This window comes from Lissotriton helveticus, chromosome 12 (assembly GCF_964261635.1).
Source record: "Lissotriton helveticus chromosome 12, aLisHel1.1, whole genome shotgun sequence".
Taxonomy (NCBI): domain Eukaryota; kingdom Metazoa; phylum Chordata; class Amphibia; order Caudata; family Salamandridae; genus Lissotriton; species Lissotriton helveticus.
This window is the reverse complement of record NC_136073.1, coordinates 615,348,441-615,492,619: the sequence shown is the minus strand read 5'-3', so window position 1 is coordinate 615,492,619 and position 144,179 is coordinate 615,348,441. Positions and strand designations below refer to the sequence as shown.

At 44.9% G+C, this 144,179-nt stretch overlaps 2 protein-coding genes and 1 long non-coding RNA gene across 3 annotated transcripts; 1 reads left to right on the top strand and 2 right to left on the bottom strand.

Annotated features, from left to right (window-relative positions):
• Positions 1-41,115: 41,115 nt before the first annotated feature.
• On the bottom strand, positions 41,116-49,610 carry LOC144797730 (uncharacterized). Its single transcript, XR_013603455.1, has 3 exons — positions 49,384-49,610; positions 42,722-42,814; positions 41,116-41,203 (listed from the first exon to the last, which is right to left on the bottom strand). It is a non-coding gene; the product is annotated as an uncharacterized LOC144797730 (long non-coding RNA).
• Positions 49,611-50,276: 666 nt separating this feature from the next.
• LOC144798074 (uncharacterized) lies at positions 50,277-101,378 on the bottom strand. The gene is made up of 6 exons (XM_078668848.1): positions 101,315-101,378; positions 100,604-100,731; positions 68,914-69,036; positions 53,270-53,432; positions 51,941-52,039; positions 50,277-50,410 (listed from the first exon to the last, which is right to left on the bottom strand). Exons 1-6 carry the CDS (start codon positions 101,376-101,378, stop codon positions 50,277-50,279), a joined length of 711 nt encoding a protein of 236 aa, XP_078524974.1.
• Positions 101,379-104,319: 2,941 nt separating this feature from the next.
• On the top strand, positions 104,320-142,440 carry LOC144798073 (zinc finger MYM-type protein 1-like). Its single transcript, XM_078668847.1, has 4 exons — positions 104,320-104,433; positions 130,680-130,779; positions 131,485-132,729; positions 142,346-142,440. Exons 1-4 carry the CDS (start codon positions 104,320-104,322, stop codon positions 142,438-142,440), a joined length of 1,554 nt encoding a protein of 517 aa, XP_078524973.1.
• The last annotated feature ends 1,739 nt before the right edge of the window (positions 142,441-144,179 follow it).

Sequence of the window (144,179 nt, the reverse complement as noted above, 5' to 3'; positions counted from 1 at the left end):
CTATGCAGGGCTTCAAGTGTTATGAAAAAACTGGTGGGTCCCTCAAAGGGGTATGGCAAGAAGATTACGGATGTGGCTTAAAACATGTAAGCTAATAATATGTGCTTCTATATAGTGTGCCTCCACACTAGTAGTTTGGAGCTGCTGTCATTGCACCCAGATAGATAATACAGCAAGTTACAAGGCTGATACAACAAGCCCAGGTTGTCAGCTTTGTCAATGGTGTGTATTTCCATTGGCTATATCTGAGGGTGAACATTTCCATGCCGTTTTCAAATAATTTGTTTCCTTTTAAGTCTTTTCTCTCTCACTGGGGGCTGGTTATCAAAGGGAGGATTTGAAAAGGTTAGTTTAAATAGGCCATCTTCTGTTTTTCTTGAGTTTAACGCATGATATCCAAGTAAAGCCCTTGCCTTTCTCTCAAAACTTTTTTTCCTGCACAACTTATTTTTAACAGCCTTGGTGTTTCACAAAAGATATGCTTCAATACCTCGATTACACACTCAAAGCATTTCTTCCTGCAGAACAGTTGTCATGTAAAAATATATGGTTTACATGTAAACCTTTAGTGCCCTAGGGCCAAGTTTACACTATATTAACCGCCAGAAAAAAAAGAAAGAAAAAAGCATAACCTGATCTTTGTGTGGCCTGGCAAGTCATATGTCCTTTTGTGCAACAACATCATGTAAGCATAATCGTTGCCTTAGTTGCAGAAGTATACAAGCACATGAAGGGCAGAAACCTTCCCTAGTAGAGGACAATGACAGTTAATGTAATTTGTAGTGAACACTGTAATAATGTACTCTGTATTATATTGCTGTTCTGCAGAGTATGTTGCAATGGTAAAAGACCCATGCTTCCCTGTAGCAAGGAACTTTCCTTAAGCAGCGGGATCGGAGCAGACATTCCAGCAAAAAAGAGGAATCAGACAAAACTGAGGTTTCTGCCTGGAGGGAGCGGGCAAAAATGGAGACCCCGTTAAGGACCCGTCCCAGCACTTGCTTTTTAGAACTGCTGGTGCACCAGCAAGACCCAGCCCACTTAAAGTCCTCGGCCTATGTGATATCTATTTGTGCCTGGGTTGTTAAAAACATTAGCTGCAAGACGTGCGGCAATGCTATGAAACTACAAAAATGCAGTTACATGAGCTATAAATGAAAACATACATTATTATTATTACGGTGTTCAGGCTGTTAAACATGAACATGTGCGCAGAGTCAGAAGGAGGAGAGCAGAAAGAAAGTATACGAGTAAACTGAATGTTTCTGCTGGGTGAGAACGAAACCTGCAGAGAAGACTGCAGCCCTATGCAGCGTGTACCCCATGTTTTCACATCTTCCTTGGTCCCATCTATGATCTTACTGACAGGTCCTATAGGCAGGCTTGCTTCCAATGTGATCTGACTGAGCGCTCCTATTTGATTTTCACAACTTAGAAGCGCTGTTTTAGCCAACACAGCATTGGGCATTGTCAGAATTATGCTCTCACTACAGAAAAACAGCTTTTTACACGACAGGCATTGTGCTGTTGAAATTCCAATTTCTTTGCGATACCCCTTAGATCAATGAAGCAGCGGCCATAAAGGGGCACCTGCTGAACAACGGAAACACCACAAACGGAAAACAAACCTGAGCCAATAATGTGTTGAGATAAAAGCACAAAATAACAATAAAAAAACAAGCATTTCCAAGATCAACGAGAGAGTGCACCTGTAACCACCGTGCACAGTAGTTCTAACCAATGGAAAAAGTATTCCCAAAATGAGTACCTAAAATGGCCACTGTGTTAACACATAAGTAATTGGCTGGTGCTTTCAGAGGTTCAATACAGGAAGAGGCATGATGTATTCATGCCACGGACGAATGGAGTGACGATTGGGGCAGCTAAAGGGAAGCCTATGGGCAGGCTGGTTAGATCAGCGCACACGCGCTGTCTAGAGCAAAGACCTATGAAGTAACCACTTTTGTAAGTTAAGAGCTTTGCCAGAAAGCGGATCTTTAACCTGTCGGAAAAAGTAATTTCATCCATCTAGTGACGACTTCATGCAGCTTCTGGGCACTGCTAAACTTCAAACGAAAACCTACATTTCAGATATCTATCCATCACACTTAATATCATTTATAAACTTATACAGCTTATTTTTATTTCATTTAAAGGGTGCAGCTCATAGGTTTCATGCCTTAACAAACACATTTTTTGTCATAGCTATTGGCGCATTTATTTGAGTGCAGCTTCCACTTGCCCTGGTACGCAATGTACTGTGAAATAAGTGAGGGATGTCTAATGGCTGTTGGTTATGATAAAGTTTAAACACCATTCTTTTTCTGTGCTAGACAATTGTGATGGCGCAGGCGACATAAATAATTCACTTCAAGTTTAATTATGGTGTCAAAGAACTTTTGGGCAGCACTACCTCATGCACCTGTCTGCTCAAAAGACACTTGTCCCCTGCCAGTGGTATTTAGGTTAAAATTTAGAAATTAAATATTGAGGAAAAAAATACAAAAAGAAAAGTGAGAAACTAATATTTCAAATGTTAATGCTGTATAAGTATCTGAAAATGATTTTATAGGATTTTATTCTTATTGTAAGGTACACAAATCCAAAATCCTATGCCTAACCATAATGCTATCACTATCACTTGCCTATTACTATTATGTACTATAACCGAAGCCCAAACCCCCTAACACTAGCAGGATAATATACCCACCACTTTTCATAGACCTGAACCGAGTTCATTCCAGCTAAGTATGCTGAACAAAATTCTTTACCCTAACCCTGTATCATGCCCATACTTCATCTCTAGCCATAAAGTTATCCCTAAGACTAACATTAAACAAGAACTGTTCCTTAACTGGCACAATATACACAACCTGAAGTCAATCTCTATCCTTTATGCTTACATTAACTCTACACCTAACTTTAATGTGTACCATTGCCCTTACCCTAACTCTTATTCACACACACACACACACACACACACACACACAACCTCAAAGGCGGCAGGAACGCCACGAAGAAAATGCCCTGCAAAACCAATGATCCAGAGAATATTGCCTTACCTGGCTGCCTAAATCAACCCTGGCCTCAGTGTCACCCAGCCCCCAAATACAATGATCCTCCCTGGCCTTGTCCTAGGCATAGGGGATATGTGTGGTTCTCTGCCCCTACAACGCAATCACACTGCCTTACCCATGTGTCAGGGTGGGTTGCTCACGTTGGCCTCATGAAGGCACATCCTCAGACAGGAGAGGTAGTCCTGTAACACAACTCACCAGTGCTGGTGCCGGTTGCCTCCTGGCCCGGGCCAGTCACTATTTCAGTAGGAGTTTAGAACACAGTAATGCTGTGTGCTATAGAATATGGACTCAGCCGCATACCTTTCCTCAATGTAACTGTATTCTGTAGATACAGAGCCCAGCCTTTACCCAGGCCAGTTGTTGGATATCGAGTACCACTCCCCCCTTGAGTCCAGGGCCTGGTCTTAGACCCGGTCTTGTATTGTACACCCACATTCCTAAATGTAAGTTGTCTTGGAGGTTGGCATTTCCGTTGGTGCTCTATTACTTCTGAAGTCATGAGTAACTCAAAGGAGAAAGTAAAGGTTGAATGACTTGTTTTATGGTAAATTTAATAGATTGTTGCATTTGGTATCATAAGCCCCTTCAAAATAAATTTTCTAAACAAATTTCTAAATTTCTTCAACAAATGTTATATACACATGAGGAATGGAAGCTGCACTGGCCATTTATTTGATACCGTTTTGTTTTCAGAATTACGTCTTTAGACATATTTTAGCTTTTCTTTCTCGTAAACTTTTATCTAATTGTAAAATACATTTAATAAATGTGAACCGCTGCTGCTGAGGAAAGTTTGAAATATGAGACAGAAAGAGATGCATGGTTCTTACCAGCTCAATATCAGAAAGACAACCCGTGTACGCTTCAAGTACCTGCCGGCATGCGAAAGGATGAACCTTGGCACATGTTTCGAAACCGATTACTATGCCCTGTAAATAAGGAAAGACAACTCACAGCCTCAGGGAGACAATAGACATTAAGCAAACACAGACATTTAGTACAAGAGATTTCATGTTAGAAAGAAAGGATAAAGCTGGTTCTTGATTTCACATTCAGTGTTTACAGCTGGTATTGGTGAATGATTGTCAACTAGTAAAGCAAATATATTCAGTGGCCTGAAAGCATGATTTAAGGATACCTTTATACAGCTATGCTGGAGGGCCTTTACCATGCTACTTAAAAAGCATCTTTGGACAATAAGATGAGAGTTTCGTCACTATTTGTTTTCTGTCACTTTGTTCTCTCTGGTGTTTCACATAAAGGAACTGCAAGGACAGTTCAATACACAAGCCTTCTTTACAACAAAGGAGTGTGATTTCTTTAGAAGGGATGCTTATCCTTTCTTCCTCATGTCTACTGTTGTCTATTTTGAAGGCCTTTCTGAGAGAGTAATTTCAAAGCCTTCACATAGCTTTATGTCTTTCACCGCTTTATCTGCTACATTGATTAAACTTGATTTATCTTGTTCAAACACTGGCTTCTATCAAGAGAGATCACCTAAAGAGGCTCCTAACTATCCCTGATGAAATGCATTATTAGTCACCTGAAAAAAGGAGCTCTACATTTAGTTTCTGCTAACTTAGTCCTCATCTACTCTGTAGAGGGGTTTCACTATACTATAATTTGGCTATGCACGGAGTACAACATCACACTTTTGGGTGAGAGGAAGTACTGAGTGAGGAATGTTTCACCAGTCATCAATAATTTACCATCAAGCTCTATGAATGAAGTTACAAACCTACACAATGTACATCCAGAGGCTCCACAGCCCCATATGACTACCTTCTCAACTTGTTTTTGTTGTGGTCGTACAGGGTGAAATACCCTAGGGAAATAAAGCTATGATAATTTTAAGAAATGCACTTGATACTTACTGCATGGTAAGGCGTAGCGATGAACCAAGTAGATTCGAACATGCTTCGAAGGAAGGGTAAGATCAGTGCAGTATCATCACAGCTGGCCATGCACTTACCAAGGCACTGGAAAATAAAACCCTAATATGGGAGTGAATTAAAGACAGTCTGAGTTAAGAATAAACAGCATCTCCTGCTCACTCTATGAAAGTCTTACTTATATTGGAGTATTCATCTTTGATTCACTCTACACACATATTTGTCTCCCACTTTCAAATAGCACCTAATAAGTTGAGTGAAATGTTTGTTATCTTATGTATAGTATAGTTATATTTTCTGGACATTGTAGAGATTTGTATATGGCCCTGAATATGACTCAAAACAAGGAAGTGAGGGGTAATGTGAGCCAATGAAGGTACAGTACCTAGGCTCTGAAAGTGCTAATGCAGAAACCAGTGGAAATGCTGCTCCTTTCAGAAAGCAAAGTAGAAAGAAAGGTGGACAAAGAAAGGGGAATCCTAAGGATTTTTTCTTGGTGCCTTCACAAATCCATGAGCATGCAATGTCTCATCATCAAGGGTGTTCTTCATAGGGCTGGCAATGCAATGCCCTATGGGCCCCACGAAGGGTCGCTTTAGCAGAGATCTTTTTATTTTTTCCATCTGATGAAAGTGCCAGTGTGAGGGCGTTTTGAATGTGTGAGGTTGAGTGAATGTGTATAGTGAAATGAAGAGAGACTAAAAAGAGGTATTCAACTGGACTTTAAACTGATGGTTTCCTTGGCAGTTTTAAAAAAAACATAATTAGGTACGGGCGACTACAGGGAGGTAATGTATCCAAGTAGCCTAAATCTGTGAAAGTGGTCAGGTCAACGTGTTTCTTGCCTGTTGGCCCAAAACGTATCTGTACCACTTCTTCAGGACCTAAAAAAGGGAGAGCTAACCCTACCCCATATCTAAGATGTGATATAAAGTGTAGGTAATCCCCTAAAAGAAAATACCTTTGTTCAAAAAGTTTAAAATTGATCGTCCAACTTAGAAAAAAATTGAGAAAATGAAGAAAACACACATTAAACAAATGTTTTGCATGTATGGGCCAATGTGTCTCCAGGGTCGCTTTTCCGGGACACTGTATGTGCATGCTATTGTTATGGCTGATCAGTCGCCACAATGGGAAGGAAGTAAAAAACACACTAGAACATGCAATATAACAGAACAGGCAAGTGGACATACAGGCAACAGACAACATAAAACCAATCTGTGTTGATGTGACACAGTGTATCACAAGTTGTCCTCAGGAGTGAGTGAAGGGTCTTACCCTTTGGATCAGTGACCCATAGGTCAAAAGCAGAGTGTAGCACTCAGCTGCTAACTGTGGAAAGAACAATGATAGTCAACATAAAGAAACAGCAAGTCAAGGGGACCAAAATGCCTTAGGGTGAGAAAAAAAAGAAAAACAGAGAGTTTTCAAGAGATGCAACCATACTCATGTGGTTTCTGTGCAGAGAGCGCAGGAGACCTACCATCCTCTGTTCATCTGGATTGAGACTGAGCAGGGGAGAAGACCCGTCTTTTAAGGTGCAGGTAATTGTAGTGATTGTCCTTGGGTGGGGGGCATGCGACCGTGGGAAGGAGTGATGACGCACTGGGCCCCTTGAGATTCCAGAGCCATGATTCGCTTTTAAGTGTACCCAGAAACTGAAGGACCTCCTGGTAAACACCAGACCTCATATTCAACAGTCCCACATGCAGAACACCTTTTGGACCTTACCACCTGTCACAGGGCACTATCCCTGTGGGTCCTACGGGGTATGCCCACTGACTAAACATTCCTAAGAGGTCAGGTTGGGTCCCCAATTCGCCTGGAAACAGAAAAGTCACAGTAACTGCAGTACAAAAAACTGTGTTTACCTGATCACCTGCCTTTGTGGCCTTCATTACGGGGGAATGACCACGAGCGCTATCGAACCAAGAATAATGGAGCACTGGAGCAACATATGCTGCAGACACAGCACTACAAAAATGTGCCATCAGTTTTCCAACTCCAACCACTCTCCAGATGACCTCCGGCAGATAATTTTGGAAGCTATTAATTCATGGAGCCCTTTAAATCTTTTCAGAATGGAGCAAGGGTGGATTTTATGCCTCTCCACCAACAGCAAAGGTTTGAAAGATGAAATCCTCTAGTGCGAGGTGTAATTCAGTCCCCTGTGAAATCAGATACTCTCTTACTATGGCTGGATTGACATTTTCTTCATACATGGGACCTGATATACCATATCACCATTGACACCATGTCACATATGGAATGCCCGGCTATGGAGTCCCAGACACCACACTAAGCAGTGCTTATGATAAGCATTTTGCGACTTGGCATTGGTCTCTTCTTCAGTAACACAAATGATTCTGTTGATACCAATGAGGTGGTACCCTCCAATAAGAAACCATTTAACTGTCTTAGTCTACTGTTTGAGATGAACAAGTTACTTACCTACGGTAACGCTTTTTCTGGAGGATACAGTATCTGCCTGTGGATTCCTCACCTTGTGAATATCCCCCTGCGTCAGCAACGTTCGGAAAATTCTTTGTAGCTTGCCGGCGTGGACGGCGTCACAGGAACGCACGACATCACGCGTGGCTCCGCTGACATCACCGACTCCATAATAGGCCTACGCTGGCGTGATGACATCAGTTCCGCCCTTTTTTCCGTGCCTTCGAGGCACACGGACGAACCAACAACAATAGATATATACACAGTATACACAGTACAAACTAGTCAAGTGTGAATATAACATAGTAAATCATGTACAAGAACACACTTCCTTTGAGGATAACATGTATACATTAAAAAAACATTACCAGAAATTCAGGTATAGAAGAGTGGACAAGGGGGAGGCGGGTGGGCATGTGACGAATCCAAAGGCAGATGCTGTATTCACCAGAAATAGCGTTACCGAAGGTAAGTAACTTGTTCTTCTGATGGATACATCTGCCAGTGGATTCCTCACCTTGTGAATAGATTCCTACAGCAGTCCCCACTCCCGGAGGAGGGTGTCCACTCCTCTATACCAGAAAGTCCTGAAGGACAGAAAGCGCAAAGTGGCCGTCCCTCCTCACTTCGGTATCCAAGCAGTAATGCTTCGCGAAAGTGTGCAGGGAGGCCCAAGTTGCCTCTCTACAAATGTCCTCTACAGGAACACCCCTAGACAAAGCAGATGTTGATGACTTTGCTCTAGTAGAGTGAGCTCTTATGCCCTCTGGAGGTTCCTTACCAGCCAGGGCGTAGCAGATCTTGATGCATAGAATAATCCATCTCGAAAGTGTGCGCTTGTGCACAGCTCTTCCTTTTCTACAGCCAGCAAATCCAACAAACAACTGGTCATCCACTCGATAGTCCTTTGTCTTATCAAGATAAAAGCTCACCGCCCTCTTAGGGTCCAGGCGGTGAAGCTGTTCCTCCTCCTTGGAAGGGTGAGGGGGAGGATAGAAGGTAGGAAGGGTAATAGACTGTCCTAGATGGAAGGGAGTTACCACCTTAGGCAGAAAAGCAGCTCTGATCCTAAGAACCATTCGTTCAGCATGAATAGTCAAGAATGGGGGCTTCAAACTATGAGATTGAAGCTCACTTACCCTCCTTGCCGAGGTAATAGCAACCAGGAAGACCGTCTTAAAAGACAAAAGTCTCAAGGGACACTTGTGCAAAGGTTCGAAAGGAGAACCCTGTAAGCACCAGATTTAAGTCCCATTGAAGTACAATAAAGGGAGTAGGAGGAAATTTATTCGTAAGGCCCTTTAGAAATCTTAAAACAACAGGAGACTTAAATAAGGACGGCTGATCCGGCAGGCAGAGAAATGCCGACAAAGCCGAAAGATAACCTTTGACTCTAGCAACAGCAAACCCTTGCTGCGCTAAAGAAAGAGCAAATTGAAGTATAGCTGATATACGAGCCCTCAAAGGATCGATGGATTTCTCCCCACACCAGGAAACAAACCGAGACCACCTTTAAGAATAGATAGACTTGGTGGAGTCACGTCTGGCCGATAGAATGACATCCGCCACATCATGTGGGAGAGAAAAGGAATTCAGGTTGCCCCGTTCAATCTCCAGGCATGAATGTGTAAGGTCTGGAGGTGGGGGTGTAGAACCTGCCCCTCCATCTGAGAGAGGAGATCTACCCTGAGAGGGAGACGGAGCGGCGGGCACGAGGAGAGGTGGAAAAGATCTGTGTACCACACCCTTCTTGGCCAATCCGGGGTGATCAATATGACTAGGGCCCGGTCTTGGCGAATCTTTCTCAGTACCCGAGGAATCAAGGGTATGAGAGGAAACGCGTAAAGGAGTTGTGAGCTCCAACTCAATTGAAACGCGTCCCCCAAAGCTCCCTGCATCGGATACTGGAGACTGCTGAATGACGGGCAGTGAGCATTCTCGTGAGTGGCGAACAGGTCCACCTGAGGAGTTCCCCACATCCGAAAGACGTGACAAACTTCCTCTGGATGAAGCCTCCACTCATTGTCGGCCGAGAACTGCCGACTGAGACTGTCTACACGCACGTTCAGAACTCCGGCCAGATGAATTGCCATCAGATAAATCTGATGGTCCTGACCCCAGGACCAGAGACGCAGAGCCTCTCTGCAGAGGCACTGCGACCCCACTCCTACCTGTTTGTTTTCATACCACATCGCGGTGGTGTTGTCCATCTGGACTTGAACCGACCACCCGCGAAGGGAAGGGAGAAAGGCCTTGAGTGCTAGACGTATCGCCCGCAACTCTAGAAGGTTGATGTAAAGCAACCTTTCCTCTGGAGACCAATGACCCTTGATCTCCAGATCCCCCAGATGAGCACCCCACCCTAGAGTGGATGCATCCGTTATCACCGTGGCAACCGATGGAGGTAGATGGAAAGGCTTTCCTTGAGACAGATTGCCTTCCATGCTCCACCAAAATACATCCATTGCAGCTTCTCTGGAGATCCTCACAGACTCCCTGAGATCTCCGTTGTGCTGATACCACTGCCTGCGGAGACACCACTGGAGTGCCCTCGTGTGCCAGCGTGCATGGTTGACCAACAGAATGCAGGAAGGCATCAGACCGAGCAGGCGAAGGACCTTCAGGACTGGAACGACCGCTCAATTGTGAAATAAAGGAGTCATTCCCTGTATGTCGAGAATCCTTTGAGGTGGAGGGAATGCTCGACATACAGTTGTGTCCAGTACCGCACCTATGAACAGGTAGCACTGGGAGGGCACCAGGTAAGATTTGGGTACATTTATTAAAAAACCCAACCTGTACATCAACTGAGTTGTGACTTGCAGATGATGGAGCACTGTCTCTGGAGATTCTGCTTTGATCAACCAATCGTCCAGATACGGGAATACAGGTTTCCCCGACCTTCTGAGATGTGCTGCCACCACAGCCATCACCTTGGTGAAAACTCGAGGTGCAGTAGTAAGACCAAACGGAAGGACCGCAAACTGGTAATGTTGCGATCCCACCGTGAAAAGGAGATACTTTCTGTGTGACTTCAGGATAGGAATATGGAAATAAGCATCCTGCAAGTCGATCGACACCATTCAGTCCTCTTCCAGCAGTGCCTGAAGAACCTGAGCAAGGGTGAGCATCTTGAACTTCTCCTTTTTCAGGTAAAGGTTCAATATCCTAAGATCCAAGATTGGACGGAGTCTGCCACCCTTCTTGGGAATCGGGAAATACCGGGAGTAGCATCCCTGACCCCTTTCCTGCTCCGGAACCACCTCTATCGCACCCTTTCGTAATAGTGACAGGACTTCCTCCTGCAGGAGAAGTAGGTGGTCCTCTGAGCAAAATCCTTGGCAAGGAGGGTAATCTGGAGGAAATTCCCGAAAGGGAAGAGCATACCCATTCTCTACAAGATTGAGAACCCAAAGATATGATGTAACCGATTCCCAATCCCATAGAAAATGGGTAAGCCGACCCCCTACAGGACCCGCATGATCCGGAATGGCGGATCTAGGGGTGCTTTGATGATGGTGAACGGAGTTGGGAAGAGGAGGCGGAGGCTTGACGTCCTCGAGGACGAGCTCTTTGTTTGCCCCTGTAGGATTTTGCTGTTGCTGCTGCTGTTGAGTTTGACGGTAGGGACGAAAGGACAAACGTCCAAAACCTCTATACCTCTTAGTCGCAGAGCCTCTGGACTGCAGCCCCAAAGATCTGGCAGTAGCCCTACTGTCCTTAAATCTTTCCAAAGCTGCATCAGATTTTTTGCCAAATAGTCCAGGACCATCAAATGGCAAATCCAACAAGGCAACAGAAGTTCCCATATTGCGAGCAACTGAATCAGCAGTGTCAAGACCACTTTGAATCACTTGACATGCAGCCGCCTGTGTATCGGCAAACACCTCATTAAAATCCTTCCTGCTGTCCTCAGGAATTTTAGGAGCCAACTGCCATACAGAGTCCATCAGGGCATGTGTATAGCTCCCCAAGAGACATGTGGCATTGGTCGATTTTAGAGCCATACTTGCTGAAGAGAAAATCTTCTTCGCAGTCTGATCCTGTTTCTTGGACTCCTTATCCCCAGGCACTTGAGGGAAAGCACCAACAGTCTTCTTCGAACAGGCTGCCTGTATAACCAGACTTTCAGGCAAAGGATGCGAGGATAGAAACTCAGGATCACCAGGTGCTACCCTATACCTCCTTGCAACACCCTTAGCCACGGCAGGAGCTGTAAGAGGCCTGCTCCAAACCTCCAATATAGGCTCAGTCAAAGCCTCATTAAAAGGAAGCAATGGTTCCACAACTGAAGATGGGGAATGGAGGACCTAAGTCAAAAGATTAGACTTGTATTCAGCTGTAGGCAAAGTCAAATTTAAAAATTCTGCAGCTTTTTTGATGACCACATGGTATGGTGCAATGTCCTTTGAAGGGGCATCAGATACAGAGGACAGCTCTCATTCAGGGGAAAGCTCCAAACCAGTAGCATCCCTCAAGTCATCAAAATAGTCCTCCTGAAGCTCACCTTCTTCCACCTCAGCCTCAGCCTCTCTAAATCTTTGCTCCTCTATAAGGCGCTGAGCTTCTCACCTCGATCTCTCCTTCAAGAGTTGCGCCGTCGGATCCGTGACCGACTCCGACGGAGCCGGTGCCGGCATCAAGATCGGATCCGGAAGCCCAGGTCGCTGCTCACGAGGTCGAGTCGGAGCCGGCGACGATGGAATCAGCGTTGACGACCTCGGAGGCGCAGAGAAATGCCAAGGCGGAGCCGGCACCGGCATAAATGGCAAAAGGAGCTGGAGCATAGGAGTGGGGAACTACTAAATTATATGCCAATGGAGCCATGGGACCCGAAGGTGTACCAGAGGGGTACAAAGCTCTCGAGTAGGCTCCATACATTGCGTTTAAAAACGAAGTAGGGTCTTGACCTGGAGCTGGGAAGTGTGGGTAAGGACCCACAGGATGCTCTCTCGGAGGTTCCAGATTCGCCTCCTCTTCCACAGGCGGATGGACTGGAGTCATAGAGCCCTCAGGTAATGGAGCCTCTTCTTCCTCTTGAGCCGGGGACGGCGCGGAGAGGGATCCGATGCCGGAGAACGCACTGGCGACTCCAAGGGCAAAGCCTCACCTTCTGGAACACCAGGTGAAGGAGACTGAGTCCTTACCGGAGTGATGTCGAGATCCATGCCTTCGCTTCTTATGCTTCTTCTTCGTTGACCTCGAAGCATGACCAGATGACTACCTCGAAGGCGACACCGTGCGGGACCTCGACCTCGACCTCGACTTCGACCTCGCCCTACTCGAACGCGATCTCGCAGTCTTCTTCTCCTTTCTACCTTTCAACTTCGCCACCAGAAGTTTTGCTTGCCTCTCTCGAAGAGCCTTCGGGTTCATCTTCTTACACGAAGAACAGCCTTTGACATCGTGGTCCGAACTCAGGCACCAGATACAATCCTCGCGCGGGTCCGTAATCGACATCATCTTGCCGCACTCCCCACATGGCTCGAACCCGGTCTTCTTAGACGACATCTTCAGCGAGAAACAAAGAAGCAAGAAGACCCCAAACAGAAAAACAGTAACAAAGTTACTAACAGCTACAGAGGTTCCCCGAAACCAATTGCGCCGACGACGTGGAAAAAAGGGAACTGATGTCATCATGCCGGCGTAGTCCTCTTATGGAGTCGGTGACGTCAGCGGAGCCGCCTGCGATGTTCTGCGTTCCTGTAACGTCGTCCACGCCGGCGAGCTACAAAGAATTTTCCGAACATTGCTGACGCAGGGGGATATTCAGAAGGTGAGGAATCCACTGGCAGTTGTATCCATCAGAAGCCGCCTTACTAATACCATTGACAACTTTGGTCAGCCTGCATTTGACCGCTACACACTCCAAGATGTCCACCACGGAGGGATGATACTTTTGCTACACAAGCACATGAGGGGTTTGCTCCTATTGGCTCCAGCCTACCTCTTCTCTTTCCTCTTCTCCTCATTTGACATTTCCCAATAGTGTTCACCAAGCATCCTAATCCATTGGGAATAGACCACTTGGCCGCCTCGTGTTACTTATTACATGAGGTGGCCTAGATTTCCAACATGAACACAGATACCAATATGCCTAGATTCCACCATGAGGGATCGATAGGAGTTATGTGCACCTGATTTGCTCTCCATCACTGTATATGCAAGAGTACTTAGGTTTACTATACTTTTCTCTTACCATTACCCTTGATTAACAAAACATTCAACTGTCTTAGTTTACTACTTAGAGGCCACCTTACAAAAACCATGGATGACTTCGGGATGCCCAGCTTTTAACCACTGCACACTCTGAGGTAGGCGCCACTGAGGCATGATACCTCTGTTACATCAGCACGTGAGAAGCTCACTCCTTTTGGCTCAAGCTCGCCCCTCCCCTCCTCTCCTCTCCTCATTGTCCACTAGGTCATCACTCCTTCCAGCTTCTGCCCACACCACACCTGAGGAGAATCGCACCAATTGCCCGTACCTTCAATGACAGGTCTTCTCCTCTGCTCAGTCTCGAGCCAGGCGAGCAAAGGAGGGTAGGTCTCTTGTGCTCTCCGTGCAGAAACCATGTGAGTATGGTTGCTTCTCTTGAAAACTTTTTCTTTTTCTTTTAACACTAAGTCATTTGGGTCCCCTTGATTTACTGTTTCTTTTTACTGACCATCATAGCTCTTTCCACTGTCAGCAGCTGAGCACTACCCTCTGCTTTTGACCTATAGGGCATAATTAATTGATCCAAAGGGTAAGACCCGTCACTCACAATGGAGGACAACCAATCAGTTATGATACGCTGAGTAACACAAACACAGATTGGTTTATTTTGTCTGTTCCATGTATGTTCACTTGCTTATTCTGTTATATTATATGTAATTGTGTGTTTTTCACTTCTTTCACTTTGTGGTGACTGGTCAGCGCCAAAAATAGCATGTGCATGTCTACCTTTAGAGACACTATGATACAGTGAGTTAGAAAATCGATTCTGGTGACACATTGAACCAAACATACAAAACATTTGTTTACTGAGTGTTTTCTTTATTTTTTCATTTATTTTCTAGGTTAGATGATCAATTCTAAACATTTCGAACCAGGTATTTTCTTCTACAGGAATACCTTAGCAGCATATCATGTCTTAGGTGTGGGGTTGGACTATCCCCCATATTTTTGGTCCTGACGAATCATTGTGGAACCTTTTTTGGCCATCGAAACCTGACCACACTCACAGATTTAGTCTACTTGGGTACATCACGCCCCTGTTTTAGCCCCACCAAATTATATTTTTTCAATCCTACCAAGGGAACCATCGCATTACAGTTCAGTTCGGTATCTCTTAGATAGTTTTAGTATCCCTTTACTTCACTGTACACATTTACTCCACCCCTCACATTCAAAATGCCCTTACACAAGCACTTCTCATCAGACAGCAAAAATAAAAAGATTTCCCCTAAAGTGACCCTTCGTGGGGCCCGTAGGGCATTATAGCGCTGGACCTATGAGAAGCAAGCCCACTATGAAGCATTACATCCTCAGTGATGTGTGAGGGCACCAAGAAATAATCCTTAGGACTCCCCCTTCTTTGCCCGCCTTCCTTTCTTCTTTGCTTTTTTGATAGGAACAATATCTCCACTGCTTTTTGCATGAATATGGCCTCACATCCCCTGAATGGGGATTGGCTCTAACATGAAGACTACCTATTGGCTAAAGGAGATCCATTAGGGAAATGAGTATAGCCCTGAAATGTTGTGGCTTTTATTGATTCAAGTGGAGAGGATTACCTCAGGGAGTTCATCTCCATCTGCTTCTTAGTAGGTCAGTCCTTCCAGGGAGTGGGAGAACCACACCTGATTTTCCCAACAGGCTAAGCCCAATGCTGTGTACCCATATTATAAAAATTACCTTTACTAATGGGATACACAGTTCTACCCTTCTCCGACTTTGTGTTAAATTGACTTCCCCAATGGTTCAACACTGACCCTTGAGAGCACTAACCTCCTCATTCACATGATGGGCAAAACTGTCAATCTGTTCGGTGAGTTCTTCCATGAAAGAGACATGCCATTCTCTGTATGGGGCTTGTTTTAGGATAGTCCCCAGGAACTGCAAGGAAAACATTGAGAGACTTTAATGCAGTAATAGAAACGTAAATGCAGTATCCACGGGTGACGTCTGCAGTGATTTTGAGAAGATAAGGGTATACAAACTTCAGCTAACAACCTCTGTAATGACGAAATTATATTTGGACAGAGAACAAGAGAACACATATAGCAATGCTTAAATAGTGTGGTGTGATATCAGTGCTCAGAAGAAACAGGAGGCCTTGACAGTGGCCGTGATTTACACAGAAACACATGCAACAAAACCATGCTGCCCACAAATTATTGTGAAAAGAGCAACAGTGCAGCCATCCAGACAGAAAACACATTGGGACTATGCAACAATATCACATACTTAGAAGCAGAATGCAAAAACATTTAGGGTATCCAGCAAGGGGGCAGACTGTAAATTTCGTGTTAACAAGGGTGAAGACTGAACACAAGGAACATACAATTGCATCTCAGGAGCACAATAGAAGCTCAGTGGAGTGTGATGGCCTGGCAAAACATACAGTGAAACAGTGACAATTCAAATGAAGATAGGGAGCATGGATCATGTGCCAGTCCGATTGCAGAATATGAATTTACTGATAATGTGGAATGCAGTGGGAAAAGTGATAGTGTGACAGTCCAGGGAAAGAAGAACGTTGTGCTATTGTGACTATCCTGGGGGATAAAAAAGAGTCGGATGAAACAATTACCAGTAAGGGGCTACATTTGTAGCCCTGTGCAACAACAGTCAGATTTATGAGTAATGCAATGATCACTGTAGAGCCTGTAATTTACCTGGGTAAAACATGCAGATAAACTCTGATACATGTAGGACTAGGTGTCGTAAGCATGCAATTTCCAGTTTTATGAATGTCAACTTGGGCCCATAAGGTTTTTAATGCTTCTGGTAAATATTGCATATTAGGGAAATGTTATGTACCGAGTACAGCTACTCCCCCTCTGTGCCCAATCATAATCAACATCATAGTAACGATCATAATCCATAGAAATAATAGGGATATGGTGAGAATATTGCAACCTCATAGCAGAACAGCACTATGATGGGGTGAATTTAATATCTGCATATATTCACGCTGAATGAGTGGCTTTGGAAAACAAAGAGACAAGCGTCATGTGTGACATTCATTAGCAATTCATCCTTACTGAAACAAGCGTGCATTTCCACTTTGCCAAGTCAAAGTTTCTTTCCGTGGAAGCTGAAATAGTAGTTGGTAAAAAAGAAATATATGTAAGTAAAAGTGAATAGCAAGCAACATTTCAAAGGCAATGTGCTTACATACCAAGCACTAGCAGAAGTAGATTCACACAATTCAAAGTGTGCAAAATGTGTTTGTTGGCTCAGCCTGTCCTGGGAATTGAGTTCAAGGTCATTAGTTGTTCATGTGCCCTTGATGTCACTCTTAGCTCCTTATATCTGGTTGTAATTTTAGGTTTATATATTCTGGTTTCCTTTCTTATATAACAGAAAGGTCACTGCACCACTTGTTTGCAGAAAAACAGTTCATTACAGAGCTACTGCCAATAAGCATTTCAGCCGTCAGATGAAGCCTTGATCACATAGGGGATCGCCGTTGTGGTTCAGAGTAAAAAAGAGCATATGCGCTCTAAAATTACATACACATAGAAAAATATTCCTTTATTATATCAAAGACCAAAATATTTTATAACACTTCTTAATTTGCTATAATACCCAAATGTACCCCAATATAGTCCTAGGTAGTCGCACAAGCTTTTACCGACATTTGTCCTACCTTGCTCTACATAACAGTTCTGGCCCTGACCTTTTACCTAGTTAGGTGCTGCATAAATGTTGTGTAGTTTTTTCAAAAAACTGGCCTAATTTATTATGCATGAGGATTCTTAGTATCACAGCAGGATTACAATCTTGTGCATAATAACTCTGTATAAGGGTCACCACTATCGTCATCCTTGGCTGACATGCCCACAGTACCATGGCACATCTAGGTAGAACCCCTGATGGTACCTTTCAGGTATATAAGTAGAACATCTTTGCTGGGCAAGCCGGAGGAGAAAAAGATTCTATGCTGACATGCTGACACGAGACGCTGAAGTCCCTGCATGCAGACACTCCAGTTAGCAGTCGTCTGACATTACTTGTGGGTTGTCCACTCGAGACCAAGATGGGGTCCTTTGCTTTCTCACATCAGGTATTGGGGTTTGCTCTTTCCTAGGAGGTTCTTGGCTATACACCAACATACATGCTAGGTACACTTAGGTACATCTAGTTAGGGTATGCATCGTAGGAGTACGCACTGTTAACTTCATGTATTTATGTGTCTGCATATATTCACTATTTTAGCACCATGGTAGATTTCTACTTTTTATTTACTCTATTGGTGCTTGTAATCGTCTATATCTGTTTCTGTCTCGTGGTTGTTGCAGCACATGTATTTTATGCTAGAATGACTCTGGTTCAATAAATACTTATTGAAAACGCCCCCACCATTTAGTCTGTGTATCTCTCTGAGATAAAGTGAGCACAAGTGACCAAGAAAAAAGTATTGTACTGTTTCCATGATCCCTGAGGGTCAGGGTTCTCATGTTCGATAGTTGCCAGAAACTATTCTCTCCTTGGTAAGGTTGTGGGGCTTTTAGTGGCACTGTGAGCTAGCTGGTCTACATACTAACATATCCTTTGGGGGTGTCTGGAATCAGTCTGGACACCAATCCCTTAGTTTATGTTGTCTAAAACGTAGAGATCCTTTATAGATTTGTAGGAACTACCCGACTAATTCACATAAGTGACATTATAATTTGCAATTAATTCTACCTTAAAAACACAATAAAACACTTCCGCATGATATCTGCTACACAGGCTGAAATAAAAATCTTGTTTTTCAGAAAACAAGGGTGTCTAACCTTACAGAAATATGTATCAATCAATTTATTAACAACATAATATCACCAACTTTTCTAAATGTTCCTCCATGTGAACTTCTCACATAGTAGGATTCAATTATGCAACATTTTAAACATTACTTTTAACTGCAACATATGGTTGAACCAGAGTTCTAACATTTTCTTTCATATTAATTGCTGTGAAATACCCAGTTCATCCTTAGTCATCACACAAACAATGTTATGCCCGTATAGACTAATCTAACCTACCATATACCCTGACTAATACCTACTTCTAATACAAACGCAGAGAGAGCGTTTGGTGTTTATAAATGTGTGTGCAAAATCTCTTCTATATTGAGGCCAACAGGGATATTTGTTTCAAGTTTAGTCATTAGAAGAGTTGGTGCTACTGAGTTGTTACAATAAGTCACAATTGAAATAAAAGAAAAGGTGCCAAAACAGGTAGTACTCTAAAATAATGTTGACCTTGGATATACTGAAGAAATATTTTTTTCTATGTTTATGGAATTTTTTGGCACATATGTACTTTAAAAAACTGAATCAAGATGCCGCATTCTTATGTGATCAAGGCTGAGTCTGACAGATGAAGCGCTTCATGGCAGAAGCTTTGCATTAAACTGATTTTTTCGGCAAACCAATGTGTCAACTGCCTTTCTGGTATACACGGAAGTAACCCAGAACTTGCAAGAAGATACCTGACTCCGTTTCTGTTTTTGCCTCATTCGGTTTGGAGTACGGCATCGGCCAGCTACAAAGAAAGACTGTGACTATTTCTTTTTTTGCTTACTTATACAAGCCTTCAGCCAGACCTCCTCATCTGCAGGTCTAACGTGTCCTATCATTCACATTCTCTTCTGTCCTCCACAGCATACATCATGGGCCAATTCTGACTTTGGCTAACTTTACTGTGAACAATGGCGTTCTGCTTTTTCACAAGGAGCACATCCACACACAAATTATTTTCATTTAGTTCCAGGGACAACAATAAGAATGTGACCTTTTGAGACCAAAACAGTATTTTTTACCTTGGTATGTACCTGGCATCACCTCCCACAATACAAGTTTATAAAAATCATGAAAAAAACATGAGTGGACAAGGTCTAAAAGCTAGCAGCCAACACCAGACTTAATGGCTTTGTCATTGGTCAATGGTTGTTTGAAATGCCATTAATACTTGTTAAATTGTGTGCTCACTGGTTCATGCTTTGGAGTCTCACCTTCTAAATATGTTATCAGCGGGGGGATCTTCCTTCTGAGGAGTTTTGCTAGAAATGGGTAATTTGCAGGAATCAGGCGCTTGAGAAGAGCCAAGACTGAAGTTCCCCTTTCGACATCCCAGCGAGGATATGAAGAAATTACCTGAAAACCCACAACAAAGAATTCAGAAAGTGATTCTTTCATGAGTTCCTATTCTCTAGCCTTTGAAACTTCTGGAAATGCTACCTTGTTCTCTATGCAGTACTTAGTACCAACCACATTTTGGCTGTTTCTGTACAATGTAAGTAGCATGTGGTACTGATAACCAATTTACTGGAAATAAAACCATCAAATTCAAAAGGATAAAAGCTGAGTTGAATTTAAGATCTCTATTAGTAGGTTGCATAGAAATGGCAGCAAACAACTTGGGAAGAGGGATCTGGTGGAATATGATGGGGGTAGAATGTGATACTCACCAGCAATCGTATGAAGAGTCTGTGTATCGGAATTCCTTTAGCTGTTTAGGTACAAAAGAACGAAGATATGTCATACTCAATCCATAAATTACTGAGCAATACTTGCCAAAGGAAGACATATGGCTGACACACACACTTAAGACACCCAGTAGTACCTGTAAACAAGATGATGGGTGGCATTTCAATGAGCCTCTAGCAGTCATGAGGATTCTTTGAAATTCCTGCAAATACTGGCAAAGGCACCCTTACCACTAAGGAGTGCCCAGCGGTGTACAGTACCTTGACAGCCTATGCTGCAATTCTCTTCCTCCCTCCCTTAGTGGTTGCTGTCAAGGAATGAAAGCTGGAGGAGGAGCTACCTAAGCTGCCATGCACAGATTCCTGCTACAGCTTTCATTGAGGGATAGAAGACTCCAGTGGGATAAGAGAGGATGCGTCATGAGCCGTGGACGTGCTTTACATCCTGAAGGACCATGGAAAAATGGGAGCCATTTTCTGACAGCGGATACCCCAGAAGAAAAGAGGACTCCAGAACATGTTCTTGCATATCTATTTTCTAATAAGGTTAACGACCTGGGGCAAGCAAGAACGAGCACATATTTTGCCTGTTCGATTCTGCTCAGGACTCCTAACATGAGTGACAAATAAATAGACTATGATACCATCTGATCAGGTCACTTGCACTTTATCAACACATCCACTGGAAAGTTGAGTGGGGAGAGCTAATTGGTTCCCTGGAATTACAGCAATTACAGGCATTCACCACCAGATGCGAATCTCCTTCGTAACCTTGGAGTCAGTCAAAATATTTATTTTCACTTACCATCATTGAGCATGCATCCCTGCTTACAAGTGAGGGCCAATAACTAGCATTTTAGTATGGAGTTGAAGTCCAAAATGTTGAACCAGTAACATTGCAGAGACAAATATCATAACTAAAAGTAACTCCATGGAGAAATAAAATACATCCCTGTTGCGGTCGGCAAAAGTAACAACACATAAATAGGTACCATGCCCAGCAGGGCATGATCAACATACTAGACTGAAGTAACATCATGCAGAGCAAGAATACTCCAAGGATTGAAGAGGAGCATTAGAGCCCTGAGTAGCCTCATGGTGTGTGGAAACCTGGGACAGTTAGTACATTGCATTAACCAGACTAAGAGCTGAAACAAACAGGAAAGCCACTTTATGTCTGGCAAACTACAAAAAGTATATAGGGACTATTTACAAGCCCCTTGTGCCACCTGTGCATCACTTTTTGAGACACACCAGCAGTGCAACCTGCTGCTCCATATTTACAAGGACAGGTAAAGCCACCCTGCGTGGCTTTTATTGCCCTTGTAAATATGGCCCCTTTACACTCAACACTTTGTGTGGAACAGTTGTGACATGGGTTTTGCTGTGAGATTTCCTGCACAACACCCAAGGCTTCTGCCGCATTTCCAGATTTACAAGAAATAGTACACCTGGAAATGTGTCAGAATGCTACACCTCCCCAGGGGGAGGTATAGGGAGGTGCAACAAGAATAAATATTTTTATTTCGCCTCGTTGTTTACCTCTTTCTACGCGTACTGCATACTGCAGCACATTTAGGAAGAGGAAATTACCTATTGTGATTGTTTTTGTGCACAAAGGTATGCCTAACTGCATAAAAACAAAGATATGCCTTACTTCACAAAAACAAATATCCCTGTGATGCAGCCACCCTTGCACCATGGTACAAGGGTGCCTTCATAGGTGCATGGCAGCTAATTAGGCACCAGCACTGGGAGAGAAAAGGGATCCATTATATCCTTGTAGATATGAAGCATCGCAGTGCTTCGGAATTAACGCAGCGTGGCACAGCCAAATGGCTTGAGGCACAGCAATTAGTTAATTACTTATGAATAAGGCTCACAGCGAGCAGCAACATCAGCACAGACACATATATCTCTAAAAGGAGAGCAATAAATGTTATTTGAAATATTGACACCCACGTTCTATAGTAACTCAACCATCACAGCCTGAGCTAATGGACTGGTTCTTAAATTCATGCCTGATCATGACAAAGTAAGAGGGGATCTGGGGAGTGGAGGAGGAAGCATTAACCACCTTCAATGGTAGATCCCACTGTGTCAATGAGTAGGATGCTTAAGACTCACCACATTCATGAAAGTTGATGCTTGCTTTCTTATCTACAACAAGTAGCATCTGGCACAGTGCTGGCACAGATGAAGTATAGTCATCTTCCAGCATGTAGCTCAAAATCTCTTTCCAAAATCCCTGCAAGAAAGAGCAGCGAATGTGTTATTAGTATCATTAGCATTTAATAAGGCTGCATTCCCACAGATAAACAGTCCTAGCCGGTGGGAGGGTTTCTGGTGGGTCTTCTGGCGATGGGGCGATATTTGAATTATTCCCTTCCTGATACCATTCCTTGCTGATGGGGTCCAAGACAGATTGCTGGTATTACACTGATGTAGCACCAACCCTGTTCAATGCTAAAATCCGTGAATCTATATACGAGCAATTATTTGCAGAGAATGAGTGCAACATTTATTCTCCAAAAACCCTGTGAGTGAACTGCTTTGTAAATTATCTCATTATCTGCTGTTATCCTCATAACAATCACAAAAGAGAACTATCTTTATAAATGTGCCAGAGTGTGTAAAGCTATGGCTGGGAATGAACGACCCTGTTGATATGAAATATTGGTTCTTGATTTATAATCGGGCAAGTAGCAAATAGGAGATGCAGATTGAGTAGCTATGTTTTGCAATGTGACTGATGTGCCATTCAATCTCGTTTCAAAGTGGCTATTTAGAATAATTTGGAAAACCTCCTGCCTCATTAAAAAAAATGAGGTAGGATTCGACAATCTTCTATGAATGCTGGAAATGCTGGGAATGAGGACTGCATGGGACAGCAGACTTCTATCCCTGCAGCAGAGGAAACAGACTTTACATCGCGTCTCAAATCACGCTGTGCCTTAACAACTTGGTCCAAACCACTAATAATGATAATAATAATGAGATTTATAAAGCACATAGCTGCGTCAGATGCGTGTCCCAGCACTGGGGTATCAGTCCTATTATACAGAGTAAGAATATGAATTCCCCTAATCTAAGTTAGCGTGAAAAAACATGTTTTTAAATTCTTGCGATATCGTATTTCAGATTTTTCTTGCCTAAGCCAAAGTGGTAGGGAGTTCCACATCTTGCCTGCCAGTAGTTGAAGAAATGGCCTCCAATGTGACCACTTTTGATTCTGGGGATAGATGCAAGAGAGGCATCAGCTGATCTCAGATTTCTTTTAGGAAGATAAGGTGTGATCAGAGGTGAAGATATTTCGGGCCTTTATGATTGAGAATCTTGCGACAATAGCACATGGCTTTGAAATATACCCAATGCCTTAACGGAAGCCAGAGCACCATTGGTAGAGCTGGGGCTGATGGTGAGTGTCTAGGCAGATGAAATAGCAGCCAAGCTGCCATATTCTGCACCCACTGTCGTCTTCTTCATCATGTCTGTGACACTCCGAGATACAGAACAATGCAGTAATACAGTCTCAACATGATTAAAGACTTGACCACTGTCTTTCTGGCAGCTTCTGGCAGGAAGACAAGATGTTTTTAAGGTATTTAAGATCCCAACACATTGCCCTGCAAGACTCGTAATTGCTGTACGTGCCCTAATGTGTCTTTTCAATGCATTCCTTTATCAAGCAAGCCAATACAACCACTTCCCAGAAGGAAAGCGTTGTTGGACTAATGTTGTACTTTAAGTCCAACTCTTTCCCTACAGTTGCTCAGACTGGAGTTGGAATAGTAAATACTATTCCAAATTCCAGTGCTTTCCCGAAGGCAAATCATGGTAACGACTTGGGTGGAAAAGGAATGCATTTTAAACATGAATTCATGGTTCAGATTACTATGTGCATATTTCCCACATACAAACCTGCAGCAGAGAGAGCTTTACTAAAACATGCTATTATGTGAGTTAGAGGATAGAGGATAATGAAGATAACCTGGGAATTGAGGAGTCTTTGGACATTCTGCAATTTATATTTTGTACACTTCTGGTTTATTGACCCACCTTATTTGACATCCTTCTCACTTACCTCGTCAGTATTTTTATGGCGTAATGCAATTTTCTTGAGGAGCTGAGAGATTTGGATGTGGATGGTCTCTTCTTCAACACCAGATTCAGGATCCATGTGACCAGTGCCCTGTGAAAATGTGGAAAAGCAATGTGGAAAAGTAAATTTTGCCATGTTCTGTGTCCCTACGCCTCATCCACCATATGTTATGTGTGCATGACCAATATGCATATGTTATTCCCCATGTCCGATTAAAGACGCAATTCCAGTTGTGTCCACCTCTGGTATGTCATTTTCCAGTCCTCGTGAATAATACGAATATCAGGCCTATGTAAAGTTATGTTACCACGTTTCCCAGTGTGCACGTTATTCCATTATAAAGTCCCCGTTTCCAGGCCTCAAAAGGGCCCGGACCACAGATTCAGCTCCTGTCTCCTGAAAGCCTCGCTGAGGAGCGATACAGCCCCCACCTGTATCCTCGACCCTTCACTTACTTCCTGCCTCGCAGTGCCCGGTGCAGCTTGGCTCTGCCTCTGAGTCTGCCAAAAGTATGTTATAGTTCCAGCTATCAGTTCAGTCCTCCTTCTGCATTCCTAAGCTACTGAACTGCATCAATAGTTTCCGTCATTGTCTAGCCTACTCGGCTCCACGTTAGAGAAATACTGTATTTAATGGTCATTTAGTATTCTTCATCACGCACTACATGTAGAATAATGCATGGTCCAGTCTTAGAATCAAGTTAGCTTTTCCCCTCATGACTTCTAGTTTATATCAACATGTTCCCTAAACATTAGATACCAGATAGGGTTTAGGTACATGTCGCTCCGACCCTCCAGACTCTAGTCTCTGCTCCTAACACAGAGTTCATAGCCCCCAGCTTCTCCTAGTAACACGTCATTGCCAGTTTTCGCGCACCATTAGGTTAGAGGTCCCGGCTCCTTAGGTAGCCCCCTCCTATGTTTTCGCCCATTCATGACATATTCTGTTACGTTTGCATCACATGTCTATGTATACGCCCAGTTACACCTCTTTTTACTGTTATCTTTCGCGACTGCTACGCGTCACGCCTTCTGCTCCACCCACTGCTACGCCTACTGCAATGTAATGCTATGTGTTCGCGCTATGTATATATGCCTGTGTTTTGTTATTGAATGTTAGCGCGCTCATCCCAGACCTAGCCCCAGCAGCTGCTGGGCCTCTTTTCCCCTGCTGGGCCCCAGTTGTCCTGCTGGGCCCTGTCATTCTGTTCTATGCAGGTTGTCCTGATCCTGTCCTTATGCTGTAATAAACCTGCAGAAACTCCTACTACCTCGAATCTTGACTCTTATTTTATTGAGCTATCTGTTATGCTATAAGTCTAGTCAAAAATAGGGTATTATTTATTTATTTACCACATAATGGCGCCCGAATAGGGACTTGCCCTTTCCCCACGCGTCGGTGAAGCCACGCCGACCCCCTGACCCTCTGCAGTCGTGACGGAACTCTTCTGCGCAGTGGCAGATATTTCTGCTCAAGTATCCCTCAGGCCCACGGAGGAGACGGAGGAGGCGGTCCAGCATCCAAACGAGACGGTGGAGGAACGCGGCGAGTCCCGACCAGAGCCCAAGCCGAGAGTCCAAGGTCCGAGGTATCCGGAGGCCCACCCGTAACTGAAGTCCGAAGTCCGTCGTCCGTCGTCGTAGCAGTCCAGTCCCGTCCGAGGCCTTCCGTTCCGTGCTGCCCGGTGAGTACCATTGCTGGGGTAGTATCTAGACAGGACCAATTTAAATTGACTCCTGGTCCGTGGGTTGGTGGTGCCCAGACTCACAAACGAAGTGTTCACCTAGGTGGATACGGGTCTTGATGCGTCCCTTTATGGGACCGGTATGTTCCGTACTGTTACAGCAGTGCATCCAGTAACTCTAGTCTGTTCCGTTCTCGAGAAAATCTGTTCTGTTTCTGTTTTCAGTATTTTCAGGTAATATTCTGTTCGAACTGTTATGTTATGATATTGTTTAATGTAATTCCAATGTCGTGGTATGCCTGAATTGTTTTCCCAATTGTTATTGTTCTTCGTGTATTGTATTGTGTTCCGATTCAAGTTTACAATGCCGCTCTTTTCCAAGTTACGACAGTTAAAAACTAGAAAGGGTCTGTTAGAGGAAGCGGTTCCTGTTCCACCTAGGGACAGTCCAGGTCATTTTATGTATCAGAAACATGGCATAAGCGCCATAATGTATCTAGATTTATGGGTAGAGTATACCAAACAGTTAGAAGAAAAGTATAGATGGCCCGTATCGGGTACATGGGATGCCGAATGTATCATGCGAGTAGAAGAAGCATTATGGAAAAAGAAAGCCAGACAGTCACAGAAAGATGCCATCGAGTTATGGCGTAAGGAAGCTCATAGAAGAACGGAAAAGGAAGTCAGAAAGTCAGAGTTAAGTAGAGAATCCCAGGAACGAGCCCAAGAGAGAGAATTAATCGAGATAGGTGAACAAGTCAAAACCGAACAGTCAGACAGACAGAGGCATGCCCTCATTAAGGGTATGTATCCTCTTCTTGCCGAAGGTTTGCCAAAAGCGACCCCAGAGGCATCCAGTAATTTCCCGCCACCATTAGTTCCGACCAAGCTACGTCACAAACCGACCGCAGCTGATATTTTTATTTCGTCCTATCTGGACGACACAGTCCCCGAATATGCAAATCCTGTCCGCGCTCCGCCAGTCCCTGTAAATCAGGTAATTCATGCTCCTCCAGACACCGGGGTGCCCTTAACAGCTCCCCCGGCCCAGTCCGCCATACAAGTACAATTACCGACCCTGCCAGGACGAAGAATGTCAGTCGACGATTCTAGTCTAGGGGCCGCAGGGGGAGGTCTTCCTCAAACCCCGCCGCCACACAAGCGTTTATCGGCACTCGAATTACATGCTCAAGCATCACAGCGTACTCCTAAAAGTAATAAGTCTGTTACAGAAATCAGGCAAGCCCTTAACGAATGTGTCTATGATCCAGTTCCAGGCGAATATACTATGGTTTTATATTCCTTACGTGTAAGGAGAGTGACCGAGTATCTAGTCACCTTACCGAATATGAAAGAAGATCTAGACAGAATATATCGTTTCATCCGTACAGGGGAGGATCCAGAAAGTATTGGCGAGATTATGTCTCAAAGGAAAGCCGAGATTCAGCTCATGATATTAAAGTTCCTGATCAATTGTCTAATAAGAGAACAAGATTACCCGTCTAAAGATCCCGCCGAAATGAGAATCCTGACAAGGTGGAGTGATAATATAGCCGAGGGTAAGCACAAGACCGTCAGTGCCATGGAGAGTATGTACAAGAAAATTCGTAAAGAAATAATAAGGTTACACGACCAGCGTAAAGCAGCACAAGTAAGCGAGAAAGAAAGTATCTCTGATCCTGAAGAGGAAGAGAACGAGAATCCCGCCAGAATAGCGTATGTAGGAAAATCCAGATTTCCAGATCGCCATTTACGTCTAGAACCCAAGTCTATTTTTCATCTAGCACCAGAACAAGGTTCTCTAGAACAAGTATTTCAAGCTACCGATCACATTCTGAAATCACGAGTCGGTTACAGTGAATTAAGTACCATGCATGAACAAGAACTAGCCCGATCAGCAGTCCGATGGATTACTGATTCTACCACTTTTCCAGACGAAATAGTGGCACAAGTGTTTCTGAAACTGCCCCCAGCCGAGCAACGACTGGTGGGTATGTATATGATCCAGCACCTCATCACTCTGTATGAGGGTCAACATTCTGATCCAGGTCCGTTGCACGATATCCTGAACGAGTTACTCCAGTATAGATGGAGAGGTCTAGGTACTGATTTAATTAGTGTCATTCTAGAACAGCGCCACAAATATAGAACGTTTTTGAACCCGCATTTTGTTCATGTCTCACCCCCAGAAAATAAGCCATTTTACATAGACAGACAGAATCCGTTACGAGAAGTCCACCCAGTCCAAGGGGCGGGTGGCGTAATGCAACAAGTGTTTGTATACACTCCAATATCAAAGATGGAACTTCTTGAAATGAAGAAATTAATTCCCTGTCATGACAAAGATCCAGCAGGGTTCCATAGAGAATTAAAAGACATGCTCCGTATGGGAGAATACACTTACCCAGATATCATTAAAATGTTAAAGGTCCTGTTACCCGCAGGGGTGTATGAAAAGTTAAAGGAAAAAGAATGGGAGGTGGGAGAGAAAAAGATCGATTGGGCAGCTCTAGAAGCTGAAGACAAGGCACGAGTACCAGGTACCGGTCTTGGAGATAAATGTAAAGAATTACCAGAATTATTGATTCAAGTTTTACCCAGATTATTAACAACGAGAAAAGAAGACTGGGATGCAATCTCAGCCTGTAAACAGAAACAAGATGAAGATATTAGTGATTTTTATTCTAGATTTGAAAAATGTTTCAGTATTAACAGTGGTCTCAAGACAAGTAGTGAGTCATACCCTCATCTTTTCGTTACCAAATTAGTCGAGAATTCAAGTCCACAAATTAAAAACCGAGTTTTAAAAGTCGAAAGCACCTGGCAAGCAAATACTCCGTCCCAGATGCTCCAGATGCTCCAGTACCACCAGAATAGAATCAGAGAGGAGCAAGAACACGAGAGAAAACGTATGAAAGACACAAAAATGAAAGTGCTAGTTGCACAATCTGTTCCTCAAGACAGTCAGAAGAGGGGTCCGAATCAAGCCAGTCATCCTGCAGCTCCCGTTAAAGGGAACTGCGATTATTGTAAACAGCCAGGTCATTTTATAAACGAGTGTGCAGTTCTGAAACACAACATAGCCACTGGTAAGACTAAAGAAAGACCACGTCCGCCTAGACAAGAGCAAGTCTCACAGATTCCTCAGTCACAGAATGCACAACAGACAGTTACCGCTCCGCAGCCTATAGCTGCAACACAGCACGTTACGTCGCAGATGTATCAGTATGCACAGTCTGAGTATCCAGAGTACCAGTCATATTCATGAAACAGCCTAGAGAGGGAGGTAGGCTTGCCTCTCATCGAGATACCTGTAGATCAAGAAGGTCCCTATGTTCACAGTCAAGTATTAGGGAAAGACAGAAAATTTTTGATCGATACAGGGGCAAGTAGGACCACAATTAGTCATGCCGAAGTTCCAGGGGCTCCGCTCTCAGGCTCAAGAAATGTTTCCCTTGGATTTTCAGGAAAACCAATAGTTAACGAGATATCACAGCCAGTCACTCTAGAGGTAGGTCCATTGTCCCGTACTACTGATCTGTTACTTACTAAGTCATGTCCAGAAAATCTATTAGGCATTAAGACACTGAAAGAGTTAGGTGCAGTTATTTGCTGTTCCCCAGAGGGAATACGTCTGTTCCTACGTGACTTTAAGGGTCACTATGTATTACGAGATTTTGATTCAAGATTGTCTAATGTTCCACAGCATTTATGGGCGCAAGGTCCAACTGATGTAGGTTACATGCAAATCACACCCCATCGTGTGACTCTCAAGCCAGGTGTAGTGTTACCCCGAATCAGACAGTACAGATTGCCACCTGAGGCTGTAGCAGCCTTATCCAAAATTATTGACGAGCTCATGGCTCAAGGAGTAGTTGTAGAAACTGACTCCAATGTATGTAATTCTCCGATCATTCCAGTCATGAAACGTACTGATCCAAATGCACCCCCAGTATATCGATTAGTGATTGATTTACGAGAGCTTAATAAATGTATTATTCCTCAGTACCCAGTTGTCCCAGATATTTCTTCCCTGTTAACAGCCATTGATTCCGAAGCCATGTTTTTCACTGTTATCGACCTCAAGAATGCATTTTTCAGTGTTCCAATTCATCCAGACAGCCAGTTTCTTTTCGGATTTTGTTTAAATGGAAGGAGCTATATGTTTACACGCGCTCCTCAAGGTTTCACAGAAAGCCCTAGTATTTACAGTCAAGCACTCAAGAGACAACTAGACAATATTCACATGCCAACTGACACTGCCCTGCTCCAGTATGTCGATGATCTACTGATCACAGCCCGTTCTGAACGTGCTTGCGAGCGAGCATCCCTTACAGTTTTGTATTTTCTAGCCGAGATGGGGCACAAGGTGTCACCTTCGAAGCTTCAATTCTGTGTCCAGCAAGTGGTATACTTAGGACACTTGCTGTCCAAGAGGGGTAGGCAGTTGACACCCGACCGTATCCAGTTAATAGCGAGTCTTCCCCAGCCCAGAACCCAGAAGGAGGTACGTGCTTTTATCGGCCTTACTTCTTATTGTAGACAATGGATTCCCCAGTATGCATTTCTAGCCAAGCCACTGATACAGTTAACGACACAGGAGGCAGCCGTATCGACTGTCCTCCATTGGACATCTGACCATACACTTAGTTTCAACGAGTTAAAGAAAGCCCTATGTCAAGCTCCAGTTCTAGCTACACCGAACTACAGTAAGCCTTTTACACTTTTCGTTACTGAACGGGAAGGTATAGCATTATCTGTTCTCACACAAGATCAAGCAGGACAATACAAGCCCTGTGCTTATTTTTCGAGCACACTAGATCCAGTCGCCCAGGCGTTGCCTGCGTGCCTCAAGTCAGTTGCAGCCACAGCTCTAGCTATCAGACAAAGTGATTCTATAGTTTTAGGACATTCCCTGACAGTACAAGTTCCACATTCAGTAGAAGTTCTTTTAAACCGAACACAAACACAGCACTTGACAATTGCACGTTTAACAGGTTATGAATTGACACTGTTCCGGCCACACATAGAAATCAGACGCTGCAACGTTCTGAATCCTGCTACACTGTTACCATCAGTTAATTCAAATCCAGACCCACATGATTGTGTGGAGGTAGTTAACATTACGACAAAGCCAAGACAAGACCTGACAGACATTCCGTTACCAGATCCTGACCTGACACTTTATGTGGATGGTTCATGTATGAGAACTAGTACAGGAGAACTAGTCGCCGCGTATGCAGTGACTACTGACACCGAAGTTATTGAAACACACCGTATTGATACCCTGTCCGCTCAAGCAGCAGAGCTAGTCGCTCTGACACAAGCCTGTATACACGCCAAGAACCTGAAAGTTAATGTTTACACAGATTCACGTTACGCATTCGGAGTTGTACACGACTTCGGAGTGCTCTGGCAGGAGAGAGGTTTCATGACTTCTCATGGAACCAAGATTCAGCATGGTCTCCTTATTCAAGCCCTGTTAGATGCCATACATTTACCGACATCTATTGCTATCATGAAATGCAAAGCACATACGAAAGTCACCGACATTATTTCCCAAGGTAATGATTTAGCAGACCGCACAGCCAAGCTTACAGCACAGACTCCAGACATTCCAGTTAACATGACACATACTTCAGATCCGATTATATGCATGACAGTTAAGGACCCTACACAAGATGTCATAGATATCCAGTTACATGCTACTCCCGATGAAATCAAGAAATGGTCTGAACAAGGAGGGGTCCAGACAGATCAAGGATGGTTAACGAAGGGTAGAGCCACATGGTTTCTCCCCGATTCTATGGTTCAAGTCATTATCAATACCGCACATAGTCCAGCACATTTAGGAGAAAAAGCTATGTTAGACAGTATCCAGAACATTTGGTTCAACAAGCATTTACGAGCTGCAGCCAAGCAGAAAGTCCGCACCTGTATGATATGTTGTCAGTTTAACCCAGGTAAAAGTGTCCCGGTGGAACAAGGTGGTTTCCAGCCCCCTGACCACCCTTTTGAGGTCCTCCAGATGGATTATATTCAAATGGAGCGATGTCGAGGTTTCAAGTATGTCCTTGTAGTTGTATGCGCTTTGTCCAGGTGGACAGAGGCATATCCAGTCCCAGATTACACAGCCGCGACCACTGCCAAGCAGTTGGTTCGTGAATTTTTCCCTAGATACGGACTCCCTAGAGTCGTATATTCTGATAACGGTCAGCCATTCTCCTCAGAGTTAATGAAGCACGTTTCCCTTTTGTTAGGGTACCAGTGGAAGTTCCATTGTGTACGCCATCCTGAAGCAGCCGGTCTCGTAGAGAGACATAATCAGACTCTGAAAATCCGCATTGCAAAAGTCTGTAAAGACAAAGGTGTGGACTGGTTAATAGCTCTGCCAGTCGCTTTATTTTATATGCGCATGGTCGCACATTCCAGATCAGGTCTGTCCCCGTATGAGGTCGTATTCGGCCGCCCCCCTAACATGTGGGGTACTCCTAGACCCCGAAGTATTACCGATGTTTCATGTAATATGCTGACAGATTACCTAGCTTCCTTGATGTCTGCCCTCAACTCATGTCGTTCACAGGTTGCCGCCGCATTTCCAGACAATACCGAGGTGGCACCGCACGAGATCGTTCCAGGCTCCCTTGTGATGGTCCGGAATTTCGACAGATCAAGCCCGCTGGAACCACGTTGGAAGGAGCCACGTCAGGTCCTCTTGACCACCCGAACTGCCGTCAAGTTGGAAGGCAGGAAGGGGTGGGTCCACCTTTCTCATGTAAAACTTTTCAATGGATTGAAACCAGCCTCTAAAAACATTTCCAAGGATTTCCAGGATTCGAAAGATTGCCAGAACATTGTTTTAAAGGACTGTCCCGCACAAGACATTATTACAACCCCTCCCTTGTTAGAGAAAACTCCGCAACAGGAGTATAAGCTCAAATTAAGGTCTAGTAAAATAAGTCAGTCAGTTTGATTGTATAAGTCCTCCCCTAGGTGAAACGGTTAGACTGTTTCTGACATGTATAAAATAGACCCCCATAGTGAGAGAGTCAGTCGAAGTTCACTTCAATGTATCGTTTTTCTGAGTTTCGTATTATTCATCAGCATAATGATTTCCTGCACTAGTTACGCACTTTTCCTGTGTTTTCCAGTTCCTCATGTAAATATGTCTACTAATGCTACAGTAGAGCACACGTTTAGTGATCTGCCTCCTCACGAATATTCTTACCGCCTTGCTATGCGTAACAACACATTTATCCGTATGTTACATTATTCACACCAGACCAGCAATGCCACTAATTGTTGGGTGTGTGGTCGACTCCCCCCTTTCCAGACACCGAAGGGAGTTCTGCCACTTTTTCCTTATCCATTCTCACACAATGGTTCATGTGGAGCATGGTCCACGTTAACGTCATCCTCAACAGATATGTCTTTTCTTAACAGTACATGTTTTCCAGACAAGCAAGGTTTCCCCCACAGAACAGGTTTAGATCTAGAAAATGAAGTATATAATTTAGGTAATTATTCGTCGAATTTCATGGTCCTGAATGTTCAGTCTGATACTACTCCAGACTTACCTGCTATTTCAGTACTACCTGTCAAAGGCGAATTATGTGTCCGTAGTTATGGTTCTGTACACATAGGTCATAGTGAATGTACTACTGTTATCAAGTATAGTGACAGTGGGAAATCTATTTTCAAAGCTTCACGTCATTCTTATTTTATTTGTGGTCAAACTGCATATGTCCGTCTGCCCCTCAATTGGGAGGGAACCTGTTACATTGCTTTCCTACTGCCACCTGTTTTTCTAGCCCCATCTGATTATCACAGAAACACACATCTAGTACACATTAGACATAGAAGGGAGTCCCCAATTGTCGATTATACTGAAACTACTCTAGAACAGTATACAGATTTCAATAAAGGTTTCTTCTTCTTTGTAGGACCTGTCCAGAATAGTAAACTGATCCGTAGGTTAACAAGAACCCTTGAAGCTGTAGTTAATGAGACTGCTTCTGCTCTAGGTAACTTAACCGAAGAACAATCTGCTATGAGATTTGTCGTTTTGCAAAATCGTCTCGTCCTTGACGTCATACTGGCCGATAGGGGCGGGGCCTGTAGAGTCATCGGATCTAGTTGCTGCATTTTCATTCCAAATAACGCGCCGTCCGTTTATTCAGCTATAACCAGACTCCATAAAATTGCCCATCTGTTACACCAAGATCCAGGCACCTGGACATGGTCCGGTTGGTTCTGGAATATAATTTCCGCATGGGGATGGAAAGTCCTGTCCTTTCTAGGTATTGCAGTAGCGATTATATTTAGCTGCTGCCTCTGTATACAATGTGGCCCTGCGATTTGCAGCATGTGTGCTACCTCTTGTATTCCTAGTCCCAAGCCCCGTTCTAAATCCCGTTCCAAGACAATTCGAGACGAGCAAATGGTACTGTATGAAATGATAGATGGTATCATGAATATTGATGTTTCCTGATGGAAACGTAGTGACAAGGAGGGAATGTGGAAAAGTAAATTTTGCCATGTTCTGTGTCCCTACGCCTCATCCACCATATGTTATGTGTGCATGACCAATATGCATATGTTATTCCCCATGTCCGATTAAAGACGCAATTCCAGTTGTGTCCACCTCTGGTATGTCATTTTCCAGTCCTCGTGAATAATACGAATATCAGGCCTATGTAAAGTTATGTTACCACGTTTCCCAGTGTGCACGTTATTCCATTATAAAGTCCCCGTTTCCAGGCCTCAAAAGGGCCCGGACCACAGATTCAGCTCCTGTCTCCTGAAAGCCTCGCTGAGGAGCGATACAGCCCCCACCTGTATCCTCGACCCTTCACTTACTTCCTGCCTCGCAGTGCCCGGTGCAGCTTGGCTCTGCCTCTGAGTCTGCCAAAAGTATGTTATAGTTCCAGCTATCAGTTCAGTCCTCCTTCTGCATTCCTAAGCTACTGAACTGCATCAATAGTTTCCGTCATTGTCTAGCCTACTCGGCTCCACGTTAGAGAAATACTGTATTTAATGGTCATTTAGTATTCTTCATCACGCACTACATGTAGAATAATGCATGGTCCAGTCTTAGAATCAAGTTAGCTTTTCCCCTCATGACTTCTAGTTTATATCAACATGTTCCCTAAACATTAGATACCAGATAGGGTTTAGGTACATGTCGCTCCGACCCTCCAGACTCTAGTCTCTGCTCCTAACACAGAGTTCATAGCCCCCAGCTTCTCCTAGTAACACGTCATTGCCAGTTTTCGCGCACCATTAGGTTAGAGGTCCCGGCTCCTTAGGTAGCCCCCTCCTATGTTTTCGCCCATTCATGACATATTCTGTTACGTTTGCATCACATGTCTATGTATACGCCCAGTTACACCTCTTTTTACTGTTATCTTTCGCGACTGCTACGCGTCACGCCTTCTGCTCCACCCACTGCTACGCCTACTGCAATGTAATGCTATGTGTTCGCGCTATGTATATATGCCTGTGTTTTGTTATTGAATGTTAGCGCGCTCATCCCAGACCTAGCCCCAGCAGCTGCTGGGCCTCTTTTCCCCTGCTGGGCCCCAGTTGTCCTGCTGGGCCCTGTCATTCTGTTCTATGCAGGTTGTCCTGATCCTGTCCTTATGCTGTAATAAACCTGCAGAAACTCCTACTACCTCGAATCTTGACTCTTATTTTATTGAGCTATCTGTTATGCTATAAGTCTAGTCAAAAATAGGGTATTATTTATTTATTTACCACAGCAAGAGAAGTAAAGTAACATATATTTTCACATCATTTTCACTGTGTTTTCTCTCCTCATGGAGGTTCAAGAGATTTGAGAGTGAAAACATCACAATTTTCAAATCAAGGTTGTAAGCACAGCGAGAACCTCTTGGCTTAAATTCAAATGTGAAATTAAAACCACTAGCCACAAACATGTAAATAAAAATGTATAAATGAGGTTATGCACCCATGCTCCGCTCTACAGAGAATAAACGTATATGGTCATTTGGCGGAGAAGTGTATAGCATTCATATACAGTCAAAATTCCGGTGGACTCACTTATAATATGTAAGGTTCTGATGCACTGGGCACTACATCTGATACATTGCACCTCTGGCACCACAAGGTAGTCTCTCTTGCTCACTACAAAGATTGTGATGCCCCATGAGCCCTCCCCTTGCTGCTTGATGGGGAAGTATGTGCTACATTATGGTACTTCTTACACTCAATAAGACAAAACCAGGAACTGCATTTTTGGGAGGCAGTGTTGATATGAAATACTGATTTGAAGTATGTTTGTGCTACTTTGTGTAGGATTTGGTAGTTTGCCCTGTTAGGCATTTCAACGATAAAGCGGGGTATGTAACAGAAAGGAGCCCACTAGATAATGTGTTATCAGTGAAAAACACAGCTTATCAGTGCATTCGCTGAATGCCCATGTGCCTTGTTGCCCAATCACCCAAGAAATTTCCCAGTTAGCCCCGGCAAAGTCTAAAGGCCAGTTGTCTCACATAGGCTGGATTGTGTGGTAGGCCTATGTACTGCATGGGAGCACTGCTGTTGAGACGTGTATGGAGCGAGTCCCATTCTCACAGTGTCTGAGCATCTTATTTCTTTGCACTCATGCCAGTCAACATGTGCATCTGGTTACTAAGATGGGATCTAGGTATTCAAGCACCATTGTTACAATGTGATGAAACATAAGGACAGGCCTCTGGCCTGTGTTAAAAGAAAATATGGACAGTGTCTGGCTCATCTATTAGTTGAGCTTAATGGGAACCCAAGAGTAAGACTAAGCATGGACTGCAGACACTCTGGATTATGGTCAGGCCCCAAGGAGATGGATACCAGACGTCATCAGTGGTGCCCAATCCTCACACATATTACTGAGCATGGACTTGAGTTGTGCATCTTGGTACAACTACTCTGTAACATGGATGCATTGGCCAAGCATGAGGAAGTCCTACCTGGTTCACAGTGATCAAGAAGGTCATGGCACCCCTGCTGTTATGGAGGAATTGGTGAGACCATAAACCACTGTGGCCTACTCTCCCAGAGACACTGACAAAGCCAAGAATACTGCAGTTTTCAGAGACCATGCCACTTGCCATTGCCCATGCTGCCACATATCACCTGCAGCCCCACAAGCACCAGTGAAGAGCACTTATCCAACACCCATTCCTGGCCCCTAGTCAGATGACAGGTGTTTCCTCCAGCTACTAGAGATAGGATCAAATTGTAAGTGCCCAAAGGACTTGAGATGGTCCAAGAAAAGCGAAGAAATAGAAGAAGTGCCCAATACAAAATCATACATGAGGCCTGTGGAAGAGGAGGGCAATGAAGGAGAAAGAGAATAACTGAAGGATATTATCAAACCACTTTCTGAAACTCGTTGTTCACAACAGTGGATGATTTTGCACAACATAAGAGCAGGATAAAAGTTATAAAATTGCCAGAAGTGCCACAGTCTGAATCAAACCAGCTGCAATAGTTAAACTTCGGGACAACAACTCCACTTGCATTTGACATCACTAACTCAGACCCCACAATAGTAAGGGTACACTAGGTTAAACTTTTCACAATAATGGAAAAACCATAGATTGGGTGTACTGGAAGAATGACTCTTGAAGTGAAAGCTATAAGTAAATTCACTTGAGTGGTTTGATTCACATCATAGGCACCCTGGAATAACAAGACATGAAGAAAAGGCATGTACAGTGTTGGCACTGATGGGCAGCTGCTGAATTTCAGGTGCAAATGTAAGCAGACAAATGGATAAGGGACACCTATAAAAGTAACGGAGGGAGAAAGACGCACTGGAGTGCAAGTAGGCAACATCAAGCTCAAATGAAGAACATAGAATGTCAACGTGAGACTATGGGAACTAACGAGAGGGACATGAGGTCTATATTCCACCACCAGGGGCAAATATGTGACACTGCCGATGTATATTATATGGCAAAGTAACTACATTGGGGCACAAGGGGGCTAAAAGGTCCACTTATTTCTTGTGTGCTGACTACTGTTGCTGTTCCCTAACACATTCAACTACCCAAATATGTACATCTGCCACTTACCTGCTCTTTGATAAGGAGGCTGGTTTTTTTAAGCACATAATCCATCACAGCTCTTCCATTCACATCATAAAAACCTTTGGCTGTTAAACTGGACATTAAACTTAAAGTGGCAAGAATAACCTGTAATTGAGAAAAAAGGTAAGCATGGTTAGTGAGAAACCCTTTTGGTGTTTGAATAGGAGAAAATCACACATTCTAGTGAGAAAGTAGCAAGGGAGTGTGAGAAAAACATGCATTCTCTCCTTCCTTTTGTCCACAGAATAGACAGATATACATTGTTATGTGTGGAAAGCCAGTACCTGGATACAACCTTTTAAAGTATGTTGCAAAAAGGGCTATTATGAAACTCCGAGAATGAAACTAGAGTCAATGTAATTAAACTGTTTTTACAGAGTGTCTGACTGAAGTGTGATTGAGGGAATATTCAAATATTCCAGGTGGGCTACACCTTCTATAGGTGCCTGAGATCTGATAAAAGATTAAAAAAAACATTGCAAAATATGCCTAGGTAGGTTACATCCAACAAAAAAGCTCTCAGGACCTGATATTGATTACACAAATGCAAATGAGAATTCAATAGGCTGTGGATCCCACTGCTGAGGGAATTAAAAAAAAACTAGAGTCATCTGTGGGAAGAATGATGGCCGCTGTCTAACTCCACCTGTAAGATTGAGCAGACATCACAACATGGACAGCAGATAACATATGGGTTGCAGTACTTAGAGTTCATTGTCCCACACCTTGTTGTTTGGTTGATCCATATCACTTTCAAGAAGTCGTTTTGGCTCAAGACCGTAAATAGTCACAGTCTCCTGTATCCAGCTATAGTAGTTAAAATTCACATCCCTAACATGGTTCTGCACGCGGTATATTTGCACAATCTGGCCACAATGGCTTCAACTGCCAAAGGATACATCCATGCTTGATTTCTGTGATTCTAACATTCCTAGCAGAGTCCTGTCTCTGATGTTCCTGGTTTAATCTGAAAAATATCTAAGGATAACTTGGTTTATATCGTGCCCTGAGGTTAAAAATGACAAACCCAATACACCTCTCAAAGAGAATCCATTAGAGACAAAGTTATGGCAATACAGCCTTTTGTTCGTTATCAAAAGAAAACAGCTTTGTTGATTTCCCTTTGTGCCTATGTCCTGTGCTTGCTAACATGGTGATTCTGATACGGAGTTACTTGCTTTCTCCATGGCACTGAAGTCAGGCACATTGTGGACATACATGGCATCAAGAAAGTCACATATATTCCAATTTCTACATAAAATACATATTTTATAACACAATCAGACTTTTCAAACGTGCACATTGAATATTATCCTGTATTATCGGTCCACGTTTGGTGAGATTTCGCTGAGACATAGCCCAAATATTATTCTTGGTAGAGACCTTTGAAATACCCTACACCACGGTTGTTAAAGATTTGAGGAGATACTAATATTCTGAACTTCAAAACCCCTTATTTGATCATCAACATTCTCCTCCTCAGTGAGGGGTATTACAGATCAACTCAATGTGAAATACAGACTAAATATGTTAACAGCATACAAAAACTTTCTTTTAACACACACTTATTAAACAATTAGGGATCAGCAACCTCTGGGATTGGGTCTGAAAATAATGCATTGACACAGACTAGGGCAGGAAAACTGGGATATGTCCACTTGGACAGGGAGACAATGGAACACAAGACACACTGAACTGACAGAAATGGCTGGAGGTTGCATGACCCAACACCTCCACTGAAGACTTGCCTTGGAGAAAGTCAACAGATTTTGGTGTGCAAACCACAGCTCTGAGTCCATGTAAGTAGGACTACTGCACTATGCAAAAACTGCATAACTTAATTAGATTGAGTTGCTAATTATGAAAGTGCTTTAACACACGTATAATAGCTTGATGGTACCTTGCGATTGTCATCCTCAAGTACGTGACGGACAGCATCCAGATAAAAGGCTCCTTCTGAATCTATTAAATAAAGCCATACACCAAAAGTTCATAACACATATATATTGACTTTGTCTAGTAAGGTCAAGATTAATACATAAGTAGTAAAGTTTCCACTATCAACTGTGATTACCACCCTGAGGGTCTTATCTTTCAGTTTTGGTTTGTGAGTCTCTTACTGTGAGCCACATGGGGCTATCAATGCCTTCCTGTTTTGCCGTGCATGTCTGTGTCATCATGTACCACTGAGCGTGTCTGTGTCGACCTGCTCCATATTTTATTTCCCTTTTTGTTCCTGTCCAGTGTCTATGTCAGGATCGGTTTTCACAGTGTCCCTGTCCCATTAATGGCTCACAATGGGAACAATTAACCGAAAAGAAAACAGTGGCACTCCTTTATTTCTTCACCATGATTCACATAATTGAAGTTGATGTAAGCAAGGCTTTATTCATAAATTGCAGTGCTCTACCAGGAAAAGTTGGCAGTTAATGTAGCTGAAGAATATAAAATTGAAGTATTTTGCTTATAGCTGCACCATGTTGGACAAGTAAGGGAGTAAGTTGGGAATACAACTTAGGGCTCCGGATTCTATGACAAGCATTATATCCCTTTAACTATTTTCCCTGCCTAAATTACACACTGCCACCCACCCACTGACAGTCTTACCAGTTTCCGAAAGGAGCTTGCAGAGCAGCTGTAATGTTGTGGCACGGGACTCTGCACCTATCTGCATCAAGCTACTTTCAAAATATTTATGGACCTCACTAGAGTGAGAATGGGCTGAAAGAGTAAAGTGAAAAGAAAAAATAGACATAATTGAAAAATTACACAACATAAAATTATGCAAGAAGGAACTCAACGCTGGGGAGCAGCCCATCAAGGCCATTCTTCAACGCATGTCCAGGAGGTATGTTATCAATGGTCTGCAACATTTAATGATGATCTTACGAGCACATGGTACTCATGTGACTACTATAGCTGTATATAGTAAACTGGGCACCATATTCCAGTAGCATGCCAACCAATGTACTGGGGGGGGAGATAAATACTGAAGCAATAGTAGCTTTTAAGACGATCAAGTTACGTGCAGGGCAGTGTACAGAAATTAATGTTACAGAGGACCTGATCCCTAGTAAAGGCCAATATATACTTGCATTATCACAAATATATACATACATACATTTATGACCAACTCACCCAGTGAAAGGATAATAGCCGTGGACAACTTGAGTGGCTCTTCTGTTTCATCGGAAACCCCACTTGAGGGTGTGCAGATCTGCCAATAACAAAGCCATAATAAATAATAATAGAAGCTAGGCTATCTGAAAGCCAATCCCATACATCCAGACAGCAAATAACTTCCAGTGGGGGAATGACAGCATAGGAGTTTGTCAGGACTTGTGGGACCATGATCCATACCACGCTACAGAAAAATTAATTGTGTGGAATACAGCATATTCAGGGTGCCCGATATTGGTGGAAGTGCAAATTCTCAGTTACCACTCTAAGATGGATGCCTTAGTTTCCTATGGTTTTTGGATAGTTTGTAGACTCAGAAGTCTGGCGAGATTGCCGAAGGTAGTGGTACTTAATGCTTTTAACAAAGCTGGCACTAGTGGCGGCTATTCAACGTAATCAAGACGATGGCTGTTGTTACACTTCATCTTGGTTTATCTCTGGGGACGGTAAAGCTGTTCCCCTTTTGCGTCCTACGGTGTCTGGCCAGCATAGTGGGTTGCATGCTTTTCAGAGCAGGCCTTCTTTGCTTCACTTTTTGCCCATTTTACGTCCCAGGTCTCTAGTCAGCAGAGTGGGGAGCGAGTGTTTCTGTCGGTGGCTTCATTAGGGCCTTTTTCTGTTCTCACCGCCACTTGCTGTTTCTGCTGTACCAATTCATTTTTTTTCTTTACCGGCATTCAGTTCTCATACTTTGGTCCTCATCAGAGATGCTTGTTTCCCATTCATTCCAGATTCCACGTGCCAGCATTGCTATTTGGAATTTCATGCTTATGGCCGTCAAGTTGTGCACCTGTTTTCAGAGGGCCTTCTTATTTGTGGACTGGAGTCTTGAATGCTTCAAGTTTGGATTGTAAGGATATTCCAGAAATGTTGTGTATTTGGATTATTTGAACTAAATTGTGGGGTAGTTTCTGCACATATTGACTTTAGGAACCTTAGCGGGAAAATACTGATTTTCCTTTGATTCATGGCATTAATCAAATGTATATGATATAGACATATTATTATTAAATATATAGGTTTAAGATTGGGTGTACTGTTGTTGGGAAACTCATGAAGAGTCCAGTATATGTTATATGGTAAAGTCTAACTGGACAATTGAACCTCCGAGATAAGCTTTGTTAGTATTATGTCTCTGTTGTAAACCATTGTTATTGGGTACAGCTTTTTTCTTTCAGGTCTCCATCCTTGGTGTTCCCCCTGGGTCCCATCCCTTCCCTTTCCCTTTCACTCTGTTCCTCTGTTACCTATTATCAGAGCCAGAGCTGCCGAGAGGCAGACTTATGGGTGGTTCTTGCAGAGGAACTATCAACACTGACAGATTTATATCCATTGTCTTCTTTCTTTGCATCCTAGAAGCAAATTGGTTCATATAGGATTTTTATGGATTATAATTTAATATTTTATGCAAGAGAGTTCCCAAATGTTGCCCTTTAAAAACACTCCTACTATAAATTGGATTAAGGTAGAAACTTTATTTGTTACAATATGTTACACAGGAAATATCTGTCGCCTCCCACTGAAATACTTTGTTTGTCCTCATGTATATACTTACCAGGTGATGCAAGACGGCAAGCACGGTTGGCACAGTTCCATTCAGCGCTCTGCAACTCTTAGTAACAGCTGCCTTGATGCATAACTCAAGGGTCTGCAAGGAGATAAGAAAATTGAGATGAGGCCAAAGGGCAGTTTGTGCAAATGATGATGGTCAGTGGTGAATTACAAACTTCAAAGTGTAAATTCTGTCTGAATGCAAGAGTGGGTTGGTGTGCGAATGAGCTCTCTTGTGTACTAATTCTAAATACATATGACCACAAGTAGATTTTGACAGATGACCGTGCTTATGTCTAATTTTTTCTTAACTGGTTGTTCTGTTTTCTTGACTCACAGTGCCTTAAGATCTCTCAGATCCACGTAGTGATTTCTGTAGAGGTTATCTGTTGGAGTCAGATGTTGGATTTTAGTCCATCAAGGAACCAGAAGAGAACATGTTCAGCATTTAACAGGGGCATGACTTAACACATGTAGCCTAGACTCACTTGCCATCGTAGGCCCTGTATTCTTAGCCACTGTTGATGATGGCCCTTGCCATGGTTGTCCTCGTTCTCTTGGTGGTTCTAGTTCTCTTGGTTGTCTGCTACTCCTTCTTCTTATGGCACTGTCTAGATCCTCTTGGCCATCTTAGTCCCTTCCTTCATGGCCTTGGTCTTCCTGCTCCTGGTCTTCCTGCTGGTCTTGGTCTTAATGGTACCCATCAGTTTTGTTGATCTCTCTTTCCTTTTCAAATCATCATTCTGCATTTGCTTTTCCTGTCCCTAGTTCTCCTGATGCGTGTCCCGTTGTGATTCCCTTGATAGTTGTATCCTCTTGGTGGACTTGGTAATCCTAGTGTTCCTGATCTTCCTGGTTGCCCTGGTCCCTTTACTCCTCTTGGTCATTCTCCTCTTCCTGGTCTTCCACCTATAGGTTTTCCTCTTCATGCTCCTGGTTTAAAAGGTCTTCCTTTTCATAGTTCTCCTAATCTTCGTATTGATTTTCATGTTCTCCTTTTTCTAGGTCTCTTCCTCCTGATCATCCTCTTATTCTTCTTTCCCTTCTGTCAACTCATATTTTCCTCAAAATCATCCTACTAGGCTTCATCTACATATTCTTGGTCCTGGTCTCTAGGTATTGGTCATTGGCCATAAGTAGCCCTTATCCTCCTGAGATCCTACTTCTGTTAAAAGGATTATCTTTACCATGGTGCTTATTGCTGTGTCCCTCCTAGTTGTTCTTCTGGTGCTCTTGCCCTGGTGTTCTCCAATCTTTTCATTCTTCTGATCCCAGTCCTGCTGGTCCTCATGATCTTCATTGTCCTTATGTTCATGGTCCAGCTAATCTTGGTCATCCTCTTCCAAGGTCCTCTGGATCCTCTGGTGCTGTTACTCCTAGCAATCCTGGTGTTGGCCTTCAGGTTTTTCATGGTGGTCATGGTGGTGGCTGCTGTTCTGGACCTCCTAGCCTCCGCTTTCTCTTCATGGTCTTCTTCCTCTTACTGGTCTCCCTCCTCCTGGTTTTCCTCCTTATTTTCCGAGTCCTCTTAGAAATCCTTTTCCTATTCTTCTTGGTCTTGATCCTCTTGGTTTTCCTAGTTCTTGGACATGGTATTGGTCCCCTGTTGGTTTAAGTTTTCCAAATCCTCTGGTGGTCCTGGAGTTTCTAAACTTCTTGGCTGTCCTGGACCCTCACCTCCCCTTCTACTCATCCTCATGGCCATCTTCCTCCTCCTCATTCTGTGTAGGGTCTTCACAGTGGTGTAGGTTCTCCATGTTGACCTGCCCATCTTCTTCCTTCTTGTTCTGGTGGTACTGGTCCTCCTGATGACCCTCCCTTTCCACTTGCACATCCTTCTTCTCCATTCCATTCCATTTCAAAGTAGCTTTATTCGAAGTATACTCATAAAAGCACAAAACAAACAACATTTAGATACAGTTAAAAATGCCTTGGCTGGATAGTTAAAAATGTTTGATAAAACTTAGATCTCAGAGCAAATGGACAAGATAAAAGTTACACCCAGTTAAAATAATCAATCACATGCAGTGGCCAGGCTAGGGAAGTTCAAATTAATGCTCACTAAAGAATTACCCAGATTTAGGTTTCAGCCTTATAGCCCACGCCCATCCTAGGTATTTGGCTACCGCTATTGTGATAAATGGTAAAGTGTTGGTGCGCATAAGCCTTTACGCTTCGGCACTCCTAAATGTGCAAAGTAGGTTGCACACTGTAGCCAGCCAAACTCGCCTAGGGAGTGCATAGGCGGGACAGGCAAAAAGCACGTGGGCAACTGTTTCGCTATGACTCCCACAGTCAGGACAGATGTTATCACTTGTGGGAGTCCACCTGGACATAAGGGACTTTAAAGGTAAGGAGCTTGCCCTGAGTTGGAAGTAAAGCTTCCTATCTCTCGGCCTGGTGATATTATCCCAATAGGATTCTAATCTCGGTGTGAGTTTTGTTTCTAAGAAGATTCCCACCATAGAAGATGAGTCAGAGTTACTCCAAGCATTAAAAGCAGCCCACTCCCAATGCTTTTCTTTTAGGATGTTTTCAGAGGGAAAAGAAGCCTCTAATGGGTTCTCCCATAGCATTCTCATTCCCAGGCCAATCAGGCTATTCCTAACACCTCTTAACCAACCGATTTTGTGGAAGGCATCAGATTTATGATGAGAGTTCAGATGTCGTTCACAACCTGTACCAATATAAAATCGGACGCAACTTGGGGACATCAATAATAGCTTTCCTACCCAAATCATATCTAAGTGGCTTAAGAGGGGTGCTTTGTGGGAGATTGGTAATGCTACGGAGGAACTTATTTTCAGAAAGAGTTAAAGGAGCTGCTTTCTCAAACCCCCATAATTTGGCACCATAAAGCGCGGAGCTAACAGCTTTAGATTCATTAACTTGGAGGACTGGTCTAATTGGTTTTGTTAGAGACCTTTTATGCTCCAGACTTAAAGCTCCCGTAACTTGTCGATGTTTCAGGGCTGCTATCTATATGGCAGTCCCACTTAAGGTTCTTCTTTAACTGTATACCCAAATAGGTAAAAGCCCTGACCAGTTCAAGTGGTTGTTTATTCATAAAAACCCTCCCCTAAAAACTTCGATGTGGATTAAAAGCCATTAATTTCATTTTTGACACATTCACTTCCAGGCCTCGAGCAGCACAAAAATCTTCAAAAATTGATAGAGCTCGCTGGAGGCCATTAGGAGTCTTGGAAATAATTAATGTGTCATCTGCAAACATTAAAATCGGAATTTTTACACCTGCTAGAGAAGGGGCATCTGTATTCACTGGCAACAAACGGTCCACTATTCCATTAATATACAAAGAGAATAACGTTGGTGCCATGGCACAGCCTTGCCGTACCCCTCGTTCAACCAGAACTTGGTGGTGACCCTACCCTGCCCACCCCAGCGGATTCTAGCATGATTGCTCACGTGTAGCCTCATTACGAAGGTTAGGATGTTGTCCAAAAGTCCTAATTCCCTCAACGTCACCCATAACCGGGAACGAGGGACAAGGTCAAAAGCTGAACGTAGATCAACAAAGGAAGCGTAAAGGCTGCCCTTGCCTCGATGTCACAGTCTTCCACTATAAAAGAATAAATTGAATGACTTGATCAATGGTGCTAGTGTATTTACGGAAACCCTCTTGGAAAGGGGACAATATACAATTCTCTTCAATCCAGTCTAAGATATTGTTCAGGATCAACCTCCCAACTGCCTTCTGAATCGTATCTATCAAGCTGATAGGTCTGTAATTCCCCGGTTGAGTTTTATCTCCTTTTGTATATACTGGAATTATCACGGCCCCTTTCCAGGAAACCGGGATCGGGCACCCTGGGCTGTTGCATTTGCCATCAACAAGATGTATCTACCCCATCGTATTTTGTCGTAGAGGAACACATCCGCAGGGACACCATCGGGTCCTGGCGCTCTACCTCCAGCAACTGCACTAAGAGCTGCTAAAACTTCTTTGTCATTAAAAGCCTCATCAGTATAAAAAACATAACTAACTTCTTCCATTTGATCATCTAAAGGGCTACGCGCATATTGGGGCCTAAAGTAATTAACCCATCCTTCATGAGAGACATGACTTAGGGGATGATCAGGTTGACCCCCTCTGCCTCACTTAATGATATTCCAGAATAATTTGGTATTATTTTGCAAACTAGATTCTTTTAGGTCCTGCCATCTAAGCTCATCCCATAGGCACTTGGCTTTATGGATAGCTTTTATGTATTGATATCTTGCAGTACGGACAGTACCCATTTCCCCAACCCTGATAGCATTGCCAAGGGCAATTCTTGCTTGCATAAATTCATTGTTATATCACCGAAAGGGTTTGGAGTCAGCTAGTTTCTGGCTTCTATGGCGCTTAATAAAGTGGCTACTTGTACATCTTCTCCTCTTTGGCCTCCTGGTTCTGGTCCTTCTGGTCTACTTCATTCTACTTATTCTCCTGGTTTTACTGATCCTCCTCTTTGTCTTGGGCATGCTGGGCCTTATGTCCTTGGGGTCTCAGTCATCCTGGTCGACTGTGGTTTTTGGCTGCCTGATCCTCCAGGTTTTTCCCATGGTCCTCCTGCTATTGCTTTCTCGTCATTATCTTGGAAATCCAGTTCCTTGTGTTCCTAATCCTGCTAGTGATCTTGGTCCTCCTCCTGCTCCTCCATTCAGTTGTACTGAACTTATTGGAGAGTCTTGTTCCCTTGTCCTCCTCTTCTGTTTGACCTCCCTTTCACCCTCCTGTTTCTCCCTGTTCATCCTACAGGTCCTCTAGTTATCTTCCTGCTTCTCCAAGTGATCCACACTCCACTAATGTAGTCTCATCCAAAGTCAGCAAAATACACCCTCAAGCCAAAGGGCACACTTAGATGTAGCATGGGTGGATGAACACTATTGGAAATACATTTTCCCCTTTTTTCCTGTTAGATAGTAAAATACAGACATAATTGGGGTGCTCCTCTAAAACCTGGATCCATGTATGCGCCGCTACATCTGTTTCACTATTAACAGTTGTGGACCAGGATTGCTCAATGTCCCTCTTGCACCCCTGCACACTGTGAACCATGGGAGTACAGAGGAGCCTAAAAGGATAGTGTTTGCTTATGAGAATCAAAGGCAACGTGGAGGCAGGAGCTGCAACACAGAAGATGGGTGATGACTAAAAGCAGTTTTAGGAACACATTTAGCTACACAGATGCTAATGAGGAGAATGATCACCTGCAATTAAGGCTTGTAAGACTCATTGGGGGAACAACCTCAAATGATGTATATGTTCAATATGCCATACAACAACATTCGGTCATGTTTTAATGTTTGTAGCTGGTATTCAAATTTTTATTACAAGTGGAGACTGTCAAAAGAAGGACTTGTAAGGAAATTTGAACATCCTGTCCTTTTAACTGTAAGTGCTCAGACCTAGCAGAAACTGTTCCACTTTGGGCCTCAACATTAATCTACAATTCTCAAGCCTTAAAAATAATAGTTCTGTGGAAATGAAAATTGGCAGATTGGAGACGTAATGATTCTAATAGTGTGTCCACCAAGGTCTACGTCACTCCTGCCTTTTCAGCTAATACAGTTTGCACGTCTCTAACTACGGACTCTTTCCTTTGCTAATATTTGTTTTTATAGCAACTAAAAGTAGTATTCTATAATTCCAACACATTATTGATTACCAACATGATAAATTTCCAGTGCTCCTCTCAAGACTTCACTGTTTTACCTGTATGTTCGTCACCAGGAGTTCAATGCAAAGTCATTGGGCTCCTTAGTGAAGGTCATTTGTAAATGTACTTGTATTTCACAGGGTGTAAGCAGCCTCTCAGACTAGAGAAAATGCAATGGCACACTGTTTGTTATAAGAGGTCACTAGGGCTTTAGTAAGCCCAATTACTGCTTGGGACCTATGTCAGGGCTCTAGTGACTGACGATCTGCTGTTTTGTTATGATTAACACATCAAGATGGAGCATCAGTATGCTCAATTTCACTTCTATAACCAATTTTACTTACCCAGTATCACAACAACAGGTGAAGCACATTTCAGCACTGTTGATGTTTATTTAAATTCTAGCACAATTGCTTCGGTACACATTTCTCCTTTATTAATCCTGATTTCATATGTAACAAATACAAATGTGCATTTTGCTTCTCTGACTGCCTTCATGGATTGTGTACTAATCACAATTGAGCTGCTTCAGTATTTGGAATTAATGTTGGAAAACTATAGTCCCTGTAATCCAAAACAATACACCAGCTCAAAACTGAAATAATTACCAGACGTGAATGTGTCAAATAGTGGGGAATTACTGTCCAAATTGGTGTGGTGGTTCTATTTCCCAGGGGTATCTAAGGGGCAAACTTGGAATCATACATTTTTCCTACATCCCAAAATTTCTGATACCCACAACATTGGTACTGTTGGGAGTGGAATGCCAATATGTTGGCTCAATGTACACATGATGGAGGCCTGAACCATCTCACAACTCCACCTGTGGTGTAACTAACTCACCAATGGAATCCTGTAGTTCTGTATTCAACCCTCCTTTGTCAATAATGTAGTGTTTCATTGCAGCTAATCTCTCATTATGGGATACAGTGTTCCTTATGAGTAGATCATTTGGGATTGGTTGAAGTGGCAAGCATGGACAGCAAATAAAGGTCACACTCACCGTGAGCAAACGAAATGCCATATCAGCAGGCAGCTGGGGCTGGAGCCTTTCAACTTTATTGACCAACCAAGGAAGCTCCTTATCTAGTTGCTCCTCTGGCAGAACAGAGGCCAAATTTCCCAGAGTGGTGATGACCTGCCCCCAGACCTGTTAAGATAAATTACACCAGGTTTTCAGTTCCACACACTAGACATTAACTACTAAGAAAAGATGAGCCACATGTGGAAGTAGAGGGTTCCCCGGAGAGGCAGCTGCACTTGACATCTGTTCACTAGGAAGTGATTCTGTCATGCAAAGGCAGTGGTTTGTTTCACTGGCAGAATATTCCAATAGACAAAACTGATTCTCTAAAATAGAAATGTTATCTATGAATTTGTTTCGCTCTTGTCTTATTTGGATGAGGGTTCCCCACCCACTCTCTCTATTTTCTCCCTCTGCCCAGCTCTTTAAAAAAAATATATTTCCCCTGCCTCCTATATATGGACAGGTTGTGGTAGACATAGAAAATACACTACTGCAGCTGCGATTTTATTAAATAGCCCTAGAATCTAATTCTGTCACTTTCTTTTTCCAAAATACTTATTACACTTACTGTTCCCTAATACTTAAGTATTATAGCATGGTTTAGCTTTGATTTTGTTTTATATATCTAACCTGATAGGAATTTGATACTTGGTCGGGTACAATAAAGGTTTTTACACATTTTATTCAGCTACATAAATAGAGATCACAAGTCTGGGTCAAGAGAATGAATTTCATATTGTTTTGTATTTCATCAAATGAAGTATATATGCAAAGGCAGAGGAAGGGGTAGTCAATGTGTATGCATCAGTTATCTCACAAAACGTAACAGCTCTAAACCTTCATCCACTGCACTCTGTTCCTTCCCCACTTTACCAACTCACCTCCTGCAGACTGGGGATGGTTTCAAGAAGAAATACCTTACAGGTTGAGTAGGCTTCAAAGAAAAGTGTGACTAGAGGAGTGTCTACACTGGAAGCAAACTGGCCTGATAACATCTCAATGACTGCACAAAAATAAAAAAATTACAGTTAAGTTCAAAGGCTTAAGTGTTGCATTAATCTACACATGTACCACCTTGAAAGGTAGTGCATAGGACATACTGAGGAAAAACAGTGCAATGTTTCTGCTGATAGGAAATTATTTTTTAGCAGGTATTAGACTCAATTCACATAGGTATTCTCTGACTCTCATAGATACTGTAATGGTATCCATTTCGATCATGCATCCTATTGCACTTTTGAAGCGTTCTAGACAATATATGGTAATAATTCCACATTACTGCATCTCATTGTATTGAACTAAAATGAAGGAAAGGCAGAATATGTGTCACCAGAGTACTTTTTACATTCAATTAGCAACAAAGCAATTTAGTTTGTACAGTTTTGTTGTTTATGAAATAAGAGTGGAGAAATCGGATTTTGCACAACTTATTACTGTGTGACGATATTTGCCCTCTTGGCAAAATAAAAAAAAGTATGTAAAAATATAAAAGATGATGCATCCGAGCATTCCTTATCAGTAATTTTGTGAATCATTTCATGTGGTTAACAAAGAAGTGCTGGTTCAGATATCACCAGAGTAAAAAAGTGGTGTAATGATTTTGCACTATTCTGCTAATCAGGCAGGAAGACACTACACTGGTTTTAATCTCACATCTAAATAAACACTGATTCATTCAATTTCCTATATTAAGCATAGCAAAACGTGTGAAATCACATTGCCCCTTTTTCTGTCCTAATATTGAAAATGTTTAGTTGGGAGCAAATCTTTCTTCCTGCATTCTTTATTTTTCAAGAGGCAAAAATGGTAAAAATATGTTTACTCCATGATTTGCACCAGTCTAAATCTTTACTTAACACGGTGACTAGTTTGCAATTATGCGAGCTCTAGGTTGCAACAAGATGTCTGTGCCATTGAAGTGAACAATTACCTCTGGGAAATGATGTACAATTTCTACAGGCTTTAATGCTTCACTTCCTAGGGAGGTAAGTTCACAACATAAGGCCTGATTCAGGCTGTGGCAGATGGGTATCCCATCACAAACGTGATGGGATAGTCCGGCCCTCTTATTACACATACAATAGGATACAACTTGTCCACCAAACTCTAAATCAAGCCCTTCGTTTTTTATTACTGAAAAGAATAGGGTTTTTCCCGAGGTGCACTATACAGACTAGAGATGTGTTCCAGTCATTACATGGCAAACTTGACACAGCAGCTCAGCATGCCAGTTCAATTGGCAAATGTACTAGAAAGTAGTGGAGTTACACATTATGCAGACCATTGTTGCAGTTGAGTTCTGATTTGTGCCACAAATGAAAGTTTAGTGCAGATAAGTAATCAGTTGTTGAAAACAATGGGATGAATAGGGACTGTTATTCTCTGCACCAATCAGACATAAGAAATTGCATCTCTTTGCATGAAGGGTGCTCTCAGGAAATGTTACAAAAGTGAACTTAATAAAGGTGTCCTCTCCCAACACTCTCCCAACCATCAAACCGAACGCGACCGCTCCACCAGCGCAGGTGCACACCAAGACTAAACCAATATTTCTGGTTGATTGTAGAAGCAGTCTTCATTACAGGAAAGAGCGTTCTGAGAATCAGATCTAGATATGGTTCCATTTCCGGTCCTGTAAGAGAAAATAGGATAAACAATATTAATTAAACTAAACACTAATACCAACTTAAGATGATGAGTGTGCTGCAAAGGTGGTGTTGGTCATGAAACATATTGTAAAAAAATCTTGATGCATGGCTTTGTATATTTTCCACCCAGCAGAACATAAAACGTAATGCAATAAGCGGAAAAGAACGTTTCAAATTGTCTTTTCCCAGGATTCATTTGCACCTTTTTATGACGGTGATGAAGGAGTTCGGCATTATAGCAGAGTTGCTGCATTTACAGAAATTCTAAATCCTTGTACAACTAAAGGCTTAATAGTTAAGTAGCTGGTTGGTGTAGAGCTGTTTCTGTTTTTAACAGTTTTTCCTCAAGAGACATAATGAAACAAAACCTGTAAGGGACATCTGGTAGTGGTATGTGGTGCTAAAATGTGAATCTAAAATGTGAAATTACTAAATTTCAACAAATCTAAAACAATATGTATCATTTGAACATAATAACCAAAATAGCAGCAATACATTTGCATCTTTCAAAAGTGGCTGTCAGTGGACCTGTATTTAAGATGCAACCATTCACTTCTAAGGCCTCTTGCTGGAGTTCCATATTTTGAATCCTTCTGATGGCATTAGCACGGAGATGCTTGTTTCTTTAATTAGCACTGTACAGAAAGTAATCGTTTTGGAGCTTATTTGAATTACCATTATGACATGGGGTTGCAACACATAGTGGTGCTGTTGTATTTCCTTCCAATTAATTGTCACTTCCTTAAAAAAATAATTGTTTTAACTATGCGGGCTGAAATGGCAAAGGCATGGGCATGGGACTCTATTCTGAATGCCACAATCAGTTTGAAATATATGTAGAAAATAACTTAAATATACCCTGTGGCTTCTTTCCACTTTCAATTTGCATTGTATATGCAATGCTAGTGATTGATCTATTCTCAATCACCACTGTAAAATGCATAAATTCACCATACTGTTATGGGTTTTGTACAAAATGTAGAAATACTTTAAACAAGCAATGGAGTAAGGGAACTGAAAGAACAATGGAGTAAGGGAACTGAAAGAACATGTTGCCACATGCTTCAGAGCCCACTCTGTGTATTTGAGTGTTGTGATGACATGAGCCATAGACAGATAAAACTATTTGCAGACAGACCTAAAATGAATGTAGAATCCGGTAGACTGCCACAGAGCACAGTGTTTGATAACAACATAGCATTTTTTCAAATTACCGTATTGAATTGTCATTTGATGAATGGCCCAAAAAACAATCTCCTCTGGAATAGAAGGCACCGTAAACAGATTTACAATCTTAGAAGATATTGACTGTGGTATCCACTTGGTAAGAGAAATTTGACACATTAAAGCCATCCTTTCAACTTCAGGCGAATTCTCCTAAATATGCAGAAATAGGAAATATTGGTAATTTGAAACATTTGTGAAGAACAAGAGGAGAAAAACAAATCCAAAACAAGTATTAAGTACCATGGATCAGGTATAGAGTGAACATTGTGAATACAGGAGATGCTTGAACAAATCAATAACGGCTTGATTATGAGTTTGGTGGATGGGATACGCCGTCACAAACATGATGGATATCCCGTCCGCCATATTACATGTTCCAACTATAGGATATAATGGAATTGTAATACGGAGGTCGGGATATCCCTCACGTTTGTTATGGAGTAAACCTGTCCTCCAAACTCCTAATCAGGCCCTAAGACTCAATTATCAATCAGATAGAAGCGGAGCAAATAACAACAATGTAATCACTCCTTGAAATAGACCAAGTAGAACCAGCAGTTACCAAAACAGATTGAAAATAAGGCTGTAGTCTGAGATTTCTTGACCCCTAGCAGCAAGAAAGTTTACAGGATAAAAATGGGTCATAATAAAATTATAAATATATTGGTACCCCCAATGAATGAATAAATAAGTCCATCAAAATATCAGAAATTCTTGTCTTTTCTTAATTTCACATCAAAAAGGCTTTTCTTTTTTTTTATAAATGAATGTCTTTCTGCACTGCAGAGGTATCCAAAAGTGACTGATACCATTTAGGATGTGCACCAAGTGTATTGCTTGGTACAGGCTGAGAGGTGCGAGCTATTCAACCCAGTCGCTTTCTGTATTGGCATGGGGCATATATCATCAGAAATAATTAATTCTATTTGGCTATTCTCTAGACCTGGATTACCTTAGTGTTTTATACTTATAAAATATCTGTACTAGGGGTATGAGTTTGTGAAATATTTAACCTCTTTTAGACACAATACTGGCCTTAGAGACTGCAATATCTTTTTGAGCGGAACAAAAGGTAAACTGGCTTTAAAAACACTGAATGATTATATTTACAAATATTTTACCTATTTTAAGTCTAACACAAATGTATTTTAAACACTCTTATTAGGATGGACTGTCTTAGATAAAAATACATGGAAATACATGATAAAGCACAATGTCAATAAATCAACAGTACTGTAATGGTATAATACATTAACTACATGCTAGTAACAATGTGGTGTGTTAAGAAATAGGTCTACAGTTGTTTCATCTCCTTGTATATCTTGATAAAAACATGACCTTGCTAGTGAAGTCCTGAAGTCTCAGAGGCCAGAGAGGGTGCAACAGTGAAAGATGTGTGGCACTTCCAAGCTGCTGTTCTGTTTTGTACTGCCAGCATATCTAAACACATTTGGAGGTGGGTATATTACTTAACTTCATTTTCATGGGGATGACTGGGTTTCTGAGACTCTCCGTAGCACCTCCCAAAGTGTGCCTCGGTAGGCGTGCTACCTTTCCACCGCTTCCCTTAGAGTTAGACATCTTCTGCGATCCAGTTTGCCTTTGCCAGTGCTTAGTAATTTGACAGAAAGACCTGGACAAAAGTGTTCCCTCATTTGTATGGGCCCTAGCCTCCTAGCAAATGCTGTAATGCGTCTTGACACAGTGTGGGGGGTGAAATGGGTGCAAGTACAATGCTTGTTACAAAAGGCCCAGCACATGCCTTGGCAGAATCTGCTGCAAAAGAAACACCACCTACCTCCTGTGGTTTTTGCCAATGTAGTCCATGATTTTAAATTAGTGCAGCCCCGAACTCTCATCCCCTTTCTTACTCTCTCTTCTCTCAGTTTCTCACACACATAAACAACTACACACACAAACCAGTACAGACTTGCACACACATTTCTGTGTGCAAATCTGGTACTAAAATAGGCAATTCATTCTACAAAATACAAATCAAGATCTATGAGAGAGCTTTACCTTTGAATCTATTAGTTTGTTATATACGGATTGACTCTATTTTGTGTTCTCAGCCCTTGCCTACCTGTGGAATGTAAAGAAGAATCTGATTCTCGGTGTTACAATATTGCTACCTTTGCTAAGATATTTCAGAAGTTCTTTAGGAGTGAAAATATGGAATTTGGGGCCTGATTTTGTATTTTACAGGCAAAGCAGTGTCCTCCAGGGTGTCAGAGGACATTGCGTCCGCCACCCCAATGGTATTTGAGTTGTTATGTTTCAAGCTGACCTCTTGCCCAGCGATCATCTCTGTACTTTGAAAGGAACCACTGTCACAGCTGTTTCCATCAAGGTACAAAAGGTTTGGTGGATGGCCATCCTCGATTTGACAGCAGTTCACCAACTATTTAACTTTTTTTTTTCAGAAACCCATGAAGCGGCAGTTTCTGAAAAACAAAAGATTCATGACTTCCACACTCTGGGAGTTTTCTCCCAAGGTGTGGAGATCATTATTGTTTTTTCCTGTCCCTCACAGACAAGTTTTTTTGCAGTGATTGGCAAAAGAAAATGATTCTAGGCTTTGGTCGACTGAGCCATCAAGAAATCCACTGATTGGAAAGTTGTAGTCTGCCCACCTGTAAATAAGGCAGGTGGACAAAAGCTTGGAGGGCAGGGTACTCCGTCATATTTGCAACGGTATAACCTGTACGCCAACCTCTAAATCAGGGGCCTAATGTTTGTTATAGTCTTATTAAAGGCTCTGCAAAATATATAAAGAGGTGAAACAATCATAGACCTGCATTGAAATCCACCGGTTTCTCTCCTAGATATATATTGAGCATCATATTGTTACAAAGAAATATTTACTTTGAAGAATGCTCATTTACTTTTTAATTGATCTATGTATTTACAGCTTTCTGTTGTCGTTAGTTGTAAAATAAACCTCTCTTTCTTTTACTGTCAATGTGCAGAAAAAATAGAGTGGATAACATTTGAGATGTTATGACTTTTTCCATTTGACCGGATTAATGTTTTTCTATTGTTTAAGGTGTGTTAGATGTATTCGTAATTCAAAACCTCTGAACACAATATGCAAAAAATTTATTTAATAGTTACAAAAATCACAACCAAGTATACCATTATTTTGCAATAGAATCAGAGATAAAGAAGAACAGTTTTATTGTTGCATTTTTTATGGGTATCGGTGTGGGATGTTGTGTTTATGTTTGAGATAAGCTGTATAGAGTAAAGTTTGTGAGACTTATGATTTGGCGGGTATTGAGAGTGACAGTGGTGGTGCAGGAGATGTTGGTCAGTATGTAGGTATAAATTATAGGATGTCTGGTCTGGGGGTTAGAATTTACAACAAGGCAGTTGATTTATTTGAGGGTAACATAGGGAGGGCTCTGCGCTCAACCAGGAGTAACCTTGACTTCTGGGCCTCCATGCCTTTGTCGGTTGCGGGGCGTGTGGCATTATTAAAAATTATAACCCTCCCCCGTTTACTCTATTACTTTGTTACCCTGCCGATTTGGATACCTGGAAAGTGCTTTGCCCAATTCAACTCCATGGTTTCGAGCTTCCTGTGGGGAACGGGACGAAGAAGAGTGTCTCTGCCGACCATGATGCTCCCGCGTTGGGAGGGAGGCTTTGCAGTGCCGGATTTGAGGGTTACTACAATGCAGCCCAGTTCCAATGGCTCACACAACGGCTGGCAGGGAAGCTGGGAATGGAGACAAACCAGAGAAGAAGGGACCTAGAGCTTCGTCACTCGAGTCGGATTTTGCTACCGTTCCCGATGCGGGAACGCGAGGTATCCAGGGATCTATGGGTCCTGAGGCAATGTTGGTATAGGGCTATATGACGCAATAAAGGGAGCCCGGCATATACCCCTGAGATCCCGGTGTGGTTCTGTGAGGAGCTCACCCATGGAGGAGATTGACAGCGGCTACATGACTGGGAGGAATCGGGGATCTCCTCCATTGGAGATCTGTATAAAGATGGTGCACTTTTACCATTTCAAGACCTCATGCAGAGGCACGAACTTTCTGCTCAGGACTTTCTCTTGCACTGGGGATTAACCGCTGCTCTGCGCAAGCACTGGAAAAAAGGGTTAGAGAAACCACGGGTCTTACTTCCCTGCCAGTATGTGGTCACCTCTGTAGGTAGGATCAAGGCGGTGACGTGCTTGTATCGGAGGTTGACGCAGGGCTTGAAGACACCTCTGGAGGGACTGCGTATTAAGTGGGAAACTGACCTGGGAACGCCTATAGAGGAGAAACCTTGTGAATTGTTAATGGAACGAGCCTGGAAATGTTCCCGAAACGCGAGATTCCAACGTATTCAATTTTATGTGTTTCATCGGGCATATCTTACACCTCACAAAATTAATGAGTTTTTTGGCTCCCACGCTACCTGCCCACGATGCAGACTGGAGGGTGCGGTATGCATACACATGTTCTGGGATTGTCCGCTGCTTCGTGGATTCTGGGGAGAGGTACTGGCCAAACTGACGGAGGTGACGGAGAGGGACCTGCAGAATACTCTAGGGGTGTGCCTGTTGCACTGGTTTCCCCACACTTCCCGCAACAAAACCACCAGTAAGTTCCTAGACCTGGGGTTAGTTCTAGCCAAGCGTGAAATCACTAGCCATTGGAAGGCGTCCACGGCCCCTAGCGTTGCGCGCTGGCTAAGTGACTTTACTAAGTGGGAGGATTGCGAGGGGACGCTCCGCCTCCAATTAGCTCGGAGGACTGACAACAACAAATTCTGGGAGTCGGCGAGAGCCTGTGTGGCGTTGGTGGATTTGCAAAAGAATCCAACTGAGGATGATGACTGACCTCGCCGGCTATTGGTGCCCTCTTTATTATATGAGACTGCAACAACAGGTAGTGAGTTGAGAGAATGGGAGGACCGAGCGTGGAAGTGGGAGTGTCCCTCCGGCGGAGATGTGGGCTACTGACATAGGACTAGGGTGGAGTATGCAGAACACATTATGAGCATTACATGCGCGGCTAGGGAAAGCGACATGTCTGAGGGGAGGTAGGTGGTAGGGTTCGGGGGGGTAGAGGGCGGGGAGTTTGAGTTGAAGGGGGGATTTTGTTCGTTTTTATACATGCTGAAACATGGAGGCTGAAAGTGCCTGAATAAAATGTAAAAATGTAAATTGATACTTGTATAGCGCACTACTCACCCGCAAGGGTCTCAAGGCGCTTGTACGAATACCGCTGTGGAACCCATCCTGGCTTTTCCCTGTGAGGTGTCCACTCCTGGGCACCCCCAAGGTGGAGGCCAGGCATCCTTAGCGTTGTGGGGGCCGTTGTGGAGATTAAGCAAGCTATTGCCCAGAGTTGCAGAGTGGGACTCCATGATTGGAATAGGCATCGAGGCGAGAATTATCAGGTCCGTGGAATTTTTGAGCCCAAGACCCGCCGAGACGGGGGAATTGAACCCTGGTCCGGGCTAGACCTCTGCATCAGGGTCTGCCTCTCTAACGATTGAGCCACACTTCTCCACTCCAGGCTAAGAGCAACACAATTTAGCCCTGTAGAACTGTGTCTCGGGTTCACTGGGATATAACTCTTGCTATTAGAAAGGCCTCACTCTATATGTGGAAAAAATGGATGGACTAACACAGACTTGGCGGGGCGAGGCAAAATCTGGATGGGGACACAATTATTGGTCAAGTGTTGCGAGACTAAGGTAATTAAGTTGCATGTAACGGTGAATTGTTTGTGCATTGCATGAAAACCTAATAAAATATGTTTAAAAAAAAAAAAAAAACTTATAGGATGTCTGGTGCAGCTGTTAATGTAGGGCATGGAAGGAGGAGGAATGTAGGTACAGAAGTAAGAGAGACTTAAAGAGTAGGAAGTGGCGTGTTTTCTATTGGTGGATTAAAAGCAATGGTGTCTAACTAATCAATCACATGTTACTAGTAGCTCGCACTCTGCCATTGAGTAGCTCACATATGATAATTGCCTGTCAACAAGCTTGAGAATATACAGGTGCCCACCTGATAACACAGCTATTTAAAACACAGCTCCCGTTCCTAGGATTTACTCAAACGTTGACAGTGCTTGAGGATGCAGACTACCCTTTTCTGAAAATAATTTCTTCTTTTTCTACTTCTTTCTAGCCTCTTTTTACATGTCTTTCTGTTTTCCTTGCTTTTATGTCTCTCTTTCATTTCTCAATGTATTTTACTCTCTCTTTCTTGCTGTCCTCTTTCGTTATTTTTCCCTCTTTCCCGCTTCCCCCCTATTTGTTTACACTATCTCTTTCCTTCCCTCCTTTGTTGTGCATTCTTTTTCAGTTCTCTTTCTTTTTTTCTTTTTGGCTTAATATTCTAATTGATATTTTTCTTTCTTTTTTTTCTCATTTTACCTTTTTTTCAATTTTTCCTCCATTTTCCAGTTCTTTGTATCTTTCTTACTATTTCTTTCTTCTCCAATCTTGTGTCTCTCAGTAATTCTTTCCTTTCTTCTTTCATTTTTTCTTTTTTCTCCAATTTCTGTTTTTCTCTTTTCTTCGTTTATTATTCTTTCTTCTACTCTTACTTAATTTTCCTCCCTCTCCTTCTTTTCTTTTGTCCTATCTCCATCTTTCTCAATGTTTTTCTTTCTCTGGTTGTTTCCTTCTCTCCCTTCTTTTTTTCAGTCTTATCTGTTTTCTCTGCACTCATCTTCCCTCCTCTGTTATTCTTTTTCTGTATTTCTCCTTTTGGTGTTATTACTTATTGTTCTGTTTCTTTCTTTTGCTCCTTTCTTCATCCACAAGGATCTTTTCTTAATTCCACCTCTGACCTGATCTTCTCCCTTCTTTTTTCTTCTACTTTTTTCTCTTATTTTTTTTCTTTCTTTCCTTCCATTGTTTTCTCGCTGTCTTTTTCTTTCTCTCACCTTCTTCCTTTATTCTTTCTCTGTTGTGCTCTTCATTCTTTCGCGTACTTCTTTTTTACCATGCCTTCTTTCTTCCTGTATTTTCATTCATTCCTTTCCTAGTTTGTTTCTTCGTCTTTCATGTCTTCTTAATTGCTTTCTTCCTTCATTTCCTGCATTTGACTCTTTTCTCTGGGTATTTTGTCCTCGTTGTTTTTTCCTTTATTTTGTTATTTGTTTTCCTATATTTCTCTTTCTTTCTTTCTTTCTTTCTCTCTTTCTTTCTTTCTTTCTTTCTTTCTTTCTTTCTTTCTTTCTTTCTTTCTTTCTTTCTTTCTTTCTTTCTTCCTTTCTTTTTTTCTTTCCTGATTTCTTTCTTTATTTTGTCATTCTTTCTTTTTGTTTTATTTATCTTCCTCTCTTATACTCATCTCTCTTTCTCTCTATTTAGGTGTTTCAAGAGCAAAGGGACAACACTGATCCTCAGGGACCCCAATTGTAAACCTTTGCGTTACAGCTCCTGTTCTATTAATACTTTATGCTCCCTGTATCTGGAATGAAGAACTTAAGGGTACTCTAGGGGCAGTGTTTAAGTTATTTGGTCTCTGTGTGCATTTATAAAATTCCTATATTAGACAGTAGCTCAGGGAAGGTTTGAGACTCCTGATTTAAAGAGTGTAATTGACCTTTAGGCTGCATGTGATAGGGAAAGAAGTATATGCTAGCCAGTTGAAACTGATGTCTTTTGTGATGCAGGAGTGTGGAACAGCAAACATTGGGATGTAGGTTTCATGTACGATGTAGGTAGTGAAGGTGTGGTATGGAAGTGCAGTGTAGATGCAGGTTATAGTTTAGCTGGTGGTGTCAGATTTCCCTACAAAAGTATGGGAGTGTCATGCTTACCCTAATGTGCATTGCATAATGATGTTCAGTACACTCATTTTCTACAGGCAGACCATTTAAGGCACACTATTTCTTTCTTCCTCAGGACACACCCTAATATCAATATAATAATTCATCACTATCAACTCTAAAGTACTACTACACCAAACTAAAGGACCTGGAATGATAAAAAAACATAACATTCAAACACTAGATAACAAAAAATTAACTGTTGTCTTTTGAGAGCTAACAGCAGAGAAACTCCTTCCTAAACCTTTTAAAAGGGAATAATTGAATATTGCACCCACAATAGTATCAGAGATGGTAGTTAAAAAGATCAGCACATTGCATTTTACTCCTTCCTAAAGAATTCTTAATGGAAATACATGAGAAACCGGTGTGTACATAACAAAACTGTTTTAACATGCCATATTTTATAGTTAATTACTTTTTTATCTGTACAATGGTTTTAATTAACTATGCACTTTACAAATAAAACAGACTTACTTAAACTTACTTAGTTAATAAGACCCTTGTAAAAATAATGTGTATGGATACAGTGTTACGTTAAGTGTTTGCAGTTTAATTGAAATAGAAATACTATGGCTGAATTTCAAACTCTGTGAAATCAAATATAACTTCTTGCTGCAGACACAGCTGAACTAACACCTAATCTATCATATAGGTCCATCTGACATAATGTTATGACACAGTTGCAGCTGACAGCCCTTAATTTATTAAATCTGTCATCCTTTGTCAAATTCTATTGAAGGTGTTGTACCTGAATAGCATGGTCAGAATATTGATTGACATAATACTCTGTACTAAACATTGTTCATAAACATTATTGCCACATTTAGGTCATGATTTTTATGTCAAATGATCGACTATTTTTAAATTTTATTAGAATTCCATAGCAGCAAAGTAAATAATACATAACTGAACACATACATCAAGACTTCCACCATTGCCCATTTTAAGCCCCAATCCTAACCAATGCCCTCGACATCAAGTTAACATGAGGTACAAACTATATGATAGAAAATAGACGTAATTACCCCGTCATATACTCCCTCACGGATGTACGTGTTACGACGTGTGGTATTACCACGCGTACCGTTACAACGCGTCTTTTACAACGCAAGTCGTTACCACGACTTGCGCTGTAGGGGTGCGGACTTAGGAATAGTTTAATTTACTATTCCAACACCAGCCTATGTACAGTAGGGAAGGTGTTGGACTAGTAAATCTACTATTCCTTGTCCTTTAGCGCCCTCCAGCGCAAGTCGTGGTTACGACTTGCGTTCTGAAATACGCGTTGTAACGGTACTGCGGGGTAACATCCGTGTCGTAAAGCATGTTCCCCCTCCCTCACCACCCCCCAAATCATTAACCCTAATCTCCTTTTTCTATATCCTTTAACAGGATATAAACTGTATTCCATGTGGTACTCATTGAGAAACTTGGCCCGCCACATCTCAAAGGGCGGAGCCTCTTGCTGTAGCTAAAGTGAGGCAATTGCCGACTGAGCAACCACCGTGGCCATAAAAATAGGATAACGGTGTTCATATAGTAGCTGCCCCTGGCGGAAATCTTCCCCAATACCAAGCAACATCATAGACTGAGAAATTTTAACACAGTCCCCGGTTATTTCTGGCAAAAACCTCTCTATAGATTCTTTCAGAGTGTCCAATACCGCACATGCAAAAAACACGTGCACAATGTCTGCACTATCCTTTCCACAGAGGCAACACTTCCCACCATGCTGACCCCCCCCCACTTCATCATTTTAAGAGGGGTATGATACAAATTTAATAACATTTTATAATGATGACTTTTAAGGCTGGCTGCAGGAAAGATCCTCCCTGTCAAATCAATGGATTTTTCCAATGAGATTTCAGGGTTCCCCAACCATGTTCTCCATCTCATATTATATTTTTCTAGATCATCCGTTCTGCCCTCTAACAGTGTTTTATAAATTAGCTCGATTTTAAACTTCATAATGCAAATAGGGTGTTTTCCCAGAAAGTCCCTTACTTGTAAGTATTAAAAAAATTGAGTTGTGGCTAGATGGAATTTATCCGCCAACTCCGCAAATAAGTGTAAACTCCCATCATTATGATATAAGTCGCCAAGACAGGTAATCCCCTTCCTTCTCAAGCCTAAGGCTACCTGGTCCCAGAAGATCGGGGGCAGCACTCCTGTGGCATTAGTGGGGGTATACATGGAAAGTACTGGAATCTCGAAGCTTTTCCGTACAGTCTTCCAGACTTTAAACACAGCATTTAATACCTTGAAGTGCGTTCTTTTAAAATAACTGCTGTCCACTCTTTTGAATAGGCAATGCTTGACCTTTGACCCTAGAATCATCTGATAGATTGAGGGGGCTTTGGCCAGATTACTAATCTTTTCTCCAGTACGTAAAATACGTGCATTAACCAAAATACAGGAATAGTAATACAAAGCAAAGTCAGGGATAGACCATCCTCCTCTTTCTCAAGAAGGAGTCATATATCAAGCAGCCCTACGAGGTTTCCAAGGGGCCCACATAAACTTAGTACAGAGAGATTGTAAATATGTAAATATTGACTTTGCTTATAGGATACCTCCAGGGGCACAGCCCTAAAAAAATACATAACTTGCGGTAAGACATTTATTTTCAGAACGTTAGCTCTGCCACTAATGACAGATGGAGATTCTCCTACCTTTCAAGTGAGCATTTTACTCCCCAAATAATATCGCCCCAATTAACCTCAATGATCTCTTTAACAGAGGTACGGATCTTAATACCCAGATAGATAGCTTCCTTAACACACCTAGCATCCCCATCCATTGCTTGACTTGTACATAAAATTTGTGTTTTAGCAGTATTAAGTTTATACCCAGAAAGTGCCCCAAAAGTCTGCGCCAGGGATTCTATTTCAGGTATAGCGAGACAGGGATTACAAGTAACAATCGCTATATCATTGGCATAAACCATTACAGAATACTGTTCTTGTTGTACTTTGTAGGGCAAAATCTTTCTACTTTGTTCTAGCCTAAGAATAAAAGGGTTAATATACAGCGCAGATAAAAGTGGTGAACAAGGACAGCCTTGTCGTGTGCCTCTAGAAATCGCGATGGTCTCTGAGTAATATCCCATTGAGCAAATTTTCACTGAGGGGAGATGATAAAGGGCGTTTAAAGCACATATATAGCCCTGCCCGAAACCCATGTGTTGCAGTCCCCATGAGAGGAAATGCCACAAAACCCGGTCAAGTGCCTTTTCGGCAGTGAGTAAAATCAGGCCAAGTTCTCGAGATTCTACCTGTACGATATCTTGGAGAGTAATTACTCTACGCACATGGTCTACGGTCCCTCTCCCAGGTATAAAGCTGTGTTGTTTTAACAATACTATTGATGGTATAATTTTTGCCAACCTGGTGGCCAAGATTTTTGCATAGATTTTACCGTCGGCATTAAGAAGAGAGATTGGATGATAAGACCCCGGTAATTCAGATGGTTTCCACTTTTTCTTCAACACACAAATATTGGCCTCGGACCAGGTTCGTGGAATCTCCCCTTTTTGTGAAGTTTGATAAACTTTAAGCATATCATTTTTTATCTCCTGAAAAAAGATCTTAAATACTTCCAAGGGGAGTCTGTCTGGTCCCGCAGCTTTCCCTACTGCAAGAGAATGTATGGCCTGCTCTAATTCCCCCATCCTAATAGGTTCAACATCCGTTTGAGCCAATTGGCCCCATAAAGTGGCTGGAAGTCCCATATCTGTCAGAGAAAGGCCCCCAGTATCGTTCTCTGTATATAATTCTGTATAAAAATCATGAAACACTATAAGAATTTCCTAGGGATCAGACACAATAACCCCATCCATTCTTTATTCGTCCTCTTATATTTGCAATTTCTAGGCTAAACATCGGCCCGTGGCCTCGCCATACTCGTGACACTCTTTTCTATATGTTTGATATTTTATGGTGCTCTCCTTGCTCCATTCTAGATTAATTGTGGCCTTACATCTCGCTAGATTATTCTGAAGTGGTGTGGTGTTATATCCTGCAGCTAACCCGTTAACTAATTCCTCTTCGACAATCTTAAGCTCATCATAAAAAACCTGCAATGCCTGTTTCACTAATTTACATTTTAAATACCCAAGGCTCTGTGTTTCCCCTCTAAATCCAGCTTTGGATGTATCCCATACAGTCCCTCAGGACGCGGAGTGTCTATTAATTTGCAAAAATTCCTTTATCCACACCGTCATGTGGTCAATACATTTTTTATCCATCAAATGCTTCCTGTCAAATGTAAACGTTCTCGGGGCTACACACCGAGCAAGTGCCGGGATTTCAACTACCACAAGTGCATGGTCCAAGGTCACCCTTGGGTATACACAGATTTTCAGCCCAGTAAACACTGATGTAGGTACAAAACAATAATCAAGATGTACAAGCCTGTTGTGGGGCTGTGAATAAAATGTATATCCTGGGTCTTGCCTATGCAATCTGTTCCACACATCCAATAGCCCATGATCAGTTAGTAATTGAAATAGAGCCTTGATGATCCGGGGTTTCCTACCTTTATAGTTTCTCCTCCAATTTTGAAAAGCGTCAGAGGTCAAATTTATATTAAGATCCCCACACAAGAATAACAGAATGGGCCATGTAGCAAGCTCCCCATTCAAATATTCCAATATTGGGGCTTCATCAAGGTTAGAGCCGTATATTGTACAGAGGGTAAATATACCCCCCCCTGTCCTACATTCCACAATGGCCCAAAATCATCCAGATGTGGATACACCACATCGGGCTGAATCACCCGAAGCTCTCTGGAGACCCTCTGCCTTTTATTATAATTATTTAACCCTCACACATTCAGTGTCCATATTCGAAGGCCTAAATTTGCCATAAATTCAAGGTTGCCATACCTACAGGCCTATACGCAAATCTTTTTAACCCTCTGTACTTTTCTTTGCTGCTTTGAATCTTCCTTTTTCTTTTACTTTTGCCCTCCTCTTTACCCTCTCTACCACCCTCCCCCCAACACCACCCCTACAGCACACCCCACAGCCCCACTACCTTGAGGCTTTAGAACTGTTAGTCCTAGCGGTGACATGCTCCCTACACCTAAAAGTCCCTCCCACACCCGTGAAGTCCCCCAACAATTGAACCTAACAAAAAAAACATTAACCTACAGATCAACAGCTGGGGGGTATACAACTTCATAAACAAGAGTTATGCAAATAATTAGGCATAAGAGCACAAAAGGAAGCTGCAAATCTGATAATAATTCTATAAGCCTAATCCCTCCTTATCCTTCTTTGAGGGTTTGCAGAAACTCTTTCGCCAAAATTTCAGAGGTGAAAAACCTAGTATTCCCTTTATGGATGATTTTAAGTTTGGCTGGCTGTAGTAAGAAAGCTTGGGTCCCCTTAGTTTGAAATGGTAGAATAAACTGAGGTAATTGTCAGCGTTTCTCTACCGTCTGATGGCCTTAATCTGGCCTAACAAAAAATTCAACCCCCTTGCCAACTCTTTTCCTATCGGGACAGGCCAGATCGGAAACTGCTTCTCATGCCAAAAAAGTTGTTAAATTAAATCAGTATGGCCCTTGGTTTAGCCACTTCTGCCGACTGACCTGGCCGGGCCCGGACAGAAAAGGGAAAACGGTGAGCCCTCTGAATCCTCTGTCTACCAGTCCCATTGAGTTCATTCTGGAAACGCCTCAGTAAACAATTCAATAATAAATTTACAAGGATCCTGTCCTTCAACCCCCTCAGGAATTTGAAAGACTCGCAGATTGTTCCGCCGAGCTCTGTTCTCCAAATCAATAAGTTTCCATAGCATATCATCCTTCACTGCACGTAAAGTCTCATTCATCGTCTTTTGTGCAGCTAGTTTATCCTCCAAATACGAAATACAGGCTTCTGCCTCGGTAATTCTTGCAGTAAACTCTGAGCAAGTCTTGGCGATACGCCGTACTGAATTTTGTAATTTACGACAGACATTCTGTGTCCTTTGGCTTTCTAATCGCGTTTCCTCCCTGTGAGTAATCACTGTTCGATATATAAGACTCAAGGATACCTCTTCTGATGGCTCTAGTGTTCTTCGCACCACAGAGGGGTCAGATTTATCCAGGGTTCTAACCATTGACTTTTGCACCGGTAAAGAGGAATTGGCAAAGTAGCAAGATTCCTCTGTCAAAGCCCTTTTATTCCGCATTGTCTGGGGGCTCCCCTCCGATGAATCCCTTTCCGTATCCTCAGGGGGTGTAGTACTATGCTCACTCAGTTCATCCCAATGTTGAGCCATATGCGTTTTCCCATTTCTCATCATCTCCTCATTGGATATATCCGAATGATCTGATAATGACAAGAACTTATCCACAAGATCCACCAACTCCGCCTCCTTCGTTAGTGAATCTAGACTGAGTGACTCTGTCCTATTAAGAGCCCCAGCCAAGCCAACCGAGCCATTTTCACTTCTAACCACAATGTTATTATCATTACAAAGCTTCTGTGGTACAACTGGTTCAGTATCTTGGCAACCCAGTTCCAGGGGTTCAGCCCACTGTTGTTCACTCCTGCAGGATTGCGCCCATCCTTTTTACCAGCGCCATTAGCCAGATCCATATTGCTGCCAGATATTAAATTGTCCAAGGCAACAGCGTCATACAGAGAAATCTGCTGAGCACCTGAACTCTCCTTCATGATGACCGGGGGAACCAACAACAGCTTCAACACTCAATGTTCCTAGGAGCTTGTCTGTTTGGGGATTCGGAACACCCTGGATCCCCGTTTTCCCACTCTTCCCACCTTTGCCTTGTGAGAAAATTTGCGGGATAGTGCATTTTGCGGGACTGACCATGCCCGTAGAGTTACCACGGGCACAGCTCTCGTCTTTATTTGTTTTACCATTGAGATTAGAGGCTTTCTTACGGCTCAGCGGCTCCGCGGTTTTTCCTACCGTTCCGGAGACAGTTCCAACAGCTGCCACTGTAGCAGCAGCAGTAGCACCATCAGCCAGGGCCTGGGCTTTCCCTCTAGCTCCTTTAGGCGGCATTATCGGTGTTCTGCGATATCCTGTTCTCGACTCTCCAGTAGTTTTGCCTGCAACAGTTGCTGCTTCTCGGCTCGGCGTCTACGCCCGGCTCCTTGTGGCTACAATGTATCTAAATCGGATTTTGCTGAGATAACCTGAACATGCCAATATTACCAGGACTGAGCTTCGCACACCTCGGTAAGTGCTCAGACCCACTTTCACCCTCTCATCCTCTCACTATCCACAGTACATCTTCTTCACGGGTGTAGGAGGACAGGAGCTACCAGCTCACAGGACTGAGCTGGGGGCCGCCATCTTGCCTCTGTCAAATGATATTCTATATGTAATATTCTGATATATAGTTCTGTTGATTTCTACATTCCCACCCACTGTAAAACTAAGACAGTGTTCTCATTATAAGAGCTGCTATATTTCTTGTAATTCCCATGATATCCCCAATTCCAACAAAATCCCTTCTATTTCCTTTGGGTAACTGATTAGACTTTTTCATGTCAGTAATATCTTGGTTTTTTTGTGCCCCATTGCGTCTCCCATGCACTACTTCTGCCAGGCTCTCTACTCACATCCATTGTGGCGACAAGTTAATCATCCTGTGCAAAATTTTTCAGATACTTTGAGAGAGCCATCTGTATAACCCTGTTAACCATTCAATCGCAACACTGCTAGTTTCCATACCGGCTGCAGACCATGATGGAACTATCTGGAATACCAAAGTTCTGACTGAAGGATCAGAAGTAATTCTGCTTTGCCCTGAAGGTTCTGAGGTTTTCCAAGACTGAATGAATGATCACCATCTGTCGGTGAGAACCTGTTACTTACCGAGTCCGTCAAGATGCTATCCAGAGTGTCAGCAGTCACCAACATGTTGCTCATTGTCACCTCCCTTTGAGTGATGGTAGTATACATAGAATGTACAATGGCTAGTTCCTGCATGAGTGTTAACTGGAAGAAAAAGTACATTTCATACTTGTGATTAACAGAGTCAATCAGGAACTTATTCACAAACTGCAACATACTGCAAAATGCTTATCCCAAAACCTTTGTCTGAAGACCTCTGCCTCCACCTCTCTTATCTTTACTACGAGATCTTTGCCCTACACATACAACTATAATTTTGTACTACCCGTGGGAGGGATGGGAGTGAGTGGCTGGAAAACAGGTAATAGTTATTACTAAATGGGAGAGCTTTAGGTAAAGGTAGTTAGGGTATATATATTCATTAAAAACCAAAGGTTATAGGGAGGTTACAGTTAGGTTCAGATTTTCCACACTCAAAACCATAGAAATTCAGCAGTTATAGCTAGAGTTATCTCAAGTAACTATAACTTGTGCCTAAGGTAATTATAACTCAACCCCGCCATGAACTGTTATCTCATGAACAATTTGACAGCAAAAGTTGCACTGATATTATCAATAATATCAGAGAAGATGTCACGAGTGAAGTAAAATGTGAGGTGCATGGTGACCTTGTGAGTTATAGTTGCCTTAGGGCACAAGGTATAGTTACTCCCCATTAGTAACAGTGCCAGACCATTGGGAACGGGGTCCCTAGGGCTTGAATCAGCCCGGGGAGGGGGTCTGCGTGCCCCCTCACCCTTCTTACCTTTATCTGTACCCCAGAAGATGGAGTCCGAGGCTGAAAACGGTAAGGGGCCTATGAGCTGCCCTCTCAATATTTTATAAAGCTGGTCCCCGGGAAATGGGGACATCAGGGTTGGCTCATCCTTGGGAAGTGGGCCACGTACACCTCTGACCTATATGCATATACAAAAATTAATGTGCCCTCAAGTAATACAACTGGTGCTATGTAAAGCGCTTTGATACCCGATTCGGGTCAAGTTCGCGCTATATAAAACTCTGTAAAAAAAACAAAAACATGGGACCTTACCCGCCCAGGGAATTAAAGAAAACAAGCACAGGAGACTGTACTTGTTTATTTTTTTTTGATTTGGCCACAGATGCTCTGAGGCATCTGTCTGCACGATGAATTCTTTCTGGAAGTCAGGAGTGGCCAGCACCGGAGCTGTGCACATCGCGCGCTTCAGTGTTTCGAATGCCTCCTGGCAAGCAGCCGTCCAGATCACCTTGCGGGGCTGCTTCTTGGACTTTAGCTCAGTCAAGGGGGCTACGATGGTACCATATCCCTTGACGAACCTGCGGTAGTATCCCGTGATGCCGAGGAAAGCTCGGACCTCAGTTTGGGTTTTGGGGGGCTCCCAGGCCATGATGGTCTCAATTTTGGCCTGGAGGGGTGGCACCTTACCCCCGCCCACCATGTGTCCCAGGTACACGACAGATCCCTGTCCAATCTGGCACTTGCTAGGCTTGATGGTGAGGCCAGCGCGTTACAGAGCCTGCAGCACCTCCTGGAGATGCTGCAGATGGTCTTCCCAGGTGCTACTGTAGACAGCTATGTCATCCAGGTACGCCGCTGAGAAGGACTCCAGGCCAGACGCCACCTGGTTCACCAACCGCTGGAAGGTGGCCGGAGCATTCTTGAGCCCGAAGGGCATCACTCTGAATTGGAAGTGGCCCTCGGGGGTGGAGAACGCTGTCTTCTCCTTCGCTCCATCGGCCATGGCAATCTGCCAGTACCCTGATGTCAAGTCGATGGTGCTGAGGTACTTAGCTGCTCCCAGCCGGTCAATCAGCTCATCCGCCCGTGGGATCGGGTGAGCATCTGTCTTGGTGACAAAGTTCAATCCCCGATAGTCCACACAGAACCGAAGTACTGGTGTGGTGCCCGGTGGGGCCGCTTTCGGCACCAACACGACCGGACTAGCCCACGGGCTGCTGGAGGGTTCGATCACCCCCAGCTCCAGCATTTGGGCCACCTCACCCTGGATGCTGTTCTTCACTTTCTCGGACAGCCGGTAAGACTTGGTTTTTACTGGCGGACTATCCCCTGTGTCCACATCATGGGTACACAGATGTGTAAATGAGGGAGAACAACGAGGCGTGCTGCGCCAATACCTGGCGGCAGTCCCTCTGTTGCTCTGGGGTCAAGGATGGGGAGAGGACAACTCCCTCCACTGAACCATCATTCTCCTGGGCCGCCAGAAGGTCAGGAAGAGGCTCACTCTCCTCTTCCTCGCTCCCATCCGTCACCATGAGGAGAGCATGCTCTGATCGCTCATGGTGATGCTTCAGGCGGTTGACGTGGAGCACCCGATGGGGCTGACGGGGGGTCTTCAAATCTACGGCGTAGGTGGTCTGGCCTCGACGCTCAACAATCTCGTACGGACCAGTCCACCGGTCCTGGAGGGCACTAAGCTCCCCAGGCTCCATGACCCACACCTTCTGTCCAGCGTCCAACTCCACCGTCCGAGTGTTGCGGTCATACCACTCCTTCATGACGGCTTGGCTAGCCTCCAAGTTGTCTGATGCTTCCTTCCACAGCTTGGCCATCTGGCTGCGGAATGCCAGCATGTAGCTGACGACATCACGGGGAAGCTTCTTCGAAGTCTTCTCCCACCCCTCCTTAACAAGGCTGAGGGGCCCCCGAACGGGATGGCCATAGAACAGTTCGAAGGGGCTGAACCCGACTCCCTTCTGTGGTACCTCGCGGTATGAAAACAGCAGGCAAGGAGGGAGGAGGATGTCCCATTTCACCTCAATTCCTCTGGCAGGCTCCGGATCATACCCTTCAAGGTCTTGTTGAAGCGCTCTACGAGCCCGTTAGTCTGGGGGTGGTAAGGAGTGGAGAACCGATAGGTCACTCCGCACTCCTTCCACATGGCCTGCATGTAGGCCAACATGAAGTTTGTGCCCCTGTCTGACACCACGACCTTGGGGAATCCCACTCTGGTAAATATCCCCATCAGGGCCCGCGCCACCACAGGTGCAGTGATGGTCCTCAGAGGAATAGCCTCTGTGTACCGAGGGGCGTGGTCCACTAACACCAAGATGAACCGGTGTCCCGCAGAGGTCGGAAGGTCTATCGGCCCAACGATGTCGATACCGGCCTGCTCAAAAGGGGTCCCGACCACCGGGAGCGGTTCCAAAGGGGCCTTCATTTTGGTCCCCATCTTGCCACTTGCCTGGCAAGTCTTGCAGGTCTTGTAGTAGGTGTCAGAGACAACTCTAATCCTGGGCCAATTAAAATGTGGGACTAGCCTCGCAAAGGTCTTGTCCTGGCCCAGGTGTCCAGCTAAAGGAATCTCATTCGCCAATTCCAATAAGAAGGCCCGGTAGCATTGGGGGACCACTAAGGCCCTCGAGGATCCATGCACCGGAACCTTAGGCTCACTGTAAAGGAGGCCATTCTCCCAGTACACGTGAAAACTGCCGGTCTCCTGTTGAATCACTTGGGCTTCGGCCTGTCGCCGCATGCCTTCAAGCGTGGGGCACTCCTTTTGCGCCCAACAGAATTCCTCCCGGGTAGGCCCTCCTTCCACATGCCACTCGGCAAGGGTCGGCTAGTCCCCCACGGGAACAACCTCCACGGACTCCGGGGGTACCTCCACAGGCTCCCCATCTATCACACGGGGTGTGTTCTCCACTCCATTCTCCCCTGCAGGACCAGCATTGGGTTGGGCCATTGTCTCAGGCTCCAACACGAGTTGAGTTTCTTGACGGGCAGCCATGGACCGCGTGACCACACAAGTCCACTCTGGTGACCCCAGCATCTCAGTGTGGGCCTTAAACTCCACTTCCTTCCAGGCAGTATGTTCCAGGTCGTTTCCTAGCAGACAGTCCACAGGCAAGGCAGGGCTTATCGCAACTCTCAACGGGCCTTGAACTCCTCCCCAATCAAAGGGAACCTGAGCCACGGGATAGTAGCTCAGACTGCCGTCAGCCAACACAGCTGGATGGAACACATCAGGTACTACTTGCTCAGGGGACACCAGCCGCCTCACTACGGTGGTCATGCTGGCACCTGTGTCCCTCAGAGCGTCCACCTCCTCCCCATTGACCTTCACCCTCTGCTGGTACTTAGCAGTATTCCATGGTAAGGGCGTCACTGGGACCATCTCTCTATCCCCAAGTGAAACCAGGGTCAGGCCTGTCTTCTCCCCCTCCCTATCTAGGGGGAGCTCCATCCCAAGTGCTAAACTAGCCACCCCAGGACTCTTGCCACCTGTGGGGGCTGGTGGTCGTTTGCGACACTGGGCATCTCCCTTGTAGTGTCCAACATCCCCGCATTCATAGCACCGGACAACTTTTGGCTGCTGACTCTTGTCAAGGTAAGTGGGCTTTGGGGAACTGGACTGAGGTGGGGCACCTACTCCTCTCCCAAACTGTCTAGTTTGTGGGCCTCGTGAGAACTCCTTCTTTTTATCTCCCCCCTCTTTCTTCTGGGGGCCGCCCTGTCCGCCTTTTGGGCCATCTCCCCCGGGGGCCTTGTGTGACACCCGGGTGCTGACCCAAGTATCCGCCTCCTCCACAAGCTCACGGGGATCAGTCAGCTTGCGGTCCACCAGATTTTGGCACAGCTCCGGAAAACATTTATCCAAGAGGTTCTCTCTCAAAAAAGATTGTACAGGCCCTCATAATTATGCACCTCGCTGCCACGCACCCAACAATCCAGAGCCTTACGGGCATAGTCAAAGAAATCCACCCAATTCTCAGTGGACAGCTTATGGCTGCCACGGAACTTTTGGAGATACCTTTCAGGGTTGAGGCCGAACTTTTTAATGAGCGCCTCCTTCATGGGGGAATACCTGAACTGGTCTGCCTTATCCAAGTACAGGAGGGTGTCCCTGATGTTGGGAGGTATATAACAATACAGGCCACCTCCCCAGTGTTTCTCAGGCACCCCATGGGCGGTCAAGGCCACTTCATACGCCTCCAACCACCTAGCAATGTCATCCCCCTGTGTGTAACTCGCGATCACCTCCTTGGGTAACCAAAATCTGGGCTCCTGTTGAACCCCTTGTACGCTGCCACCATTGGGACTTCCTGGTGCACCCAATTGCAATGCTCGCAGCTCCATTTCTTTAAGCTGGAGCTCGTGCGCCAACTTCCTTTCTTCCATAGCTATCTTTCTTTCCTCCAAAGCAAGCTTCTTATCTTCCCTTTCTCTTTCCCTCTCGTGCTCTAGTTTGGCAAGCTCCCACTTCAATCGCCTCTCCTCCCTCCTGTCCTCATACTCCTGGGATGACGCACTCCCCCCAGATACTCCCTGCCCCGGAACGTCTTCTTGGCAACACATTGTCGGACATATCATTGTTGAGCAGGCCTGGGTCTTCTGGAGTGCCCGCCTCCCCTTGCGTGACCTGTCCCTCCTGTTCCCCATCCCCTCTCTCCTCTGGGTGGACCCTTACCCATGCCCTCAAGGCTGTACGGAGTTCTTCCTTTGCGGCTCTCCGCCCAACCGGCACCCCCATCCCCTGACAAAATTCCCTAAGCTGCACCACTGTGTACTCCTCCAGATCGGCTAGCTGGAACTCCATTTTGCCAGGTGGGGACCCAGATAAAATCAAGGAAAGATATTAGGACGTGGGTACAATACTGGGTCAACACAGGTCTCTACGCACTCTACAGGCTAGACAGTGGGGGGGTTAATTGAGAAAGGTTGTAGGCACGATAGGTGTCCAGTCTAATTGCAGCGCACTCTGTCCCACTGGAGGGTGCTGTATAGTCACAGGTCCTGGATCCCACCGCTCGCCACCAAATGTAGGTACTGAGGTCACCATTTCCCCGGGGGTAGCCTGGCATGAGCAGCTAGGCACCTGAAAGCTCAGGTGTTAAGTGACTACACAGCACACGCATCCACTGAGACAATAAGTGCAGGCAAGGACATAGACTACACCAGTTACGTTTGATTCAAATTTTTAAGCTTTTATATAAGATTAGAATCAGGGCAATCAAAAATTCACAGTAGCAATAACTTATTAGTTTCCCTTAAAAGCACATGTGTCTCATCACTCAGCAATAAATACTTAAATGAATAAATATTAAATATTAGATAACCGTGGGCTTGGCAACAACCTTGTTCCTAATCAGCACCTGCAAGGCAACCTTTATAAAGACATTCAAATAACATTGCATCAAGCATCAATAACCATTTCTTCATGTAAGCAACCATCTCATTTAGTGACTAAAAGCATCCAGGAAACTTTGCCTTAGACAAGAGTAAACCGTCCATTAAGTAGGAGTAAAACATTTCATTCTGTATTAATGGACATCACAGTGAAGATTGGGCATCAGCTCATTAGGTGAGAGAACTGGGCATTCATTAAGGCACAGATACCCCTGTATTCAGCAAAAGCACTTCCTTATACCACCATTACCCAAGCATCAGGGCCTACACCAGCTGGCATTCGTCTGGACCCGAGGCAGGGGTTAACCAATGTCTTGGCCCAGTTCAGAGACCTGGCAGTCTCGCAAGAACTTCTCCACCACCCAGAGTCATCTAAGGCCAACAGGGCCCAACCATGATGTTCCCCGGGGGAGGGGCGAATTCCGCCCTCCTCCCCTGGGGGTGACATTCTATCTTAGGCCCTCCGGGGCCCTTGCGGCGGGTCAACTGGTGTAGGAGGGCTCAGGCTCCTTCGGGAGCTCTCCGGTGGTCTGGCACTGTGAGGGGCAGTCGCGAGGTGCAGCCTGGCTTCACGAGGCCCCGCGGGTGCAGCAAGCAGGAGAGGATCTCTTGTTCTCGTCGAGCGCTGCTGCGGGATCTGCCCCGGGTCCCAGACCTACCGAGTCTCACTGGGCCCAGGACCAATCGTAGGAGACAGGGAGGAGGCGCGCCCGCAGATGCCGGTTGCAGAGCAGCCTGCGGGGGCGTGTAGGCCTCACGCTCGACAGCAGGAAGTGGTGGAGGGGGCGCGACTGGTGACACGGCAGGCATCCCCTCACCATGTGACAGGGGAGGCAATGGCTTCGGGCCCGGAGCGGCCTTGTGGAATGTGGCGGTGGCCCTCTCCTGGTCCCAGGGGCCACTGAGGGGGTGATGAAGGCAGCACCGGCCCAGGGAGTGCCAGGCTGCGACGGTGAGTTCCGCAGCGCTGAGGGGGCAGTCTCAACTCTAGCGCTTCGTGACAGAAAGGCGCTCTGGCCTCACAGTGCTTCGTGAAATAAAGGGGCTCTGGACTCACAGCGCTTCATGAAAGACAGGGGCTCTGGCCTCACAGCGCTTCCCAGTGGGGGCACAGTAGACGAGCGCTGGATAGATAATACATGCAAAATAGCCGTTGCAGCTATCAGGCAGGTCAGCATTCTAGCGCTGAGGGGGGGGAAGAGCGCTTCTCAGGTGGCCCAAGTCACTTCAGGTTTAGGCTCGCAGTTCAGTCAGGGGGGGTTGGCGCAGAGAGGGGAGAGCGCTTGGCAGGCAGATCAGTACCTGGTTGATCCCCAAGATTCCTGATTAGCGCGGGAAAGCTTCTTCTTGGCGCGTGTTGGTTCTGACGCCCTTTGTTTGTTGTTCCTTGGTTTCTTGAGGGGGGGGTAGAGTTGAAGGCTTGACAGCAGGTCACTTCAGGTGGTCCCTGGGTTCCCCTCCCGCCGGGCCAGATCAGTGGGCTAGTTCAGAGTTCCTCACTCTACTTGGAAGGCAGCACCTAAGCCCTGTCACTCCCAGTGCTAAATCTCCTGCGTGGGTCCCCCAGGTCAGTGATGCCCCAACTCTCTACTCTGCTCTGACTGGAAAGTTTCCCTCCCTTTCCTTATATAGCGACAGTTGGCAGTTGGCAGTGGCAGTTGGTGTCACCTCCCCTGTTCTAGAAGGTTCCAGGAGCTTCCCTCATTCTAGCTATGGGCAGGCTGGAAGGCTGGCATTGGTACATTGTTTAAGGGTTCCAGTCAGCTCCTGGCTACTAGAGTGCACCTAAAAAGACCACGCTGCCGTAGCAGGGGTCAGTGGCAGCCATCTTAGGGGAAGAGAGCACCTGCACCTTAACATTGGGAAACAATGGGAAGGTGCCCAGAGACCTATGGCCAACAAAAAGTAGGTGGGAAAAATGAGGCCAAGGCGAAAAAAATAGGGAAGACCACCCTAGGCCTGACAGGTCTAACATTAACCTTGAATCGTACCAACAGAAATCTATGCCTTTCATTAGATAGGAGTGAAAGGAAAGCTCCATACCCTGAACAGTTTTTAAAAATAAATGCCCCTATACAATGGGTTTCACAAGCTCTATGTGTTCATGTTGTAATAAGGGACTTTTGAGAAACAAGTCTCTCCCTCTTTTGAGTTCCAGGGGGTACGGGGACTAATAACTGCAGTATATGTTCACCCAACCCATGCTGGTAAAAGCTGCCTTCATATAAGCAATCCAAGGGATTTGATGCATGTTGTCAAGGGTCAGACAATCAGACAAAATCAGTCTATTTATTTTGCATCCCTCTCCAGTCTATATCTTGATCCAGCACAGCAAGGGTCTGAGAGCAAAAAGGTCACCAATGTATCTAAAACAAAGTTCCTGACGAACAAAAAAAGCTGGGGTACTTTGTGGACCCGCAGAATACACCTTAAAATGTATTTTCTGTGAGTTCAATTTTATCGACCGTCATGTAACCCCATACATCACTGTCATATAGCTCCTTGGAGAAGCACTTGGACTTAAAATACTTAACTAGAGGGTCCAGTCACCATGAGGCCAACCTCTGTGCAACGCTAGCTACAGTCCCGTGGTCTTGACCAAATCACAAGTCTTACCCTCAACTAGGGGTTTAAAACTCATATTAGCATCAAATAGCACCAGCAGGTAAGAGAAAGCTGTGACCTTACCCAGGGTATGACTCCCCACCTTGAAGGTTTTGAAACTGGTGGAAATTCAGCGATGTGAAGAACTCTCTCCGCAAGTTGGGCTTTCAATATGATATGCTCTACCCTGCCTGTCTATGAGTTGAGGTCAATGGGAGGCCTCGCTCCTTGACAACCCAGCAGAGGCAAACGACTTTTGCAAACACTTTGCTTTCAAGTCCTCCTCTTCTAGACAGAACACGCTACAAAGTACTGGATCACCGACTCCTGCTCCTTAGTCCCCTTAGAGCTGATATGGCCTGCAGTATTTGGATTCTCCCTCAAAATAGGGACTACTTCTGCATAACACATGTGGACTGCCCCAGACAGTATGCTTTGCTCATCATTTCCTTTCATATTACTTTTTCCATACAAATGCTGTTTATATGTGGTTGATTCTTCCTTCCTGCTTCAGCCATTCCTCTAGGAACGGGCCACACCAAGCAAACACGTCAACTCTCCCCCATGGAGAACACTGCAGTAGCCTCATTGGGATTGTTTAGTTCTTTGTTTCTCCTTTTCGGGGCTTTATTGGATGTTTTCCTATATAGTGGGGGTGGGGGGGGGGATAGGTGTGGGCCCTTTCTGCTTTCTCTTCAGTTTTGTATTTGTTTGTTACCCTTTGCACAACAGGTACACTATATGCCAGCGTATGACATGGCGCTGTTCTTTTAACACCTGTTTACTCTATGCCATCTCAGAAAGGGCCTGTAGAGGTGATAGACATTACTTCCCTTACATGAAAGATATGTGGCATCAATAATCCACGTAAAGGCAAACAAGTCCTCTCATATCTGTCGCGACATAGCCTTCCTTCAGGAAACATGTCTCCTACCTAATGGCGCCCAATCATATGCGACTACTTGGGGCCCCCACCCCGCTATTTCTCCTCTCATGGCTCCTATTCCTGTGGATTCTGCCCCCTCATGCATAAAAGCAGCCCCTATTCCCTCCATAAATGTCACTCGGACCCAAATGGATGCTATTTAATCCTACAAGGCAGCTTCACTGACAAACGAGTACTATTAGTCAACATATACGCCCCGAACACTGAGTATCCACAATTCTTTCAGGAGTTTTATGCCCATATGGGACATGCAGATGCCAACTTTGCTCTTCTGAGTGGGGATTTCAACATGGTACATACTCTAGCATTGACTCTAGTACCCAGCTGAGTGGTTATCCCCAATCATGGGAAGCACTCCACCTTATATTGCAGACGCTTATGCTCTACAGGATATCTGATGTGCTTAACAGCCATCCACACCTGGTTATACCTTTTACTCTGCCCCACATGATATTTTGACATGGCTAAATTATTGGTTCTTGTCTGCTAATGTTTCACTCTGGACTACAAAGGTAAAACTTCTACCGCAAACTCTATCAGATCATAGCCTGTTCTCTTAACCCTACAGGTCCCCTATGGATGTAGGTCAGAGCGCACCTTGAGTATCCATCACTAGGCTATACATGATCCTGTGTTCTGTAGCGAACTCCTTCATTCCATCGTCCACTACTTCGCAATGAACTCGGGTACGGTCTCCACACAGGCAACCCTCTGGAAGGCCTTTAAAGCATATATCCATGGGGTGTGCATATCCAAGCATCTGAGTATCCTATGAGATATCCACTCCCAACCGCAATGCTTTTAAACCTCCAAGGTATAGACTTAAGTGCCTCCTAAGGTGGCGGCCTCCAACTCCATTGACGTTTAGTATTGTTGAATGAATTTCGCGATCTGGCTGATAGGGAAATCGCATATCTAGGGAAACACACCAGGGCTCCGTGCTATGGTGAGGGGGCGCACCCGACCGCACTCTTGTGCGGATAATCCACCCTAATCACCTAGGTAGTTATGTCGATGAATTGCGCACCGTCTCTGAGTTCTCTGTTTTTGCTGGCGAAGATGTTCTGGCAGAGTGCTATTATGAACTCCTTTGTACATCCTGCACTCCTGACAATGCACCAGAGATCCCATCATACTTGGTGGAGATCGCCATAGGTCTGGCCCACTGATGGCCAATGACAATTTTTTAGCAAGATGATTTTTTGCGAGGAGGTCACCCAGGTGATCGACTCTTTAGACAGGTCCAATGGCCCTGGCCTTGATGGCCTTATGAGAGCTTTCTATAAAGCTTTCAAACAACATGTCACCCACATCTCTTTGCAGTGGTCAACAGAATCTCCTGCCAAACACCTGCTTTAGTTACCCTATTGGATGCCGAAAAGACGTTTGACCCCTTGGAGTGGCCCTTCTTGAAAGAAGCTCTGATCAAACTGGGAATCCCTACCGCGCTCATCTCCTTGGTCATGCTCTTATATCCTAATCCTGTGGCACGCATGGGAGTCAATGGTTCCCTTAATGACCCTTTGATCTGCCACCTTCTGGAGCGCCACATACATGAGGCTCCCGCGCTTCATTTTTTTAAATATTTTCGTCCGGAGTCGCGCTGGGTGTGAAAATACAGCCCCCCAAAAAATGCTCTTTTGGCCCTGCGGGACCCTCTGATCAGGCCTATGTGGTCAGGGTGCTTTTACCCTGCCACCTTTTCTTCTTTTTTAATCGTTTTTCTTTCTCCTCATACCAAGTGACAAGGTGGCTGTCAACACTTCCTGGTTACAAGTGTTGGCAGCCAATCAGAGGCAAGCTCCACTGTGGCACTTACTGGATGTACTGAGTGGGCTAGTTGGACCCCACACTGAAAAAAACATAGGTTTCAGGGACGTTATAGTTAGTTGGAGATTCCACTCGTACAAAACCATAGAAATAGTCAGTAGACCTAACTTTAACTCGTGCCCATGCAATGCACTGCTGATGACGTCACATATTATATCACTTGTGACATGCTCATTTACATCACTGTTGACATCTCTAATTTTCCATTGGGCATACAAGTCACACAGTCCTTAAAATAACAAACGGAGATGTTGGTTCACCATCTGCCTACTGGCTCAACTACTGTCTACTGATTGGATAGAAAATAGTCAATTGTGACATTAAATTGCTTACATTCTCATGGTTCTGCCTATGTCGAACATCTACTTTTGCCACACTGATGAAGGCTGATTGCTGAAACGCGTATGTGGCCAATAAAGTTATGTTGAAAGCCCCGGGAGTGTTCGAGTTGCTTTTTTGGTTGTTGAATGAAATGGGTCACACCCCCGCTAATTGGAGGCACCAGTTGTGAGCTCAGAGGAACTGGTGGGAAACGTGTATGTTTATATATATATATATTCACTGAAAAAACCATAGGTTATAGACCATATATAGTTAGGAATTAGCATTTACAAAACCTTGAAAATTCACTGAAAAAACCATAGGTTATAGACCATATATAGTTAGGAATTAGCATTTAAAAAACCTTATTTTACTCACACAAAACCATTGAAATTCCATATATAGTTAGTTGCACTAACTATATATCGCGCACCCGCAATCCACTGCTGATCATGTCACATATTACATCATTCATGACATGGTCAGTGACATCACTGATGACATCACTGATGACATCTCAAATGACATCACTGATGACATCACTGATGACAACATCCAGTGACTGTATGTTTCTGTAAAGTTAAAATATGTCTTACATATTGAAGAATGAGTGGATGTATAAGTGTCTGGATGAAGGATTTAGTAGGTGCGTGACTGACTGTATGAGTGAGTGATTAAATGTGTCTCACTGAATGCATGAGTTAGTGACTAAACTGTCTTAATTTGTGCATCATTATGTCTGTTGTTCTGTAAACTGCTGCATGTGTTGATCATTAGCTATACGAGAGGCTATATGTGTTATTAATTGGTTGCCCAAGTATTTCTATGGGAGATTGAGTTTGTGTGGGGGTGGCTGGAAGGTGTGTGACTCTATGCATAGATGTGTGAACAGTTTATTCACTAGGTGTATGAGTTCAAGAGTGCATGTGAAAACAGCTACATGGGCAGTTGACTGTGTGCATGAGTGTATTGATGAGTGAATGGATATCTCAATGCTACATGTCATAGTAAGTACATATGTAAAACACAGTACATGTGAGAGTTGGCATATATAAATAACTGTGCATGAGAGCCACCGAATGAGTGAGTGGTTGTATCGATCATTGTGAACTTGTATCAGGGATTGTATAAGAGAGTAAATATGTGTTAGTATATGTTTCAATAAGTAAGGTGTGTTTAACTGTATAGTTGAAGAAATGGAGATGAGATTGTTTCTTTGCATGACTGACTGGGTGTGTGAGTAACTGCATGGATGAGTGGAAGTGTGTGAGTGTCTGTATACACTGAGTGTATCTAAGGTTATATTAGAGTCTGAAGAGGTTTATCGTATTAGCACAAGAATGATGTCAAATGAGATGTCATCAGTGATGTCATCAGTGATGTCATTTGAGATGTCATCAGTGATGTCATCAGTGATGTCACTGACCATGTCATGAATGATGTAATATGTGACATGATCAGCAGTGGATTGCGGGTGCGCGATATATAGTTAGTGCAACTAACTATATATGGAATTTCAATGGTTTTGTGTGAGTAAAATAAGGTTTTTTAAATGCTAATTCCTAACTATATATGGTCTATAACCTATGGTTTTTTCAGTGAATTTTCAAGGTTTTGTAAATGCTAATTCCTAACTAAATATGGTCTATAACCTATGGTTTTTTCAGTGAATTTCAATGGTTTTTTAATAGCAAATATCATAAGCTGTCGAATGTCAAGTACGTGGTAAGTGAAAACATTTTCGTGTTTATGCACACTGATCTGCTTTGAATGGTGCCCCCCCCCCCCTCATTTCTATTAGGAGTACTCTCTCTTTGCAGATAGTGAAAGGTAGTTAACGCAGGTCTTTGCCCCCATTGTAATCCGTCGTGCCTGCTTCTCTCTCCATTTGATTGATTGTTATCCAAGTATTTACTGTTTTAGAATTAGTTCTCTTTGGTTCATTCTCTATTTACAAACAAACACAGAGTCGCAATACTCTGTTTAGTCTTTGCAGATAACGAAAAATCGTGTAAAAAAAAAAGAAAAGGAATCGAGCAAAATCAGTAGGCCACTAATGGGATCTCTTTTTGACCTCGCTAAAATAGAAACATTAGGAACAACCCCTCATGACAAATACAAAACTAGTGAGATGAACTGAACTCCACACAATGATGGCTGCAAAACAGCTCGGCTCCGCCACCCACCCCGCCCAAAATAACGATAAAGAACGGCTGCCATGATTGGTTGCGGAATGACCACGACGGAGCTACGAAATGGTGCTGCTCTCATGCTAACCCCAGCTTCAGTCTGAAACATCCAGAAACACTGTAGACTACCAATTCGATCAGTTCCGGTAGCGCCCCAATGTAACCCGGTAGAGAAGAACTAGCTCTCCCCTCTTTGACTGATGGTTCTTGTTGCCTGTCCCTTCTGTTGTCATTTAACAGAACTATTTAGCCTGCTGAAAGGGGTTGTGTTCCGACCGCTGGTTGGTGGAGACATTTTGACTATATTCTGTACCTGCGTTGTCGCGTAATGCGTCATATGACGCGCCGCGTTAGCGCATCCGGAAGTCATCCGGGGCGCGCAGCGCGTAACGTAAGCATAACAAGTCATGTGACTTGTTAATAAAACTTTTCATTGGTTCATTTTACTTTTCTTATTGTAATGATGAAAGGCTTGGTCATATGACCTAAAAATTACGCTTTTCATTACTTCCGAACATTATTTTTTCTTAAATATATGTTATAATGTTCCAGGCTAATGTACTTTCCCGGAAATTTTACAACTGTCCTGCAAGAAAAATATATTCTTTTTTCGAGAAAAAGAGCGTTTCTTCGTCCCATGACGGAGCCGTTGAGCAAAAGAGGGTCGACCTGCTGTCTTAGTCGCCGATACGCCTGAATATGAGATTCTTATCGATCACTTTATGTTGCAGGAATAGAAAACACAACAGCCCTTGACCATTTATCTTTACTGCGTTCCTTCGTATTATACCTTTTACCCTTCATGTAATTGGTCTGCTTTATTTCACTTGCCTTTTAATGATTCTAAAACAGTCACTATTATTAAAAACTTTGCCAATGTATATACTACTACCATGTTTTCTTTTAAAAACCTTTATTGTGAAAATTTCATTATACAAATACGAGCCTATAACCACGTGGGCCTGCCACAGAGCAAACTGTAATCGTATATGATGAATAGACATTTACACTGTAGAGGAACGTAACGGGCGGGCCATTAGGTTGCAAGAACTAAGGTGTCTAACAGTTACGGAATCGGTGGACGTACATTTTATAATTAAAATACGACAGGGCCAGTTACAATAAAATTATCTAGATATACATTTGCGGGCAAGTACCATGGGTGACGTTAATTCGAACTTTCAACAGTACAGTAATCAATAACACATCAGAACTTAATATCAATAGGGATGTCGAAATATTCAATCAATTCTCGTCCCCGCCCGCCATGTGCTTCAAAACTGCATACGTATCTCGTGATTTCAAGGTTCTGCAACCAGTACACAACAAGGAGTTACGAGTCCCATTTATTCCGGCGCCATTTTGGGCGAGGACGGGCAGGTCCAGGATATAGTCAAAATGTCTCTACCAACCATCGACTATGATGATGTTCATATGCTGTATTTATTAGAGTAACACTCATCTGTCCACATGAAATTAATTTGCCACAATCTAAACATGTCATTTTAATCTTTCCAAAGTTCTTCTAAATATTTGGGACCGTTTCCCTTGCCTCTGAAGCTCTCAGTGCCACTTCTTTGATGAATGTACTAGCAGGTCAGGGGTTCTCCTCCAAATCTCTCTTTTATGCAGCACTATAATTAATTGGTGCCACCTCTCCATATGACGATGCATGGTATAGTTACCACAACTATATTTTTTTTCGGTTCCTCTGGAGAGTTCATCGTGGCAGATGAAGCGTGTAACGTACCGGGCATTTACCTTTTTTTGCATGTACAGGAAAGGAAAAAAAAATCGAGCGTCCGAGTTCTAAGGTGTCCCAGGGCCATTTTGGTGGACCAGGCCCAAATCCAAAGAACAGCCATCTCACAGGCTAATGGGGCGACCCACGCCGAGTTTCAGCATTGTAGGATGACCACACAAGTACAGCAACTTGCTAGACATCACCTCGGTGCCATCCGGATCTCGGCGCCCCACTGCAGATGAAGTGCCTCTCAACTATGAAACCACCACGGTGACATCCGGATCTTGGCGCGTTGTGCTGCCTTCGGCCTATTCGCACATCGGTCCGCTACTGACGCCATCTCACAGGCTAATGGGGCGACCCACGCCGAGTTTCAGCATTGTAGGATGACCACACCAGTACAGCAACTTGCTAGACATCACCTCGGTGCCATCCGGATCTCGGCGCCCCACTGCAGATGAAGTGCCTCTCAACTATGAAACCACCACGGTGACATCCGGATCTTGGCACGTTGTGCTGCCTTCGGCCTATTCGCACATCGGTCCGCTACTGACGCCATCTCACAGGCTAATGGGGCGACCCACGCCGAGTTTCAGCATTGTAGGATGACCACACCAGTACAGCAACTTGCTAGACATCACCTCGGTGCCATCCGGATCTCGGCGCCCCACTGCAGATGAAGTGCCTCTCAACTATGAAACCACCACGGTGACATCCGGATCTTGGCGCGTTGTGCTGCCTTCGGCCTATTCGCACATCGGTCCGCTACTGACGCCATCTCACAGGCTAATGGGGCGACCCACGCCGAGTTTCAGCATTGCAGGATGACCACACCAACTTGCTAGACATCACCTCAGTGCCATCCGAATCTTGGCATCTCAACGCCTAGTGGTATCTTCCATACAAAAAATATTGTTACGCTGCCTTTGGCCCCATTCGCACATCAGTCCGCAACTTAGACATCACCTCGGTGCCATCCGGATCTTGGCATCTCAGCGCCTTGTGGTGTCAGTCAGAAAATATTGTTGTGCTGCCTTCGGCCTATTCGCACATCGGTCCGCTACTGACGCCATCTCACAGGCCAACGGGGCGCCCCACGCCGACTTTCAACATTGTAGGATGGCCACAGAAGTGCGACAACTTACTAGACACCACCTCGGTGCCATCCGGATCTTGGCGCGTTGTGCTGCCTTCGGCCTATTCGCACATCGGTCCGCTACTGACGCAAACTCACAGGCCAACGGGGCGCCCCACGCCGACTTTCAGCATTGTAGGATGGCCACACCAGTGCGGCAACTTGCTACACACCACCTCGGTGCCATCCGGATCTTGGCGCGTAGTGAAGCTGCAGCAGCTGCAAATAAGCTTCAGACAGTGTTACAACCGCTGCTCAGAACTCTCAACTATGACACCACCTCGGTGCCATCCGGATCTTGGCGCGTTGTGCTGCCTTCGGCCTATTCGCACATCGGTCCGCTACTGACGCAAACTCACAGGCCAACGGGGCGCCCCACGCCGACTTTCAGCATTGTAGGATGGCCACACCAGTGCTGCAACTTGCTGGACACCACCTCGGTGCCATCCGGATCTTGGCGCGTTGTATTGTCTTCGGCCTATTCGCACATCGGTCCGCTACTGACGCCGCCTCACGTGCCAACGTATTTTCTCCGCATTTTATACCCTATGCCGCATAACAGGTCATGTGACTTGTTTATAAAGCTTTTCATTGGTTCATTTTACTTTTGGTTTCCGAATGATGGAAGGCTTGATCATATGACCTAAAAACAACACTTTTCATTGGATGAAAACTTTTTTTTTCCCCCAAACGATGAAAGCCCCACCTTGTTTCTGGATGTTTCAGACTAAACTGGCGTCAGCATGAGAGCACCACCATCTCGTAGCTCCGTCGTGGTCATTCCGCGAGCAATCATGGCAGCCGCTCCCCACCAGAAGCCTGCAGGAGTCGGGGCCCCCAAAACTTTTGATGAATTCTCAAGGCGGAGGGGACGCTTTCGAGAATGGGGTCCAAGACCTAGCAGACAAGCGTCCGATTTCCAAGGTGTCCCAGAGCCATTTCAGTGGACCACGCCCAAAAAGGAAAGAGCCTGCCGCCATTTTGAGAGTCCTGTGGCAGCCGCCTATCGCTGCACCGCAAGAGTGGGCGCAACTCAGCTGAATGGCGGATTTTGACACAGTGGACCAAAAGCGGACGGAATGGCAACTGAAACGGTAAAGGGGCGCCCCACTAAAACAGATGAGACTCCACCTGGAGAGGCCCGTTCACGCCGCCTCCCCCGGGGCGCTCCACGCCGTTATTCGGAGCAGCATTGTAGGATACCAAAACCAGTGCGGCAACTTACTGGACATCACCTTGGTGCCATCGTTCTGCTGCCTTGGAACTATTCGCACAACAGTTTGCTACTGATGACCCACCCCCCGCGATGCCCCACGCCGTTATTTGCTGGGTGGCAACTTACTAGACATCACTTTCGTGTCATCTAGATTTCGGCGCGTTCTGCTGCCTTGGAACTATTCGCACAACAGTTTGCTACTGATGACCCACCCCCCGCGACGCCCCACGCCGGAAATCTGGACGTTGTGCTGCGTTGGGACTATTCGCACAGCCGACCGCTACTTCGTTGTTTTTCTCTAAAAATGTTTATATGTTATTACTATTTTTGTTTTCTTGTATATATTTATAAATTATTAAAGTTTTATAATCTTACTACTTTGTCGGAGTGCTATATATTTTTAATGTGACACATAATTGTAAAAACTTTGATGTACAAAGAGTCATCCCTGGAATCTTCCGCTTCACGCTCGGTCCCCTCCCCAATCACAATACAGGATGGTTTTCAGATAATAGCAACGCTTCTGCTGTGACGGATCTCATCGAGTGTGGGCCTTGATCTACTATAACTCCTTTGAAGAGGGGTGATTCTTTACAGCTGTGGCCATAAACTACATCTGCAGGGCTAGCTGATAGCCTAGGACCGGCCTGGACAATCGGACACACAGGAAAAGGAGTGTCAGAGGGTGCGGTAGTGAATAGGGCGAAAGGGAGGTGTCGGGCGGGCACAGGGTGTGATTCTCAGGGAAGAGCAGCGCAGATGGGGGGAGGTTTATTACCCATGCATAAGACAGAGAGCGGGGGTGACCACTGCCTGGGTGAGATGCTTGCGAGGGTGGGGAGCCATGCTAAGGATCGACAGCGTGCACAGAGTGGGTCTGGTCAAGGCATCTAAAATGGCTGCCGTGCACGACAAAAGTGTGGCATTTGAAAAAAGACAAGATGGCGCACACAATGTTTTTCAACAATTCCTGATTTCCTTCGAATCGAACGTTAACAGACGTTGGGGCATATTACCAAAGTTAAGCGATATTTATCCCTAACGATGCATTGCAAAGATTTTTTTACCGTCAGAAATTATCGCAGATAAACCTTGCTATTATCAAGGTTTATCGCAAATACGATAAAAAACGAGCGCAATGCATTAATATCGCTGAAAACTCCGCGATATTCATGCATTACCGAGCTAATGCTCTTAGCCATGTTATCCACCTCCCATTGGATAACATGGCTAAGAACTGCTCAGGGCAGCTGTTACTTTTTGGAGATATTCGCGCTTATCTCGAATATTTCCAAAAGTTGATAATAGGAGATAGCGATGTTAGCGACTGTTTCCAGTCGCTAACATCTTGGCATGCCCACTTTGCATGTCATTAGTGATAAATATCACTCACATGCAAAGTGGGACCCAAGATGGTCGCTATCTACTACTAGCCGTCGCTAACTGGTGTTAGCAACAGCTAGGTAATACAGATATAATTTTATCTCCGCGAAGCGGAGCGCTGTTACAGATATATATCTTGTTTTTGAACGTTAATTTCTCAAAATGCACTGAAGCACATATATTGAGACATAGCAAAGGCACATCGGGCTACCAGTCCCTAATATTTTACCAAGTTTCGTGCAAATCCATTCAGCCGTTCGATTATTATTATTATTTTTTTTTTTTGCCCCGCGGGGCCCTTTTAAAACCTCCACATCAAACCTAGGGGGTCAGCGAGGATCTACTATGCCCCCTTATGGTCATTTGCCCCTTCGCTTTGGCCTCCTCTTGTCTCTCGATCCTACCGAGAGACAAGATGGCGGCCGCTACGTACTGTTTGGAATGTTTACAGACACCGGAGAGCCAATCAGCTTCGCTTCGCAAAGCTCCGTAACGCGAAAAGTACGCGAAGCGGTGCGCTGTTACAGATATATATCTTTTTTTGAACGTTAATTTCTCAAAATCCACTGAAGCACATATATTGAGACCTAGCAAAGGCACATCGGGCTACCAGTCCCTACAATTTTGCCAAGTTTCGTGCAAATCCATTCAGCCGTTCGATTATTATTATTATTATTTTTTTTTGCCCCGCGGGGCCCTTTTAAAACCTCCACATCAAACCTAGGGGGTCAGCGAGGATCTACTATGCCCCCTTATAGTTATTTCCCCCTTTGTTTTGACCTCCTCTTGTCTCTCGATCCTACCGAGAGACAAGATGGCGGCCGCTACGGACTGTTTGGAATGTTGACAGACGCCGGAGAACCAATCAGCTTCGCTTCACAAAGCTCCGTTGCGCGAAAAGTCCGCGAACCAGTTCGCTGCCCGGTCCGCTGTTACAGATATATATCTTTTTTTAAACGTTAATTTCTCAAAATCCACTGGAGCACATATATTGAGACCTACAAAAGGCACATCGGGCTACCAGTCCCTACAATTTTGCCAAGTTTCGTGCAAATCCATTCAGCCGTTCGGGCTAAAAGTGAGGCCAACCGCCCTATGGAAAACTCAATGTTAAAAACACGTTTTGGGACCCCCCTTTTTTCTCGGCCCCCACTGGACGAACCCCCCCCAAATTTTCAAGGGCTGCTCAGAAACAAAATGTGCCATTTTCCTGAAAATTTCAGCCAATTCCGTCCACAAACGCCAAAGTTATTAGACATAGAATTTTCAAAAAACCCATAGAGAAAAAATCCTAACTATATATACCTACTGGCGACCGCCAGTAGGTAATATATATATATATATATATATTTTATATATATATATATATATATATATATATATATATATATATATATATATATATATATATATAAACGAATTACACAGTTATTATAATTTAAATACATTTAACAACAAACAATTAGTAATTTTTAATTCAGATTAAATAAAAATATACATTTTACTTTCTGGTTGATTTTTTAAATAAATATTTAAATAAATACTTTTGTATTAGCTTATTATATTTACAGGAAATATTTTAACATACTTTCAAGATAGTATTGCTGTAGAATTTATTTTCAATTTCTTTTAGGTTTAAAAAAAAATAAAATACATTAAAATATTTTCATTAACTTATTTTAAAGATTAAAAATCCCCAATACTATACCATAGGGAGAACTCTGCCCTGGTGAAATAAGTGTGAAAGGTTACCAGTGGCAACTAGTCACTTATAAATTTGCCTCCACCCTCTAGTTTCAGGGATCAAGGATATGCACATTTCCACTGTGTTGTAACTTTACATGTGAAAACGGTGAATAGCCAAAAGCAGTAAAGTTACTACAAAGTCTAAGAGTAAATGTGCACGATTGCCGGTATTTCTACTTTTGTGAATAGGGATGATAGTCTTTTTTGACCTGTAATTATTTACCTTTTCCTTGTGCCACATGTTCCTCAATTATCCCTATCCAGAGTAGAAACTAGCCATGCATTCTTACGTCTCACAAACGGCTCCTTTAGATGACACTCAACATAATATTGTAAGGACAAAAGTAGCTGACATGAGAGCTTTCCATTCACAGATTTGCTGTAATCAGGATCAGGGTATTTCACAATAAGTCCCTCAAAGCAAGATTCTGGTTACATTTCTGGATTAACCAAAGTGTTTAAATGATCTTCATTTTGATGACGTTATGTACATTTGTTTTACAGGGATATCTTGAATACCTGGCAGGATCCAGTCTTTCTGGTTCTAGGTTGCAGACCCCAAGATCTGAAGTATTTTTACAGCAAACTAGCAGTGTAACTGTTCTTTCTTCACTCCAAGAAAGAATTTGCCATTACATGGTTCGGTGAGAGGTTAGTGTCTGCCATTTTCTCCCACAGTCTCTGACCGAACAGAGTTGAAATGTTCAAAAAAAGGTTACAATACTGTTTTGTCTAATGACTCATCCATGAAGTACGATATCAATATGTATACTTAATGGATGCTTTAGATGAAAATCTGTCATTCCAGGCACTTGCAACACAACACAGCGATGTAATGCATTACAATACATCTCTGCATCATACTACAACATAACACCACAAAACACACATAGCTGCACTACAGCACAGCATGACACTGGCAAACTACACAAGACTATAGTACACTGCACAAAAATATGATATAACACTGCAACACCACACTAACTTACTTATTCTGTACACTATAGCAAAGCATTGGACTACAAGCCAAGACAACCTAACCTTATACAACTCTACTTCACACCACATAGTCCTTTGCAGTACCCTAGGGCCCAAAAACATCACACTACAACCCTACACTGTCAGGAAGCGGGCTTTTTGCATGTTCCCATCCCAGTTCTTGACCCTATTTGAGTACTAGTTGCTGTTTTTCCGACTCAGTGCACTTAGGCCTGTTAACCTGACCCCAGTGCCAGTGTACTGACCCATTATAAAAGATTTCTTGAATTGGATGACTCCAATTTGCAAGCACTAACTTACTTGTGAGTCCCTAGTATATGGTGCAGAGTGTGACAAAAGACAAGAAGGCTACCAGCCTCCCACTGCAGACTAGAAGGGTAGTGTTCACAATGCTAGTTTGACTATGGCATTGCCAGTAATGGCAAAGCCACCCGTTCCCTTAATGATATATGTAATTCACCCCTAAGGAAGCCATATAGACCCCTATGGCAGGGAGCTGTATATTGTTAAGCAAGACATATACGTTTATATAGCCTTAGCAGCAAAACCCTTAAAGTTGTTGTTTTGATGAGGAAAGTTAGTCCGGCTAACTTCTGAATGGGACTACCTTACATCAAATTCAACTTGATGACCAAATCGAAATTAATGTCACTGTTAAAGTTAGGCAGCTTTTGGAAAGGGGCGACCGCTCAGTCCCCCCGAACGTATGGATGGGGGCCCGAACCTCCCGGGAAGCCATTTTGGGCGGGGTGGGCGTGGCCCGGCTGGTATGCCCAAAGCGGCATAGCCGGAGCGCGCCTTCCCCCGCCCGAGAGGGGTTGTCCTAGACACCTCGAAGGAAGACCACGCCTAGTAGGCGTATCAGGGACGGGTACACGCCCTCCCGCAGAAGGATAAAGGAGCGGGAACCCAGAAGATCATCCTCTTGTTCCTCGGATCGGAAGGCTGCACCCACTCGTTGCTCGTGAGCCCTCGACGGAACAAGCAGCAATTTTGAACGTGGTAATCCTGTTTTTATCTTTCAGTTTCGACACAGATTTCAGGACCTCGTGGATCGACCAAAGGCGGAGGACTCGAAACCATGCCTAGCAAGCAAGCAGGAAAAGGTTCCGAGATGGAGAAGATGTTACGCCTGTTGTCGAACCGGATGGCGTGTATGGACCGAAAGCTCGGTCAAGTCCAATCGCTTGGTAGAGGTTTGGCAGAGGTAAAGAAGCAATTGGCTACAATGAACGACCCAGGTCAGCCGAAAAAGGTAATAGGCCCGGCCTTGCCGGGAGTGGTTCCCGGGTTAAGAGGGAAGCGGGTCAAAGAAAGGGCAGTCTCGGGGGGGGGTCCCGGCACCAGTGGTGCCGCCCATCGCTCCCCTAGTACCGGCTGGTAACCCGGTTCAGGAATCAGTTTTAGGCCAGCCTATCCCAGTGGTGATCACCTCGACCGAGGATGATGAAATGCCCCCAGAATTGGCCGCTCAGTTGACCGCATGGCTTAAAACAAAGGTGGGGGGCACAGCGACCCCGGGAGATCCGGCCGAAGAGGCCAGAGTGTTAATGAAGCAGTTGCGGCAATCGAGAGATGTCGCGAAAGCGAGTGTTCCTCTTGTTCCCCCACAGGTGGCGCCAGGAGTACCAGCAGCTGGTCAAGAGAAGGTGGCGGCGACAATAGCCGATCCGGGTAAGCTCGCATTGCCAATGGTGGGGGAGGGCTCGATACCCTCTAGGCGGGAAAAGGTTGCACAGCACGTTCCCTTGGCCACGAAAGAGTTAATATGGGGAGACAAGTATGTCAACATGTTTTCATTGTTAACGGACCATCGTGAGATGGAGTATGCTAAAACGCAGAAAGATTTGTGGCACCCTAGTGTATGGCGCGCCAAGATGGCCGAGTTCAGGGTGGAAGAGACAGTGACGAACTGGGTTAAGGCCTTCTCTATATTTACCGTAGTTATGGGGGAACGTAAACCTGATGTTATGACTGAGTTGGTTTGCTATCAGAATCGCATTATGGATTTTTATTCAATGTATGAGGGGGAAGAATGGAAAGGCTATGACATGAAGTTCCGTAAAGCAAAGGAATATGATGCTTCTCTGTCTTGGGATTGTTTGGACTCGGTGTCATGGCACAAGCAACTCCTGCCAGGGGCGACAGGTACGTCCTCGCCAGGCGGGAGCGGGTCCGGAGTTGTCCGCCAAAAGCCCGGGGTGCCCTTTCGAGCAGGCACAGGTGGGGGCTATCAGCCTAGAGTTGGCGGGAAGGGCGGACAAGGAGGGGTCTGTTGGGGCTTCAATCGAGGCAATTGTAACAGACCACAGGGGACATGCAAGTTTAAGCATGTGTGTGCCGGCTGTGGGAATTCCTCACACCCGGAAAGTGCATGTAGATCAAAGAATGGCGGGACGGGTGGAAAAGGAGGACCTAAGCAGGAGTGAGGTGGACCTTTGCAACCGATTGCCTACACCAGTTGATCTAATGGTTATGATTCCGTGGTTAAACAAATACCCTGATCATGTGTCCGCTGGGGTGTTGAGGAAGGGATTCTCACATGGCTTCCACATCCCGGTGGGGGAAGTTCGGGGGAATTCCTTTTGTAGAAACCAGTTATCGGTACAGCACAACCCAAGCGTGGCAGAAAAGAAAAAAGCAAAAGAAGTCAGTTTCGGATGAGTGGCTGGCCCCTTTTCCTGCCCGCCGTTGGCCGATTTCATATGTTCCCCGTTAGGGGTTGTCCCGAAGAAAGATCCGGGGGAGTTTAGACTCATACATAACCTTTCTGCTCCCAGGGGATCCTCGGTGAATGATGCCATAGACCCAGAAGTTTGTTCGGTACGATACGCATCGTTCGACGATGCCGTGGCCATGTTGAACCACCTAGGCCCTGGGGCGCTGATGGCGAAATGTGATATCGAATCAGCATTCCGGTTGCTTCCGGTGCACCCGCAGGATCAGCGCCTGCTAGGTTTTGCATTTCAGGGAAATTATTACATGGACAAATGCATGCCCATGGGTTGTTCCATTTCATGTGCATATTTTGAGATGTTTAGCTGTTTTTTGGAATGGGCATTTACAGAGGCCACAGGGCATAGACATGTTATGTATTATCTGGATGATTTTCTGTTTTTGGGGGCAGCCGATGATATGAATTGCGCACAGGCGCTGTATGATTTCTGCATCCTCATGAATGAATTCGGTGTCCCATTGGCACCAGGTAAGACGGTTGGACCATCTACTTCACTGGAGTTTCTGGGTATTGAGCTCGATTCTGTGGAGGGGTGTTTCCGACTACCAGTAGACAAAGTGACCAAGTTCCGGGCTTCCTTGAGGCAATGCCTGGGTGGGGAGAAAGTGACCCTGCACCAGTTTCAACGAACAGTGGGTCAGCTTAATTTTGCCTTAAGGGTGATTCCTATGGCCCGCCCGTTTTCGCGCTCTATCGCGCAGGCTATGGGTGGTCTCAAAGAGGCTCACCACCGTACGAGACTGTCTGGAGAGGTTCGCCAGGATATGCGTATTTGGTTGGCATTTCTGGCGGACTTCAACGGTCAAGTCGTCTGGAGCTCCCCGCCAGAGTCTTCGGAGGAATTGGGTCTATGGACCGACTCGGCAGGGAGCGTGGGTTTTGGTGCCATCTTGGGTGATCGATGGTCGGCACAAACATGGCCAACATGGTGGCACTCCGACGGCCTCACAGGTAACATTGGGTTCCTGGAGTTTTTCCCCATCTGGGTTGCTCTGATGACATGGGCCGATGACTTCAGGGGCCGCTCAGTGGTGTTTTGGTCCGACAATATGACTGTCGTAGATTGCATTAACCGACAGGCAGCACGCTGCAAAATGATGTTGAGATTGTTGAAAGAGATTGTGCTGCTGTGCATGAGATTGAATGTACTGTTCAGGGCGAAACATGTGCCAGGTGTACTGAATCATGCGGCTGATGCACTCTCTCGTTCACGTATGCAGGCATTCAGGGGTTATCTGCCCACAGCAGACTTAGAGGCAGCACCATTCCCAGAAGCAATGTGGCTAATCGGTGCCTCGGATTACAAGACCTCGTGGCAGCGAGTCTAGCCCCCAGGACAAGGAAAGCATACGAAGGAGCGTTTCGTTCTTATTGCACATATTTGGGTCCTGTGGGGAGTCTGCATTGGGGGCAGGAGGAATCCTTCCTGAGGTACCTGGTTGCACTACACAGGGAGGGCCGATCAGTGGCAACGGCCGGTAGGCATAGGGCGGCCATTTCATTCATGGCCCAGGTACACGGCATAAAAGACCCTACAGGTTCTTTTTTGGTGAGGAAAGCCCTTCGCGGCTGGCAGCGCCTTGAGGGTTGCAAGAGAGATACGAGGCACCCGATTGGCTTAGACAGACTGTCTCTGCTTTTAGCAAAGCTGGACGAGATGTGTTCCTCCCATTACGAAGCAGTTCTGTTCCGGGCAGCGTTCACACTGGCATTCCATGGGGCCATGAGGGTGAGCGAGCTTGTCGCAAGGAACAAGAGAGATATGGAGGGAGGTTTGTGCAGGGATCACATCCAGATAAGGGGTGATTCGATGGTAATCATGATAGCCAGGTCCAAGACCGACCAGGGGGCTATGGGAGATAGTGTGGTCGTACAGCGCAAGCGAGGGTCCCCCGACTGCCCGTTGAAGTGTGTGGAAGACTATTTGGCGCTGAGAGCGGCCGCTTGGGGGGGGAGCTTGCTCCGACACAAGGATGGCACCCCACTGACGAGATTTCAGTTTCAGAGGGTGCTGGCACAGGCAATCGCTGACGCGGGCATGGACCCGTGCGATTTTGGGACCCACTCCTTTAGGATAGGGGCTGCTACTGAGGCTACAGCCAGGGGTCAGAGTGCCGAGGACGTGAAACAATTGGGCCGTTGGTCCTCGAATTGCTTTAAGAGGTATGTGCGATTGCACATGTTGTAAGTGATCAATTGACATGCACTCACGTTTTATGTCTTTTGTTTACTTTGCAGTTTCGCGGGCCTGCCATGCAGGGCGGAATTGGAGGTCGACCCTACATCAAGAGACCAGCGGTCAGAGATCACCGACTGGGGAGAGGATGGTATGGGTCGTGGGCCACTCATACGTGAGGCACGCCAGTGACGTATTCAAGGAAGGTGACGCGATTCACGCACCTGGGGAATACGGGTTCAGAGTGGCTTTCCATGGGAAAGGTGGGCTCGTTTTTGACAAATTTGAGTCATTTTTCGAGGGACTTTTAGGGCGGCATAGGTCACCGCCATCTATAGTCATAGTACACCTGGGTGGCAACGATTTGGTGACACTGGGTAGACGAGTGTTACTTGAACGAATCTTGTCGGCTGTTAGCTGGTTGGCTAAAAGAGTCCCGGGGTGCACGATTGCCTGGTCCCACATGATTCCTAGAAGGAGGTGGCAAGGGGGCCTTTCGGTGTCAGCTCTGAACCATTCAGTTAAACGGGTCAATAATAAGATTAATAGACTGTTCCGTTCTGCACAGTTGCATGTCATTCCTCATGGGTGTATCCGGGGTGACCATATGTATCTGTACGATGGGGTTCACCTGTCCAGGGAGGGGAATGATTTACTAATAGGAGATTTGGTTGCATGGCTGAGAGGTCTGAGGAAGTATGACCTATAGGAGGAGTTGGGGGGACCGGATAGTCGGTCAACTATCCAGTCTGTGGCGGTAAGGTCATGATCGGTGAGCAGGAATTTAAAGGTCCCTAGAGTGGGGCGCCACCCACAATGGATGGGAGCGCCCGGGGGAAGACGGCCATTGGCCCCTTCCACGGGGAGGCGGCACCCACTAAGGATGGGGCGCCTAGGGGGAGATGGCCATGGGCCCCTCCCAGGGGGGGAGGCGGTTAAATGCCCCTCCTGACTAATTTCCCGGGGGCCGGATATCCGCGACGGCGGATAGAGAGTATGGGGTGGGGGGGAGAGTCCACGCTGTCCTTCCTACAGAGACCTCATTTGGGAACTCGGACGACCCTTAAGATGGCGTCGAGTAGAAAGGGGGCCCCCACCACGACAAGGGAAGTTACAGTTGGCAATGAGGGTAGAGCCCTCTGCGCATGCGCCGCTCACACGATGAGGGCGGGAGTTGGTAGTAGGGATCTGACACCGGTTAAGACCTTGCCGTTGGCCCTTAATGCTAGGATGTACAATTTGAATTAGAGTGTATGCATTTTCAGGATGTTAGCCAAAAGTACATGACTGCATCGAAATGTAATAAATGTCAAATTGTACATAATGCATAATGATGAAACTTTTAATTTAATGTTTTAAATTTTGTTTCATATTTTAATAAATACGGCCGGGAGGGTGACTCCCTCCCGTCTTCCAAAAGTTCAACGATTGTCCGACTTCCCATCCTTGGGGATGTGTGTTGGGAGGGGGTGGCGGGCATCCCGGCCATATGGAAAGGGGCGACCGCTAGGTCCCCCCGAACGTATGGATGGGGGCCCGAACCTCCCGGGAAGCCATTTTGGGCGGGGTGGGCGTGGCCCGGCTGGTATGCCCAAAGCGGCGTAGCCGGAGCGCGCCTTCCCCCGCCCGAGAGGGGTTGTCCTAGACACCTCGAAGGAAGACCACGCCTAGTAGGCGTATCAGGGACGGGTACACGCCCTCCCGCAGAAGGATAAAGGAGCGGGAACCCAGAAGATCGTCCTCTTGTTCCTCGGATCGGAAGGCTGCACCCACTCGTTGCTCGTGAGCCCTCGACGGAACAAGCAGCAATTTTGACCCACCCACCAGCCCCTGATAGCAAATGTTTGGAGAAAATAAAGTTTTCTGAGTAATGAAAGTATAGGCCTTTTCTTTTCCTTGGTAGAGTGAATAAAGGAATGTTGAGAATGTAAATATGGTTTGCATTGGAGAAATTTCTTCTTGCAGGAATGATCAGTAATAGCAGTAAGATGATGTGGAATTTTTTCTTTTTAGTAGGTAAACAACTGTCGTATTTATTTGTCGGCGGTAAGGTCATGATCGGTGAGCAGGAATTTAAAGGTCCCTAGAGTGGGGCGCCACCCACAATGGATGGGAGCGCCCGGGGGAAGACGGCCATTGGCCCCTTCCACGGGGAGGCGGCACCCACTAAGGATGGGGCGCCTAGGGGGAGATGGCCATGGGCCCCTCCCGGGGGGGAGGCGGTTAAATGCCCCTCCTGACTAATTTCCCGGGGGCCGGATATCCGCGACGGCGGATAGAGAGTATGGGGTGGGGGGGAGAGTCCACGCTGTCCTTCCTACAGAGACCTCATACGGGAACTCGGACGACCCTTAAGATGGCGTCGAGTAGAAAGGGGGCCCCCACCACGACAAGGGAAGTTACAGTTGGCAATGAGGGTAGAGCCCTCTGCGCATGCGCCGCTCACACGGTGAGGGCGGGAGTTGGTAGTAGGGATCTAACACCGGTTAAGACCTTGCCGTTGGCCCTTAATGCTAGGATGTACAATTTGAATTAGAGTGTATGCATTTTCAGGATGTTAGCCAAAAGTACATGACTGCATCGAAATGTAATAAATGTCAAATTGTACATAATGCATAATGATGAAACTTTTAATTTAATGTTTTAAATTTTGTTTCATATTTTAATAAATACGGCCGGGAGGGTGACTCCCTCCCGTCTTCCAAAAGTTCAACGATTGTCCGACTTCCCATCCTTGGGGATGTGTGTTGGGAGGGGGTGGCGGGCATCCCGGCCATATAAAAAGTTGACACTCTGTGCCCTAGATAGTCCAGTGGCTTTGTGCAGGCCCGGGCCAACAGACAGCTTTCTGCCCACCTGGGGAGACATGTGAACAACTCCAAGGCTTAAGCACAAAGGCAGTTGCCGCAGACTGAGGTGTCACCTCCTCTCCCAGAAAGGCCAACTGAGGTGTTAGCCCAAAAGGCAGGCTCAAAGGAAATGCCCCCTTTAAAGGGTGACAACACACCCGAGCAGGATGACTTTTGTTCCTGCAGACAAGTTGGAGGCAGGGACGGAGAAGAAAACACTGTCCTCAAACCAGTTTTCCTGTGGGCTTGACAGTAGCAAAAATATTGCACACTGGGATTGCGAAATGCCACACATAACTTGAACTTTGTCGCAAAAAAGGAGTGGGCCTACAAGCCCATTGGATAGTGACCACGTTGTCCCGCCAGGCACTTTCCCAGGATAAAATAGGTACCCCATGCATGCTAAACCTCAGTACACATTGGATTTGGAAAAATAACCCAACAAAGACTGTTCTCCTGCCCTTGGAATAGCACAAAGAGAGGATTCACTGTTGGAAGGACTGCACCTGCTGCACTTTGAACTAGTAAAATTTGGACTGTGCCTGCGGCTCCCGGCTTGGGAAAACATTGATCCCAGAGCCAGATTGAAGCAGTGACTCCAAGGGTTAATTGGTTGGCCCCCTGGAACAGCACCATGGATACCAAAGTTGAGAAAGCCGAAACCGGCAAAGCAGTATCCTCTTCAGAGGAATCACCACTGACTGCTGTTGGGTGCTCCTAGAGACATCTCCGATGTAGCCAAAAGTTGCACTCGAGTCTGCTGGACTCAGAACTGCTATCAAAGGATTTCTTGCCTTAGAGGGACACTAGCCTCTACCAAGGATATTAGCAGTGATTGCTGTGTCGGGAGCACAGTAGCCCAGCCGCTGCTTGCCTTCGACTGTCACAAAGAGAATGCCATGGGACCTCACATGCAGTGGCCAAAGTTGTCCCACCTCACCCATGCACCAAGGAATCACCCACAGCTCACCCTTGTCGACTGCACAGCTCCAGGATGATTTTTGAACATCTTTTCTGCCTTCATCCCCAGCTTAGGAACCACTTCATTGTTCTCTATGTTGGTTGTTTTCTAAAGGCTGGAACTGAACTGAAAAGGGTCTGGTGGCCAGGTCATTGCCCAAAGTGACATTAAGTCAGGCTGAAGTTGACAAACTAACTGTTTTAAACATTAAACAAATTTACAAACTTTTGTTGACCAGTTCTGTTTTGTGGTTGTATTGAAAGTTTTTTTTATTGTTTTCAAAATACATATCTCTGGAACCTCCAATGAAATTTGATGAACATGGATTCAAAAAATGTATAAAAATATGTTCTATTTTCATAAAGTATTGTTGTATCTCTTGTGTGACTTTCTTATTCCATTGTTTGGTGCTCTTAAATGATTTACACTAAGTTTCTTTGTCAAGCTTTGCTGCTCGAAGCCCCAGATACCCAGGGTTGAACAAAGGTGATACAAACAAGTTTCACAGGACCAAAGACAGTTTTTGTGACTGTATTCCATGATAAGGCTTCTACTGCCATATCATATAATACTCTGAAATTCTCACATAAATAATATATCATACCATGAGACAACCACATGTTTAAATGAAGCACATTGCCTCTTATTCCCTAGAATGCCCGGTAAAGCAATGCAGAATCACAGTTACCTTTTTTCGATGTTCCAGGATTTTACAACATAACAAGATGTTCTCATTTGAATTTGCAGAAGCAGATGTATTCAAAAAAGCCATAAGGATGTTTATGTCCATGCGCCGGATAGATTCCATCAGTCGAACTGTAATGACAACCCAGAGAAACAGACACATGTACAAATAATGCCCAAACAGAGGTTACTTGACATTTTTTAGAAGTTTAGAAAAAAGTGTCACAAGATATTTTTAACTTGCAGCAAAATTTGCATGAAATACTAAAGAAAGGACACTTGTCCAAGATGCATTGGTGCTTGTGCAAATTATGTTTCATGTTATTTTCTTACAGATTGATTATATCTGGAATTCAGTGGTAGGTCTTGCCACATTGAGATTGACACATTGTGTTCATTTTAGACTTTTACTCCAACTGTTAGGATCATAATTTATTTATTTATTTATTTATTTATTTTGCAGAGTTTTATATAGCGCGAACTAGACCCGAACCGAATCAGGTATCAGAGCGCTTTACATATTTTTCCAGTTACGTTACATTTTTACGTTTTCCAGTTACTTTCATTTTAGGCACGGGGAGATTAAGTGATTTGCCCAGAATCACAGGAGGTTTTGGCGTCGTTACCGAGACTCGAACCCAGTTCCTCCAGGTCCGAGGTCGAGCGCCCTAGCCGTTAGGCCAACTCTTTTTGTACCTCATTCCACAAAACTTACAGGCGCTTCGTTTTAGCTTGCTAATCAGGGTGACAGCTGTTGTGATCTTCCGTCCCCGCCCCATTCCACCGTGGCTTTTGCCGTTTGTTGCGGAGGGCTAAAGGACCGGACATACCTGACTAGCACTTGTGGGATGGGAACAGCTGATGTGTGCACGAGACGCCTGACTCACTGCTATTTAAGCAGCATGCCCGCGCGGACGCGAGAACACCAGCAGTAGGTCTTGTCACCTATCATTTTGCCCTGCTGCTATTTTTAAAAACCGTATTGAGATTGACACTTTGTGTTCATTTTAGACTTTTACTCCACCTGCTGGGATCGTAATTGGTTTTTGTACCTCATTCCACATGCTTACCGGCACTTTGTTTTAGCTTGCTAATCAGGGTGACAGCTGTTGTGATCTTCCCTCCCCGCCCCTGTTCTGCCGTGGCTTGTGCCGTTTGTTGCGGAGGGCTAAGGGACCGGACATGCCTGACTAGTGCTTCTGGGTTGGAAACAACTGATGTGTGCGCGAGACGCCTGACTCACGGCTATTTAAGCGGCATGCCAGAGTGGATGCACAGAGGGCGCGCCGCTGGCACGCCAAAGGCAAGCCCGCCTGCGCCCATCCGCATCTAGATCGGGCCCAGGGCCACCCCCCTGTCCGTTCCCTACTGATCTTGGGCCCAAGTTTAAAATATACAAGAGATAATCTTGTAAGTCTTAACCCCCAGATAAAGGATTCCTGTCCGCAACTCGATCCATTGAAAGAGCCTAAGGTGTGCCCTCTGTGTGACATGAAGTTCCTCTTCACCAAAACAAAATGCAGCTTTAACTCGCATCAAGTCCTTTACCTGCAAACAGTTTTGCAAAAGTCCCTCCAGGGCCTACTCCTGAATACACGCTCTTTAATTAAACAGAACATTGAATTCGCCGAGCTGCTGGAAGCTCACAATATAGATATGGCATTTTTCACGGAGACGTGGGCAGATGGAGCATCTGATCCGGAGCTATCATTAGCCATTCCTGAAGGATACTTATTAATCAGGAATGACAGACAGGATAAGCGGGGAGGGGAAATAGCGATTATTATCAAGGACACCTTGTCGATGAAAAGCTCTACTTCAGGAAGCGGTCCTGATTGTGAACTGCTTTCATTTGGAATCACCATCAGTGAAAACTATATATTTAACGGCATACTGCTGTATAGACCACCAGGGGCTAAGAACAAGTTTGTAGAGACAAAAGGTCATATCATCGAGTCTAGTTTTGACTTTCAGGAATTTTCTATCTTAGGCGACTTCAACTACCATTTAGAAAATATAAATGACCAATATACAATCTCGTTTCTAGAGCTGATGGCCAGTGTCTTGATGGAACAACTGATCAAGCATCCTACCCACGAGGATGGACACACCCTAGATGGAATATTCATATCTAATCCTCAATTGAAAGTGCAGGAGAGGTTGCCAATCCCATGTTCTGATCATAAGGCCATTCGGTTGGTACTTACCTCGTCCCATCATCTTACTCGTCCTCATTCTGCACTTAGGACTTTTAAAGGGAGAAATTGGAAGGAAATCAGCCCACAGCAGCTGCAATTAACATTAGCTGCCCCTAAACCGACACTAATGCCCGAAGTAAATACATCCACCAATATTTTTACTAATTGGATAGCAACCGCAGTAAATATTTTAGCTCCCGAAAAAACATTTACTAGCAAATGGTTGAAGAAATCAGAACCTTGGTCTGTGACTCACTGCGCATCCAGTAGCAACTATGCAGACAAGCTGAAAGGCGCTGGAGAAAAACTTATACGAAAGCCAAAAAAATGGTTTATACACAGTCACTGACCGAATATAAAAGATGATTCTGGAGAAAAAAAGCAGCTATTTCTCTGATAAATTGAGCAGGCGGGCAACTCAAGTAAATTACTTTTCTCAACTTTAAAGGAATTAGTGACACTTCCCACCCCACTAGCACTGAATAGCAATGTTACTGTCTGCAATCAACTCGCAGATTCCTTTAGGGACAAGGTGCTTTCTATCTATGATTTCTTCAGTGGAAAAGGCAATGAGCATCAAGTGAATCAACCCTCTTCACCTACGCGACATCCTGGCCATGGCTTGAATGCTTTTATCCCCCCAAATGTAGAACAGGTTTCGCAGATAGTCAGATTGGTGAAAGCAGTGGCTCCATCCGACCCCTGCCCCCCTAAAATATTCCAACAGGCAGCTGATGAGATCAGCGAGCAACTATGTCTGATTTTCAACGAGATCCTTATGTCCAGCATTTTTCCAGAGGCTTGGAAGAAGGTCTCCATCCTCCCCCTGCTGAAAAAACCTAGACACCAGCGATCAAAATAATTATCGACCCATAGCAAGGATTCTGTTCCCAGATAAAGTTTTGGAAAAAATAACAAATCTTCAACTTACGGCCTTTGTTTCCTCAGAAAATCTGCTGGACTCTTCACGATACAGCTTCCGGCAAGGGCATGGAAGGAGACGGCCTTGGTCATGGCAGCAGAGGAGCTTCGCTCTATGCTGGTTTCCGGTGCAAAGGCCACCTTGATCCTTTTGGATCTTTCAGCGGCCTTTGACACCGTGAACCATGACATCCTCAATCTAAGGCTTCAGAAGTTGGGAGTGTCAAGCTTAGCACTAAGCTTAATCAAATCCTACCTTAACAATAGGTGACAGTAGGTTCAGATTGATGATTCTTGTTCAAAACATTTTTTCACTTCCTTGTGGGGTACCTCAGGGCTCATCTTTAAGCCCTAAGCTGTTCAATCAGTATGTCAACCCCCTAGCTGACGTTATCAGGCAGTTTGGCTTCTCGCTAGTGTCCTATGCCGTTTATACCCAGATTGTAGTATCCATCTCAGGCAATCTGGAAGAAACGGCGGCCAGCTTTAATCAGTGTATGACCTGCATGGATCACTGGATGCGGGCAAAGTGCCTCAAGCTTAATGGAAGTAAAACAGAGGTGCTTCTGCTGGGCTCAGACTCCACCATTTGGTCTCAGAAATGGTGGCCCCCAGTTATGGAATACTTCCGACCCCAGTGCGTAAAGCTCGAAATCTAGGCTTCATCTTCGATGACCGTCTCACCTTCCAACATCAAACCAAGGTCGCCGCTCAGGTACATTTAAATCTAAAACTAATTCAGAAGGTGAAACCTTGTATTCCCCACCTGCAGTAAAAACAGTGGTAACAACTTTGGCATTGGCCAGACTGGACTATGGAAACGCCCTTTATCTGGGCCTTCAGGAACAGCACTTGCTTAAAGTGCAGCGTCAAGTCAAAATTGTCAGAACAGAAGTTAAGTAGTGTAAGGGGTAACAGATGCAGTGAGATAAAGCAGCATTAGACAATGTGCAGGTAGGTGTGGCTCCCCGAGGGCCCTGTATATCCAGGTTGACAAATGACAAGTATTTCATTAAGAAGAAAGCAATGATTAGGTCAGGTGGGGGGACAGTAGGTCCTGTCTAAGAAGTAAACACCAGGTCACTTGACAAAATATATCCGCTTAACCTGACCCACCACCAGTAGGTACCAAAAAAATGGGGCGAGGCCTAAAAGGTGAAAACATGTATGTGGAAAGGGGACCAAATGATATAGCAAAATAATGGTGGAATTATTTGCTCACTTCCAAGGATCTACTTAAAAGCTTCCCGTCATACATTTCATGTATCAACATTTTCTAAACTCAAAACCTAAATTGAGATACAAAGCTAAATGTTTGGTATTTTGCATCATTGCTCTATAGGTTGTCTCATATTTCATATTTATTCAAATGTATCAGCGACAGCTTAGTTTATCTGCATGTTAAACTATATTTCGAGCATTTGCATAGTGCACATTTTGCCTTTGGCTTTGTCCTATGGTGCTGTCCGCAATCTGGTGGCTTTCCACGTGATGCAAGTGTTAACAAAGCAGATCAGCCTCTGCTTTGCTTTATGGGGTAAAGATGTGGTATTGGTATTGTGGGCTGGTCAACTTTTGGGTGAACTGGATAGTTAAGGGTTAAGGCTGTATGTGTTCACCAACAGCGCATACATTCTCCAAATAGCTAAGTATAGGTGTGCATGTGCTTCTGTGTATGTGCTGTGTGTGTAGTGTTTGTAATGTTGGTGCTTTTGATTGTATAGTGTATCTGAATCTGTGTTCAATGTATGCTAATGTTTTCTGTTGGAGGAGCTACTGTGATAGCCATCATACTGCATGCCTGCAGTGTGTGGCATGCTGAATATGTGGGTGGTGTTCTATTTAATATGTTGTGGAACTCTGTGAGTTTCGTAATCAGTAGGGCTACTGTAACTCACGTGCTGGCCAGCTAAATTACATATCTTGTCTGTGTTGAGTTTGTGAAACATGTTCCGTCTTATGTGTTCTGTTGGAGTTGTGTGGCGTTTCCTAAGTGCAGTTGAGACCCCCATGATAACTGATCATAGATTCATCTTGAATGTGTTGAATTTATGTGATAGAGTGCTTGATTTTATTTCGGAGCATTCTGTGGGAGAAAGGCAGACTGTCTTGCTCAGGTTTGGTTATTTCCTGTATCCTACTTCTATGTAAATCTAACTGCTTGAACTACACCTTGCACCTGAGGAAGCCTACGGAGGGAAATGTACAGAGAATTAGCACTCCCAACAAAGCTTCCATAACTATGCAGACGTAATAAAAGTGCCTCTCATGATAAATTCTAGAGCTGTTACTCTCCATTTTTATAATGAGACTCCTCAAATGTTATGCTGTGTTAAAGCCCCTGGCATACAAGACAACATATCTAGGAACTCTCTAACCTATCCAAAACGACACCAATGGCATTTGCTAATCACAAAGAGCCTTTGGTCAGAAATTTGGGTTAGTTTGAGGGCACAAGTATCTCTAGATTGAATGTCAATTTCGATTACAGAGTCCCATATGTCTGCACAAACTGAAGAAAGTGGCTCCTCAGATGGTCCTCCCTTCATGCCCCAAGTTGCTGCTGATTGAAATTATAACATTAAAAACAATATAATAACATAGTATAAACTAACATAACATAACATAACTTATTAATCTACTAGAGTTTAAAAGCCATGTTTGCTTGAACACTAATCAGTTTAAAGATGGATACAAAACTGTCCTGAAACTCGGTAGCTACACGTTTCACTGCCAGTCCTGTAATGCTCCTGGTGAAAAAGGCCCTCCAACTTGGTTCTCCCTATTCCCCCAATTGTATAGTTGTTGCCTGCCTTTCTCTGTTTGCAAAATGTGAATATTTGAGTCGGGATGGGTGATGGGGGACCATGCATGGTCAATTCAACTCATCTATGTTAGACTTCAGATACAGCTGAACAATTGTTCATGTTATGTGACTATACGTGTGAATTTATGATAAGGTTTTTTTTTTAAGCAGGAATGGTGCAGCTGTTTGTGACTGTTGTATCAAATATAAGAGATTAATATATATAGATTCAGAAGGCACTGCTATGGCAGGCTCTTCTAATTTGCCCATGTAGCAAATCACAGCATTTTGTTAGTGAGGCTTACAAGTTGTGTTCCTGCTCCTATGCTCCCCATTGGAATGTATTTTCTCCAGGTCACTGTTTTGGACAATAACTTCTGAAGCTATTTGCCACATCTATGAAAGTTCTAAAATATCAGCCTTTTTGGTGGCCCAGCCTACAACTGTTCATTTTGCTTTATATTTCTGGGGTTAGGTACCTCCTATCCACGGATGTACGTTGTTACAACGCAGGTTGTAACAACGCATACCTTTACCACGCAGCCGCTACAACGCAAGTCGTTACCACGACTTGCGTTGGAGGGCGCGGATTTAGGATTTTTATAATGTTATATTCCAACACCAGTCCGCGTAACAGTAGTGTAGCAGGGTTTCTGTTCTCCCACAGAACTGTGCACAGAGGATTGGAACCTCAGCGAATTAGGGTGACCCAAAACTCACCTTAGTACCCAACAAACCCCTTACCGATCTAGCTACAGTGTCTCATTGGTCATAACCAACTCCCAATGTTTAGACAAACCAGAACATGAACTCACAAACCTCAGGTTACGTGGAACACATGAACACTCTTTCGTTATACAATCATTTCAAATCAGAACTTGGAGTAAATGAGGACACGTGCATAATTGAAATATTTATTTACTAATGCCGTCTTCTCAGGCGCAGTATCTTAGATAATACAAGGAGACATATTATCAAAAGCAAAGTTATCAGCATAGTTACTAGTCCATAGAAAGTGAATGGTGACAGCATACTAACATGCTGTAATGAATAAGGGTTAACAACACTTATTTCTCACCCACACTAACTCGCATATTATATTAATAGCTAAGAAGGTCTCTTTGGGTTGAATTAGGGCGGGCCCATACCTCAGGATCCTAGAACGAAGGAATCATATCAGCATAAACAAGCTCTCTCTGCATGCGAACAGCATCAAGTGTGTTTGTGTGCTTCAAGCAAAGCCATATAAAACCCGCCTAAAGCCCAAAGTTGGCAGAAGCTGCACTTATGTTATGTCTATGGAGGCGCAAAGATCAGACCACATAACAATTCTGTATCTTGTTATTCCTGAGGCTTCAGCACTCTCTGTACAGACATATTTTATTAAGCAAAGCTGATATCAGAGTAATAACATATTATTCTCATGTAAACCACAACGAACTACTAGGTTGAAAGCTAAATCAACAATTAAGTGTCGTGTGCAGAAGCAGCAAAAGGAAAAAATGGCGTTTAAACATGTAATGAGCCTATGCTAACTTAACGCATTATAAAGATATACAGTAGCTATATGACACCCCCCCCATGATCCGAGGACGGATAAGATAAGATAAGATAAGGGCGACTTCATGAAAGCAGAGTTCAAGAACTATGAACAACCTTATAATATAAAAACTACAGTAATCAAATCAAAAATATAAAAATGTCAATTTCATAATTCAACAGCACTCAAGCAAATAGGACTGGGAGGTGAAAAAATGCACACAAAAAATGAGGCATCATCATAAACCGTCAAGGTTCATCAAGGTAAGACCGAATATGCAAAATATGCAGCAAGAGCCTCCAACAGGAAATCACCGTCTTCATCCGAAAACAGTTCAGCCATCCAAGTCAAGAGGGGAAAAGAACAAACGTGTTCTCCCAGTACAGGATCCTCTATTACCATCAGAGGACAACTCGGTGGGTTTTCAAGAAAGCTCAGTGCCAAGAAATCTTGCGCTGCTGTAAGAATGTTCCAAGGACCCATTAGTCCATGCATCGCTGCTAAGGCCATAATCCTGTCGCCAGTACAAACCAACTCGTGAGTAACGATGGGACTCATCAGCTGATTAAAGTCGACTTCAGGAGAAACCGGTCCGCAGAGACACAAATCATTGGCCCAGTCAAAATTACAGCTTAGGCAATGAATCACAGGCTGGGCACAGGTGAAGTAGGAAAATCAAAACGATAATCCATAAGCCGTGCTTAAAATCGCAAGCGGCAGCGTGCCATAATATTCAAGCATCTGGTTGCGAAACAACGCCAGGAGGTGCTGGGCGGCTCCTTCCACATGTGGGGCATCCATATTTAAGGAAGCAAACAACCACTAAAACGGCTGCCGCTAGTGCCAGTATAACCGGGAATCCACCAAACAAACTCGAAAAAATGGAATGGAAGAAAGCAGGGATGACTCCAAAGATTTTTTCAAATGAAGTTACAAGACCACTGCTAACACATTTAAAAAAATGCGCCAGCCCAGTTGTGGAGGACGCGTTAAAGATAGAATGTATCATCTCACTGAAATGCAACGGTAAATCAGTATTTAAAAGGGCCTGGACCTCAGTCCGGGTATTAGCTATGTGAAGAACGAATGTCTCCCTAGCCGAACTCAAGGCCACTTCTTTCTGGGACAATAAAGCCCTTATTCTGTTCATACCTCTGAAATCTGCTTTCAAGGTTGGGATGCGTGGCCAAATGGAAACCTCCCTATTTTCATGTGTGGGTGGGTACAGGACATTTCTGCAGCAAACGACACGCTCAGTTACAGTTACCACATAAGCTACACCTTTAATTAACCCGCAACAATCTTCATTATTTAAAAGTAAATAACTACCGTTCCCCAGTAAGGTAAAAGTCGGGGTGATTGCCGGCACAGGAGTCCCTTTCAAAACACAGGCTAAGTTAGGTCGGTCCTGGTTGCAAGAGCCGTGTAATTGTATGTGCCTACACATTAACGAGTGATCTGGAGTTTCTGTACATTCCTCCCCATTCAGATAAACTTCCTGGCCGTCTTTCAAACATCTATAAGTGAAAGGAAGGGACCATACTTCATGGAGAAATGCACTACCTAAAGGTTCATACCGACCTATGTCAACATATTTCATACAATTTGTAAATTAATACAAAGCAAAAGGTAAAGTTATCAAACCGTGGATAAGCCACGTTGCAGCGGAGGCTTCTGCCACAGAAAAAGGTAAGGACTCCAATCTTTCAATATGTAACATAGAAAAAGAAGCATCTCGCATAGAAAGCAATCGCTGCTTGTCAGTTAAATTAAAGGGTGCAAAGAGAGCAGAAACATTCATGTAGGTCCATGGCACCTTGCCAGATTTAAGCGTTTGAAGGGTCCATGCAAATTGCAAGATAGAACGTAATTGATTCTGACCATGGTACAACACAGAAACTTCATCATGCACAATATCCACTACAGAAGACACAATGTTATCTAAAGTGTAAATGCGGGAAGAAAGCGAGTTAATACTATTGTCAACTACAGCAATCACTTTCTCTAGATTTGCTTGATCTATAGCTCTAAGTCGTGTCACTGCCTCAATCTGTGAGGTCTTCCAGATTTCATTGTACATAGCATATATCCATCTTTTTGATCTACCACTAACCGGGCCTTTTATAAAATCATTTAAATCTACATCATCATTCAGCTTAGCAAGATGTAATTTAACTGCAGACAATGTCGTATGTTTCAACCAACTCTGACACAATTTACCCACTGAGTAAGTTGTGACAGAATGTTCACTTTCAAAACGTGGATCAGGTCTGACCTGTGTAAAGCCATCAGACAAACCCAGAAAACGGTGCTGGCATGAATCAGCACTTCTGTGCCACACCAGCCAACCTCTAGGGTCTATACTGGAAATGTTAAAGGATGAATTCAGCAACAGGGTCTGTAAGTCCCTAATCGAAAACTGAGTATAATTACTCCAGCCAGAATATTCTTCTAACTCCGGGATAATAGGAAAATTTAGTTTTTTAGAAGTAGCCAATCCAAAGCACGTTGTCTGTGAAATAGTGGAATTCAAAAACAACATTTGATTCGGGATGAGACATGCACGGTGCAAAGCCTCAGTGCCTTGTACCTGCCAGATTTTCGAACCCCAAACAGATTTTAGATCAATAGTTTCCTTCCATAATTCATAGCCGCCAACAGCCAATTGATCAAGAAAGGACTTCGAGTACAATAATTTAGTATCGGTAAGTCTAACCTTGGACATAGGCTTCTGTGTCATTTTGAAATAAAAGGACTCGGGATTAGACTGATTAAAGTCAGTAAAATAAGTGTACTTTTTCAAAAAAGTACTTGAACTGCCTTGTTTAGGAGCTGGGCAGTGCTCCCATTGTGTGTAATTTACAGTATTCCTTCTGGATGTTGTTTTATGCAAGAAGTGATTGCCAAAATGTTGAAAGCAAAACAAATCACTATAATTAGCAGATTCTAAGTATAAATCCTCAGCATCAAAGGCAGCATAGTATTTCAAATCAGAAAACAAAGACTCTACGGCCTGAACATCCCAATCATCAGAACGTATGTTTTGTTTCACCACATCCCCCATATTAACTCTAAGTACATTAGGGACATTAACAACCTCAGTAGGCCCATGAATTTGAAATCTAACGGCATCCCATACTATCCCATCAAGGACAGGCCAAGCAGTGATGTTAACAAAAGTCAAGTCTCTTCTCAGTCGGTGTGCAGAATGCGATGAGGACAGGGGGGCCAAAGTTCCATTGAGATGTCGAATGCATGTTCGTTCCTCGACATAGTGTCCATTTACCAAGCGGAAAAAATAAAACACAAACCCAATTGTCATAAAAAGGTAAATCGAAAAAAGCACCAGCCAAATGTATGTCCAAGGGGGAATTAAAAAATGTTTTTTAAACAAGCTGGCATAAACTGCAAAACGTGAGGGTTTCTTTGAGCCATTGGAAACAGTGTCAAATGAAAATCTGGATTCTGTGGCCAAACGTGCTTGCAGGTCAGGTATGGACAAGTCAGTGGGGTAAGTATAGTCTAATTCATCATGGTTTGTACCGGGCAAAGTACTTAGTAAAGGACTGGAAATTGCAGGTAAATCGATGGCCACTTCAGTTTCATTATTAGAAGCCGTGGGCAAAACTGAATGTCTCACAATGGAAGGACAGGAAACAGCCGGTGTCATGCTAAGAAGAATCGGCCACTCTGTGTATCTTGACATTGTCAATTGAAATAAACCTGTTTTCCTTACGACCAGGAAGTGGTGGTAAAATGACTGTTCTTGTGCCTTTCACTCCAAGCACTGGAACCGGAGCTCGATAGGAAGGACCAAATTCTTTCTTGTTATCGATCTTCTCGCGAACCAGGTCACCAACTTGGGGTAGCCAGCCGACTACCGGGATCTGCAACGCAACATCCGATGTGGAGGGCAAATGTTCCTTTGCAAGACTGTCTCTGGTCTTTTGTAGATCCTGTAAAACATTACAATGTTCATCTACGTCAAAGGTTGTGGCGCGAGCCACGCAGTCTAGACCGTCGAGGTCAGGGACGAACATCTTGATGCCAAAGAGCATTTCGTATGGGGTCCGCCCACCCAGAGACCTTCTAGGGAGACTATTAAGTGCACGCTGCACGCCATAGAGGTGGGCTAGCCAGTTTCTGCCAGTGCCTATAACGCGAGCTGTCAAAGATTGCTTTAAATCACGGTTCATTCGCTCCACTACACTGTTACCCTCAGGTCTGTAGGGAGACGAAAACTTGACTTGGACCCCCATCGAAGTCATGGCATCCTTATACGCCTTAGAGGCGAAAGCCGGACCCTCATCCGAATGGAAGGTTCCACAGGCAAAAATCCCTACAAAGACACGCAAATCTCTTATGACAGTCCGTGAATCAGCGCTGCGATGTGGCCATACCCACACAAAGCGTGTGCATGAATCAACTGCTACTAAGATGTACTTATACGCAGTATCAGAGGAAAAAGGACCGCAGTGATCTAAATAAACACAACCTAGTGGTTTATTAGAAGTGTACAACTGTGTCTGTGGCGGACGCGCAGCAGTCGAAGGTTTAATCTGCTGACAAATGTCACAAAGAAGGACATAATCACGCGTCTGTTTGAACAGTCCCCGCCACCAGAAACGTTGTTGTAATTGAGTTACAGTGGCTGAGACGCCCGCATGCGCAGACGCTACACCTTCATGAGCTGCTGTAATCAAGTCTGCCCTGCGATCCGAGTTGGGAATCAAACGATCACCAACTTCAGGAATTTTCACAAACGGAAACATTTCGGGACTTAAGTGGTATGTGTACTTCGAAGGGAACCCCGAAGGATGTTTACTCCCCTTCTCAGTTGCAGCAATAGCCGCCAAGATATCACTATCAATCTTACTTTTGGACGGTGTAACTGCCGCAACTAAGTAAGTAGACACCGCTAATTTCGCTGCCTCCTCAGCAAGCGAGTTACCGACAGCGTGAACTCCTAGACGCTGATGGCCGAGAGTATGAATTACAAAAATGAGCTGCAACTTAGCCTTAAGCTCTGCCACTCGAACCCAGATCATCTTGTGTTTTATTGTGCTACCCTTGGAATCACGAAAATCGTTCTGAATCCAAAAGAACAAGCTTTCATTGTAAGACTGGACACAGTAGAAAGAATCACTCACAATCAAAGTAGTAACACTAGGATCTGCGTACTCCAACGCTAGTAAGGGAGCACGAAGCTCTGCTAATTGTGCGGTACAATCCCCCAGTGGCAACGTGTGCACTTCCCTGGAGACTAACTCATCGTTCAACATAGCACCGACCACAATGGCGCATGCGGAAACGTAGGCGTGTTTAGAGCCATGCGCAACCTGCGCCGAACCATCAGTGCAAATGATACAATGGAAGTCCCCCAAAGGTCGCATAGCTAGAGGAGCAGGATGAACAAACTCATACTGCAAGAACTCTTGCGACCGCAACGAGGCGTCAAAAATAAACGTGACGTCTGTGGACGTCAAGGACGCAGCCCACTGAATCCACCAAGGGTGCAAAGCTTTTGAATTTGGTACACTGGCTTTCGTGACTGCCTCCAAATGAGGGCAGGGTGTAACAACCAACATGCGTTTCCCCTGTGACAGAGCCCGTTCTTTAAGAATAGCCATCTGCACAGCTGTTAAAACCTTTTCCACAGTGGGAAATCGCATCTCCGCCAAAGTGTACAAGTGTGGCTTGTAAGCAATAGGTACTGTGTCTCCTTCATTAAAAGGGAGGTACGTGAAATCCACAGTCCCCGGTATTATTCTTATCACCAGGTTGGTATGGTTATCACGAGTCAGTAAGAATTTAGAAGCGAGCAGATCAGCCTGCAAGGACTGCAAGATGGCTGAGTGCTCAGGCAGCCAGCATGATTTTGAAAAAGTTGGTTGTATCAAAACATACAAAGGCTTGATACGCTGGGCATATTCCGGAATGTATGTCCTCCCGAAATTTAAAAAGCCCAGTAATGACTGTAATTTCTTCAGTGTTGTTGGAGCGCGCAACTGGGCGCATTTCTCCAAGAAGTGAGGAGCCAAACCTCTACCTTCATTGTTGAGCTCATAGCCCAGGAACAACACTGTGTACTCAGCAATGTGCGATTTTGCAAAGTTAAATTTGTAACCCGTGTCTGCAAAGTTACAAATTATTGAATTCACACGACACAGATGCTCCCAAATTTCATCGTCTGTGAGATATATGTCATCCACATACGAACAAGCATCTGGGTCGATCCTCTCCAAAAGAGAGACTATGCGTGCGGTAAAAATACCAGGACTATTCTTATAGCCCATTGGGAGACGCCGGAATTGTTTTTGGACACCAGCGCATGTAAAACTGGTCCATTGGGAGCTTAAGCCATCCAATCTGTGGGCATAAAAACCGTTGGAAATGGCCAACGTTGTTTTAAAACGCTTACGCACTAGACTATCCACTAGGGCAGAGCCGTGAGTATTCTGTACTGCACAGTTACGGCAATGCGAGTTTAAATGCCGGTAATCCAATACCAAATGATATGACCCGTCAGGTTTGGTTACAGTAAAAAGAGGATTATTCATCGGTGACACACATGTTTCAATGACTCCTAGATATTCCAATTGTTCAAGGATTTCCGCGACGGAAGCCTTTGCTTCACGCCGAATCGGATATTGAGGTTGAGGCTGTGGCTGAGACCGTAACGGGATTTCATTGCTCGGGGACAATTTATCCCTACCACATTGATTACGGTACAGAGCCGGTGCGAGTGCCCGAGCCCACTCTTCTGCAAAATGCTGCGCATGCTCTCTCGAGACAGTGTTCGCGAAACTGGGGAGGATTACCTCCTCCCCTCGCGGCGCCGCGAGCACAAAAGGTGGGAGCCAGTCAGCCTCCGAAAGCAAAATGTCATACGTAGAAGACAGATTTTCCCAAAATACCCCTTTTATGGTACGCTGTATGTCACCTTCAATTAACAGGACAATTTCATAAAGTCTTTCAGGGGGAGCAAGTCTCGTATCGGCTGTTTCTATTACAACATAGACATCAGTCGCTGTCACCCTCAGTAGTGGACGCAGCGCCTCTCTCACTATGGTAATCTCCGCCGCGCTGTCCAGCAAGGTCAGAGCCCACGTCAGATTCCGAAGCCGCGTTCTCACTATCTGTGGCATATCGATGTGCTGTTAAGGCTGCGACTTTCTTTTTCGCAAACTGCGGTCTCTTTGGCGTAGAATCCTCCTGCTTCCCTGCGCCTTCTGTTTGGCGGGGCTGACCACGTCCTTGTTGGCCACCACGCCCCCATCCGCCTCCTCCTCCACCGGTCTTCGGGGCCGATGAGTCCTGAAAGGAACGAGGAGAGCGTTGATCAGAAACCTGAAATCGATCAGGTGATTTAATCATCGCGCGGTCGCTCAAATCATAAACTTTCTCAGTCGGCGCAGGAACTTGTGGCGCAGGATAAGAATCCTGAGTCTGCTGTTGTCGCTTCCCCTGTTTCTGTTTTTGAGGCCAATTTTGTTTTTTGGACTTGGGTTGCACATCTGCCGCAGCAGACTGCACTTGTGGTTGTTTCTTATCCTTAACTGCGAAATACTTTAGACCCTTACTTGTGCGACCAATTGTTTTATAAGCGGCCACTACAATCTTCGCCAACTGACGGGGCTTTTCGGCATCGGGTAATGCTGCCAAAGCATTAAAAACCTGGAAGTTCACTGCATCTCCTTTGATATTGGAGAGAATTAGATCGCTAACAATCTCAAAAGAACCACACAGGCGCATACCCAATTCAACCGCTGCCTCCGGACCGTGATCATCCTGAACACGTTTTATGATCGTAGGCAGTACAGCCATAGTTGGGGTGCCGAAACACCTTGCATAAACAGCTGCAAAAGTCTTACCCCAACTTTCACAGTCAACGAGTTCGGGAGTTATATCCTTTGGTAAAGTAATTGTCAACATTCTATGTTTATCAGCAGGAGTAGAATTCGGAAACACAGCTTCCAGTTGGTCAAATTTCTCGGCAAGCCAAAAAGGAAAATCATCCCTATCATCGGGGCGTTTACCAAAAACTGAATTGACCATGACTGGATTAAGCTTCAAACCGCCATGTTCCGTTTGAACGGCCGCACCCCCCGGGGGACCTCCCGGGAGATGACGACCTATGTATTGCACTAATGCACGAATCACGGCAATCGAGACAACGTGTAGTCTGCGAATATCCGCAAGGGGACAAGCGCCATGATTCGGGTGCGGGGTGAATCCACCCAATGCAGGCCAATTTGTGCCTGGAATGGATAGTGGACCTAACGTCGCAGCGGACAAATTGTGGGGAAGGGCGCCATCAAACCAAACGCGATGCTGCCAATGATCAATAGGTATTTCCAGTGCCCTGTACGGTGTATACTCAGCCGGTACAGGGGATGGTGTGTAGTGTAGGAACACTCCAGAATTTGCGTCCACCTCCGGAAATGTGACCCACGAGTAAAACAGCTCGAATGGGTATGCCGGATCTGCACACACCACCAAAATCACAGCCATGCCATCCAAAGGGACTTGGTAAGTTTGTAAATGGTTGCGCACCGCAATGCGACTATGCTGCGCAATGGCCACAGCCATGATATCAACGGAACCACGGAAAAACAAAGGAAACTTTGTAGCACAACTGGGTAGTAATTCAAAGAAACCGTTTTAGAAAGATTCAAGCTTGAAAAGACCTATTTCAAAAATAGGTAGGTTTCACCGACACCACCGTTTTCCGGAAACGACAGTGAAGGGGTTAAGATTTGAATAATATACTACTCGAGTGTCATGATATAAGACCACCAACGTATGGGCGCCATGTAGCAGGGTTTCTGTTCTCCCACAGAACTGTGCACAGAGGATTGGAACCTCAGCGAATTAGGGTGACCCAAAACTCACCTTAGTACCCAACAAACCCCTTACCGAGCTAGCTACAGTGTCTCATTGGTCATAACCAACTCCCAATGTTTAGACAAACCAGAACATGAACTCACAAACCTCAGGTTACGTGGAACACATGAACACTCTTTCGTTATACAATCATTTCAAATCAGAACTTGGAGTAAATGAGGACACGTGCATAATTGAAATATTTATTTACTAATGCCGTCTTCTCAGGCGCAGTATCTTAGATAATACAGGGAGACATATTATCAAAAGCAAAGTTATCAACATAGTTACTAGTCCATAGAAAGTGAATGGTGACAGCATACTAACATGCTGTAATGAATAAGGGTTAACAACACTTATTTCTCACCCTCCCTAACTCGCATATTATATTAATAGCTAAGAAGGTCTCTTTGGGTTGAATTAGGGCAGGCCCATACCTCAGGATCCTAGAATGAAGGAATCACATCAGCATACACCAGCTCTCTCTGCATGCGAACAGCATCAAGTGTATTTGTGTGCTTCACTCAAAGCCATATAAAACCCGCCTAAAGCCCAAAGTTGGCAGAAGCTGCACTTATGTTATGTCTATGGAGGCGCGAAGATCAGACCACATAACAATTCTGTATCTTGTTATTCCTGAGGCTTCAGCACTCTCTGTACAGACATATTTTATTAAGCAAAGCTGATATCAGAGTAATAACATATTATTCTCATGTAAACCACAACGAACTACTAGGTTGAAAGCTAAATCAACAATTAAGTGTCGTGTGCAGAAGCAGCAAAAGGAAAAAATGGCGTTTAAACATGTAATGATCCTATGCTAACTTAACGCATTATAAAGATATACAGTAGCTATATGACAGTAGGGAAGGTGTTGGAATATAAATTTATAAAATTCCTTATCCCACAGCGCCCTCCAGCGCAAGTCGTGGTAACGACTTGCGTTGTAACGGCCGCGTGGTAAAGGTACCGCGTGGTAAAAACTTCGTGGTAAAGGTTGTTTACCCCTATCAAGAGCCTAGGAGTTCTGTAAAAATGTGTCCGTACTGAACAAAGATTCCATTTGTGAGCGAGCCCAGGCTTCTCCTTTTGCCATCAGCATACACTGTCCCTCGGTCTCTGTGAGCCAGGTACTTCCAAAGACACCTGCCGTCTAACGTAGCTCTGCGGCCACCACCAGCATTTGGCTGCACATTTTCACAGCCCACACTACACTTGACCATCTTTATTGTCCTCATAAGGATTTGGGGGGCCCTGGGTAAGACATAATTTGAGGGCATCTGTACAGTACAAATTTGAAATGTATTATCCATTTCCTACTATTTCAATCCTGCTTGATGCCAAACAATACTAAACCATATGTCACACTATAATAGGAGCACACAATAACAGATTAAATATGTCCTGACAGGGATCCCAAAATTCCTAAAAATGACTCAAAAGAGTCAGTAGTGGCATGAGGTAGAGAGTTTTAAGAGAGAAACAGAATAGTCAAAGATCAAATAGTGAGAAAGTCCACTTTCCCATGGGGCCTCTTGGAAGGTGGGGGCCCTGGGCAATTGCCTAATTTGCCAATGCCTTAAAACGTCTTTGACCATCTTGCCTGGTGATCCAGTGGGCTCCAAGCCTACCACACACATGCCATAAGGCTCCAATAATTTGTCAGTGCTGTGTTTGGTTGTTGAATGACCATTCTGCCGAGGTGGTACCAGGATTTGAAACACAGCCAGTACCTCCCACCACAATGACTGTGGCCCAACATGCTCAGAAATGAAATATTAAATGATCAATGCCGGCGCCATACATTGTAACATTGAGTGACTGCTGCCTCCATATCCGCATGTACTTGAATATTGAGGGGTTGATTCACCTGCATTTCACGTACTATATTATTACATAATAGCTTCAAGGACAGTGTGTTCTGTGCTGAAAATGTACTTTTTACAGAAATGCATCCCTTCCTTTCATTAAAACTATAAACAATCAAATAACTCACACAAAGGGGAAAACTCAGGGGCAGATTTACAAGAAAGTGACCCAGGGGCATATTATCAAGGACCGGTGTTAAAATGATCGCCATTTTATCGGCAGGAAACTGCCGATAAAACGGCGATAATGGGCTTGATATTACGCCCTTGTTAATTCCCATAGAAGCCCTTGTTCTGGTATTAACATGGGCTTGTATGGGAATTAACAAGGGCGTATTATAAAGCCCATTATCGCCATTTTATCGGCAGTTTCCTGCCGATAAAATGGCGATAATATGCCCCTCAGTGCCGAATGCAAGCCACATTGAGTCACTATCAAAGCACAGGGATGCAACATATTTACAACAATATGTCACATCTCAGTGCTTCCCTCTGCGCTGACGTACAAACTGCTGCCGTGAGCAGTGCGTCGTGGGGAGATTGTTTTTGTTCAGGAAGGGTTCCCTTCCTGCACAAAAACAATCTGAAATGACGTTTTTCAACTTCTATGTGTGCTGCATTAGCACCCATAGAAGTTGAAAAACTGCATTGTTTCAATGATTATTGATGTGCCGGAAGGGAACCCTTCCTGCACATAAACAATCATTAGAGGTGATTTCCTTTTTCTATGTGTGCTGCAAATTGCAGCACCCATAGAAAGAGGAAAAGAAAACGAGGAGAAATTAATACATTTCTCCTTGTTGCGCTTCCCTACGCCTCCGCTGGGGAGGCGTAGAATTCACACTCATTTCCAGATTTATGATTCCTTGTGAATCTGAAAATGTGTCTGGTTCCATGGGTGCTGCATGTGAACACCCATAGCAACACCCATGGAAAGTCCCTTTCATGCAAAGTGCTGCGTGTAAAGGGGTCATATTTACAAGGACAAGCAAAGTGGCTTTTCCTGCCCTTGTAAATATGGAGTGTTACCATGCGCCACCGGCACAACCCAAAAAATGTTGAACCGGTGTGTCAAGGGGCTTGTTAATCTGCCCCTCAGAGTACATTTATGTCTAGTGGCATGAGGTAATGAGGGGTTTTGCTTTCTACCACTTACCTCCCTCAGGGACTGGTCTGCAGCAGCAGATTACTGCCCTCAGGCGGGCTCGCATGCAGAACTACAAGAGAAACAGAAAGAATCATTTAGTCTTTTTCTCTAAAACCAGATTTCACCATTTCATCATATTGATATACAATGTTACACCCTGTGCCGCTCAGCCATTTTCTCGTTGAAATGTAGTAGCTAACTACTGAAGGGAATCCGCTATATTCAAATGCCATGGTCGGGGAACAGTCGGAACACTGTGGTCTAAACCATGAGTGTTCCAACTCTGCTAGATCTACAGAACATGCATTAACCACACATATGCCCTAAGCACGCATATGTGTGGTAAAGGCAATATGCATACTAACTGCTGCCTGCTACGGACAGAAGCAAGAAGACCTTGCAGGAAGCGTTGAGTTTATTTGTGCTGAGTGTAGTTTGGGCTGGGGGTTGTTTTGTTGTAGTTTAGTAGGCTGGTGGGGTTGGGGTAGTTTTATAGGCTGAGGGTGAGTCAGATTTTGATTTGCCGGCTGGAGGGGGTGGGTTGGGTTGGTTTGTTGGCTGGTGGTTGGGTCAGGAGTAGTTTTGTGGGCTGGGGTTGATTCGGTGTTGTTTCACATTCTTTGAGCCTCCTCGTGAGCTGCCCTATATCTCACTCCTGCCTTGATGGGGAAGTAAATTGTTTCACCAAGTGTAACTCTTTCACTTCACATTGAAGGCCTGTAGTGGAGCGAGCTCTAAACATGATGTTTGTACAACTATGGGAAAGAGATCACACCCCTACTTTTTTTTTGAAGAAACTAAATTGATTGTCAACAAAATTGAGAACATCTCAAATGACAACTCTTTTCATGAAAGTGAAAACTTTAAAGTAGGCACAATAATTTTCTCACTACTTATCCTCCTGAACTTTTAAACTAACATTGTAAGTTTGGAAAAAACCGCGGGGCATATCTAAAAGAAACTAACGCAGAGCGATGAAGCAAGTCATTTTGCTGTGCTGCACTGCGTTAGTTTCAAAGCACAGGGATGCAACATATTTACAACAGTATGTTGCACCTCTCTGCTTCCCCTTGCGCTGGCACACAAACAGCTGCCATGCGTCGGCGCAGGCAGCCTTGCACAGTGGTGCAAGGATGCCTGCGTCATAGGGAGATTGTTCTTGTGCAGGAAGGGGCACCTTCTGACATTCTGACACATTTCCAGATTTACGATTTCTTGTAAATCTGAAATGCATCAGTGGACATGGGTGTTGCGTGGGAACACCCATATCAACACCCATGTCCTGCCCCTAACACGCAAAGTTTTGCATGAACTGGGGCGATACTTACGAGCACAGGTTAAGTCACGCAGAATGACTTTACCTGTGCTTGTAAATATCACTCAGCAGGCTACGCCACAACTGCCTCATGCAACTAGATGCACCGCGGCACATGGGGATTTTAAATCTGCTCCCATATATTTAGGTCCGATCATTTCTCAGTCATCAAACAAAAACATAGTTCAAAGGTCACTACAAAAACTCTTCTCGCTCCCTTTGTTTTTAGTAGGTGACACTATATTGTTTCCTCTCCTGTTTTAAAACATTGCATGTCTTATGTTTTACCTTTGTTCACCTGCAGCTTCTTTTAGAATCGGGACTTAACATGTGAATTTTCACTCAAATAGCAGTACTCTTCTCTATTTCAGAAGCTCAAACCCTGATAATGACAATTAAGCATAATACCTCATTTACACTTATAGGCATGAAATCAAAACTCACATTGTTGGACATCCTGACTTGAGTGAAATTCAAATTTCAACTGTGGTTGATGGTGCTCACTCAACTAGACTGTAGACAATTAACTAGGAATCAAGAAAGAAAAGTAATGAGTTGAGTCAAGAACTTCAGTTGTCACAATAATTTTAGAGCAAAGGATTCCATGAGCTGTGAAAGTCGGAGATCAGTGGCATAGCCTCCCATAGTAGGAAACAGTATACAATATATGCTTTATAAACACTGGAGATTCAAGACGGGTCTGTGAACTACGACCTTATTTTTTAACATGAATAATTTCTGATGTCTAAAAGGGATTATAAGAGAAAGAACATTATCTCTATATCCAGGGTTCAGTACAGGGGAGGCCAGAGGAGAAAAGAAAACTTGATGCTCACCTATGCTGTTGTTATACTAAATCCCCAAATACCAAAATATTTCAATATCATTTCGCCAAATAGAATGAGAAAACACCTTCACTGCAATGTGCTGTACAAAAGAATTCCTCGCTTCTCATCCCTAAAACCCAGACCTTTAAGTTACTGTTTTCATAAAAGGATTGGCCTATATCAGAAACTGTGGGGATTCACATTTTCATCAAGTAACACTCCCTTTCTATAAGTGACTACTAAAAAAGTTGTCTAGACTTGGGATGAAACATGTTGGCCCTATGGAACCTTGTAAATGATTTTTAACTATCCAAAGTGCTTTTGTTACATGGAATCAGCTTCATTTTGCTATATGAGAATAATGCCCTAAAACATCACCTGCTTGTGACACAACTATTCTCTGTCTACTACAGCGTCATTGTTTAAACATATTTTTGGTTGCTTTTCAAGTTGCAAGTTAAATTTATAAGTATGAAGGAAATAGATGGTAAGAACAGCTCAAGATGGCACTAAGGCTGTTCAAAAAGCCTTTAAAATTAACTAAACAGCTAATTTATAAGTTACTGGAGTAAGTATGTAGATTAATCAAAATAAGGAATGGGCAGGTCTCTTGGAGGGATTGTAGTTGGCATAAGAGACTTGTAGGGGAGCATTACACTCCTGTTCGCAGAATGGATGTGTGGGTGTCAGTGATATTTTATGAATGCAGGCCACCCAGTGCCCCTGTAATAGATTATGTGTGTGTGTGTATATCTTCAAACTGGATGGGAGGACAGATGTATTGTGAGAGTTCAATGAGTTGGAGTTGGAGGGTGGAGTTGGAGTTGGAGGGAGGAGTTGGAGGGTGGAGTTGGAGGGTGGATTTGGAGGGTGGAGTTGGAGTTGGAGTTGGAGGGTGGAGTTGGAGGGTGGAGTTGGAGTTGGTGGGTGCAGTTGGAGTTGGAGGGTCCTATTGGCTATGGCAGTGCTTGTTGGTAGCACGTAAGGACAGTGCCGTTGTGGTGCTGAGTGATGACGTGGATGGGCTGAGTGAAGTGGCAGTGTATTAGAGTGATGTGGTGGTGTCCCAGAGTGAATTGGTGGTGTCCCAGAGTGATGTGGTGGTGTCCCTGAGTGAAGTGGTGGTGTCCCCGAGTGATGTGGGAGTCCTCGAGTGATGTGGTGGTGTCCCTGAGTGATGTGGTGGTGTTCCTGAGTGATGTGGTGGTATTCCCAGAGTGATGTGGTGGTGTCCCTGAGTGATGTGGTGGTGTCCCCGAGTGATGTGGTGGTGTCCCTGAATGATGTGGTGGTGTTCCTGAGTGATGTGGTGGTTTCCCTGAGTGATGTGGTGGTGCCCCTGAGGTGGTGCGCCCGAGTGATGTGGTGGTGTCACTGAGTGATGTGGTGGTGTCCCCGAGTGATGTGGTGGTGTTCCTGAGTGATGTGGTGGTGTCCCCGAGTGATGTGGGTGTCCCCGAGTGATGTGGTGGTGTCCCTGAGGGATGTGGTGGTGTTCCTGAGTGATGGAGGGTGGAGTTGGCGGGTGGATTTGGAGGGTGGAGTTGGAGGGTGGAGTTGGAGGGTGGAGTTGGAGGGTGGAGTTGAAGTTGGAGGGTGGAATTGGAGGGTGGAGTTGGAGGGTGGAGTTGAAGTTGGAGGGTGGAGTTGGAGTTGGAGGGTGGAGTTGAAGGGTGGAATTGGAGGGTGGAGTTGGAGGGTGGAGGGTGGGTTGGAGGGTGGAGGTTGGAGTTGGAGGCTGGAGTTGGAGTTGGAGGGTGGAGTTGGAGGGTGGAGTTGAAGGGTGCAGTTGGAGTTGGAGGGTGGAGTTGGAGTTGGAGGGTGGAGTTGGAGTTGGAGTTGGAGGGTGGAGTTGGAGGGTGGAGTTGGAGGGTGGAGTTGGAGGGTGGAGTTGGAGGGTAGAGTTGGAGGGTGGAGTTGGAGGGTGGAGTTGGAGGGTGGAATTGGAGTTGGAGGGTGGAGTTGGAATTGGAGGGTGTTGTTGGAGTTGGAGGGTGGAGTTGGAGTTGGAGGGTGGAGGTGGAATTGGAAGGTGGAGTTGGAGTTGGACGGTGGAGTTGGAGGGTGGAGTTGAGGGCTGGAATTGGAGGGTGGAGTTGGAGGATGGAGGGTGGTTTGGAGGGTGGAGGTTGGAGTTGGAGGATGGAGTTGGAGTTGGAGGGTGGAGTCAGAGGGTGGAGTTTGAGGGTGGAGTTGGAGGGTGGAGTTGAAGGGTGCAGTTGGAGTTGGAGGGTGGAGTTGGAGTTGGCGGGTGGAGTTGAAGTTGGAGGGTGCAGTTAAAGTTGGAGTTGGAGGGTGGAGTTGGAGGGTGGAGATGGGGGGTAGAGTTGGAGGGTGGAGCTTGTGGGTGGAGTTGGAGTTGGAGGGTGGAGTTGGAGGGTGGGGATGGAATTGGATGGTGTAGTTGGAGGGTGGAATTGAAGGGTGGAATTGGAGGGTGGAGTTGGAGGGAGGAGTTGGAGTTGGAGGGTGGAGTTGGAGGGTGGAGTTGGAGTTGGAGGGTGGAGTTGGAGGGTGGAGTTGGAGTTGGAGTTGGAGTTGGAGGGAGGAGTTGGAGTTGGAGGGTGGAGTTGTAGGGTGGTGTTCGAGGGTGGAGTTGTAGGGTGGAGTAAGAGTTGGAGGGTGGAGTTGGAGTTGTAGAGTGGAGTTGGAGGGTGGAGTAAGAGTTGGAGGGTGGAGTTGGAGTTTGAGGGTGGAGTTGTAGGGTGGAATTGTAGGGTGGAGTAAGAGTTGGAGGGTGGAGTTGGAGTTGTAGAGCGGAGTTGGAGGGTGGAGTAGGAGTTGGAGGGTGGAGTTGGAAGGCGGAGTTGGAGTTGGAGTGTGGAGTTGGAGGGTGGAGTTGGAGGGTAGAGTTGGAGTTGGAGGGTGGTGGAGTTGGAGGGTGGAGTTGGAGGGTGGAGGGTTGGTTGGAGGGTGGAGGTTGGAGTTGGAGGGTAGAGTTGGAGTTGGATGGTATAGTTGGAGGGTGTAGTTGGAGGGTGTAGTTGGAGGGTGGAGTTGGGGGGTAGAGTTGGAGTTGGAGGGTGGAGTTGGATTTGGTGGGTAGAGTTGGAGGGTGGAGTTGGAGTTGGAGGGTGGAGTTGGAGGGTCGAGTTGGAGGGTAGAGTTGGAGGGTGGAGTTGGAGGGTGGAGTTGGAGGGTGGAGTTGGAGGGTGGAATTGGAGGGTGGAGTTGGAGGGTGGAGTTGGAGTTAGAGGGAGGAGTTGGAGTTGGAAGGTGGAGTTGGAGGGTGGAGTTGAAGTTGGAGGATGGAGTTGGAGGGTGGAGTTGGAGTTGGAGGGTGGAGTTGGAGGGTGGAGTTGGAGGGTGGAGTTGTAGGGTGGAGTTCGAGGGTGGAGTGGGAGGGTGGAGTAAGAGTTGGAGGGTGAAGTTGGAGTTGTAGAGCGGAGTTGGAGGGTGGAGTAAGAGTTGGAGGGTGGAGTTGGAGTTCGAGGGTGGAGTTGTAGGGTGGAGTTGTAGGGTGGAGTAAGAGTTGGAGGGTGGAGTTGGAGTTGTAGAGTGGAGTTGGAGGGTGGAGTAAGAGTTGGAGGGTAGAGTTGGAGTTGGAGGGTGGAGTTGGAGTTGGAGGGTAGAGTTGGAGGGTGGAGTTGGAGTTGGAGGGTGGAGTTGGAGTTGGAGAGTGAGTTGGAGGGTGGAGTTGGATTGTGCAGTTGGAGGGTGGAGTTGTAGTTGGAGGGTGGAGTTGGAGGGTGGAGTTGGAGGGTGTAGGGTGGGTTGAAGGGTGGAGGTTGGAGTTGGAGGGTAGAGTTGGAGTTGTAGGGTGGAGTTGGAGGGTGTAGTAGGAGGCAGTGGCGGTGCGTCCATTGGGGGCGTTGGGGCGCTGCCCCACTAGCCATGGACGACCGCCGCTGGTGCCAACATAAAGTAAAGTCAACTTTTTTCAAACCAAATCCGAACGCACTGACTTAGCGCTACAGGGCCGGGACGAACCCGACAGAATCGGGCATTGCCTATGGGAAGTGGGCGGGCGGGGCTGCGGCAGAGAGAGTGAGTCACTGTGAGTGACAGTGCACAGGCAGGCCAGAGAGCGTAAGCAGCTGCAGCGGGGTCGGGGTGACTACGCATGCAACAGGCAGGAGTACTCATAATTGAGACTGGCCTGCGCATGCGTAGTACCCAGTAGACCTCGCCCCCCCCCCCCTGTAGCACTGAGAGACAATGGCAGGGACCCGGGGCCCCGGTCTCAACCAGGGCAGATTTTCTCCTGCTCGTAGCCCAATCCTGGCGCTGCTTGGCGCAGTGGCGCTGTTAAGCCTGCGCCAGGATTGGCTAAGACAGCAGGATCATGGTGCCGCGCGTGGGTGTTTGCTGCTCTTTGCAGTTGGCCAATCACATATGGCTATATCAAGCCATGTTGAGGTGATTGGCCATTGCAGACAGTGACGTGACTTCGCGCAGAAGGTTCTAGAACTGATTTCCTCATTTCCAGTCTTCCAGACCAGACCAGACCAGTACTGAGAGTAGTCGATGAGCGTGTGACTGACTCCCCCTGACTCGTCGTATAATGTGAGTAACGTAACGTTTTTATTACTGTCTACTCTGTTGTTAATGCAGTTTGTGTCATTTTAGTTGACTCGAGTGACGAATGTCAACTTATTTGTAAGAAGAAAGAATTTTCCATCACTAATTATCACTGACCAGCCACTTTGTGTGTATTCATGTCCACCGGATCCCTGTGTACCCTACTACGCCATTTGTACACTGTTTTCACCTTAACGTTCTCTCAAAGACATTATTTCATACGTACAGACCTAAATGCAGAACATAAATTGTGAAAAATAGTTCAAGTTTGAAACAAAAGGTAACTACAATAAAACTGTTCTATGAATCTATTTTGAGTTATTCATCATTATGCAGTTTAAGACAATAGAACAGTCGATGAAAGAAAGAGAAATGCAATCATGTATTTTGTCATTTTAATTGGAAACTGTGTAGTTAAAATTCATCATGCATGGTTATGAGGTGTCCTTAATTATAAGGTGTCAGTTCGTTGTATGTGGAGAAGAAAGTGAGTGACATGTAGTCAGATCTCAACTACTCGAATTAATTTACATTTTTGATCCGAAATGCAAAGTTTTCAGGATTTCTGCAAATGGCGACTGGAAATATTGGGCTTTATTTTTTTCTGCAAGATATTTGTTCTATGAACATTTAAACATCGGACAGTGCTGATATCATGTTTAATTCATGTTTCAACTGTACACTGCTCGATAGATTGTACATTGAGAAAGAAAGTAGGTAAAGAGGGGTGCCATCAGCTGATTGGATGCCTCTAAACCAACATACAGGATATCCGTTTTTCCAGCCGCCTTTGTCCATATCTCTGCAGGAGCCCTGAATTCGGAACAGGAGCTTAGTTGTCGACTTGCTCTGACCAGTATTCTGCTTGTGGCAGTAAAGACCTCTGAACTGCATCCTTTCTCCCACCTGCCTTGTGCATATCACAGCATAAGACTCCAGAATGACCAAGGCCGGGGGTGCGTAATGCAACTTGCTTACACCAGCAAAGGTATTCTCCTCTCGTTGGGCTCAGGTAGCATGGCATGGCCAACCTAATGGGCACTGGATAGGTAACCAGAAGCTGCCATTCAGATTTCACCTCTCTGCCACGTTAATCGTGTCTCATCAGATCCTGACACCTGCAGGCCTCTGGGTGCTGCTTACGACTGAATCATGTTGCTCTCTGTGGACACAGAATGTGGCATTTCTGTGACTTAACCAAATAAGCAGCTTATTTTCCTGTACCCTTGAGTATGAAAGCAGCGTATCTGACCTCCAAGGAGAAATATAGGTAGATAATGCACTGCACTGCGCTTTGCCAGGGTCAGAACAAAGCTGTGTAGGGGAAAAGCACTATCCATCAAATGTGGCGACATGTGAATATAAACGTATTAAAAAATAAAAGTATACGCATGCATGTTGACCACATGTTTGTGTTCAGCTGATTTTAGGTCTAACTACTGACTTCCATTCAGTTATTCAGTGCAACCAGTTGTTGTCAGGGTTAAATACATCTGTGTAGCATCAGTAGTTATGATTATGCATTACAAATTCTCACATTGTTAGATTATACCAACCACAGCTACCCAGGATTGTGCATTATTGGGTAAAACGTTTTTTCTTTGTGCATATCACTTGACCCAAAGGGGAAATGTTGGCTGGTGGGGATTTCCCAGCCTTGAAGTAGCCAGGGTGCAGCAGCTCTAGTGAAGGCAGAGCACTTTACTAAATGAGGGCTTAGTTGTTTTGACTCTGCACAGCAAAGTTTTTTGTTTTTCAAAAATAAGCTCCCAAAATATGTAATGTGAACTTTGCGCTGCAACTGTCATTTTCTGGTGAAGAAATAGCTTCAAAGCATATGTAATCTTATGGTTCACTACAAGTGATGCTCGAGGGACCTTTCTGGGGCTGCAGAAGGACTTCCAGACACCATGCACTGATTTCCCTGCCAGGGGCAGTCAGCTAACAAATCAGTGTAATGTTATTGAAGTATGTCACTTACTTTAACATGCTTATAAAATAGTATAAAGAATGGTAAAGTGCTCTCTGGGTGATATAGATTAATCTGGTAATCATTTTAGGCGTTGCCCCATGTGGGAAATTATTGCCTGCTTCACCTGCTACTTGGCGACGACGCTTCCTTCAAATCTTCCCATGCAATATCTCTTTCCATCTCTCCATCCATACTCTCTCTTTCCTCTGCTCTCTCACCTCTACCTTTCTGATTTCTTTCTCTCTACCTTCCCGCTCCTTCAAATTTTTCTCTGGAAAATGGGGAAAATGCTAGAGGCAGCTTGGGTGGCCCTGGGCTTTCAAAACCAGTCTCCAAGGGCTCCGGCACACCGGGGTTACTGACCAGTTGAACTAAAGACCTGACTTAGACAAGTGAAACAACTGTGGGAGTAAAAGAAAGAAGCCAGTTTGTAGGTCACATACTAAAGGGAAAGTTTACCACACGTCATGTGCTGCTCTCCTATATTTTAGCCACAAAGTAAAATGCTTTTTTTAAAAATACTGGTATACGATCCTGTAAAGAGGCTGTCCTGCTTTGCTTTAACAGTACAGAAGGCATGTTTAGCGAGGGGGAGCGCATGATCTGAAAGTCCTGTGGTCTGAAAATAGATTCCTGAGGCAGTCTTCGACCTATAATTGTATTTGAGGAGCGTACTCTAGCGCAAGGGGCGATATTCGTATGAAAGCACTTGCCGGGATAGTGTTCCCAAAAACTGCATACCAAGTTTACGACCTTCTTTGGAATGTCATAACTGGGGACCAGAGGGTCAAGTTTACATGGGATTAACGACTGGCTTGCCTGCCATGTGTTTATTATTGACTACTGTTTGATTGTTGTCCTACTCATCACTGTAGTAGAGCTGTCTACCACCTTATGCATTAAACAGAGTAATTTGTACAAAATAATTTTCTTACTCAGCTGCCAATGTAGCTTTGCCCCCATATGAGAGACATGGAAACTGTGTACACAGGGTGTAAACAAACTCATATATCAAAGTAAGCTCACCAGGTGATTTTAGCTCTTGTTTATTCGCCCTTACAGTCTGGGGACTGCAGGCATAATTTGAATAGATTTGCTCATAGCTTATCTACCTGGACTCAGGGCATCACTGCATATGTGGTGTGTTTTGTAATGCGCCTTTGGTCAATCTGTGTTATGTTCCGACTCAAATGAATGTCTTCAAACACAAACCCACTGAAGCCACTTATATTGTGTCTTGATAAAGATCCCAGGATGCTAAACCTGTTCAACTACGCCCTGGATTGCTAAAATATGCACTGAAAAGAATGCTGCCTGGTAAAGTTGTGCTGTAAAGGAAAATGTAAAGCTAGGAACTCAATTTGTGATATATATAATTTTACCCCAATATATAGCGCTATTGCGGGCTAATTCAAGTTACAATTCATGAACACGCCTGGTATATACGTGGGCTCTGGAGACTAAAGTACATATTTGTGCCTTTTAGTAATCAATTATGTGATCGAATAGTTTGGTAAATTCAGACGCTGGTTAGAGGCATATATGTGAATAAATGAATTGGACGTATGGGCTTTTGATGAGGTTGCAACTGATGTACTCGATTCCTTTTTTAAGAATGTCTATACTGATCACAACAACGTTCTTTGTGATGTGTGCTACTGTATTACAGTGTGTGTGAATTTTGTGAGATCTGGTACTATAATTAAGCTAAAAAACATACATATGTTAAAAAGTAGACCTGTGGGTGTTAGAGGTGTCTTTCTTCTTTGCATACATCAGTGTACTTTAGCCCTGTGGTAAAAGATGGCGCACCTTCTCCCTCAGGAGCCCTGACGGCCATTTTACATCGAACAGGTTTAATCAAGAAGGGTCTTTTTTACATTACAAATTAGGTCAGTGAGTCACTGCATTTCTCAGTTAAATCATTTTGTCACTTGCAGTTCGTAAGTAAAAATCCTAACATACAACAGTGAACTATTGAAAACTGCAAGGTTAAAATTGTACTGTTATGTCCCCCCCCCAGTCTTTGTTTGATTAACCTAATGTCTCAAAAATAAGTTGTTATATTTTTATTTCCAGCACCTGGTAAAGCCTGACAACCTGAACCTTTACCCAACTTTTTGGGCAATTTTTGGAGAAAGAAGAAGAGGCCCAACCTCCTTGCTGCTCTTTCATCAAGGTAAGGAAACTGATGATACTTTTTTGTAGCTTTGAGATAGGGCTATGTTTGTGGTCACTCACTCTACATGGTGGTTGGGGTGGGTGCACATTCTGAACATTGTACCCTGACTGGATGGAATTTAGTAATACTGAGCCTGCCCTTAGCCCTGTGCTTTGGGCAATAACGGTTGTTAAATGCACTATCTATCCTTGCCTTGTTAAAGGCCCTCAATTCAAACTGTGTCTGTTTCAGTGCCACTATGGCACACAGAGGAAGCAGGCAGTCAGGCTGTATTTTTTTCCCTATCATGTTGTCCAAAGGGGAGCGTTATGTAGGAGAGTAGGGTCTGCTTTCCTATGGTTACCCCATTTCTTTGCTTTTTGCTTTTCTGGTTTATGACTTAGAAAGGCTGGGGGCCTGCTAATCAGACCCACAGCACAGCTGTTCTCTCTCTAAATTCACACAATGTACTTTAGGTGCATTTGCCAATTGGGTATTGGGTCACTCTTGTGAGTCCCTGTATAGTGTACCATAGGTACCTAGGGCATAGGTGCACCCAAGGCCTACCAGGGGCTGGAGCATGTATTATGCCACCCCTGGCTGGCCATTAACATGAGCTGTTGGAGCTATATCACTTGCTGTCATGCACAAGATATATGTATTTGTACTGACATTTGATATTATTGCACCAAATCTTATACGTTGTACTTTGACTATTGACAGGCTTCTTTCATATTGGTACGGACAGCATCAGCAAGATGAATACGGTACAACAGTTAATTACACGGTCATTCCATGCACGCCCACTAGAAGATAAACTACAGATAAAGAGGTTAGGACCTCATCAGCCTGACCTTCAACTCCAACAAGTTACCAAGGACAGAGGAAAATGTTACAATCGTACATTCTCCAAAACCTGGTACACAAAAGCTGATTGGCTTACAGGGTGCCCTTCAAAAAACAGACTGTTCTGCTTCCCCTGCTTGCTGTTTAATGGTGACTTTACTTGGACAAAAGAAGGCGTGTTGGACTTGAAGCATCTGTCTGAAAAAATAAAGAAGCATGCACACTCAAAAAAGCATATGGAAAACGTGACGAGACTGGGAATGTTAGGAGACGCACCGATTGAGCAGCACATCAGCGATGCATATCGACAAACAATACAGAAACACAATCAAACAGTTGATAGAAATAGACACATACTATCGAAAATAATTGATTGCATTCGTTTCTGTGGTGCTTTCGAACTGGCATTGCGAGGCCATGATGAATCGGAAGGGTCCACAAATCCTGGAATATTCATGGGTCTTGTAGATTTAGTAGCAAGCATAGACAAGGAAATGGAATCACATTTAGCAAGTGCTACAGTCTTTAAGGGCACCTCTAAAACGATACAAAATGAACTCCTGGAGTGTATGCTAGAAATTATGAGAAGCCATATTGTCCAAGAGTTGCAAAACACAGACTTTGTGGCTATTCAGGCTGATGACACCACTGATGTGGCCACACAAACGCAGTCCGTATTAGTCTTTCGGTACCTGGACAAAGGCTATAATGTTGTGGAGCGGTTCTATGGTTTCACTCATTTAAAAAACTCCACTGCAGAAACCATTACTGCTGCTATACTGCATCAACTCAACTTTATTTTCCCAGAGGTGCATCAAAGAAAAAAACTTATTGCACAAAGCTATGATGGTGCGTCCGTAATGAGTGGAAGCCATGGTGGCGTACAGAAAAGAATTAGAGATGTCTACCCGTATGCTCATTATGTGCACTGTCATGCCCACCAACTTAATCTTATCATGCAACAGGCAGTATCGAAGATCCGAGAGACACGAATTTTCTTTCGGGATATAGGAGGCATGGCAGCATTCTTCTCACGTTCCCCAAAAAGAATGGAAGCACTTCAGGAGATTGTGGACAAAAGGGTTCCGAGGGGAGCCTCAACTCGTTGGAACTATAACATACGTACAGTCCAACTAATATTTCAATATAGGGAGGACCTTGTGAAATGTTTTCAAGCCATAGAAACCAATGAAACCTTTGATTTCAACAGTCACAGTGAAGCCCGTGGCTTTGCTAGAACACTAAAAGATAGAGAGTTTCAGTTCTTTCTATTTTTATTTGAAAAGATAATGTTACATGTCGAGAGTTTATACAATCAGTTACAAGGACGAGACATAGATACTGTCTTTGTGAAAAGATGTACCACGGACTTTGTCGCAAGCATAAACAAAGTGAGAGATGAGGTTGACAATTTAGACAGCCAACTGCCAGACGGTTCAATTTTTTCAAACCACAGGACAAACATCACCACTTTGGTACAAAGGGCAAAAGAAATATGTGATATTGTAATTGTACATGCACAAGACCGTTTTGCTTTCACAAAACATTTGGAGAGTGCCGCATTATTGGAAAGTACATACTTTGCCAAATATAATGAATCCTTCCCTGAGCATGCTCTGCATGCGGCTGTGGAAGCTTATCCGATGCTCAACCAAGAGGACCTGAAAAGTGAGTTGACCGTAATGTACTCAATGCCTGTGTACCAGAAGGCCACAAATGCCAGGTCTTTGCTGTCTTTAATTCATGAACTTCATATGGAAAAGACATTTACAGAGACAGTAGCTTTACTAAAAATAGTAATTACCACTCCTATGACCACCTCAGAGGCAGAACGATCTTTTTCCACCTTAAATAGGATTAAGACATTCCTGAGGAACACCATGCTTCAGGAAAGACTCAATGCATTAGCAATGCTCTCTATAGAGAGCGAGCTTGTTCAAAATATTGCTGACTTTAACATTCAAGTAATTGAAAAATTTGCTGCGCTTAAAGACAGACGTGCTGAATTTAGATACAAAAAGTAAATATGTTGAATGGTGATAGTTTGTGACCTGTTTAGTTGGTTCTTTTGTTTGCAGTTTAAATAAAAACAATCTGTGAGGTTCTCAGCATTGTATCTTGAAGTCTGTTATAAAGCTCTGTGGTTATACAGAATAAGCAGCTACCTATGTTATATGACAGCTCTTTAATAATGTAATACCTGCACTTTCACAATTGCTTTATTAACCTTCCTGCTTCCTCAAATTTTCTTGAAAATGCACAATTTTTCCACTAATTTTTCAAAATTTTCTCGGGGGGAATTCCCCCCGAACCCTCCTTAGGGGGTTCGGGCTCGCTCGCTACGCTCGCTCGCTACGTTGCAGTATGCTGACGAGGGTCTGCCCCACCACTTTCAAATGTCACCAGCCGCCACTGGTAGGAGGGTGTAGTTGGAGGGTGTAGTTGGGGGGTGGAGTTGGAGGGTGGAGTTGGAGGGTAGAGTTGGAGGGTGGAGTTGGAGTTGGAGTGTGGAGTTGGAGGGTGGAGTTGGAGTTGGAGGGTGGAGTTGGAGGGCAGATTTGGAGTTGGAGTGTGGAGTTGTAGTTGGAGGGTGTAGTTGGAGGGTGTAGTTGGAGGGTGGAGTTGAAGGGTGGAATTGGAGGGTGGAGTTGGAGGGTGGAGGGTGAGTTGGGGGGTGGAAGTTGGAGGGTGGAGTTGGAGTTGGAGGGTGGAGTTGGAGGGTGGAGTTGGAGGGTGTAGTTGAAGGGTGCAGATGGAGTTGGAGGGTGGGGTTGGAGGGTGGAGTTGGAGGGTTGAGTTGGAGGGTGGAGTTGGAGTTGGAGAGTGGAGTTGGAGGGTGAAGTTGGAGTTGGAGTGTGGAGTTGGAGGGTGGAGTTGGAGTTGGAGGGTGGAGTTGGAGGGCAGATTTGGAGTTGGAGTGTGGAGTTGTAGTTGGAGGGTGTAGTTGGAGGGTGGAGTTGGAGGGTGGAGTTGAAGGGTGGAATTGGAGGTTGGAGTTGGAGGGTGGAGGGTGAGTTGGGGGGTGGAAGTTGGAGGGTGGAGTTGGAGTTGGAGGGTGGAGTTGGAGGGTGGAGTTGGAGGGTGTAGTTGAAGGGTGCAGATGGAGTTGGAGGGTGGGGTTGGAGGGTGGAGTTGGAGGGTGGAGTTGGAGGGTGGAGTTGGAGTTGGAGAGTGGAGTTGGAGGGTGAAGTTGGAGTTGGTAGGTGGAGTTGGAGTTGGAGGGTGGAGTTGAAGTTGGAGGGTGGAGTTGGAGTTGGATGGTGTAGTTGGAGTTGGAGGGTGGGGTTGGAGTTGGAGGGTGGAGTTGGAGGGTGGAGTTAAAGGGTGGAATTGGAGGGTGGAGTTGGAGGGTGGAGGGTGGGTTGGAGGGTGGAGGTTGGAGGTGGAGGGCAGAGTTGGAGTTGGAGGGTGGAGTTGGAGGGTGGAGTTGAAGGGTGCAGTTGGAGTTGGAGGGTGGAGTTGGAGTTGGCGGGTAGAGTTGGAGTTGGAGGGTGGAGTTGGAGTTGGAGGGTAGAGTTGGAGGGTGGAGTTTGAGGGTGGAGTTGGAGTTGGAGGGTGGAGTTGGAGGGTGGAGTTGGTGGAGTTGGAGTTGGAGTTGGAGGGTGTAGTTGGAGGGTGGAGTTGGCGTTGGAGGGTGATTTGGAGGGTGAGTTGGAGTTGGAGGGTGGAGTTGGAGTTGGAAGGTGGAGTTGGAGGGTGGAGTTGGAGGGTGGAGGGTAGAGTTGGAGGGTGGAGTTGGAGGGTGGAGTTAGAGTTGGAGGGTGGAGTTGGAGTTGTAGGGCGGAGTTGGAGGGTGGAGTTAGAGTTGGAGGGTGGAGTTGGAGTTGGAGGGTGGAGTTGGAGGGTAGAGTTAAGGTTGGAGGGTGGAGTTGGAGTTGGAGAGTGGAGTTGGAAGGTGGAGTTGGAGTTGGAGCGTGGAGTTGAAGGGTAGAGTTGGAGTTGGAGGGTGGAGTTGAAGGGTGGAGTTGGAGGGTGGAGTTGGAGGGTTAGAGGGTGGGTTGGAGGGTGGAGGTTGGAGTTGGAGGGTAGAGTTGGAGTTGGAGGGTGGAGTTGGAGGGTGGAGTTGGAGGGTGGAGTTGGAAGGTGGAGTTGAAGGGAGCAGTTGGAGTTGGAGGGTGGAGTTGGAGTTGGAGTTGGAGGGTGGAGTTGGAGGGTGGAGTTGGAGGGTAGAGTTGGAGGGTGGAGTTGGAGTTGGAGGGTGGAGTTGGAGGGTGGAGTTGGAGTTGGAGGGTGGAGTTGGAGGGTGGAGTTGGAGGGTGAAGTTGGAGTTGGAGGGTGGAGTTGGAGTTAGAGGGTGGAGGTGGAGTTGGAGGGTGGAGTTGGAGTTGGAGGGTGGAGTTGGAGTTGTAGGGCAGAGTTGGAGGGTGGAGTTGGAGTTAGAGGGTGGAGGTGGAGTTGGAGGGTGGAATTGGAGTTGGAGGGTGGAGTTGGAGGGTGGAGTTGGAGGGTGGAGTTGCAGTTGGAGTGTGGAGTTGGAGGGTGGAGATGGAGTTAGAGGGTAGCGTTGGAGTTGGAGGATAGAGTTGGAGGGTGGAGTTGGAGGGTGGAATTGAAGGGTCGAGTTTAGGGTGGAGTTGGAGGGTGGAGTTGAGGTTGGAGGGTGGAGTTGGAGGGTGTGGTTGGAGGGTGTAGTTGTAGTTGGAGTTGGAGGGTGGAGTTAGAGGGTGGAGTTGGAGTTGGAGGGTGGAGTTGGAGGGTGGAGTTGAAGGGTGGATGGTGGAGTTGGAGTTGGAGGGTGGAGTTGGAGGGTTGAGTTGGAGGGTGAAGTTGGAGTTGGAGGGTGGAGTTGGAGTTGGAGGGTGGAGTTGGAGTTGGAGGGTGGAGTTGGAGGGTGGAGTTGGAGGGTGGAGTTGGAGTTGGAGGGTGGAGTTGGAGGGTGGAGTTGGAGTTGGAGGTGGAGTGGGAGGGTGAAGGGTGTAGTTGGAGTTGGAGGGTGTAGTTGGAGTTGGAGGGTGGAGTTGGAGGGTGGAGTTGAAGGGTGCAGTTGGAGGGTGGAGTTGGAGTGTGGTGGGTGGGTTGGAGGGTGGAGGTTGCAGTTGGAAGGTGGAGTTGGAGTTGGAGGGTAGAGTTGGAGGGTGTAGTTGGAGGGTGTAGTTGGAGGGTGTAGTTGGAGGGTGTAGTTGGCGGGTGGAGTTGGAGGGTGGAGTTGGAGTTGGAGGGTGGATTTGGAGGGTGGAGTTGGGGGGTAGAGTTGGAGGGTGGAGTTGTAGGGTGGAGTTGGAGTTGGAGGGTGGAGTTGGAGGTTGGAGTTGGAGTTGGAGGGTGGAGTTGGAGAGCAGAGTTGGAGTTGGAGGGTGGAGTTGTAGTTGGAGGGTGTAGTTGGAGGGTGGAGTTGGAGGGTGGAGTTGAAGGGTGGAATTGGAGGGTGGAGTTGGAGGGTGGAGGGTGAGTTGGAGGGTGGAGTTGGAGTTGGAGGGTGGAGTTGGAGGGTGGAGTTGGAGGGTTGAGTTGAAGGGTTTAGATGGAGTTGGAGGGTGGGGTTGGAGGGTGGATTTGGGGGGTGGAGTTGGAGGGTGGAGTTGGAGTTGGAGAGTGGAGTTGGAGGGTGAAGTTAGAGTTGGTAGGTGGAGTTGGAGTTGGAGGGTGGAGTTGAAGTTGGAGGGTGGAGTTGGAGTTGGAGGGTGTAGTTGGAGTTGGAGGGTGGGGTTGGAGTTGGAGGGTGGAGTTGGAGGGTGGAGTTAAAGGGTGGAATTGGAGGGTGGAGTTGGAGGGTGGAGGGTAGGCTGGAGGGTGGAGGTTGGAGTTGGAGGGTGGAGTTGGAGTTGGAGGGTGGATTTGGAGGGTGGAGTTGCAGGGTGCAGTCGGAGTTGGAGGGTGGAGTTGGCGGGTAGAGTTGGAGTTGAAGGGTGGAGTTGGAGTTGGAGGGTAGAGTTGGAGGGTGGAGTTGGAGGGTGGAGTTGGAGTTGGAGGGTGGAGTTGGAGGGTGGAGTTGGTGGAGTTTGAGTTGGAGTTGGAGGGTGTAGTTGGAGGGTGGAGTTGGAGTTGGAGGGTGGAGTTGGAGGGTGGAGTTGGAGGGTGGAGTTGGAGTTGGAGGGTGGAGTTGGAGTTGGAAGGTGGAGTTGGAGGGTGGAGTTGGAGGGTGGAGGGTAGAGTTGGAGGGTGGAGTTGGAGGGTGGAGTTAGAGTTGGAGGGGGGAGTTGGAGTTGTAGGGCGGAGTTGGAGGGTAGAGTTAGAGTTGGAGGGTGGAGTTGGAGTTGGAGGGCGGAGTTGGAGGGTAGAGTTGGAGTTGGATGGTGGAGTTGGAGTTGGAGTGTGGAGTTGGAAGGTGGAGTTGGAGCGTGGAGTTGAAGGGTAGAGTTGGAGTTGGAGGGTGGAGTTGAAGGATGGAGTTGGAGGGTGGAGTTGGAGGGTTAGAGCGTGGGTTGGAGGGTGGAGGTTGGAGTTGGAGGGTAGAGTAGGAGTTGGAGGGTGTAGTTGGAGGGTGGAGTTGGAGGGTGGAGTTGGAAGGTAGAGTTGAAGGGTGCAATTGGAGTTGGAGGGTGGAGTTGGAGTTGGCTGGTGGAGTTGGAGGGTGGAGTTGGAGTTGGAGTTGGAGGGTGGAGTTGGAGGGTGGAGTTGGAGTTGGAGGGTGGAGTTGGAGTTGTAGGGCGGAGTTGGAGGGTGGAGTTGGAGTTAGAGGGTGGAGGTGGAGTTGGAGGGTGGAGTTGGAGTTGGAGGGTGGAGTTGGAGTTGAGGGGCAGAGTTGGAGGGTGGAGTTAGATTGGAGGGTGGAGTTGGAGTTAGAGGGTGGAGGTGGAGTTGGAGGGTGGAGTTGGAGTTGGAGGGTGGAGTTGAGGGTGGAGTTGCAGTTGGAGTGTGGAGTTGGAGGGTGGAGATGGAGTTAGAGGGTAGAGTTGGAGTTGGAGGATAGAGTTGGAGGGTGGAGTTGGAGGGTGGAATTGAAGGGTCGAGTTTAGGGTGGAGTTGGAGGGTGGAGTTGGAGGGTGGAGTTGAGGTTGGAGGGTGGAGTTGGAGGGTGGAGTTGGAGTTGGAGTTGGAGGGTGAAGTTAGAGGGTGGAGTTTGAGTTGGAGGGTGGAGTTGGAGGGTGGAGTTGAAGGGTGGATGGTGGAGTTGGAGTTGGAGGTTGGAGTTGGAGGGTTGAGTTGGAGGGTGGAGTTGGAGTTGGAGGGTGGAGTTGGAGTTGGAGAGTGGAGTTGGAGGGTGGAGTTGGAGTTGGAGGGTGGAGTTGGAGGGTGGAGGTGGAGTTGGAGGGTGGAGTGGGAGGGTGGAGGGTGTAGTTGGAGTTGGAGGGTGGAGTTGGAGGGTGGAGTTGAAGGGTGCAGTTGGAGGGTGGAGTTGGAGTGTGGTGGGTGGGTTGCAGGGTGGAGGTTGCAGTTGGAGGGTGGAGTTGGAGTTGGAGGGTGTAGTTGGAGGGTGTAGTTGGAGGGTGTAGTTGGAGGGTGGAGGTGGAGGGTGGAGTTGGAGGGTGGAGTTGAAGGGTGCAGTGGATTTGGAGGGTGGAGTTGGAGTTGGCGGGTGGAGTTGGAGGGTGGAGTTGGAATTGGAATTGGAGGGTGGAGTTGGAGGTTGTGAGTTGGAGAGTAGAGTTGGAGGGTAGAGTTGGAGGGTGGAGTTGGAGGGTGGAGTTGGAGTTGGAGGGTGGAGTTGGAGGGTGGAGTTGGAGTTGGAGGGTGGAGTTGGAGGGTGGAGTTAAAGGGTGGAGGGTGGCGTTGGAGGGTGGAGTTGGAGGGTGGAGTTGGAGGGTGGAGTTAAAGGGTGGAGGGTGGCGTTGGAGGGTGGAGGTGGAGTTGGAGGGTTGAGTTGGAGTTGGAGGGTGGAGTAGGAGTTGGAGGGTGGAGTTGGAGGGTGGAGTTGGAGGGTGGAGTTGGAGTTGGAGGTTGCAGTTTGAGGGTTGAGTTGGAGTTGGAGGGTGGAGTTGGAGGGTGGAGGGTAGAGTTGGAGGGTGGAGAGAGAGGGGTAGGGAGGAGAAAACAAGAAAAGCGGACATCAAAGGAAGGGTGGGAGGGAACGAGCATATGGGGTGTGAGTGAACGAAAGTTAATTGCTGTAAGAGGGGGAGCAGGAAGTGAGGCCAAGCGCGTGCTGGCGAAGCAGTCTGCTGCTTTCAAGTCAATGCCAGATGCCTGCTTCGCACTTTAATGCCTCACATGCACTGGCCATAAACCGCATTCCAGAGGTCTTTGGTAGACTTTTCTTTTCCCCTTACTATAATCTCGCATAGCGATTGCTTACGCAATAGCTAGGCTCGACCTAATGAGGGGCATCAATCAGATCAAAACTATTTTATTCATAGTGACTTGCAAAACCCACCACAAAGATTGTGTCCATATATTAACATTGAAGGCAATGCTGAACCATCTACTGCCCTAACCTCTGCAGGAACATTCTTAGTGATCCAAGGTATCTCTAATGATTGTCCAAACTTGATAACCATATAATTCCCTGAGACACCTAAACCTGACCTGAAGTCCTGAAACAAATTCACCTTGTTCATTTGATAAAATAATTTTGTTGGGAACTGCTACATGAGTAATCAATCACTACATAGTATTAGCTGCCTATTTTGTGACAAACTGCTTATCTTCAATCAACAAGGCAGCATCATTTATTGTCGGGGCGCTCCGTTTTCCACTGGTTGTAACCTTTCTAACTGAAGGCATCTGTATTTGACTCTTGAAAATTCTATGTTTACTGTGACAATCTTTTAGAAAATATCCAGATTTACCACAATACAAACACATTCTTTGTACACATCTTCTTTTCGTTTCTTCCTTTTGCAAAGCTCATATCATAATAAATTGCAAGGATTAAAAATAAAAAAGACTGTTATGAACGGAGGTTTGCTCCCTGGGGCGGGGCCTATGTTGGCACCGCAAATGTCACATCTGCTGCTGACTACGCCAACAATACGATGCAGTGCCAAATGATGCCAACTACCAGCATGCAAGGGGAAATTGCAAAAAATTATTCAGGATGCAGTCTGACACTAGGGAATATTCTCATATAAAGAATCAGCGTCTAGATAGAGTCTCTACCAACTAAAGCGTTATGGAATGTAAGTAACTTGTTTGTCAAGATGTTAGTTATCACCTCTGTTGTAGGTAGGTTCAGGTCAAGGACCTCCTCAGACCCTAGGAACCACAGACATAGTTCATGGGGATCTGTCACAGACATTGTTTTTCAACATTCCCTGAAATGTTTAAGCCCTGTTATTTTGGTAGGTGACATATTGTCCCTGGGACTCTGAAAAAGAACGTTTTGGGAGAAAAATAGTTGTCAAAAAGAGGAGGAGTAAGCTCTGTTTCCGCCTCAAAAAGCATGTATACAAAGGAACTGGCATCAGCACGCCTGGATGGTGGTTATTTACACCCAAGTCTTCTGGAGTGGAACAACGTCAGCACGGAGGTGCACATCGCCATCTACTGGTATACAAGAGTACTGCTGCTTTTAAATATCTGGATCCAGTCTGATGCCTACCAGAAGCCTTAAAACAGCAGCATGTCATGCCAATTTTATTTGCTCTAGCATCATCCATGTAGCCATGACTGTCACAGTAACCTGTTGCTTTCATTGAACCCCCAAGTCATACTTTCCAATCATTCAGTAAAAGGTGGAAATCCATTAAGGAACTATTTGTCTCATCATCTTAAGAAAAGAATGGTAATTATCCTAGCTTCTTTCTGCACTGTCTATAAAAATCTCAGTTTTTGTAAAGACCGTAGGGAAGGATTATGCATAGTTTAAAGCGTACTCACCACCGACTGTACTGCATAGCTTTAAAATAAAACCACTTAAACGTAGGATACCCACACCTTTCGACATCCTTGAAAATGTTGTCCAATCTCGCTCCCACTACCAGGGCTTTTAGTGCCTTGGAAACTCCTGTCGATTGTGGCTCAAACCTGCAAATTTCAACCCTCCCTTGTTCAATCATCCACCTGATGCATCTGTTTAAGGCAGATGAAGACATTGTAGTGCCGACTGGTCTTGATTCTGTTGTCCTCTTGAAAGTTGTATGAAGTGTGTATCAATAGCAAATTGATGTTGCTAGAAAGCATGTAAGAAAGTCTAAAGACAGTGGAGGAAAGGTTTTAACTCAAACCCTAATAAGAATGCCATTTCCAGATTTGAAAACCTATAAAATAGCCATTAAAACAAAACATTCGACTCACTTTGTGCTCAGAGTAATCAGTTCACCTCTTGGACTAGACAGATTTTGGAGATTGTTAGAGAGTTTGGCCCACTCACTGTGAAAGATGTAAGTCTCTGCCCTCCTACACTTTATACAACAAATTCTATCACTTTTTTTGCAGGAAGCATTTTAGAAATTATCTCACCCTCTGCAGACCCCTCAATAACATATTAGCTGGACCCTACTTCTCAAGGAAACACTTTTATGCGTTTTAAGCCTATAAAATAGGAAGAGCTACTTGAGCAGCTGAAAGAGATATTATCAAGATCTCTTTGGGATATCTGTAAGATGAAGATCATTCACACAGTTTGTGAAATTATTTGAATTAAACTTACAGAATTAATGTATCAGGCCAGGTACCTAATGGGTGGGAAAATACTGCTGTCTTTGGAGCATAATTAAAGTTTACGTCAATTACCGACCTGTATCATTTTATCGTTTGCCACCAAACTGATGCAAAGCCTGGCTAATAATCAGTTATCAAGTTATTTGGAAAATAATTGCTCAGCCCGCAACAATTAGGTTTTAGACCAATGCACTCGTCTGATTAAGCCTTGACGTCCCTGTTGGATGCCCTCCATCTGTTGCATTCCTGATTCTTTTAGGCCTTTTGGCTTCTTTTGAGTCTGTTTCCTATCCAGTGCTTAACGTGGATAAAATCAAACTTAGTAGTGGGCAACAAACTAAACAGCTGGGCTAACAACTGTTGGCTGGATAATCAATCATATAAGTCAAATATCACACGAGTTCCTCCAAAAGTTTCTTTAACCAATAAATGATGAAGTCGGCACAATCTGGAGTGTTATCAAAGGGTAAAAAGCTTTAGAGCAAGGGGATCTGGAAAGCCCATCTTGCTGCAACATTAGGATTCAAGGTCTTGCGTGAGTGGGAGAAGATATTCAGATTTACATTCAGAAGCTACTCCCACACATCGTGAACAACATCATTAACATGCACTGTACATACATATGTTCGAATGTTCCTCACCCATTACTGTACCCATATGTGATGAGTTCCAACACCTACAGGAGTACTGCACGTGTCTTGCATAATTATGTAATGATTATTTTGCCTCCCAATACTGTATCCCTCTTACCCAAAATTGTGAAGCGCTCTGATACCCGTAAGGGTCACGATGGCGCTATACAAAACTTTATGAATAAATGTTTGTGCCTTGCGCACCAGACTCTAACATTTTACCGCTGTCCTGACTCTGTGAAATATCTAGTCTGTTATGTGACTTGTTCACCAGCCATTAATATTTTGCTATGTATGACTATAAGGGAGAGCCATTAGCATGAATACCGAATTTCAAATCCTGTTATTGCTATGACAGAAAAACTGGGAGAAAAAAGTTGTTTCATAATGTTGCAAACTGATAAATCAGTTCCAGGTTATCCTGCCATGGCTCTCAGGGAGCCTGTCAGCATTGGATGAAGAGCAGAGAGCACACCTTAGAGCAAGGAAGGAAAGGAAAGCTCTAGAGAGAAATGTGGTAGGGTAGCCAGAGGCCAGGAATAATGTTTTTATATTTTGGCAGGAGAAAGATTTAAAGAGAGGTGTGGTGGGAGGCAAAATACCAGGCTTATCAGTGAGTAAGGCAATGGCTTTTCCCTCAGAGTTCTGAGATGCATCATAGACAGTGCCAGACTGGGCGTAGCCGGCACTAGGTTTTTCCCCGGTGGGCCGCCAGTGTGAGGGATGGTTTTTGGCCTGTGGGGTGTTGTTTTTGTTACAGGGCCGTTTTTGCAGCACAGCTATAATATCGGACCCTGTAACAAAATCGTCCGAAACCGGCACTGGCAAACAGCTGGGTTGCACCCCTAACCCCCAGGCGGTCCGCCGAGCACTTTGCCGGGTCTAGTTTTGGTTCTCAGTCCAGCCCTGATCATAGACAACTCAAGCTTCCATCTCATCATCTATTTGATGCTACCTAGGACCCCTGTGTGCAAAACATGGCAGTTGTGTTAAATGATCGCTAGTCCGAAATGTTTAGTTGATGCATGAGAAATTGCAAGAGATCTAATTCAATAATCAGCTTCAAAATGCATTAGTGGGTTAAGCGGATAATTTCACTATAAATAATATTTCGCTAATAGGAACAAAACAACATGTAAAGGGTGATGGCCCTTTGTGGTTCAACTTAAATTTGAAGAACTGTAAAGTGTCCTTTATGGCTAAATTATTTTGGGGAAAATATACAATTGATGATGGCACTTTGTTGCAATACCTTTTTTTTGCAAGGTGCACATGAAATTCCTATGGTCTTGTTTAGCCTAAGAGTGTTATGTTAAAATGTCTGATTTAAGCACCAGTAGCGACAATCATTTGAAAAGGTCTGGATAGAGATAATCAAAAACCCTGCGTCACTTGCCCCTCTGCCACAAAGGATAGATTCATTCTGAGGTCATCCATGTGGGCTCATTTAAAAGAATTCCT

Bases quoted from the DNA above. Each gene is read 5' to 3' on its own strand.
- LOC144798074 (XM_078668848.1), bottom strand. From the start codon at position 101,378: ATGGGGCGGGGACGGAAGATCACAACAGCTGTCACCCTGATTAGCAAG. The intron at 100,732-101,314 runs GTAAGTTTTGTG...TTGTCATTACAG, and splicing joins CAAGCTAAAACGAAGCGCCT to TTCGACTGATGGAATCTATC. The intron at 53,433-68,913 runs GTAAGTAACAGG...CTGCATATTTAG, and splicing joins ATAGCATCTTGACGGACTCG to GAGAATTCGCCTGAAGTTGA.
- LOC144798073 (XM_078668847.1), top strand. From the start codon at position 104,320: ATGGTGGCCCCCAGTTATGGAATACTTCCGACCCCAGTGCGTAAAGCT. The intron at 104,434-130,679 runs GTACATTTAAAT...TTTTATTTCCAG, and splicing joins AAACCAAGGTCGCCGCTCAG to CACCTGGTAAAGCCTGACAA. The intron at 132,730-142,345 runs GTACAGTCCAAC...TGATTCTTTTAG, and splicing joins TCGTTGGAACTATAACATAC to GCCTTTTGGCTTCTTTTGAG.